The sequence below is a fragment of the Trichosurus vulpecula genome, chromosome 2 (genome assembly GCF_011100635.1).
Source record: "Trichosurus vulpecula isolate mTriVul1 chromosome 2, mTriVul1.pri, whole genome shotgun sequence".
NCBI lineage: Eukaryota > Metazoa > Chordata > Mammalia > Diprotodontia > Phalangeridae > Trichosurus > Trichosurus vulpecula.
In genome coordinates, this window is record NC_050574.1 from 48,223,721 (window position 1) to 48,366,124 (window position 142,404).

At 45.8% G+C, this 142,404-nt stretch overlaps 4 protein-coding genes across 8 annotated transcripts in view; all 4 read left to right on the forward strand.

Annotated features, from left to right (window-relative positions):
* The first annotated feature begins 18,323 nt into the window (after positions 1 to 18,323).
* PLEKHM2 (pleckstrin homology and RUN domain containing M2) lies at positions 18,324 to 76,416 on the forward strand. 2 transcript variants are annotated; one of them, XM_036747822.1, is made up of 20 exons: positions 18,324 to 18,528; positions 49,557 to 49,663; positions 51,331 to 51,440; positions 52,112 to 52,211; positions 54,717 to 54,804; positions 56,161 to 56,347; positions 58,101 to 58,160; positions 61,977 to 62,205; positions 63,656 to 64,486; positions 64,892 to 64,961; positions 65,436 to 65,526; positions 66,336 to 66,400; positions 66,920 to 67,008; positions 69,670 to 69,802; positions 72,440 to 72,630; positions 72,915 to 72,980; positions 73,693 to 73,852; positions 74,357 to 74,536; positions 74,617 to 74,733; positions 75,333 to 76,416. In XM_036747822.1, exons 1-20 carry the CDS (start codon positions 18,469 to 18,471, stop codon positions 75,468 to 75,470), a joined length of 3,072 nt encoding a protein of 1,023 aa, XP_036603717.1. In that variant the 5' UTR covers positions 18,324 to 18,468; the 3' UTR covers positions 75,471 to 76,416. The 2 variants fall into 2 exon arrangements, with proteins under 2 accessions (XP_036603717.1, XP_036603718.1); XM_036747823.1 differs by lacking the exon at positions 58,101 to 58,160.
* Positions 76,417 to 78,284: 1,868 nt separating this feature from the next.
* Positions 78,285 to 87,963, forward strand: SLC25A34 (solute carrier family 25 member 34). Of its 3 annotated transcripts, XR_005009508.1 has the most exons (6): positions 78,285 to 79,104; positions 81,174 to 81,239; positions 81,440 to 81,592; positions 83,576 to 83,710; positions 84,052 to 84,304; positions 86,327 to 86,354. XR_005009508.1 is itself a non-coding variant. In XM_036742712.1 (5 exons), the coding sequence occupies exons 1-5, from the start codon at positions 78,694 to 78,696 to the stop codon at positions 86,507 to 86,509; spliced, it is 948 nt and encodes a 315-aa protein (XP_036598607.1). In that variant the 5' UTR covers positions 78,285 to 78,693; the 3' UTR covers positions 86,510 to 87,963. The 3 variants fall into 3 exon arrangements, 2 of the variants coding, with proteins under 2 accessions (XP_036598607.1, XP_036598608.1); XM_036742712.1 differs by lacking the exon at positions 84,052 to 84,304 and having other exon boundaries at positions 86,327 to 87,963; XM_036742713.1 differs by lacking the exon at positions 86,327 to 86,354 and having other exon boundaries at positions 84,052 to 84,410.
* A 5,192-nt stretch (positions 87,964 to 93,155) lies between these two features.
* On the forward strand, positions 93,156 to 99,383 carry TMEM82 (transmembrane protein 82). The gene is made up of 6 exons (XM_036742508.1): positions 93,156 to 93,488; positions 94,341 to 94,413; positions 94,794 to 94,968; positions 95,684 to 96,101; positions 97,125 to 97,312; positions 98,869 to 99,383. Exons 1-6 carry the CDS (start codon positions 93,410 to 93,412, stop codon positions 98,962 to 98,964), a joined length of 1,029 nt encoding a protein of 342 aa, XP_036598403.1. The 5' UTR covers positions 93,156 to 93,409; the 3' UTR covers positions 98,965 to 99,383.
* Positions 99,384 to 140,986: 41,603 nt separating this feature from the next.
* The window catches only part of FBLIM1 (filamin binding LIM protein 1), a 35,776-nt gene continuing 34,358 nt past the window's right edge, over positions 140,987 to 142,404 (forward strand). Inside the window, exon 1 of one of the 2 annotated variants that reach the window (XM_036746888.1) lies at positions 140,987 to 141,050. The gene's annotated coding sequence lies outside the window, so the exon portion shown is untranslated. Of the gene's footprint in view, positions 141,051 to 141,222; positions 141,278 to 142,404 lie in introns of those variants that run through there. The other variant, XM_036746889.1, reaches the window with a different exon arrangement.

The window sequence follows — 142,404 nt, forward strand, 5'->3', positions numbered from 1 at the left end:
TACAGGAGCCAAGCTCAGGAACCCCAGAGTCGATCACTTTGTGCCGTTGACCTTCGGAGCTGGCTGATCATGTACTTTGTAGCTGAGTTGGGCTTTGAGTTTGTTTTGTCAAATACTGAAATCCATGTCAGCCTGTAGTAGGGAGAACACTTGATTCTTTTTAAAAAGGAAAAAGAAAGGAAAAAAATGAGGACTTTGAGGAAAATAAAGTTGATGTGTAAAAAATTTGATATTTAAAGACAATAAAAACTTTTATCATGACACTGTTGTTTGGTTAGTTTATTTTAAATTGAGGTATAGTTTAACTCCTTTGCCCATTAAATAGGTGCTGTCTTTGTGCATGGAGATACCATGGCGTATGGTCTTGACTTCTGAGAGAGTTTGTGTAGCATGGGGAAAATGTAAAAAAATATATTGTGAAAGGATTGCTGTTAAGTGGCAGTACCTGGCACAATTAGGTGTGTAATAAATGCTTATTGATTGATGAAAATGGTGTGTATTTGGGGTAACATTCCACACGCAATAGATGGTAGACAAGTGAAATAATACTAGCGAGATCTGTGGTACTGCTCCATTGAATGGTTTCTGAACCCTGTTAAACAGACCTTCCCAGAGGTTGGGCATTCCCATGAGATGGGATGGAAGCCAGTAGAGAAAGGTCAAGGGACATACAGGCACCCAGCCTCTCCATTAGGCCAGTGGTGCCCAGTCTTTGGAGTTGATTTCATATGGTTTCATAACTGATTCCTTCTTAACCTCTTTTTTATCTCACCCATTCTTAAAAGCACCATTTACTATTTATAGTTTTGGGGTATTTTTGTTTTTTGTTTTAGAAGGGGGAAAGCAGGGCAGTTGGGGTTAACTGACTTGCCCAAGGTCACACAGCTAGTAAGTGTCAAGTGTCTAAGGCCAGATTTGTACTCAGGTCCTCCTGACTCCAGGGTCGGTGCTGTACTCAATGCATCGCCTAGCTGCCCCTGTAGTTGTTGTTTTAGTGGAGTAAAGAAGCATTTTGTCCTAATATTTGAGATACCCCTTGGAGTATTGAAAAAGCAAAGTTGGAAGCCACTGTCTTATCCATCCCACACACTATCAAAACACTCCTAACCAACTGTATACTAGAATAATTTCTTCCTTACTCCATTAGTGACTAAAATGTCCATACGCTTTGCCCCAGAGATCCACTGCTAGGCTCATGCTGTAACGAGATTAAAGACGATCAGGTTCCTGTGTATAACAAAATGCCCGCAGCAGCACTTTGTGGTAGCAGAGAACTGGGAACAAAGTAGGTGTCCATTGGTTGGGTGATAGTTAAGCAATGAATGGTGCTTAACTGCAACAATATTATACAAATACAGCTAACTCAGAGGCATGGGACTGCTTACATGATGTGATGGAGGGAAGTCAGCCAAACCAGGACAACCACATACCCAGTGACTGCATCACTGTCAGTGGGAAGAACAACCAAACCAAACAATGGTGCGTCATGATGACCAAATTTGGGGGATAGAAGATGCTCTTCCTTCTATTGAAGAGGTGGAGACCCTAGGGGTGGAATGTTGCATGTGTTGTCAGACAGGATTGATGTGCTGGTTTTTGCTGAACTTTTAAATCTTGGAAGGAAAGGCTCAACAGGCTGGAGAGGGAGATATTCTGAAATGAGTGGTTTAAAAGCAAAAAGAATAAAGGCAACGTGAAGAGGGTAGAATTGGGTGATTTATAAAATCCCTTTTCCACAACAGATCCTGCAATCTTAAAAATAAACATTTAAAGGAAGGAGAAAAAAGCTTTTGATGTCATCTAGGTTAACTCATTTCACCCAGGAGGGAAACTGAGTCCTGGAGAAGTTTCTGTAAATGAGTCTTCACCATCCATAGTTTCATATGTAAGAGATAAGAGCTGGGATTTGGAACCTGGCCCTCTGATGCCAAATCCAGTACTCTTACCACTGTCACGCTGGCTCCCTGATTTAAATTGAAATCCTCCTAATCCTTCTATGGCATTGTCTCTAGTAAACGTTGGTGAAAGCTTCTATAATGGTGAGAATTTAGGAAGAGGCAATAACTTTAGGAGTGAGAACCCACCACTGACCCCCAACCAGAAATCAGAAGGAAAAGTCTTTAGTTAAATTTGGCAGTTATAAGTTTTGACTGAGCTGAAGTGGAATAAAAAGAATGGCTAACTGCTGAGGAAAAGAAGCAGCAGAATAGGAGAGCTTCATGAAGAATATGGCATTTCTAATTCTAGCAGAACCTGATTGTATGAACCAGATCCTTTTGTGTCATAGGCCAGTGAACTGTGACCTACTCACAACTAATGAGTGTAATAATTGGATTAGCCAATACTCCTTTCCTAATCATATGAAAAAGGAGGACTTAATCTTGGAAACAGATTGGAGTCAGAGAACTGAAGTTTTGGTTTCTCCTAAAGACAAAACAAAAAGCAACCAGAAACAAACCTCTTGGCCTGTAGCTGGACACAGACAATGTCAGGTTGAGGTGGCTAAGAGCACCCCCCTCCCCCCAGGCCAGAGGAATTTCAATATTGCTCTATTAAGTTTGTAAACCACAGATTGACCCCAAAGGATGTTTTGGGAGCCATGTGCAGAGAGATGGCCATTGAGCCTGCAAGAGCTGGTTGCAGCCCTTAGAGCTCATCTTATCCAGCTCCTTAACTTTAAAGACAAAGGGAACTGAGCCATAGGGGAAATGATGAATTCAAGGTCACATGGATATCAGTGGCAGAGCCTAGATTAGTCTCCATTCTCTTTCCTTTCTGGATATTGCTGCCAAAAGTAGGGATATAGCCCCCAAATGTACTATTCCTTAATAGCTTATTGTGTCTCCATCATCTGTAAAATCACCTCAACCTTTAAAAGAGATCACCTAAGACATTAGGTGCTTAACGAACTTCTCTGATGTAATGCCTTTTATTTGTCCCAGACATGGATCAAATTTTGTCTCAGCGCTCTCCCACACATACACTATTGTGCAATAAGCCCATGTTCAGTTCTATTCCTAATTTAATAGACTTTATTAGTCATATCCCTTTTCAGTCATATTTGCAGAAAGAAAAAGAGGAGTAGCCTTGCATCTGTCCTTTGTTTCTACATCAAATGAGTGAATTCTGTACATCACAGTTTAAACTAGATTTTATTAGAAGCCTTGAGATGTGTCCCAACTCAAGGTTTGTTGCCCATTCCACCCGTATGACTGGCCGGAAGTTGAGAAACTGGTTGGGGGGTCAGTGGTAAGAACTTCAGTTTTAGTTCTCAGCCCTAAAGTTATTGACTATCAAATGTCCCTCCAGGGCAGCATTTTCCAAGCTTAAACTGCAGCAAAACACTTTGGGTCTTGCTTTATATTGATGGAACCTATTAGTTCTGAGCCACGGGCTTTAAGAAGGGTCTAGGATATCACTGAAGCTTTTAAGTGATTGTGAGAAGTTTAGAGCACAGCTGAGGAAACCAAACCTATTGTCTTACTGAAAATTTGCTGTCTATAATTATTTCAGAGGGGAAAATGTCACTGGAATTATTTTGTCATAGAACCCCTCACTATGTAATGCTAGGGTTCAAAAGATCATAGATTCAGAAAGGGGACTTGGGAGGTCATCTTCAAACCTTTCATATTATAGATGTAGAAACAAACCGGGAGAGGTTGTAACTTAATCCAGAGTCACACTGGTAGTAGGTATGGTGGAGCTTGGAGCTTAAGCTAGAGTCTCAAGTTGTACCTCCCCAAACAGTTTGGGAAGCTCATGAAGGGAAAAGGTGAGCCAGGTAGTTGCAGATGCACACACTAATGCCCTCTACCATGATGAGAAGCAGTGATGCATAATGAAAAGAACAGTGGGTTTGGAGTCAGAAGTCAGAAAACTACCATCAATGGAAATGGAGAACTTAGCAATAAGGGTTAGAATCCCACCCCTGACAGTGAACTGTGACCCTAGGTTCTTCTGTGTGTCTGGCCTCTCTGTCTCCTTTGTTGAATCATCATCCATGCCCTGACCCTACCTCTGGATGGATTCCAAGGTTCTATGTTGGACCGCACCCCTAATTAGCTCCCATGGGCTAAATTATTCATTCTAGCCAGGTGTATCTAACTCTAGTCTATTTCCCAGGTTCCAATCCTAAAGCACCAACTAACTACTGGAATTTCCAACTGGATGGCCCCCATAGGTCTCACAAATTCAACAGGTCCAAAACAGAACAGAATCCACCCCCCCCCCCATAACTCATAACTCCACTCATACAGCCACCGTTCAGACCTTCATCACTTTTCACCTGGACTATTGCAACAATCTCCTAATGGGTCAAGTCTCTTCCCTCTACAATCCACACTGTGCACAGCTGCCAAAGTGATGTTTCTGACCGTGTCACTCACCTGCCCAAGCAGTTCTGGTGCCTCCTTATACCTCTGGGATTAAGTATATGTTCAGCATGTAAAGTACTTCATGATCCATCCCTAACCTAACTATGTCTAGTCAAATTCTAAGCAACATAAACAACAAAAAGTCAAACTGAGTTATTTTTCCAGTCCAGGACAGCTTAGGAGGACAGAAGGAGAGGTCTGTGGACACTGGGGTTGGGGCTGGCTGGTAACATGGAGTAATGGGTGCAGAATGGGCTGTTAGCCTTGGAGGTGGTGGCAGCAGCAACAGCAGTGGTAACAGGAGTGCTCAGTGTCCAGAGATGGTAAAGGGATTGAACACTGGGTCAAAAAGGGATTATGGGAGACCCCTGTGCTCATGCTAGGAGCAGGATTAGGTACCATTTGACAACTCTATTGCCCATTACTCAGATTCTGGTTGCAATTTGAGGGCAGAGAAGAGTGTTTTTGGTCACAAGGGAGCAGGAGTCCTGCTTGGGACCAGGTAGAAGTTTTAGGGTGGAGGAGTTAAGATTCCAAGGCAGTATGAGCCCTACCTGGGTAAGGACCAGAGCACAGAACAAGAGGGCAGGGACCACTCCCTAGAATACACTACCTTGGAGGCACTGAAAACTTACAGGTCCCCAGACCCAGTTGTAAAAACAGCAGAATATAAAAGCCTGAAGCTCGGGACAGTCATTCTCTCCCACCCACTCACCCCAGAAGTCAGCAGAGCACAATTCTAACATGAAATTCAAAATCAAGAAATAGCCTGGAAAAACTAGCAAACAACTGAAAAAGAACCTGACAATAAAAAGCAACTATGGGGACAGGGAAGCTGAAGACACCAAAAAAAAAAAAAATACCCTCAAAAGAAGACGATGACGGAAATCTCTAGAAGCAAAGTCTCAAAGAAAAATGAGCAGATTGAACACAAGCTCAACAAGAATTCTAGAACGAAAGGAAAAAAAAGCAAAAAAAAATTTTTTTCTTAATTGAGTAAGAGTGGTAGAGGAATAACTGGGAAAAGAAATGACAGTAATACAAGAAAATATGAAAAAAAGAAATAATATCTTGGTAAAAGAGACACAAAAAAATGTACTGATGAAAATAGATCCTTAAAAACCAGAATTGGCTAAATGGTAAAAAGAGGCACAAAAGCTCACTGAGAAAATAATTCCTTAAAAATTAGAATTGGGCAAGTGGAAACTAAGGACTCCATGAGACATCAAGACATAATAAAACAAGGTCAAAAGAATGAATAAAATAAGAGAGAATGTGAAATAATTTGTTCGAAAAACAACTAACCTGGAAAATAGATTACGGAGAGATAATTTAGGAATTATCTGGGCAAAATAGAAATGGGAAAAAATCCACTGATCACCTCCTGTAAAAGATACTAAAATGAAAATTCCCAGGGATATTATAGCACATGCTAGAGCTCCCAGGTCAAGGAGAAAATACTGCAAACAGCCAGAAAGAAAGAATTCAAATATCATGGAATTACAGTCAGGATCACACATTGTAGCTACTGTAATAAAAAAGTGTAGGGCTTGGAATTTGATTTTCTGGAAAGCAAAGGAGCTATGATTACAGCTAAAACTAACCTGCCCAGAAAAACTGAGTATAGTCCTTCAGGGGAGAAATGGGTATTTAATGAAACAGAGGGCTTTAAAGCTTTCCCAATGAAATGACCAGAATTGAATAGAAAATTTGATAATCGGCTCCAAAAAAAAAGCATAAGTGGGAAGATGACATATGTAACCCCTAAGAACTTTATCATCCTTAGGGCAGTTAGGTGTATGAGGTGTTCAGGGAGAACTAGCACCTTTGGTGTGAGGGATTGATGAGCCCTTTTTAGGGCTGCTCACACACCTCTGGTGTCCATCTGTCACCCAACTCTCACCTGTGGCTCCAAGGAGCTGTAGCATGTGAAATGGCCACACCTTGGTAAAAACCGTCTCAGCCAATAGGCTAAGCCAGGTTGAAGATAACCAACAGGCCTCAAACCTGTTGGTGAGAAAAGGGGTTGTCTACCCTAAGCATGTGAAAGCTTCCCCCCCCCCAGCAGAATGGATGGATGTGAACAATTTATTCCAATGGCCATGAAAGCAGCTGAAGCAGGAGCTGTAAAGCACTTAGAACCTGGTCAGACATGGAAGACACCAAGATCATCCACTGCATCCCAGGCAATCACCGATCGTCTCAACTTTTGTCTTGCCACTGGACTTTGATGACTGGAAGACAGAGTGAGGCTGATGATTTTGTGCAACTCTGCCTCACTTAAATTCAGTCCACACATGAGTCAAGACAGCGACCCTCTGATATCATTTGTCCTCTTCGAAAATTAAGTATAAACAATAACTTAGAAGGTGTGGACGTGAGACTATGTATTATGTTTGGATGATCTTAAAAGCAAAATGGAAGAGTGAGAAACTGGAAGAAGGGGGAAGGGACAGGAAAGATGGGGGAAATTATCTCACATAAAAGAGGCACTCAATGGAGGGGGAAATAGATGGAATGAAGCAGGTGAAGCTCGAATGTCATTCTCATCTGAACTGGTTCAAAGAGGGAAGAATATATATACACATAGAGTTGGGTATAGAAATTCATCTTACCCAACAAGGAAGTAGGAGAGGAAGAGGCTAAGAGAAAGAGAATGAGACAAAGTAGATGAAGGGAGGCAGTGGTCCAAGCAAAACAGAGGAGAGGACAGGGTAAAAAACAGATAAGGAAAATTGGAGGGAAGAGGATGGAGGGAAATGCACAGTTAGCAATCATAACTGAATTTAAAGGGGATGGACTCACCCATAAAATGGAAAAGGATAGCAGACTGGATTAGAAATCAGAATCCAACAGTATGTTGTTTGCAAGAGACACACTTGAAAAGAAAGAAACATATAGTTAAAGTAAGGATCTGGGACAGAATCTATTATGCTTCAGCTGAAGTTAAAAAAAAGGGATAACAATCATGATCTCAGATCATTATCTCCTCTGCACCAGGCAGTTAGTAGTGAGCCACCAGCATTGACAGCTTCTGGCACTCTCAGTCCACAGATAGTAAGAGGGTCAGATGGAAATTGCAGGAAATGCTTTGCTGGCTCAGAGTGCAGGACTCTGTTACATCGCCCATATGCAGATCCAGGAACATTATAGCTAAATTCCAGAGCACCCAGGTCAAGGAGAAAATATTGTAAGCAGTCAGAAAGTAACAATCCAAATATCATGCAGCAACAGTCAGGATGACAAAAAAAAGCTCTTACATTAAAGGATTGGAGGGCTTGAAATGATATTCCAGAGGGCAAAATTACTAGGATTACAACCAAAGATCACCTACCCAGCAAAACTGAGTATAGTCTTTCAGGGAGGGAAATGAGTATTTAATGAAATAAAGGACTTTCAAGCATTCCTGATGGAAAGACCAGAGCTGAATGGAAAATCTGACATTCAAATACAAGACTCAAGAGAAGTGTAAAAAAGCGAACAGGAAAGAGAAGTCATAAGGGACTTCAAACTGTTTATGTCCCATATGGGAAAATGATACTTGTAACTCTTAAGAACTTTGTCATTATTAGGGCAGTTAGAAGGAGTATACATAAATAGAGGGTGCCAGTGTAAGTTGACTATGATGGCTGATATCCAAAAAGTAGAATAAAATTAAGGGATGAGAGAAAGGGGTACTGGGAGAAGAGGAAAGGGAGAAGTGCAATGGGATAAACTATCTCATATAAAAGAGGCACAGAAGAGCATTTACAGTGGAGGAGAAGGTGAGGGGGGTGGCAAGCAATGCTTGAGCCTTACTCTCATCAGAATTGGCTCAAAGAGGAAATAACATACACACTAAGTTAAGTATAGAAATCTACTTTATCTTACAGAAAAGTAGCTAGGGATGGGGATAAGAGAAGGGAGCAGGTTTATACAAGGGAAGGTAAATTGGGGGAGGCAGTGGCCAGGAGGAAAACAATTTTGAGGAAGGAGAGAGAGAGAGAGAGAGAGAGAGAGAGAGAGAGAAGGATAACTTGGATCAAAAAGGGGACTCAAGGGAAATAAAGTTAGTAATCATAACTGCGAATGTAAATGAGATGAACACACCCATAAAATGGAAATGGATAGCAAAGTGGATTAAAAACCTGAATCCTACAATATGTTGTTTACAAGAAACACATTTGAAGCAGAGAGACACAGAGTAAAAATAAGGGTCTGAAGCAGAATCTGTTATGCTTCAGCTGAAGTATAAAAAAAAGTAGGATGCAATCATGATCTCAGACAAGCAAAAGCAAAAATAGATCTTATTAAAAGAGATAAGCAGAGAAACTACATTCTGTTAAAAGGTTCTATAGACAATGAAATAATATCAGTACTAAACATACATGCAACAAATGGTATAGCATCTAAATTCTTAAAGGAAATGTTAAATGAGTTACTGGAGGAAACAAAAAACCATACTACTGGGGGACCTTAACTTCCTCCTTTCAGAACTAGATAAATCCAAGCAAAAAATAAATAAGAAAGATATTAAAGAAATAAATAGAATTTTTTAAAAGTTAGATATGATAGACCTCTGGAAAAAATTAAATGGGAATAGAAAGGAATAAACCTTTTCCTCGGTGGTAGATGGCACCTACACAAAAATTGACCATGTATTAAGACAGGGTTGGTCCAACCTTAGGTTTTTATTGAAAGAATAGGCAATATATTTTGATTGCCATTTTAGTGAGAGATTTGCAGTAGCTCGGCTTTGTTTACTAAAGCATTTATGTAAATTTATGTGCTTGTTGGCAGGCCACATAAATAGCACTACAGGGACAGCCCTGTATTAAGACATAGAAACCTCACAATCAAATGTAGAAAAGCAGATATATTCAATGTGTCATTTTCAGATCACAATTTTCAGATTACTACAGAGGGCTATGGAAACATAATTAAAAATTAATTGGAAATTAAACAATCTAATCCCAAAGAATGAGTGGGTCAAAGAAACAATAGAAACATATCAGTAATTTCATTAAGGAGAATGACAACAATGAGACAGTATACCAAAATTTATGGGTTGCAACCAAAGGAGTATTTAGGGGAAATTTTCTAAAATTTCTAAATGCTTACATCAGTAAAATAGAGAAAGAGCAGATCAATTAATTGGGCATGGAACTAAAAAAGCTAGGAGAAGTACAAATCAAAAATCCCTAATTAAACACCAAATTGGAAAATCTGAACATAAAAGGAGAAACTAATAAGCTAATTATTAGTAAAATATGTAATAAAATATAGTCACATTAATAATTAATAAATTAATAAAATTGAAAGTAAGAAAACTTTTGAACTAATAACTAAAACTAGAAGCTGGTTTTATGGAAAAAGTAATAAAATAGACAAACCATTCATTAATTTAATTTAAAAAAAAAAAGAAGAAAACCAAATTACCAGTATCAAAAATGAAAGGGATAAATTCACCACTAATGAAGATGAAATTAAAGTGATTGTTAGAAGCTATTTTCCCAATTATATGCCAATAAACCAAATTCATTGCATGATACAAATATGGTTTTGATACCTAAAGCAGGGAGAACAAAAATCAAGAAAGAAAACCATAGACTAATTTCCCTAAGGAATAGCGTAGCAAAATTTTAAAAAGAAATACTAACAAGGAGATTACAGCAATATATCACAATGATCATATAATATGATCAGGTGGGATTTATACCGGGAATGCAGGACTGGTTCAGTATTAGGAAAACTTAACATAATTGACTGTATCAATACCAAAACCAACAGAAATCATATGATTATCTCAATAGATGCAGAAAAAGCTTTTGACAAAATACAACACCTATTCTTATTAAAAAACACTAGGAAGCATAGGAATAAGTGTAGCTTTCCTTAAAATGATAAGTAGTAATTATCTAAAACTATCAGCAAACATTATCAGTAATTGGAATAAGCTAAAAGCCCTCTCAATAAGATCAAGAGTGAAACAAGAAAGTCTACTATTATTCAACATTGTACTAGAAATGCTAGCTATAGCAATAAGAGAAGAAAAAGAAATTGAGAGAATTAGATTAGGCAATAGGGAAACAAAACTATCACTCTACAGATGATATGATGGTACACTTAGAGAATCCTAGAGAACCAACTTAAAAAACTAGTTGAACTAATTAACAACTTGAGCAAAGTTGCAGGACATAAAATAAATCCACATAAATTATCAGCATTTTTATATATTACCAACAAAGTCCAGCAGCAAGAGATAGAAAGAGAAATTCCATTTAAGATAACTGTAGACAATATAAAATACTTGGGAGTTTAACTGTCCCTTCCCCCCCAAAAAAAACAAACACCACCCAGAAACTATATGAACACAATTGCAAAACACTTTTCATAGAAATAAAGTCAGATCTGAACAATTGGAAAAATACTAATTGCTCGTGGGTAGGCCAAGCCAATGTAATAAAAATGACAATTCTACCTAAATTAATTTTCTTATTCAGTATCATACAAAATCAAACTACAAAAAATATTTTATAGAGCTAGAAAAAATAATAACAAAAGTCATCTGGAAGAACAGAAGGTCATATATATCAGGGAATTAATGAAGATAAATGCGAAGGAAGGTGGTCTAGTTGTACCAGATCTCAAACTGTATTATAAAGCAGTAATCATCAAAATGATCTGGTACTGGCTAAGAAACAGAGTGATGGATCAGTGAAATAAAGTATATACACAATACATAGCAGTAAATGGCCATGGTAAACTAATGTTTGATAAACCCAAAGATTCAAGCTTTGGGGACAAAAACTCACTATTTGACAAAAACTGCTGGGGAAAACTGGAATGCAGTTTGGCATAAAGTAGACATAGATCAACATCTCATACCATATACCAAGATAAGGTCAAAATGGGTATATGGTTTAGACAGGGTAATACCAAAAGCAAATTAGGAAAGCTTAGAATAGCGTACCTGTCAGATCTATGGAGAAGGGAGGAATTTAGGATCCAACAAGAAATATAAAGCATTACAGGATATAAAATGGATGATTTTGATTACATTAAACTAAAAAGGTTTTGCACAATCAAAACCAATGCAACCAAGATTAGAAGGAAAACAGAAAACGGGGAAATTTTTCATAGCAAATGTCTCTGATAAAGGCCTAATTTTTTATATATAGAGAGAACTGAGTCAAATTTATAAGAATACAAGTCATTCCCCATTGGTAAATGGTCAAAGGATATGAACAGGCAGTTTTCAGACACAGAAATCAAGGCTATCTATAGTTATATGAAGAAAATGCTCTAAATCACTATTGATTAGAGAAATGCAAATTAAAACATCTCTGAAGTACCACCTCACACCTATCAGATTGGCTAATATGACAAAAAGCAAAAATGATAAATGTTGGCGAGAATGTGGGATACTAATGCATTGTTGGTGAAGTTGTGAACTGATCTAAGCATTCTGGAGACCAATTTGGAACTATGCCCAAAGGGCTATAAAACTGTGCATACCCTTCGATCTAGCAATAGCACTACTAGGTCTGTATCCCAAAGAAATTTTTTTTAAAAAGGAAAAGAACCTACAAAAATATTTATAGCAGCTCTTTATGTGGTGGCAAAGAATTGGAAATTGAGGGGTTGCCCATCAATTAGAGAATGTCTGAACAAGTTGCAGTATATGATTGTGACAGAATACTATTGTGCTATAAGACATGACAAGCAGGATGCTCTCAGAAAAACCTGGACAGACTTACATGAACTGATATAAAGTGAAATGATCAGAATCAGGAGAACAGTGTACACAGTAACAGGTATATTGTAATGATGATTAATTCTGAATGACAGCTATTTTGATCAATACAATGATACAAGACAATGCTATCCACCTCCAAAGAGAGAGAACTGATGAACTCTGAGTGCAGATTGAAGCATACTTTTTTCACTTCCTTTATTTTTCTTGGTCCCCCCTGCCCCTCCCACCACATGACTAATGTGGAAAAATGTTTTGCATGATTTCACATGCAGAACGGGCATTGCATTCTTGCCTTTTCAGTGTGTGGGGGAGGAGTAGAGGGAGAGGCGTGTATTTGGAACTGAAAATGAAAATTTAAAAAAAAGGAAAAGAATCCTATGCCTTCTAGACTCATTCAAAATCCCTATCCTACATTAGGCCTTTCCTAATACCCCTTCCCCACTCTCTGCTCAAAAATTACCTTTTATTTACTTGTTTAAATTTCGTATTTATCTATATGTATACATATTGTCCTTTCCCACCCCTAAAATGTAAATTCCTTGAAAACAGGAATAACCTAGATTTTTGGGGGGGGCGGAGAGGATGCATCTCCTGGGCTCACTGCAGTGTCAAGTATATCGTAGGGGCCGAATAAATGCTTGTTGCTTGATTAACCTCCCTGTGCTCCTATTTTCTCATCTATAAAACTGAGATCAGATCAGTAGTAGACCACAGATCTACTCAGATGGGTAGTACTTCACAGGGTTGTGAGATTCAAATTTGTTGTTCAGTCATGTCCAACCCTTCGAGACCCTGCGGGCCATACTGTGCATGGGTTTGTTTTGTTTGTTTGTTTGTTTGTTTTTTAGCAAAATACTGGAGTGGTTTGCCATTTCCTTCTCCAGCTCATTTTACAGATGGGGAAACTGAGGCAAACAGGATCACACAGCTAATACTTCTGAGGCCGGATCTAAACTTAGGTCTTCCTGACTCCTGGCCCAGCAGCGCTCTATCCACTGAGCCACCAGCTGCCTCAGCAATTATGGCCATTTTTATCATTGTTATTGTGCTTGTTATCATTGTTATAATCATCACCATCACCTCGACATTCTCTGGACCAGCTGTGAGAACCTCGTTAATGTTGTTCTGGCAGTCGGTAAGGTATGTTGCCTTTGCTGTCTCCAGATAGAAGAGCGAACTCTTGAGTTCAAGCAACTGTAAAGGAAATAGTTGCCCATTCTGGAAATACCACAAACGTTTTTTTGTCCTGAGTTTGAAGTCAGAAACCTCATCAACTTTCAGATCATCTTCCCCTTTTTTTTTTTCAGTTGAATTACAATGCTGGCCAATATTCTTCCCCTCTGCCTCCACCAATTTACAGTCTCTCTCTGTCTCTTTGTCTCTGTCTCTGTCTCTTTTCTGTCTGTCTGTCTGTCTGTCTGTCTCTCTCTCTCTCTCTCTCTCTCTCACACACACACACACACACACACACACACACACACACACACACGGGGTCTATTGGTCCCCCTCATTTATGCAACTTCCAGTCAACGTATCAACTGGAAAAGAAAAGTGGGTGGAGCCTTCATTTTTGCTGTGTGGCCTCACCTTTCCCTTCCCAATAAGGCATTCTACTACTAGTATATTTAAGGAGATTTTTTGCAATCAGATCATGAAAAAGAACTCTCACCTTCCCTGGAATTGGAGGCTATGGTTTGTCTAAGGCTCTGGTGTGAGGTGGTTAAGGAATTTTGATTCATGGAGACTCTTGACTCATAGTCCCATGCCCTCTGTGCCCGCCCCCATCCCCACTGCACGTGATCCGAAGAACAACAAAGCCATGCCAAAGGAATAGGTTTCAGTGTCCCATTTCCAGCTGCTTCTAATATTAGGATTTCCCGACAGCCTCCGCTCAGTATCATTCTGTGCTCTGTGATGATGGCCATCCCCCTCTCCCCAATTTTTAAGGAGAACTTAAATATTTTTCATGTTTTGTTTTTATAATACATTTCCAAATAATTCCCTTCTACATCCAAAAAGTCATCCCTTGTAACAGAATAAGTGAGAACAACAGAAGCATTTCAGCAAAACTAGCCAACCTTTCAACCAAATTTGATACTCTCTACAATATCCCATATCCAGTCTCCCACCTTTGCCAAGAAGGGAGGAAGAGTTATGTTTTCTCACCTTCATTTTTCCTTTTTTAATAACAGATTTTATTGATATCTCTTGTTTTTATATCATCTAGATTTTCTTCTAAATCCTGCTCCCAATAGGGTCATCCCTCTTAGCATGAATTTTTTTTTAAACAGAAGAAAAAAATTAACAAAACTAATCAACTAATTGGAAAAAATCTGACATTTATATGCAATATTCCATACCTGCATACACCTGTGCAAAAGAGTAGAGGAAGGAGAAAAGTTGGATACAAGCCTTTTCTTCGTATTCCTGCAAAATTCAGTAACTTTTTCTTTGGAGAGAAGCTTGGTCATCATACTTATATAGCATCGAGTTTAGTTGTCCTTTTTGTGGTTGAAGTCATAGTGGATCAACTTATTTCACTTTGCATCAGTTCATACAAGACTTTCTAGATGTCTCTGAATTCTTCCTATTCAGCATTTCTTATATGGTGAAGCCACTCCCACTTGGTCCAGACCTGCCTGATCCTTATGGAAGTTTGGGTGCTGTTGCCTGGTGTGATCATGCTTTGACAGGGGGCTGTGCCCCCCAACCCCAGGCAACTTGTCTATCATCACAAATCCCTCTTTACCTTTGGGCAGAATGCATGTCACTCAGGATCAAGAATCACTTAGGGCATGTTTAGGCCTGTGGTTACCACTGTAGGTTTGGGCGGAGCGAGAGGGGGAGGGTCAGCCCCTTCACCGATGAGGCTGTTAACCAAGCTCTTTAAGTAGGTTCAGATGTCAGGGCCCCTTTAGATATCTGGGTGTGTGTTTTGTCATTTGAAAGGCAACTTAGCGTAATGAATAAAAAGCCAGCCTTGGAGTCAGGAGGACCTGGGTTCAGGTATTGCTCCTATGGGGCAGCTAGTGGATAGAATGTTGGGCCTGGAGTCAGGAAGACAACCTGAGTTCAAATCTGGCCTTAGACACCTTCGATGTGTGACCCTGGGCAAGTCACTTCACCCTGTTTGCCTCAGTTTCCTCATTTGTAAAATGAGCTGGAGAAGGAAATGGCAAACCATTCCACTATGTCTGCCAAGGAAAACTCCGAATGGGGTCCTGAAGAGTCAGATGCGACTTAACGACAACTTTGCCTCTGACATATACTTGCAGTTTCACCCTGGACAAGTCACTTGACTCTCAGTTGACCCAGAAAACTCGTTAAGACCCTAAATTGCAAAGCAGGTGCTGAGCTGTGTTGGTACAAGAGGAGAGTTTCCCCAGGGGGAATTCCCAATGCCAATCAATCAATCCACATTAATTAAGTGCCTTCTAAGTGTCAGGCACCCCATGAAGTGGCAGATCAGGTCCAACAAAATCAAATGTAATGGTTAAAAGTTTTCGAAGTGTTTTCTCCGCTATAACTCCATGAAGTGTTCTGTTCCTGCTTTGCAGATGAGGAAACTGGAAAATGAAACAAAATGAAAACAAAACATTTTAGTACAATAAATATACAGCCCCTGTCTGCAGAAGGCTACGCTAGGTTCTGGGGAGATACCGAGTTATTGAACACATGGTTCCTACCCTCAAGGAGTCAAAGGAATGAAGAAGAGAGATCACTATAACCCACTTTTATATGAGAAGTGTAGTAGAGATTTACAAAATAAAATGCAATAAAGCAGCTGAGGGAAGGCATTACCCTAGTTGTATAGGAGGGCGAATCAGGGAAGGCTTCCCGGAGGTGGCATTTCAATTTGGCTTTAAAGGATGGTAGAAAATGACCAGGGGAGGAGCCCCAACTATGACTTTAATCCTGAGATCATAATACCTGTGAGAAACTGTCTATCCTAGCCTCTCTTTTCCATTTCTCTGAAGTCCTCCTGCTGCCTAAATCATGACATTTTCCAGGACCCCTCTTTAGGAAACCAATGGGGAGTGAGGCAGGATGTGGGCACACAGGTAGTATGGAGAGCAGGCTGGATTCAAGTCAGGACATCTGGGTTAGAATTTTGCCTGAGACACTTGGTGGCATGTGACCTTCTCTTCCCTGATCCTGCTTACTCACCTGTAAAATGGGTTTATAATAATGCTTGAACTACCCACCTACCTCCAAGCATTGTTGTGAGCAAGGCACTAAATAAATATGATTTCATCTCAGGTGAGTGGTTGTCTCAGGTAGGGAGTGAGCAGGGGAGGTGTTAGACAGGAATGGGGGTGCTACCAGAGACGGATGCAGTATGGGTGAGGGATGATCCACGGTTTAGGGCAGCAGGGTGTCCCTCCAAAGAGTATTAGGTATTTCATTCCTCAATAGATAAGTGGTCAGAGGAAGTTTTCAAAGGAGAGCTCCAAGTTATCAACAAGCATATGAAGAAATTAAAGGGGGGGGCGGGATGAGGGGCTTGGGTTGGCGTTTACAAGGGCTGTGGAGGCAGAGTGCCTTCGCTGGGACTGCGGACTGGCCGGCAGAGTTCCTGGGAGAAACTGCTGGGCTTGGAGAATACCAAAAGTGAAATGGGGAAGGGGGTAGGAGGGACTGTGTAAGAATCTCAGGGACAAGACAGAGGAGGGGGACCCAGGAGGGCAGCTTAGGGGACTGTCCAAGCTACAGAGAGGGTGTGAGAGGGGGCTTCCATCTCCAAAGAGGGAGGGGACCCAATTCAGGGGAAGAGCATGGGGCCTGGGAAAAGAGCCGAGGGGTCAGAGAATCCCGGCACAGGTGCTTAGAGAGCCAGGAGGGTAGGAGTTTCCCTAAGACAGAGCGGGTCAATGCAGACTGGGAGGTCAGAGTGACCTGAGAGAAAATGCAGGGGCGGTGGAGGGGGTGGGGAGGAGAGCGGAGCAGGGCTCTGAGGCCAGGAGAAGCCGTGGGATGAGCGAGAGGGGCTGGGGGGGTCCCAGGACTTGAGCTGAGGAGCAGGTGTCCCGGGGGAAACGACTAAGGGGACCTGGAAAGTCGGTGTCCCGGGAGCAGCACCAAAGGGGCAGCTGGGGACAGGGAATTCGTAGTGTCCTGGGGACCCGAGAGGCGGAGGCGGAGGCGGAGGGGCGGGTGCTAAGAGAGCCAGAAAGGTCACAGTGTCCCGGGAGCCGCTGGGGATCGAAGGCTCGAGGGGTCCTGGGAGGGGAGCTGGGGGTCCCTAGGCAGCCTAGAGGAGTGGGGGCCCTAGGATCCCGGGTTCCTGTCCAAGGGAGACCGAGTGTCTTGAAATTAGGACCCGGAGGGTCCCAGGATCTCAGGAGGGGATTTGAGATCCGGTACAGACTAAGGGACTGGAAACCCCAGTTTCCTGGGCGCAGGTCGAAGGGGCCTGAGCATCTGGAGGGTCCCAGGGTCCGGGCGCTGGTTCAGGGGGGCCCGAGTGTCCGCGGTTGAGGGTCCCAGGAGATCAAGGGGCCCAAGTGTCAGAAGGGTCTCAGGAGGGGAGCTGGGGTCCCGGACAGACTAGGGGAGTAGGAGCCCCAGGGGTTCCCAGGCGCAAGCCTAGAGGACCCGTGTGTCCCAGACTGAAGGTCCCAGAAAAGGAGCTAGGGTCCCGGAGTGGGAGTGGGAGCCCCAGGGCCCGGGCTCAGGTCTAGAAGGCCCAAGTGTCCGAGGCTGAGGATCTCAGAAAAGGAGCTGGGGTCTCGGACACTCTAGGGGAGTGGGAGCCCCTGGGTCTCGGGCGCAGATATAGGAGGCCCGAGTGTCCGAGGCTGAGGGTCCCAGAGAAGGAGCTGGGGTCCTGAACACTCTAGGGGAGTGGGACCCCCTGGGCCCAGATCCTGGGTGCAGGTCCAAGGGGGCCCCAATGTCAGGCGGGTCTCCGGGTCCCGAGCGCGCTCCGGGAGTTGGCCTCTGGGAGGGTCGCGATCCCGGGTCGCAGGTCGCGGGTCCAGTCCCGGGCAGGCGGGGCGGAGCCGAGCCGCCCCTCTCCTGACATCAGTTCCTGCCGCCCGGCGCGGCTCCTCCCCCGCCGCCGCCGCGGCCACCGCGCCTGCCCTCTCTCCCGGCCCGGCCCGGTCCCACGAGCCGCCTGCGCGGAACCCCGGGCCCGGGGCGCGGGCGGCGCACGCAGCAGCGCAGGGCGGCGCGGGGCGGCCGCGCGGAGCCGCCACCACGGAGCCCCCGGGCGGCGGCTGGAGGCAGCGGGAGCCGGAGCCAGAGCCGGAGCAGCCCCCGGAGCGGTTGGCGGCGGCGGGGGCGGCTCGGCGAGGGAGGAGACGGCGCGGCGGCGGCGGCCCCGGCCCGGGCACCAGCAGCGCCTCCGGCACCATGGAGCCCGGCGAGGTGAAGGACCGCATCCTGGAGAACATCTCTCTGTCGGTGAAGAAGGTAAGGGCGCCCCCCACCCAGCCTTCGGGGCCTTGGCGGTCCGACTCCTCTAAAGCCAGAGTGCGACCCCCTAACCCTAACCCACTCACCTTTTCCTCGAGCCTTGCGAGCCCCCGGCCCTGCCAGCCCCCCCCCCCCGCCTCCATCCCCCGAGAAGTTCGTGGGGAGCCTCGCCCCACCTCCAGCCCCAAACGCTTCTCCTGCCCAATGACATCACCCTGTCCCCTTCAGCCAGCTGGGTCGGGGGGCGGGAGGGATTGGCTCCGCCTCCGTCCCCCTTCCCAGCCCCCCACCCCCACCCAGGCTGTGGCCTGGAGTGGAGCATACTCACCTGAGCTCCCGGGGCCCCATTGGCTCTTTTGAAAAGAGCAGAGTTGAGACCAGCTTCTTCGTGGTGTTGGAATGACAGTCCCGGGGGCAAACGGGTCACCCACCCCCCATGCCCACCCCCGCCTGGTCTCCCGATCCCTGGCAGCCAGGGGCATCCCTCACCCGCCTACCTTGGCTTAGTGGGGGTGATTGGCCGAGGTCTTCCGCCTCTGTCCCCTGTCAAGCCCTTCCCAAGCCCGGGACCTCATCCCCGTACGTGCCCTTCCTGGGGACCCTATGGTTTCTTGGGTGGCGGAGTCTGGAAGGATTCTTGGCTTCAGTGCCAAGTCGGAGTCGTCCCCCCTCCCCGCCACCGCCACCCCTCCCACACACACTTCTCATCCCACTGCTGCTGGGACTTCCCTAAATTCACCTCGCTGAATTGGCTCAGGGATGTTTGCCTCTCGGGTCTATTTTAGGACATTCTTGGGGGAGCACAAGGAGTGACCAACCGCTAGAGCCCTTCTTGGGGAAGCAGTTGTGATTCATTAGGAGGCCCCCTTTTCTTTCTTTTTTCTCCCCTCCTATTTCCAGCTAGAACATTTATAGTCGTGGCTGTTTGGGGGGATGGAGTAAGCTACGCTGGAAAGGGTCCCAGAGGGCTTTAGTTTGGTGGTGAATGCCCCGGGCTGGAGAATGGCAGTTGGCGGAGATTATATTGGAAGGGCGGTCTTCTTCCCAGCGTGTACATCGACCTTCAGATTTGGTGACAGCCCCGGGAATTAAGGAAATGAGACTGAGGAAGGGGCTGGTGGAGAAGAGGGAGCACCAACTGACCCATATTTTCCCAGCCTCGAATGACTAGAGTGCAGAAACACCCAGCATCTTGGTGCTGGGAAAATGCCCTGGGTGTAGAGGGGCCGGAACCTGGGGCCTGATGCTGCCCCTGTCTCCTCTTTGCTCATTTATAAAATGAGGTTGGTTAGACAGAATGGCTCCTGCTGGGTTTGAATCCCTGAGTCTGGGAGGAGAACTGAACAGCTCAGGCTTCTTTTAGACAGGGTGTGTTCTCCCCTCCACCCTTAAAGTGATTGAAAATTCAACTGTCCAAGATAATTGAGATTTCTTTCCTAAAAAAGTTGATTTCAGAATGAACCGTTGATGCTAATGGGCTTGTCATGTTTCACTTTTAAAATATGAGCTCAGTGCTTGTCTGTGAGATGGCTTATCAGTAGTACTTTGCTTCCAAGGTGGTTGTGAGGTTATCCAGTGAGATAACCTATGGAAAGTGCTTCGCAAAACTTAAAATGCCATAGGAATGCCAGCGGTCGTCCTTATTATTTATTCATAATTGTATTATTTATTCTTATAACTAATAGTATTGATTATTCGTGAGGCAGCTAGATGGCACAATGAATAGAACACTAGGCATCCAGTCAGGAAGACCTGAGTTCAAATCCTGCATAAGACATTTACCGGCTGTCTGCCTCAGTTTCCTCAACTGTGAAATGGGGAAAATAACAGCATGTACCTCACAGGGTTATTGTGAGGATCTGATCAGATATTATTTGTAAAAGTGTTTACCATAGCGTCTGGCACACATGTAAATTCTTATGTGTTTCCCTTCTGTGATGATGGTAATGATGATGGTGGTGCTTGGCATATAGTAGGTACTATATAAATGCTTATTCCCATCTCTTCTATTATCCTCATTAGTATTGTGCCTGGCACGTAGTAGGTGCTATATACATGCTTATTCTCTTCCCTTCTATTATCTTTATTAATATTGTGCCTGGCACATAGTAGGTGCTACACACACACACACACACAGACACGCACGATAATTCCCTTCCCTTCTATTGCCCTTATTAGTATTGTGCCTGGTACGTAGTAGGTGCTGTATACATGCTTATTCTCTTCCCTTCTATTATCTTTATTAATATTGTGCCTGGCACATAGTAGGTGCTACACACACACACACACACACACACACACACACAGAGACACACATAATTCCCTTCCCTTCTATTGCCCGTATTAGTATTGTGCCTGGTACGTAGTAGGTGCTGTATACATGCTTATTCTCTTCCCTTCTATTATCTTTATTAATATTATGCCTGGCACATAGTAGGTGCTACACACACACACACACACACACACACACACACACACACAGAGACACACATGATAATTCCCTTCCCTTCTATTGCCCGTATTGGTATTGTGCCTGGTACGTAGTAGGTGCTGTATACATGCTTGTTCCTTTCCATTATGATGATGACGATGACCACCATTAATGTTGTTGTTACAATCATAATCTTTGCTGTCATCTCACTGGCAAGATTAGCCTTGTCCTGCTTGTCGTCAGAGGGTAGAACCTGGAGTAGTGGGCTGCCCCAGGAGGTGAGGTGGGGTTCCTCCTCGATTGGACGTCCTGTTGTCCAGGAGGTGGAGGCAGCCTGTTGTAACAGAAAGCATGGGCTTCGAATCAGGAAGACGCTGCCCTCAGGACTCTTGCTGACCTGTGACCCACGTGGCAAAGCTTTTCACCTCTCTGAGACTCAGTTTCTTTATCTGTAAAAAGGGGAAACCACAGCATGGGCCTCACAGGCTTACAAATGAGTAAAGGAGTGAGCTTTCTACTACTGAGTGGAGCCTCTCCTGGTGAGCTGAGGGCGAGATGTGGGCAAGAGTCCAGCAGGACGGACGGGCTGGGGTGTGCACTGTTGGATGGAGGGTCCCAGCTTCCCTGGGACAACCGATCCATTTGGGGGTTCTTATGATGATTGTTTTCTGTAGGTCCAGCTTGAACGAGGTGGCCCCTGGGCCCCTTCCAGCCCGGATAGTCCATGTTGTTTTTTGTTTTGTTTTGTTTCGTATTACCCATGAGCAGGACTAAATATGATGCCTGCTTTTTGTGATGGTACGCGATTTTTGCTTACCCAGGAGAGGCTGAAGGAACAAAGCACTCTGTTAAAAAGGAATCAATCTTTTGAATAGAAGAGAAGGATGGATTGCTGACTTTTCTGATCTTATCTATGCTGGTAATGGCCGCATTCCTGGAGGTCAGGAAGTTTGTCAATCGTTTCTAATATGTGTTTGGAGTCAGGGGCGTTGGTGGGAGGGAAGTCGCCCACAAAGAGGGGATGGAAAGGAAGGCGATGGCTTGGATGCTAAGGGAGGCTGTGTGATTTGGTGACATTGGAGGCCTGAGACCTGGGTGTGGATCTCTGACTCTACCCGCACCTTCCTTGTGCCTCAGTTTCCTTATCTGAAAAAAATGACTGGGTCAGACCAGATGACCTTTTGAGGTCCCTTCCAGCTCAAGGTCTAAAATGCTGTGAGCCTGTAAAAGAGGTCTGTAAAAATGTTGCCTGATGAGACCATTAGGCAAATGCAGGCTTCCTTCAGCAGCAGTCCTGGCCCTCTGGTCAGGTGTACATTAACAGCAGCCAACGTTTATAAAGTGCTTTAGCTTTTGCAAAGTGCTTTACGATTATTATGGCATTCAATCTCCTGGATGATCCTGGCATCGTAGGATCCTAACAAAATCTAGAGCCGAAAAGAACCCTAGAAACCATCTAGTCCGACCCCTCGATTTTACAGATGGGGAAACTGAGATAACTGGCCCAAAGTCACATAAGTGACTACAGCTAGCGGGGAAATGGATAGAGCCCCTGGCCTGCGTCAGCAAGACCTGAGTTCAAATCCAGCCTCAGACACTTACTGGCTGTGTGACCCTGGACAAGTCACTTAATCTCTGTTTGCTCGACTGTGAAATGGGGATAATAATCGTCCCTACCTCCCAGGATTGTGAGGGTCAAATAAGATAATATTTGAAAAGCACTTAGTACAATGTCTGGCATGTAGTAGACGCTAAATAAATATATAATATATAAATATACAAATGTTAGTTCTTATGATTATTTATAATTAGTTCCATTAAATGGCAGATGCAGGATTTGAGTCCTGGTCTTACTCTATCTACCATGCTGACTAGGTGCAGATAATGCAGTTATTGGGCTGTGACTACTCCCATTTTGCACCTAGAGAAACTGAGGTTCAGTGTCAGGGTCACATGGGTAGTAAGTCTCCGAGGTAGGATTCAAACCCAGACCCACCTGACTCCAGGCCCAGCATTCCTTCCCCTATGCTAGACCATCCTTTGGAGACAGACCGTTGCTCCAGGCACCTGAAGGCTTAGGTCTGTTTTCTGAGACTCAGGGCCCACTACCATCTGTTCGAGCAAGCCCACTTTGTGTGCTGCTGTCGATGCTGTTTAGAGAATGGGTATCAAAGCAGAGATGGAGAGGCGGTAGGTGCTCCCAAAAGGGGTCTCATCGTGCCTAGGCCGAGCTTAGAGGTTTGTCTGATTGGACTGTGTTGGCTGCTTCCCACCTCCCTACCGAATGTAATTTCCCTGAGGACAGGGACTGTTTCATTTTTTTATTTTTGTGTTCCCAGTACAGTTCCTGGTACATCGTAGGTGCTTAATAAATGCTTATTGATTGTCTGATTCATTGACGCCAAAGGTACGTAGTCATCATTGGCCATCTGGGCCTCATCAGTCGTTATGTGTCCCTTTGAAGGTAGAAGATGATTAAATTTCAGGATCTGGAGTTGGAAGGGACCATCCACAGGTCATCTAGCCCAGCCCCCTCATTTTGCTAGTGAGGAAACTGAAGGCCAGGGAAGTTAAGTGATAAAAGTAAGAGGTGGAATTTGGACGCAGGACTCCAAAGCCAATGCTTGTTTCCCCTATACCACACTGGTGCCTGAAAGGTTTCTGACTTGTCCTCTGCCTCAGTCAGCTTCGACATGGGCTGATTTTATTCTTTGGGGCTCAGTTATTTTCATTTGTAAAATGGCAAGAGTCGGACTCTGTGGATTCCATTTTACAATCTGATGATGCCCCAAACTAGACTGTGTGCCCCGTGAGGACAGGGACCCCCACCTTATCTACATTTTGTATGGCCTGCAGGGCAGAGCACACAGTTGGTGCTTAATATGTGTTCATTGTATTGAAAAGAGGTCATTTCTGTCTAGAGGCATCAGAGAAGTCTTGGCGGAGTTGCCTCCATCAGATTTCCATCAATTTGGTGACTGGAGGAGGTCCTGGAAGCCTTTCTCAAATCCTCCAGAATGCTAGTGCCTTCTCTCTTAGACTATCTCCAGTCTACACTGGCTATCTCTTGTTTGTTCATAGTTGTTTGTGCGTTGTCATACTGTAAGCTCCCATTAGACTATAAGCTCCTTGAAAGCAGGGCCTGTCTTTTGATGTTCTTTGTATGACCAATGCATTGCACAGTGCTTGGCATGTGATTAATAAATGCTCATCGACTGTCTGAAGTCTCCCTTCCTACTCATAGAATGGGCTTAACCCTCCGTTCCTCTTTCATGGGGATGTTCTATGGAGAAGGATGCAGGTGATGTGGTTTGGGTTTCTAGGAAGAAAGATGTAATCCAGATATGGGGATGTGACTGCTAGGATATGGAAGTCCCCAGCTCTGACGTTGGGCCTCAGTTACCTTGTCTGGAAAATGAGGCGATTCCTGCTGTAGGATCCATGACCCTACTATGTGTCCATCAATCCTGCTACTATTATAATTATGTTTGCCAGGCTTGGAGTTCCTGGAGGTGAGCGCCCCAGTGAGACAGGGCAGGTGAGAGGGCTGTCTTCACTACCTTGACTTAAGGCCGTGTCTCTTCTGACTCAGAGGCATGTGGTGGGTTCATTAGAAAAGGAACTGAGAGGTCAGAGCTTTTGATACAAATTTGAAGTGTAAAAAACAGAAGCAATTTCTATATGCTCTCAAAGCCAAAATGCCAGTAGAGATCTCACAGGTGCAGTCTGAAGTTGCGGGTGTGATAATTCAAGACAAATGTGGTCTCCATGGACCATCCCCGGCATCTTGGACAGGGATGAAGCAATAGCTGGGATGAAGGAAGGCGGCATTCAATTTGATTTGTGGCATGGCGGATAGAGCACCAGACTTGGAGTCAGGAAGACTCATCTCCCTGAGTTCAAGTGTGACCTCAGCCACTTCCTATCTGTGTGACCCTGGGCAAGTCATGAGCCCTGTTTGCCTTAGTTTCCTCATCTGTCAAATGAACTGGAGAAGGAAATGGCAAACTGTTACTCCTGTATCTTTGCTCAGAAAACCTCAAGCGGTCATGAAGAATCAGACATGGCTGAAAAACGTCTCCACTGCATATATGGGAGCCAGTGGGAATATAAAGGAATTAAGCACATGACAATGGTCCCAACCCTTAAGGAATTGATAGGCCAGTGAGGATATAAGACAGCACCAAAAAAAGATAATTAACCAAGGGATTGCCTTCATGGAGGGGTGGGACTGAAAATGGACTTTTCTGTATAGGAGGAGAAAGGTTGAGGAAAATCCAAATGAAAATATCTAACTGAGGACTGGGAACTTCAGTGTCCTCTCTGGGCCAATGTATCCCCATTCGTCAAATGAGGGTCCAGGTCACCTGTCTCATGAATGAAGGCTTTGGTTTCAGTCTCTAAGGTTCTTTCCATATCCGATGAATTCTGGGATTGAATACTGAGGAGACAGTGAGTACACCACAGTCTACATGCTGAGCTGATCAGAGGAGGACTAATGGGAGGTGGGAGTGGAAGAGTAGGTTTGTGTATGATTTTCATGGTATGCGAGCATCCACAGGCATTTGCAACCTAATCTCCTACAATTTTTTTTTGTAAGTTAATTTATTTATTTTTAGTTTTTAACACTGAGTTCCATAAGTTTTAAATTTTCTCCCCCTCCCTTCCCAAGACAGCCTGTAATCTGATATAGGCTTTATACATTTATACATTTACATTTACAATTTATATGTTATACATTCCTATTAAACATATTTTCACATTAGTCATGTTGTATAGAAGAATTAGAAGGAATGGGAGAAACCATGAGAAAGAAAAAAAACAAAACAAAACAGAAAAAAGAAAATAGTCTGCTTGGCTCTGCATTCAGACTCCATAGTTTCTGGATGTGGATGGCATTTTCCAGTCTTTTGGAATTGTTTTCAGCCCTTACATTGCTGAGAAGGGCTAAGATCTCCCGCAGTTTTCAAACTAAAATAACTCAATTACTCTTTTAAAAAATATTAAAAGCAAAACAACCCTTTCCTTCAACAGAGACACAGTTCCTGCTGGATTTTCATTTTCAGTTTGGAATCCACCAAGTCCTTGAGTCAGAATGGGAAGAAAACAGCCACCCTCAAACTGAACTGTTGTTAGCTCTTGGTCCAAAGTATGACTTGATTAGCCCAGCTGATCTTTCCCTAGGGGAGAGCCCTTTCTGTTTGAGCCTGAAACTCTTTTTAATGTTCTGCTAAAATATTTCATATCAAGTTTTAGTCTTTGAACTTGCCTCCTCGTCAGGTACAATTAAATGAATCATTTCCACACATCAAGTATGGTGGGTTTTTTTTTCTGCTTGCTGCCTCTGACCCTCCATTTATTCATTCATTCTTTCCCACATTTCTTCTTGTAGTCGCTGTGAGGGTGGCCTACATTCTTCTGTTTTTTTCTTGCTTTGTGGTATTTCGTCAAGTGCTTTCTAGATTTCTTTGTATTCGCCGTACTCAGTCTGAGTAGTACGGTTTGATTCCATTATGTTAACAGTTCACAATTTATATAAAACTGTTCACCTTTTGTTGGACAAAGAGGCCACTTCCCATTAGGGGTTTTTTTTTTTGAGGGGGCGTCTAGATATAAAGCTGCTGTGACCAGTTTTGAACAGAGACTTCTTGTTTTCATTTTTTTTTTTTTATAAACAAAGCCAATGTATATTCCACAATTTTCTGTTGCTCTCTCTTTCTTCCTACCAGTCCAAGGCGTTGATCTCAAAACTACCAGAGAAAGGGAAAATCCAAAGATCAAGGAAAGTGTGTGCTTGCTGGTATGCATAAGACTGAGGATATCTAGAGGTCATTTCCTTTCCAGGAAAACGTTGACCCCTGGGAGGCTGTTTGGAGAACACTGGGTTAGATCACCCTCTGTCAGGGTAGTTGGTATGGGCAGGTCTGGATCTGTCTCTATCTCTGTCTCTCTCCTTCCATCTCGATATCTATAACCATCTCTGTCTTTGTTTCTATCCTCCCATTTCCACATCTGCATCTGTCTCTTTATCTCTGTCTCCCTCCATCTCTCTATCTGGATCTGCCTCTGTCTCTATCCCTCCATGTCCATGTCTTTATCTCTGTCTCCCTCCATCTCTCTATCTGGATCCATCTCTGTTTCTGTCTCTGTTCTCTTTCTCTCCACCTCCATATCTAGAACTATCTCTTTATCTCTATCCCTCCATTTCCATACCTGAATCTATCCCTTTACCTTTGTCTCTCTCCGTCTCTTTATTTGGATCTGTCTCTATCCTTCCATCTCCATATCTGGATCTATCTCTGTCTCTATCTCCCTCCACCTCCATCACCTATATTTATATATGGACATATATGTATATTTGGTTCAGACCTGTGATTTCATCAATATAGGGGAAGTCCCACTGTGGAAACTTCCTCCACTGGTGATCTATAATCGGTCTTCTGTAACTAATAGTCTTCCTTGGGGCACTAAAGCTGTGATGTGTCAGACATGAGATGGAAAACCTGGTCCTTCCTCAAGGGCCCTGACTCTACCCTGACACTCCTCCAACTTAAGGGGCCTCTCAAGGAAATATCATCACCAAATTATTATTGGTGACTTTGCTTAGTAACCAGGTCGAGGAATGGAATGGACCTCAATCCTCTCCCTTCTACTGAGTCACCAAGGAGAAGAGGACGTTCATCACCTGGGGCCCCACTGCTGGGCTGGGATTCTCATCTCCTCCCCCGGGCAACCCCGGGGGCTTCTCATCCTTGCTTGTCCATCCCCTGTCAATTCTGCTTAGGTCAGACTAGCACGACAGATGAGAGTCAATTTTTTTTCCTTTTGCTTCTCTGGGGCTGATGGCTATTTTAGGGTCATGGGGACCAGCAGGAGGCTCTCTGTTTGGCGTCTGCTGAGGCTTAATAATTGACTGCAGCTGTTATTCAACTAGGAGAAAGTGTCAGACAGCTGAACCCCCTCATATCTCATGTGCATGCACACACCCTTCCTCCTTTCCCCAAGTCTCTCTGTCTCTCTCTGTCCCTCTTCTCCCCCTCCCCTCTCCTCTCTCTCTCTCTCTCTCTCTCTCTCTCTCTCCTCTCTCTCTCTGTCTCTCTGTGTGTCTCTATCTCTGTCTTTTTCTCTCTGTCTCTCTGTGTCTCTGTTCCTCTCTCCCCCCACTTTCCCCCTTTCCCTCTCCCTCTTTCTCTCTCCTTTTCTTTTCCCCTGTTGTTTGGTCATTTCAGTCATGACCCCATTTGGGGTTTTCTTAGCAAAGATAGTGCAGCATTGCCATTTCCTTCTCCAGCTCATTTGACAGATGAGGAAACTGAGGCAAACAGGATTAGGTGACTTGCCCAGGGTCACACGGCTAATAAGTATCTGAGGCTGGATTTGAACTCAGGAAGATGAGTCTTCTTAATTCCAAGCCATATTCTATCCACTGTGTCACCATATGGTTGGAGCAGGCTCTGCTTGATCCACAGTTCAGTGGCTAAGCCTAGGCCTGTGCTTCTGCAGTGATTATCTGGCTTTATCTCATGTCATGGTTCAGGCTCAGGCTGCCTGGATATTGAATAATCAGTCAATAAATAAACATTTATTAAGCACCTATTATGTGCCAAGCGTGTGCCAAGTGAGGGCTAGGCCCTGTTACCTGCTGAGGATGGGATGAGGCTCCTGATCCACCCTTCTCTGAGCTGGGCAGTAGTCGGGCCTTGTCTCCTGCCCCAATGGGGATCAAGCTTCTGGATTGTCCTTCGTGGGGCTGGCCTGCTTCTCTCTTGAGGATGGGCATGAGGCTCTTGTCTCCTCCTATAGGACTGGGCTGCTTTTCACTTAGGACCTCCCAGCACCTTCACCCCTCTCTATTCTGTGCCTCTGAAAATTTCTGACAGTCTCCTTGTATAGTCCCGGGCTGCATGGGGGAGTTTATGGGTGATTTGGTTTAACATTTGTAACTGTGGGTACATTTTTAGAACTTTACTGAGGTGTTGGGGTGGGGGTGGGGACTGGGCTCTTCTAGGGCCTAACATGCCTCCATCTTCTTATATTTTGGGGGAGGAGTACATCTGGAAATGATAAAAGGCATTAATAAAATTTATTTTATTGGGGGGAGGCAATTGGGGTTAAGTGACTTGCCCAGGGTCACACAGCTAGTGAGTGAGGCAAGAAAATTTATTTTAAAAAAAGAATAGGGTTAGTTGAAGAGATTGAATAACTGAAACTAATATATAGTCAACAAGCATTTATGAAAGGCTTACTGTGTGTCAAAAACACTGTACTAGCCCTTGGGAATATATAAGGGAAAAGGAAACAGGCCCTGCCTCCCCTCAGGGAGCTTATGGTCTATCTGAGGATAAAACATAGGTTAGTGTAAAAGAGAGAGCAAGTTCATGGGGTTGGCATTTGTACCCCAGGCTTCCCAGTTGGGGGAGATTCTTGCCTCTCCGGTGTACAGAGGATGCTCCCTTCCCATCCAGGTATCAGTACTGCCCACCTCAGCACCAGTGTGTGTGTGTGTGTGTGTGTGTGTGTGAGATCATTGAAGCTTCCAGGGATGAACTCATGTCCCCAAAAGCATCATGTCCTTTTCCTCCTGGCTTCTGATCAGTGGGGCTTTTGGACCTGTTGGTTTCCCAGCTCCAGGCTTGGGGGTGCCAGCAGTGGTCGGGGGAGTTGGCCAGCTCTGAGGGCTGAAGACTTCATTCTTCAAAGGTCGTGTTAATGAAGAGGGGGCCAGGTGTACCTTGTCTCTGCCACGTCTTGTATTATTTCTCCTCCCTCTGGCGATTACCCAGGTTCCAAAGGTTCCACGTTCTCATGGCTCTGATTCCTGTCAAGGAGGTTTTTTGGGGAGAGTTCATTTGGCAGCAGTCAGAAGTTCAGGACATCGATCTGTTAATTAGCTCAGACCCATAGAACTGGGAGAGCAACTCGGCTGCTTTTGTTACGGAAGCAGATAAGGAGGAGTCCAGCCGCTTCAAAGTGTGGGCAGCTCAGGCAGGCTGCCTTCTTTCTGGTCCAGGGAGTTGAAGGTAACTACCCAGGATTCCCTGGACTTCATTTTAAGGCAGGCACTGCTCCAGCCCTACCTCCACAAAACTCCTCCAGAATCGTCAGCTGCCAGACCCCTGAAGGACTGACTGGCCCTTTAACATGTCAGATCCTCCCACCTACATGTGTGCACATTATGGAACGGTGGCTTGGGCCAAAGCTTGACAGATGGGAGGGAAGAATACGGCTGGAGTCCACATGGGACGCTCATTCTCTGAGCAGGCCAGAGGAGAGCCACTCTTTGAACCTTCTTCACTTCCAGGTTACAGTACCTGCCGGTCAGGATACTGGTGGCACCATTATTGGAGAATGGTGTCTCCAATCATTTGCAGATACCCCCACGCCTTGCACCAGGAAACCAGAATGATTTAATGTCAGAGACAGTCAGAGCTAGAAGGGCCCTTAGAACACAGGATGTCAGAGCTGAGAGGAGCCTTAGAGATATCTCGCCCAACTCCCTTGTTTTCCAAAGGAATAAACAAGCCCAAGGGAGAGAGGCAACCTGTCCATGCCCACCCAGGATTAGGGTTATTTGAAGCCAGGTTGTCTAGTGCTCTGATGCCTACAGCAATTGGCCTGTCCTGGTAGGATATGATTGTCATCCATCATGCCAACCTTCAGAGGCTAAGAATATACCCCAAAGTGTCCCTAACATCTCTCAATAAGAGACGGTACACAGATACAAAGGACATAGGGAAATAGAAGTGATACAAAAAACATAACATCAAAAACAACAAAGATTCATCTTGGTTAAAAAAAAAATCTGGGCCTTTTGTTGCAGGGAACAGCTTGAGGTCACTGAAACAACTCTGCATTTCCCCAAAGACAATCAGGCACGCAACACAAAGAACAGAAGTGAAAACTGTCCCTGCCCTCAGAGAGCTGGCCTTCTCATGGATCTGGCTTTCTAGGCCTCAGGCATGTTTATTGGGCCTTGGGTTCTGGGAGGAGTATTAAGAAATAAGGTCCTAGCTGAGGAAAAGCGAAAAGATAAAAACAGACTGAGAGTGTTTCTGCCCTTTGAATGATGGGCTGGACTGGAATGTTGGAAACCTCTCTTGGTCATCCCACTTAGATTGTGGCAGGGAGGTCTTGGAAGGCAGAGTGAGGTGCTTCTGCCAAGCTCTGGCTTCTAGCCCCACCAGTGAAGGAAGAGAGTGGAACCCTCATTCTCATAACTGATATCGTAGAGTGCTCTTAATACAACAGTGCTGTGATATCTTCACTTTTTCAGTCGGTTTCGGTCATGTTCAACCATGACCCCTTTGGGAGTTTTCTTGGCAAAGATACTGGAATGGGGAAATGGTAAACCACTCCAGTGTCTTTGCCAAGAAAGCCCCCAATGGAGTCAAAACGAGTCAGACATGACTGGACAACTACAGTGTGCCAGGGGGTGTTTGGGGTCTCCAGGGGTTCTCGCACCTTTGGTGTGAGGCCTGCTGTGCCCTTTTCAGGGCTGCTTATCTACCTCTGGTGTTGACCTTCACCCAACTCTTCCCATCCTGACTTTTTTCTTTTTCTTTTTAGAATATTTGCATTATGATAAGGTTTTATTTATACCAGGTGTGCGGGGTTGGTTCAATATTAGGAAAACTATAAACAAAGTTAGCATTGATAACAGAAAAAATGAAAAAAATACATTAATACAGTTTATATATATAATACATTTAATTATTAAAAATACATTAGAGATACAGAAAAAAAGCTTCTGACAAAACATGCTTCTTATGCTTAAAGTCACTTTTAAAAGCATAGGAATAAATGTGTCTTCCCTAGTATGATAAATATTATCTGTCTAAAACCAAGGGGTAAAACAAAGGCATTCATTGTCACCATTATTATTTTACTTAATTCTAGAAATGCTACCATTTGCAACAAGACGAGAAATGAATGGAAGGAATAAATGTAGGCAAAGAATAAAAACATTTTTTGTTCTTTAAAGTGATATTTTTAAAAAGAACCTTAGAAATTCAACTAAAATTGAAATAATAACTTGATGAAGTAGCAAGGTATAAAATGGACCTGCAAAATAAACTTTTCTGTATTTTACCAACAAAACAACTCACCAAGAAGAGAGAGAAAACACATTAAATTCGAAGTAACCATAGAATATATAAAATACATGGAAATCTACCTGTGAAATCACAAAAATGAATTGTGTAATAACTACGAAACTCTGTAGAAATAAAGAAAAAACACCGAAGAGAGAGAAATCTGACTTTTTTCTTGCCTCTGGACTTTGATGATGCTGGAAGAGAGAAGGAGGCTGATGACTTTGTACAGCTCTGCCTCACTTAAATCCAGTTCATTCTCAAGTCAAGACATCACTCCATCCTCTTCAAAATGAAGAACGAGCAACAAAAAACTGTGTAAGGAAAAAGAGAGTCCCTGCTCCCTTGAAGTTCAGCCTCCAATGGGGAAGACGACAGGGGAAACAACTTTGTACAAGCAAGATACAGACAGAATTAACCAGGAGTTAACCAGGAGAGGGAAGGCACCAGGCTGCAGGGAGGTCATTAAGGGGGATTTGGTAGGAGGTGGGTCTTTAGGTGGGACTTGAAGAGGGGGAGCATTCTAGGCAAGAGGGGCTTACCTTGCCAGAGTGCAGGGGGAAGGGATGTTATAAGAAAGAATGGAGAGAAGAGGGCATTTTGAATTATGTACAGAATGCTTCCACCTTCCTTTTGGGCCAGCATCTTTAAACTACTGATTAATCCAAAAAGCTCTTCTTCCCCTTTTAATAATAGCTCTAAGACAGACAGACAGACAGACAGACACACACACACACACACACACACACACACACACACGCACACACACGCACACACACACACATACACGTTTACCAAGTCCTTTCTATTATACATAATTTCATTTCACTCTCAACCCTGGAAGACAAGAGGCCAGTTTGGGGCTTATTTTATTTTTGTTCAGGTTCTGTGGAAATACCCAGTGAGGAAACCCCCTCCAATAGTGCCTGAATAGTTCAGTGACTTAACCCAGGGTCAAGTCCAGGAATATTATACCAGGACTGGGATACTAATTAGTTCCTTCCTCTTAGGGTTACTGTGAAGATCAGTCAGATAATACAGAGCATTTAAAAAGTCAGCGTCATTTTAAGGCTAAAACTTCAGGAAGGAGAGAGGGAGAGAGAGGGAGAGACAAAGATGGAGGACAGGGAGATATCTCCAAATTGGCATAGTCTCCCATTCTCTCTGAAATTACTCTGTGGGCCCCAGGATAGGTTCAGGAAACATTTATCAGGAATCTCGAAGGAGGAAAAGCTATCTTAAAATACAGCTGGATTAATATTTCAGAACTGAGCTCCCATATCCCCAGTCCATCCTCTCTAGGAAACCACAGGGTTCCCCCCACAGGTTTCTGTCTAGAATCCCAACTGAATATTCTGGTTAAGTGGAAGAGGGTTGAGCCACTTCCCCTGGGGTGGACCCTGCTCCAGTCCCTTCTAGAGATAGAGAGGAGATTGTCTTTGGATGAGTCAACATCCTGGTCACAAGCCTGGGTGGAGGAACGCCTTATGTGTTCTTTATGCAGTTTATGAGGAACGTCTTATGTCCTCTTTATGAAGTTTCTATCACCCTTAACCCAGTCATCTAATAAAAGGTCTTTTTCCTTTTGTCCTTGACCTGTCCCACCCACTTTCCTAGGTGCTTTCTCCTGGAGTCTGGAAAGGGTTTTAGAGAAAAAATATTATTTCTTAAAATTACTAGAGAAACTAAAAAGATTTTTAAAAAAATGCTTCCATGGCATCTGAATCAGGATTTGAACTCACAGTTTCCTGACGTCAAGTCTTACACTTTTTATTATTGAAGGTGCTAAAGAGAGAGGTTGTAGTGTCTGAGGAGACAGAGAAGCTAGGCAGTTAGATAATGTGGATGCTATATGCATGAATTAGCCCTGTTCAGTCATGTCTGACTCTTCTTGACCTCATTTGGGGTTTTCTTGGCAGAGATACTGGAGTGGTTTGCCTTTCTCCAGCTCATTTTACAGATGGGGAAACAGAGGCAAACAGGGTTAAGTGACCTTCCCAGGGTCACACAGCTAGTAAGTGTCTGAAGCCAAATTTCTGATTCCAGATCTGGCACTGCATCCACCAGGCCACCCAGAAGCCCTAGGTCATCATTTAAAAGTTAGGCTAAAATTGGGAAAGTGTTGTGAAAGTATAAACAACGTGGGTGAACTCAAAGAAGAGATAAGAGATGGCACCTCTTTGTCCTCCTTTGCAGAGGTGGAGGTCCATGATTGTATAGAACCTCAGATTTTTTTTGGATGTGTCATTTGGGTTTGCTTGGTATTTCCTTCTTAAAAAAAAATCTTTGTTATTAGGGATGGTTGGGGGTGGAGTACAAAGGGAAATCTAGGTGATATAAAAACAAAAGACAGTGATAGAACTCTATTATGAAAAAGAAAAAAAGCCATAGGGCAGAGAGATTAAATGGACTCTATCTGCCTCAGTCCCTTGATGCCAAAACTGAGATATGGGCTCTCCCACTGTTCACAGGGATGCCAGGCTTCCCCTTCTGAGGCTTTAGTTAAGCCCTGGGAATTTGGAAATTTAGATCTAAAGGAAATCATTAAGTTTTGGCATATAATATGTATGTATGTGTATGTACATATATATATGTATACATGTATAATATGTATAAATATATAAATATAATATGAGGGGCAGTTAGGTGGCAGAGTAGATAGAGCGCTAATCCTGAAGTCAGGAAGATCTAAGTTCAAATTGGTCCTCAGACACTAGCTATGTGACCCTGGGCGAGTCATTTCACTCTATTTGCCTCAGTTTCCTCATCTGTAAAATGAGTCAGAGAAGGGCATGGCAGACTACTCCAATACTCTGCCAAGAAAACCCCAGCTGGGGTCACAAAGACTCAGAAACGACTGAACAATAATATAATACACGGTACAGTATTCACAATAGTAGCAACCAAACGGAGATTTTGAGACGTTGCCTTAAGTTTGCAAAGCCCTGTTTTATACCCATTTTCTTTATCCTCACAACAGTCCTGTGAGGTAGGTACTCCAAGGATTATTTCCATTTTACAGATGAGGAAAGACATCATAGGCGACACCACATTTATTTCTGAATAGATTCCTCCCTTCTCTCCCACCCACTAAGCACTCCCTAATGAGAGCTAGCATTTACATAGCATATTAGGGTTTGCAAAGCCCTTTACAAATATTACCTCATTTGATCCTTACAATCACCCTGGGAGGTAGGTGCTGTCATCATCCCCGTTTTCCACATGAGGAAACTGAGGCTGAGGTGAGATTTGCCCAGAGTCACACAAGCTACTAAGTATGTGAGGCTGGATTTGAACTCGGGTCTTCCTGACTCTAGTGGACAAGTGTGAGTCCTGCTCAGGATAGAATGCCCCCTTACGGTCCTCTTCTGTTCTTTACATTTGCTTTGTTACATTGCGTCAGTATAATAATTCCCTGGTTCTGTTGACCTCACCCTGCGTCCTCAGCTCAGGCCATCCTTCTCCTGCTTCTTTGAATTGTCCTTTCATCTCTTATGGTGCAGGAACATTCCACTACTCCCATCTACTGCTTACTGATTTTTATTTAAATTTTATTTAAATTTATTTTAAATTTAAATTAAATTTAAAATTAAATTAATTTAAATTTTCTTTCATTTTCAGATAAAGATCTGCCTTCTCTCCCTTCCCAACCCCCCAGGCCCTACTCAGAAGAAATTAAGTTAAAAACATGCATAGTTGAACAAAACATTCCCCACATTCAAATATCTATATACACGTCTCCATCTGCACTCTTGAGTCCATCTCTATAAGGAGATGGCTGTTATGTCTTATCATGAGTTGGCTTAGCCATCCTCCAGTTGATAAGCACCTACTTTTGTTCTCCAGATCTTTTCCCTTTTTTTGGAGGCAGTCCAGGTTAAGTGACTTGTCAGGGTCACATAGCTACTAAGTATATTGAGGCTGGATTTGAACTCAGGTCCTCCTGACTCCAGGGAGGTGCTATAGCCACTATGCCACCTCCCTGCCCCCTCCCCAGGTCATTTCAACAGACAAGTACTTACTGTGCTTAAGGTAGTAGTGACATGATGCAATGGATATGGACTGTGGAGCCGGGGACCTGGGTTCAAGTCCTTCCTCTGACTCATACAGGTTGTGATCACAAACTCCCAACCCGCTCCAGACAACTCTCCTAGGCTAGAAGTTGCCCCACAGATCAGCCCTGAGCTCCTTATACCGCTAAAATCACAGGTGTGGTAAACAAACTAGTCACAAGCATGTATTAAGCACCTACTGAAGTCACAAGAGTGATAAATAAAACACGCACAAGCATTTATTAAGCACCTACTGATGAAATGGCAGGTGTGGTAAACAAACCAATCACAAGCATTTATTAAGCACCTACTGATGATGTCACAGGTGTGGTAAACAAACCAGTCACAAGCATGTATTAAGCACCTACTGAAGAAGTTGCAAGAGTGATAAATAAACCAATCACAAGCATTTATTAAGTGTTTGCTTTATGATGGATTCTTAGTGTAGCACTGGGGATAAAAATACAAAGAATAGAAGAATCCTTACATTCTAATGGAGCAGATAGCAAATATATAAATGTATTTAGAATACATGTAAAGAGAATAAATATAAGTAAATGGACAGCAGTTAATTACCAGGTGTTTTGGAAGTGAGGGCTAACAGCTGAGGAGAGCAGAGAGAGGAGGGAAGGCTATGGAGGACAGACACTAGCAAGATACAGTGAAAAAAGTGTCAGGCAGTGTGCTGATCTCACCCCCCACCCTAGGAGGAGCTGACATTCTACTGGGAGAGATGCACACATATATATATGAGGTCAATCCCAATCAACCAATCACTCACAAGAATTTATTAAAAGTGCATCCTGTGTGCCAGACGGTGGGCTAAGTGCTGGAGATACAGAGACAAATCAAACAGTCCCTGCCCTCAAAAAGCTTATTGTTCTAATGGGGTGAGATAACATGAATGAAGATCTATACAAAATTCATAGAAAGGAAATGTGAAGTGGTTTTTAACAGGGGGAGGGGAATAGTCTGGAAACCTTTCCTGGAGGTAGCAGCACCTGAGCCAGGTGCCAGGCTTGAAGAGAGAATGCCTGCCTGCTGGACATGGGGAACACCCTGTCCTGCACCTGCCTGGCTCTTCCCCACCCATGTGGCATCTCATCCTCCAGATATCTGACTGATGTTGGGATTGGACTGACCTCACGCTCTAGGTGGGTTGTATTATCAGATTGGGTGTTTTCCCCACCCGATCTATTTTTGGGAGACCAGCTAGGGAGGGTTAGCTGAAGATGACCTCAGCAATAGGCTAAACTTTTCTTTTTTACTGAAATTGTGCCCTCAGATGGTCCAAGGATAAAAGATCAAATACCTTCTGACATCCTCCCATGACCCTCCCTTCCCCCACTGTCTCCTGTAATCTAAATCCTTAGCAACAAATTGATAAAGTGGTAAAAGTGCCAAGACCTGGGTTCAGATTCTTCCTCTAACATGTATCAGCTGTGTGATCTTGGGCCTTACCCTCCCCATGCCCCAGGATACTCTCTAAGTTACGGACAGGTTGCTGACCTGTATTAGTGGAAGGAATTTCCACTTCAGGAATGAATTAGAAGTCACAGGTCTGCACCAAGTTGAAACCCTGAGAGTAATTCTAAACTGTCCAGGTAATCTGCTGTCTTGTCAGTGGGATTTCAAGTCCTGGGCTTCTCTAAAAGTGCCTCCCTCCCAGGGTTGTCTTGAAGATCCACCAGGAGAATCATTGTAAAGCACAGTGCCTGGCACATTATAGGCACTATATAAATGCCATTGTCATTATTATCATAATTAATTATTATCCCTTTTCTCGGCCAAGCCCACTCTGGGGAATGAGGTCACTCAGGTTTGGACACTCTGAGCATTCAGAGGTGACCCTAGATGAAAGCAGCTCCCAAAGCATCCCAGTGACAGGACATGTGTCTCCTGCCCTTCCTCCACATAGCTCCAGGCACCCTGTAATAGTAACAAAGATACTTCTAGCTAGGATTCATATAAATGTTTGAAGGTTTGCAAAGCATTTTACCTATGTGACCTCATCGTACCCTCACAGCATCCCTGGGAGGTGGATACCGTCATTATCCGCATTTTACAGGTGAGGACGCTGAGGCTGAGGGAAGTTAAAGGACCGCAGCTGGTCTCTTGAGGCATTATTCAAACTCAGGTCTTCTCGACTCCGTGCCTCACACTCTGTCCTGCCACCTATCTGCCTCTAGCAGTGATGAAGGCTTTCTTACCAACTGGAGAAGAAGCATGATCTCCATTGGGCAGATGTAGAAACTGACGCTCAACAGTCATCCCATCACCATCGTAAATTTAGAGCTGGAAAGGACTTTAGTAGAAATCCAACAGGCCCGACCTGTCATGGGATTTATTCACTGATGTCTTAAGTCACTTAATTGCTGCTTGCCTTGATTTCTTCATCTGTAAAATGGATATGATCATAGCACCTACCTCTGATCCTCACAACAGGATGTTTGGCAAGTTTTTAGCAAACCTTTAGTGCTACATAGTAGCTAGCTATCATTATTATAATTTTTATTATTACTGTTCTCATTATCAATACCTTCATTGGATATCATACCCAGTTTTTATTATACCTGTTTTCTGGGTGTGAGATGACAGGGAAAACTCTATGGCTTGTTCTAATTTTCATTTCTTTGGTGATTTGGAGCAGTCATTCATAGGGTTAATGATAGTTTCATTCCTTCTTTTGCAAATTATGTGTCGACATGAAACTTGGTCGTGAGATTTTAAAAACAAATCAGTGGTTAAGCCTTGACTCAGACTCTCAAAAGCCCATGCAGAATGGGGCCCCCAGTATTTCCCATAGTTCTCATCCCTTGGCTGAAATACTCCCCAAGAATGATGCCCCAGGAGGACTTTTCTTTTTACATCACCTTTCGTTTCCCAATATGGCCCCTCTTCCCCTTCCAGAAAGCCATTCCTTTTAATAGAGGTTAAAAAAGAAAGAGGAGGGGGGAAAAAAGCAATTGAACAAACCCAACCAAATCCAAAAATGTATGCAGCGTTCTGCATTCATAGTTCCTCACCTCTGTAAAGAAGGAAGGAAGTAGATTCTCCTATCTCTCCTTTGGGGCCAAGCTTGGTCATATAATTATGCAGTGTTCAATTTTGATTTTCTTTTAATAATTTGTGGAGTTGAATTTCTTTACTCATCTTCCATATGTTACGTAATCTTTAGGAATTAACAGAACACGAGGTCACATCTCCATGCCTCCCAACCAAGGCTTCATCTGGTTGGGGATCACCACCTGCTAGCCACAGGGCAGGTGAGACCTGATTGATCTGCAGGTTGGATGCTTTTGGTCGTGAGGGGACCCTCAGGGAGATTGCTGTTGCCTGGCAACTCCCTCCCTGGGTACCTGGAGGAGGTCTCCAGAGTAGCAGCTGGCACTTAGAGCTCTCTATTGCTAAGGAAGAATGGGCCCTGGGGTGAGAGACGGCTTAAACCAAGTTTCATCGCCCATATTTCTCTTATATATTTTTGAAGTTTCATTTTATTTTTTGAAACACCAGAGACATTTCCCAAAATATCTCCAATCTCTCTGGGCTTTCCCTCGTTACCAAGAAACAGTTGAGCAAAACCAGTGGGTGTAACAAGGGTGTCTGACGTCTAATGCGCTGTTCTGCACCTGTGGTTCCCCACTTCTTGACAAAGAAGAGGAAGATTTTTCATTATTTGTTTTCTAGGTTCTAGGTAGGACTTTGTAGTTAATCAAAATCCAGCTGGGTTGTTTTTTCTCTTATTATAGTAAACATTGTATGTATTCTTCTCCTGGTTCATAAGAGTCTTCTCATGTTCCTCTGAATTCCTCACATCTTGGTTTTGTCTTGTCTTTGTGGGACCCATGAGAAAGCCAGGGTTGTCCAGTGGGTGGAGCACTGGACTTGGAATCAGGGAAAACCTGGGTTCGAATCCTCTCTGACACTTATTGCTGTGTGATCTTGGACAAATCACCTAAGTTCTGGCCTTCCATCTCTTCATCTGTAAAATAAGGGGACACAAAAACCTCTCATGTCCCTCCCGGCTCTAAATCCAGTGATTTCACCGATGCAAGGAGCACCCCGAGAGGAAACACTGCCAGTGTAGACATGCAATTGTTCTGCACTTAATAGAAGCAATGGGAAGTTAAGCGATTTGTCCAGGGTTGTGATTCAGCCCAGGATGGGCATCTAGGTGATCCAGTAGATAGAGTGGTGGGCTTTGAATCAGGAAGACTCATCTTTATGAGTTCGAATCTGGCCTCAGATGCTTACTAGCTGTGTGACTCTGGGCATTTGCCTCAGTTTCCTCATCTGTAAAATGATCTGGAGAAGGAAATGGCAAACCACTCCAGGATCTTTGCCAAGAAAACTCCAAATGGGGTCACGAAGAGTTGGTGTAACCAAAATGATTGAACAAAAACAATGTTAAATCATGTTCACCTGATGTATTTCCTTCCAGCTGTTAATCAATGGACCCAGCTGTTTTGCTATCACAAAAATGACTGCTATGAAAACAAAGAGAGTGTGAGTTTTCCCCGTCTTTGAATTCCTTGGACAGTATGCCCAGGAGCGGAATCCCTGGGTCAGAGGGGCCCATCCCCATATTTCCTAAGGAACTCAAAGCACTTTTTATACATCTGGGTACATTACATGCCTGACTACCTGTGAGGTTGGTGGGCTTCCTCCTGGCACAGAATGTGCCATCTGTCTGACCCTGAGCAAATTACATTCCTTCATTTCCACATCTGTGAAATGCAAGCATTGGGCCAGATCAGCTTTAAGGTCCTTCCCAATTCTGAATCTGTGAATCCAAGTTACTTCCTTTCTCTGGTCCTCAGTTTTCTCATCCGTCAGATAGGTGGGTTGGACTTAACCTCCAGGGCCCCTGCGAGGTCTAATCCGGGATCCTTTGAGCCCGGAGAGAGGAAGGGGACCAGCCCCTGGGTCATCAGCCTGTATGCCTGCTCCTGAGGTGAAAGCGAGGTGTTCTCTCTCTCGGTTGGTCACCCCTCCCTGGTGCTGAGTGCCCCTCGGCCGTGGGCAGGGCCAGGGAGCAAAGGTGGCATTGAGAGCCTTGTTATTTCCAAGGGGCAATCCTGAATACTCCACGGATGCTCCTGTGGGAGCCCCGTGGCTGGAGAAGTTCTTAGTCTGGGCCCCTGGATGGGAAGTGGGTGTGAGGGGAGGGGAGGGAGGGCATGAGGCCCAAACCAGGGGCTGCTGGGAAGTCTCTCATTGAGAGTGGGACTGGCCCAGATTACAATGCTCTGAGTCAGGCCAAGCACGCATTTCCCCCGGCAGCCGCTGGACGGAGACCGGTCAGCTGATTCCCTGGCCGGGGCTCTGTGGGAAAGGAGATGCCAGGACATGGGGGCAGGGCAGCCGGCGTTCTCCCCAGCACTAGGGCCTGAGCAAGCTCCAGGATTTCGGGTTTGTTTCGGGGCTGATTGGGGAAGAAAAACAAACCCTATGAGGCAGTACTGCAGGTATTACTGTTCTCATTTAAAAAAAATCCAGACCTGTCATTGATGTGAGCAACTCCTGATATGGAAACCCCCTCCGCTAAAGCAGATCTTCACCCACACCCCACCCCCACTCCCACTGTGCCCAAGTTAACCAGTTTGCCCAGGGTCAAACAGCCTGTTTGTTTCATAGTCAGGATGTGGAGCCAGGTCATCCCCGCTCCCTAGGCCATCCCTCCATCTAATGGGTAAAGACTCTAAAGTGAATAAGGCTAAGAACATGAATAGGCCCACTCAGCTTGTGAGTGTCAGGGTAGAATTTGAACCCAGCACTCTTTCCACAATGCCATATTGCTGGCTAAAAGAGCCAGGATGAAGGAAGAGCAGTTTAACTAGCAAAAATCTGGATGAGTTTGTGGTTATGCCCCGGAGGTAAGGCCTCATTGCTTCGAAGGATTGTAATGATCTCCTGGTGACTACTCCCTTCACTGGGGCAGATTGCAGCCCATCTGTACCTTTTCATCCTTTGAGATGCCCATCTTTGCCCTTCCACCAATCCCCAGTGTCTGGTTCTTTTAATATGTTGGAACTACCAGTGCAACCTTTGGATTGTCCATCTGTCTTCTCCTACTCTCCCTACATTCATTTCTACTCAACAAGCATTTATTAAGCACCTACTGTTTTAAGGAATTGGGGCTATAAAGGCAAAGTTTAAAAAAAAAGGCCGGTAGCACCAGTCCTCTAAATCCCAGGCTCATGAGCTTTTTGAGCAGGTTTCCAAATCCTACAAACTTCTACTGTTGCCTGGCCCACATCTCTCCATCGTTTCTGCAAGAGCAGCACCAGAGGGGCAGTTAGGTGGCGCAGTGAGTGGAGCACCGGCCCTGGAGTCGGGAGGACCTGAGTTCAAATCCAGCCTCAGACACTTGACCCATGTACTAGCTATGTGACCTTGGGCAAGTCACCTAACCCCAATTGCCCCCTCCCCCCCCAAAAAAGAGCAGCACTGGAGACTTCCGTCAGAGGCTCTGCTAAAAACCCAGGTGACCCCCCCCCCCCTCCAGCCACCAGTGGAGCGACTCCGGCGGACAAAGAAATGAAGTCAGTCTTGCAGGGCCCATGCTTGCCGAGGCCCGCCTGATTCTCCGGGATCACTGTGTTCTTTTCAAGTGGTTCACCTGCATCTCTTTAATAATAGATTCTAAAATTTGCCAGGGAGCCACATCGCTGGCTGATAGGTTATAGACTTCCTTCTCTTCTTTTTTCTAAATGGGAACCACGTGGGCCCTTCTCTAAACCTGGAGCGGGTCTGGCTGACCATGAACTTTCACACATCCTTTACTGGGGTTTAGCAATCTCATCCTCAAGGAGCATACATTCTCATGGGTGGTATAATTAACCTAAGGGCCGCTAGGTGGGGCAGTGGATGGAGTCAGGAAGACCTGAGTTCAAATGCAGCCTCAGACACTTAGCCATGTGACCCTGAGCAAGTCACTTCACCCTGTTTGCCCTAGTTTCCGCATCTGTAAAATGTGCTGGAGAAGGAAAAGGCAAACCCCTCCAGTATCTTTGCCAAGTAGGGTCATGAAGAGTCAGACATGGCTGAAAATTACTGACCAACATAACAAACTCACATACATGAACACAAAAGGAAACACCAATAATAATTTAAGGAGGAGAAGGATTTAATTTAATAATTATTTTATTGATTTGATAATAATTAATTCTTTAATAGGTTGGAGATGAGGAGTAGAAGGGAAGTGGAAAATCGGGGAAGGTATAGAGTAGGGGCTACGTCAGCCAGGGATTCTAAGAAGTCTCTGCCGTCAGGGAGCTCATGTTCTAATTGATGGGGGGCAGTCCACGTGTAAATAATGAGGTACATACAAGATTTATGCCAACTAAATAGTAGGTAATCGCAGAAGGACAGCACTGGCTACCTGGAGGGACCTTACCGAACAACAACACCATTCCATGTTAAGAATAAAGATTTTGTATTTTCCATTGGAGGGTAAGCGCATGCCAACAGTAATGGGTGGTCCTAGAGATCATAATGGGCAGCTACCTGATATAGTGGATAGAGTGCCAGACCTTGAATCCAAAGGACTTGAGTTCAAATCCAGCCTCAGACACCAGCTGTGTGACCCTGGCCAAGTCACTTCACCCTGTTGGCCTCAGTTTCCTCATCTGTAGAATGAGCTGGAGAAGAAATGGCAAGCCCCTGCAGTATCTTTGCCAAGAAAACCCCAAAGGGGGTCACAAAGGGTCTGACACTCCTGAACAGCAGCAGAAGTAATAGTGAAGTGTTACAGTTTCTTGCGTAAAGGAGCGAGTTGGTCAGACCTGACCGATTCCCCTCCCTCTCTCTGGGCTTCAAGTTCTTTGTCTGTAAAATGAAGAGATTGGACTCAATGACTGCCGAGGTCCCTCCTGGTTCTAAATTGATGATCTCGTGATCCATCGGCCTCCAAAACGGACCTAGCCTGCTTCCTGAGGGCCAGCCCAGCATCCATGGGGAGTCATGTCACCCATGTGCCAGCTACCTGGCGATGAAGCGGTTTTGGCCATGGCAGCCCACAAAACGAGGAAAAGTAAACGACGTCCTTCACTATGCACTTGTGTGGTGATGGTGTCAGGGTAGCAGGAAAAGGGAGACGGTGCTAAGAATCACACACTTTTTAGGCCATTGACAAAGTTTTATTTGACTGATGGGCTTCTGAATAGGAGATCTGTGTCCAGTGATGCAGAGAACAGTCTGCTGGGGGAGATGAATGCCATCATTTTGACATTAGAACCAAAAGAAAGAAGGAACATGCGGGTCAATAGAAAAATGGCTCCCAGATACTTCTCCAAAAGGCAAAGGAAGCAATGAGCAGAATCCATTTTAACATATATCCAAAAGATATAATATCACTAATAATAAATATTGCAAAAAGACCATCATGAAAATAACTATAGTTTGTATACCAAGCCTGGCCATTGAAGATGAATTTGATTAAACCAAACCAACATATATTCTGGTACTTGGTGATTTCAGTACAAAGTTTGGAAAAAGCTGAGGATAAGGAAGATATCTAGGAAAGGATGTTTCAGGAGGAAGAAATGAGAGAGACTGAAGACTTATAGATTATACAGAAGCTTCATGCCTCTGTATCAAGAGTACTTTAAAAATAAAAGGGTTGGTAGGCACTGTACATGAAGGCTTTCCTTATTCTCCCCATTAGTGCCCCCCACCCCAGTTTACATTGCTTTTAATTTTGCATCTTAGGTAGCACAATGAAGAGTCCCTGGACCTGGAGTCAGGAAGCCCTGAGTTCAAATGTGACCTCCGCACCAAATGATATCACAAAGAATGAAATTGGCAGCATTTTAATAGGTGGGAAAAGGCTCCTGGATATGGGTGTTATTCAAGTCAGGTGCCTCTATGCAGTCAGACTATATTGACTTATCAGAGCTAAGATCAGAATTTACAAGAAGGAAGAAAGAGAATTAGGGAGAAAATCATATGGCAGAGTTAAGATGATTTCACCCTGAAAGAGGTTATTGAAAGTCAAAAACAAGAAATGGACCACAGAAATGCCATCAGCTCTAACGCCAGTAATTTCATCTAGAAGTTAAAGCAGTGCAAATTAATGACTAAAAGAACCCAGAGACTGCCCTTAGCCCTTACCTGGCAGACGCCTGACTTACTTTCCAGATGGAGAGAGATCACTGCCAAGGGCAAAGACAGGTTCGATTGAATCTTAGAAAGGACAATAAGCAATTATCACCAAAATCATCACATAAAAAAAAAACCAATAAGCCATGGAGGACAGGCCATAGTGCATAAAGCGCTGGGCCTGGAGTCAGGAAGACTCATCCTCATGAGTTCAAATCTGGCCTCAGACACTTGACACACTTACTAGCCGTGTGACCTTGGGCAAGTCACTTAACCCCAATTGCCCTGCCTTCCCACCTGCAAAAAAGATGATCCATGCTAGAGGGTGCTGAAGGGCCAGTGTCCACAGGATCTAAAGGAGAAGAAGATGCTAGAGGTGGGGGAGGGGGAAAATTCTTAGACTTTGTTGATGCAATTAAAAAAAATTAGGTGACCAGGAAAAGAAGATCAGTAACTCCTGCCATATAGGCATATTCTTTCATCTGTACAAAGTATTCCCCAGGCTTCCCTCTGCAAACATTTTGCGAATGTTGTTGTGTGTCATTGAGACCTGGAACACCGCTGCCTTCAAAGAATTAAAAATAAACGTCCCACAAAGCCCAGAGCCAATGGGGAACTCCAGAGGACAGGAGGGAAGGATGTCACAGGGCATCTTTTGTCCCGTCATCATATGACAGAAAGAAAAGATGGGCTGGCCGGTGAGGGATGACAGATGGACAGGCTCAGCTGCCCCACTTGGTTCCCTTAGTATTTCAGGAGAAAGAGAAAGAGGCCCCTGGCATATTGGGTACAGTGCACCCCACCCTGCCCTATGTCAGAATTTTGGTAGAATGTGGGTGCAAGTGGTGCTGATAAGAGTCAGCAGGATAGGTTGTGGTTTCCATCATTGGAGGGGCCCCCTGAGTTGATGATGTCACAGACCCCTTAGAGCATGATCCTTCTATGATTTAGTAAACTAAGTAGTGGTAATTAGTCCTAGGGGGTCGAAAGAGGCTTGGAAAAGTTCACTGATTTGCCTACAGTCACTCAGCTAGTGTCCGAAGCAGTACTTGAACCCAAGACTTTGACTCCTAACCTAGAGCTCCATACATTACCCATAAGGTAGTATGGAGTAGTATCTCACTCCCCTGAGATAACTGAAGATCCTGGCTTAGGTGAAGGGGAAAGGAAAGAAATAAGCATTTATTAAGCACCTACAATATACCCAGAACTGTGCTAAGCACTTTACAGATGTTATCTCATTTGATCTTTGAATCAACGCTGCAGGGTAGGTGACATCCTTATCCCCATATTACAGAAGAGAAAACTGAGTTTTGGGGAGGTTGTGACTTAGCCCAGGTCACATGGGCAGTAGTGGCAGAGTGAGGATTTGAACCCAAGTCCTCTGATTCCCACTCCTGGAGTTCTAGGTACAATGCTTTGCTTCCTCATAGTCTGTAGATTTTCAGTCCAAACCACACAACTTTCTTTTAAACAGTGTGACTTTTGGGGAGCCCTCCGGGGCTGGCCTGGAATGATTTCACTTGGCGGATTCACGAGACACCCCCCCCCTCCCCGGTCACCTCCACCTTCCTCCGACACAGAAGTGGAGAATCCTCGTAGCAAACTTACCAGAGCTCGAGCACTTTGAGTTGGGCCTAAAAGGGGAAGTGCTCAGTGGTTCTCACAGGCTCTTTCTCTTTTACTTTCTTTGTGATGGGATCCAGCCATCCTTTGCTGGCCCCTCGATTTGAATTGGAACCTCCCAGGCTCTGGGCAGCCCCAGCCAGGGCTAACAGCTCCATCTCAAGTTGGCAGAGAGGCTGGACCTTGCTGCGGCCAGGAGGAAGAGAAGCTACATTTGTTTTAGGGGTTGAATGACTGGCCCCATTCCAGGAGCCTGTGCTTGGTGGGGAGGTGGATTTATCTTGACTGCTGCTGGTGGTGGCCTCCAGGAGACACAGAAGAAGGCCTTTGCTGGGCCTGAGTGACCAAGTGGCTGGAATTCCTCCTGGTCTCTCCATGAGTCTTCTGTCGCCTCCGATGTAGCCAGGCAGAGCAGGACAAACCTATAGGGAGATGAGGTGGGGAGGGGTACTTCTTTACTCTGGGACCTTTCTTTGGGGAATCCCTGTCCTTATAACTGCCTTCCTGGGACTGTATGGGAGAACTCCACCCCAATAGTTTGGAAATGTGCTTTTGTCAGCTTTGTGGGGTTTCCACCCATTGGTCTGGTTCATCAAGATCCACAATCCTCTGCGTCAGCATCTCCTCTGGTAACGCTGGCCCTACCCCCCTACCCCACCTTGATGACTAGGCTCATGGACCTGGCACACACGCAGGTCCCTGCCTGGATCTGATTTTCCTTTCAAATAGACACATCCACCCATGGTCTCCCGAGTTGTCAGCTGTTGGAAAGAGACAACTCATGGAACATCTTCCATTAACCCTGCAGAGAAGCAGCAGCCTTCCTCCCACCCCGGTTACCTACACGAGGGCAAGGATTTGGAATCCAGCCTTTCACTTCACAGTCATCCTCGTCCCTCGGAGCACTTAGGTATCTGTCAGAGCGTGGTGCCATGGAGAGCAGATAAAGCCGATGGACCCTGCCCTTTAAGGAACTTAAAAATCTCAGATGAGCAACTGACACAAAGTTGAAATAAACAGAATTTCAATTTCTACAGCAATTTAAAAAATTGCTATTCTGAACTTGACAGACATTTTCATATGCAAAACAGGATTGTATATGAAATGATGAATCTGTTATGTATCTATCACTTTCATTTTTATTTTTTAAATAGTATTAGTATTTTATTTTTTCCAATTACATGTAAAGATAGTTTTCACCTTTCATTTTTGTGAAACTTTGAGTTCCAAATTTTTCTCCCTCTCTCTTCCCTCCTCTGTCCCCAAGGCAGCAAGCAATCTGATATAGGTTATACATGTACGATCATGTTAAACATTTCCACATTAGTTGTGTTGTGAAAAAAGAATCAGAAAGGGGAAAAAGCACAAGAAAGAAAAAACAAAAAAAGTGAAAATATTATGCTTCAATCTGCATTCAGTCTCCAGAGTTCTTTAAAAGCATATAATAAATTCAGCACTTTAGTTCCAAAGCCGTCCTGCTTATCTGAGTCCCTCCGAACTTTTCTGTTTTCTTCTGCATGTTTTTTTAAATGATTCACTGACAACTCCTTTCTTCTCCTCCTCCTCCTGTTCTTCCCCCTTCTCCTTTTCTTTCCTCTCCTTCTCCTTCTTGCCCTTCTCTTTCTCCTTCTGTATCACCCTCTCCTTTTTCTCCTTCTATCTCTATCATTTTATAAGTGGTAGAGTTTTTATTGAGTCGTTTCAGTCCTGTCCAACTTTCCATGACTCCATTTGGAGTTTTCTTGGCAAAGATTCTGGAGTGGTTTGTCATTTCCTTCTCCAGCTCATTTTACAGATAAGGAAACTGAGGCAAAGAGGGTTAAGTGACTTGTCAGGGTCATACAGCTAGTACATGTCTGATGTCACATTTGAACTCAGGTCTTTCTGACTCCAGGCCTGACGCTATACACTGTGGTGCCACCTAGTGGCCCCATAAGGTAGTATGGAGTAGTAACTAGAAAGCTGACCTTGGAGCCCCAAAGACCTAGGTTTCAGTCCTGTCTCTTACTTGTAACTGGCTTTGTACTCCAGGGCAAGTCACTCGACCTTTAGTACCTAGGTCAGTGATTCTCAAAGTCTTGTCTGGGTGGTCTTTAAGGTCCCTGAGACTCTACAGAGGGTCCATGAAGTCAAAATTATAATACTACTAGAATGTTTTAATTTCTAATTTGGTAAACATTGAGAGATGTAACACACAACTAACAGCTCTTTGGGCAGACCCTCAATTTTAAGAGTATAAAGTGGTCCTAAGACAAAAAGTTGGAGAAGCACTGCCATAGGTTACTCTAAGACTTTAAGTTATAAAGTACTAATCTGTATTGGGAGAACGTATTTCCTCATCCGGCAGTTCCCTATCTCAGTGACATCACAAGTTCAAGCCCTATGCCTATCATTTATGTCTGCCCCCAAAAGGCTGGTGGGTTTCCCCTCCCTGGGTTCGTCAAGCAAGGCTGAATAAGCACTTGCCAGAGATGTAGGATCTCAGCTCTCTGAGGGCAGGGATTGTCCCCTTCGTGTTTGGGTGTAATCCCAGGCCCTAGCACTGTGCTTAATAAAAGCTTTTTGGTAAAATGATCGATGTCATAGTGGAAATTCCCATTCAGGAAACAAGATGACCTCTGAGAAGCCTTCCAGCTCCTGGCATGCCTCAATAACAGAATCTCTGTATCCATAACTAATTCTCGGCTTTTGTTTTGGTTTTGATTTGTTTTTTCTATCCTCCAGTTACAGAGTTATTTTGCTGCCTGTGAAGATGAGACCCCGGCTATCCGAAATCATGATAAGGTCCTGCAGCGTCTCTGTGAGCATTTGGACCACGCTCTGCTCTATGGGTAAGGCAAATGGGGTTTGGGTCAGTCTATGAGGCATGAAGGGACGTGCTGGGTGGGGAAGGAGGGGGGCAGAGCAGCCTCCAGAAATAACTCCTTAGCAGTGTCTGCCAGGCATTGCTGTCCCCAGGGGAAGGGACGTGAAGGACAAGTGAACCCTTTTGCCTTCCTGCACTTATCTCTGTGAAATGCCTTTGAGGGCAAAGCTAAAGGACTGGGGCAGGTGTGGGTACCTAAGATGGCATGAAGGCATTTGGGATTCTCTCTGGCCTCTATCCAGCAAGAATTGATTTGTTTCATTTACATTTTTATTGAGTAAAAATAAAAGATACAATGAAAATTTATTTAAGAAAGAAAAAAAGCCAATGTTACTAAGTTGGAGGACCTAGATTTGGTCTCTTGCCCTTTGGTATCTGTGTGACCTTGGGGAAGTCACTCAATTTTCTCATCTGTAACATGAGGGATTGTACTAGACAACCTCTGTGGTCTCTTCCAGCTCTTAATCGGTGAGTTTATGATACTTTTGTTTGTTTGTATGTGTGTGTGTTTTTTAATACCTCCATCATTTTTTTTATATTACCTCCCTCTCATCACCCTTCCTTTTCACAAATAGAAACACCTAAGAAAAATTGAACAGCAAAATGTTTGCATCTGGCAGCATATGCAGCATTCTGCTTCCATGGTCCCCCACCTTAATCATTCATCCTCTGGGACTGGAATTGGTCCTCTCAGTTAATCTGAGTTCAGCTGCCTCTCAGCATTGTCTTTGTGGGCATTGCCAATTTCTTCTGGGTCTCATTATTTTACCCTGTCTTCTGTCTTACAAGATGACCAACAAGACCTTCCACGTCCCTTTGAATTCCTCATCTTCTTTGTTTCTTATGACCCAGTAAAATATTCCATTACATTCACATACCTCGGTTTCTTCTTTCAGTCTCCAATTGTTGGGCACCCACTTTGTTTCCAACCTTTTGCTACCACCAAAAAAAAAAAAGTACTGGTACAAACATATTGGCATCCATGGCATCTCTCTGCAGGATGTAGTTTTTTTTTAAATGTTGGATTTGATGTTTGTTTTTAAAATTTTTTAATTGCTATCTTTTGTTTTTACATGGCCTTCATTTCCAAATATATCTTTCTGTCCCCTCTCCCTCCGCAGAAAGTCATCCCTGGTAGTGAAGAATAAAAACTGGCAAAACTAACCAACACATCAATGGCATCTGGTGATATATACAATATTCCATGTCCATAGTGCCCCCATCTCTGCAATAAAGGGAGGGGAATATTGTTTTTCCTCTTCTTCAAAGTCAAGACTGAATTATAATTGTAATTATAATTTCATAGCATTCTATTTCAATTTTTGTTGTTGTTGTGGTTGTTGTCATTGTCCGTTCTATTTACATTGTAATCATGGTGCATAGTTTCCCTGGTTCTACTTGAGTTCATCAGTTCATATAAGTCTTCCCCTGCTTCTTTGAGTTCCTTCTATTCGTCATTTCTCAAGGCACAGTAACGTCCCATTCCTTGCACAGATTGGTTTTGGCCAGAGTGCCTTCGTATCCCTTAAACTCTCTGATGTGAGTCTGGGCCTGATGGGTCTGGTAGCCATTGTAGCTAGCTAGTGGCTGGTCCAGTCCACCACCAATGCCTGTCCCATGGCTCTCTCTCAGGTTGCAGGATCTCTCCTCTGGCTACTGGGTCCTGGTGGTGCACTTCACCCGAAAGGAAGCCATCCAGCAGATTGAGGTGTTGCAGCATGTGACCACCAAGCTGGGGCGCAGTGAGTACAGCTTGGGGAGTGGGCTGAGGGACGGGCTGTGCTGGGCCCTTGTTCAGGCCCCACCCCTTCTCTTTGGAGCCTCTGTTCTCCTCCCCATGTGAGTCCTGGTGGAAGGTTGGTTAGAGAAGTAAGATGCCAAACAAAACTGCATTGATATGACCTTCTAGGTTCTCTCTGCCTCAGTTTCCTTGTCTGTCAAATAAAGGTGTTGGTGACTCAATGGCCTCTAAGATCTTTTCCAGCTCTAACTCAATGATCACACCCCAAGTTAAGAAAGATTTTTCTTCCTAAGGTGGGAAGATGCTAGGAGTTTTGAGAGCAGTTTTCAGCTCCTCATCCTTCTGAGCTGGGCAGTCCCCCTTACTCCTCAGTCTACTGACCAGTAGTGGTGGATGCTAGTGTGCTTGAAATCTGGAGAGGCCCGGGTTCAGAACTCACCTCTACTATCATACTGTAATACTCTCTGCCTTTGTGGCACTGGGCAAACCATCCGTCTCCCTGGGCCTCAGGCTTTGTCTGTAAAATGAGAGGGCTGAAGGAGATGACCTCTTGGGTCCCTTCCACGTCTAAGTCTGTGACCTGCTGACCCTGATGCCCTCTCTCTGCTCCCCCTCAGACCCCTTCCTCCCGCCCCACTCAGAACTGGAGGTCAGGTCTATTTCTTGTTGCAGGCCGGGCCTGGCTCTACCTGGCCCTCAATGAAAACTCCTTGGAGAGCTACCTGCGGCTGTTCCAGGAGAACCTGAGCCTGCTGCACAAATACTATGTCAAGTAAGTACCTGTGAGTCTGTGTGGCACACGTCCACATATACTGCACCTCTGAGGCGGCGAGCCCTGCAAGGTCCCTTAAGTGCCGAGGTCCGCTTCTTGCAAGGCAAAACTCCCTTGGTCAGTCCCCAGGTCAGAGCCTGGGATCGGGCACCAGAGAAGAAACAATATTGACAAGCATAAAGCAGTTCTCTGCTCTCCCTTGCCAGGGATGCCGCTGGGCTTTCTAGTTTTGTCACGTCTCTCTTATGTGCCTCCTGTTCTATAGACAGTTTAAACTCAACATGTCCAAAACAGAACTCATTATCTTTCCCCCCAAACCCTACCCCCCCCCTCCAAACTTCCATCCCTCCCATCCCTCAGGCTCATAACCTAGGAGGCATCCTGGATTCCTCCCTCTCTGTTACCTCCTGTATATAATCTGTTGCTAAGACTTCTCCACTTTCACCTCTGCAGCCTCTCTTGACATTTCACCTTTGCAGCATCTCTTGTCTATTTCACTTCTTCAGCCTCTGTTGTCTATTTCACCTCCCAGCATCTATTTCACATCTGCAGAATCTCTTGTCTATTTCACCTCCCAGCATCCCTTGTCTTTTTCACCTCCCAGCATCCCTTGTCTATTTCCCCTCCCAGCATCCCTTGTCTATTTCCCCTCCCAGCATCTCTTGTCTGTTTCACCTTCTCAGCATCTCTTGTCTATTTTACTTCGGCAGCATCTTTCATGTGCCCCCTTCTCTCCTCTGACACTACCCCCACCCTGGTGCAGACCTTCATCACCTCACACCTGAACTATTGGAATAGCTGCTGGGATAGGGAGGAGGGTCTGCTTACCTCTAGTCTCTCTTCACTCCAATCCATCCTCCATTCAGACACCAAAGTGATTTTCCTGAAGCACAGGTCACCTCCTACTCAGTAAAGTCTAATAGCTCCCTGTCGCCTCCAGGATCAAATACAAAATCCACTCTTTGGCTTTTAAAGTCCTTCAAATCCCAGCCCCCTTTTGCCTTTCTGATCTTCTTACACTTCCCTTCCATTGACATACTCTGTGATCCAGTGATTCTGCTGTTCCTCACGTAAGACACCTCCATCTCCTGACACTTTCCTCTGGCTATGCCCCATGCCTGGAATTCTCTCCCTCTTCATCTCCACTTCCTGGACTTCCTTCAAGTCCCCACTAAAATCCCACCTTCTGCAAGGATCCTTTCCCAATCCCTCTTAATGCTAGGGCCTTCTCTCTTGAATTATCTCTACTCTATCCTGTCTACAGCTTGTCTATACATAGCGTTTTACAAGTTATCTCTCCCATTAGATTGTGGATTCCTTGGGATCAGAGACTGGTTTTTTGCCTTTCTGTATGTTCTCTAGTACTTCTCATGGTGCTTGGTACATAGTAAGCACTTAATAAATGCTTGTTGACTTAACCCAAAGGCCTAAGCACCCAGCTTGCATCCTTCTTCAGTGGTTTAGGTTTCTTGGGCTTGCCTGGGAGTCTAAAATGTATTTCCTCTTCCCCCTAACCTCACCCTTCTTCCAAACTTCCCTGTTTCACTCTAGAGTCTGGAGGACCTGAGTTCAAATCCAGCCTCAGACACTAACCAGCTGTGTGACCCTAAGCAAGTCACTTAACCGCAATTGCCCCCAAAAAGAAAAGAAAAACTTCCCTGTGTCTGTTGAGGGCACCCCCATTTTTCCAGTCACCCAGACTTAGAGCTCCAGAATCATCTTTGTCTCTTCCCTTTCCCTCACCCCTCAGCCCAGTCAGTTTGGCAAATCCTATAGATTTGACTCCCACGATTGTCTCTTGCATTTGTTCTTTTCTTTCAGATAAAATATGCATAACCTTTAACGAGTCACTTAACTTTCCTGGGCCTCATTTTCCTCATTTATAATATAAAGAGGGTTGTACTCCATGACCTCTAAAGTCTGTTTTTAGCTCTCAGTCTATGAGCCTTCTCTTGTCTGTTTGTTCCCCGACATCTCCCCCCCCTCCCCCACCTCCCACTAGCCACAACAGAACTCTCTTTTATAATGAAGTGTATTTAAGCAAAAACAATCAACCCAGTCATCACATCTGGCAGTGTATGCCTTGCTCCACCCCAGCAGCCTCCCACCTCTCTGTTGATGAGAGGCGGGAAGCATGCTTTGCCATGTGATCTGAAGTCGTGTTCAGACAGTGCATGGATCAGAGCTCTGAAGTGTTTCCATCTGGTTTCTTTTACATTATTTCCATGTGTTCTTCACCATGTTTGGAGAGAAGGTGGGCAGCATTAGAATTCAGGGTCTTGGTGAGTTTTGAGCTATATCCCCATGGGCTGGGTTACCAGTTTTAATCCCACTGGAAGAAAGAAGACAAAAGCCACCCAACAGCTGGCTAGGGCTGGCTGGATGGGGAGGGTGGGGTAAGGTGTCCCCCTTAGATTCACAGGCTTCAACCAGGCTAGTTGCCTCTGCCGTTGAGTCGGACCCATCCCCTCTGGCACCCAGCCCACCTGCCTACCTGTGTTTCAGGAATGCTCTGGTCTGCAGCCATGACCATCTGACACTCTTTCTCACCCTGGTATCTGGACTGGAGTTCATCCGATTTGACTTGGATCTGGTGAGAACATATCCTGGGGCATGGACATGTATGGTACAGTAAGAAATTAAAATGGGAGGGGCTGGAAGACTCAAGTTGGTTTTCATGTTCCCCCTGCCCCCCAATCTCCCCACCATGGAGAGCTTGTTTAGATTATGTTGGGAGGGCAGGAGGGTCAGAAGGTCAGAGAGTCTTGGCATCAGAGAGACCTGGGTTCAAATCCTGCCTCTGACACATACTGGTTGTATAATCCTGGGTTAAGTTTTAACCTTTCTATGCCTTAGTTTCCTCACCTATAAAATGGGGGGACCCTCCTGGGACTACCATGAGGATTAAATGAGATAACCTATGGAAAGTGCTTCGCAAACCCTTGAAGCCCTACATCAAGGCTATTATGTGAGCATAATACCAGCACGTACCTCACTGGGCTGTTGTGAAGACTCAGTGAGATAATATATGCAAAGTGCCTTGCCGAGCTTGAAAGTGCAATGGAAAATTTAGCTATTATTAGGTGAGGGAGAGGGAGCATCCTGGGCTGGAAAAAGCCTCTTGGATAAAGGACCGACTCCCCCCCTTGTCATTGAAAACCCTTCACCAGCTGGCTTCACCCTACCTTTCCTGGCTGGCAGCATGGTCTCTTTCATGTTCTCTGCAGTCTGGTCAGACTGGCCTGTTTGCTGATGGCCTGAATTCAGCCTGTTGGCCTCTGTTGTAGGCTGCCCCGAGTGCCTTCCTACCTTTTAGACCCTGGGCTGCCTCCTTTAGGAAGTCTTTCTGCATCCCCCTGGTTGTTAGCACTCTCTTCCTCTCAGATTAACTCATCTACCTACACCCTTAACTGTTTTACAAGTTGGATCCCCTACCAATACAATGGAAGCTCTTAAAAGACAGTACCTGGTGAACCCCAGCCCCCGCACACTGCCTTGGCCCCCACTGTGTATTTAATGACAGCATGTTGTGTTGGGTCAATATTCTTATAAGATAACAGTAACACTAAGTCTGTGTAGATGTCCTACAAGGTGTTTCTTAGAATGTTTTTCTGATGATCTTGGTCGTCCTCATCAACCCAGGTCCTCTGCAGATTTAAAAGCCACATGGCTCACTCTAGCAGAGGGTGTCAGAATCTACCACCATGGGCCCATTCATTGGTGAGTGTAGCGTTTGGCACATAGTAGACACTTAATAAATGTTTACTGATTGATTGATTTTCCCAAGGAAGAAACAGAGCTAGACCAGGATTGGGGTATCAAGATAGGTTGGAAGGGTTGAGTAGGTCAGCATCTTCCAGTCCTATCTGTCCCCAGCTTCCTGGACAGGCCCCAGGTTCTCCAGCCAACTCCAAGCCTAACGCCCTCCTGCGTCTTGCTTTATCCTCAGGATGCTCCATATTTAGATCTGGCTCCCTACATGCCAGATTACTACAAACCTCAGTATCTGTTGGACTTTGAAGACCGCCTGCCTAGTTCAGTCCATGGCTCGGACAGCCTATCTCTCAACTCCTTCAACTCGGTCACCTCCACAAACCTGGAATGGGATGACAGCGCCATCGCACCATCTAGTGAGGGTCAGTGACATGGCCAGCCATGGGAAGGAGGCAGGGTTCTGCTGTAAAACTGAATCCTCCAGAAGCAGTGTGGGCATGGGGGCATCTTTCTTGGCTCGCTGTGGTGGTCTGGTTAATAATTTGGCAGTCTGCATCAGCTCCAGTTAGGGCCAAGCGTCTGATGTTCTCTCACTTAGAGGCCCTGTGGAGGACAAAGGAACAGGTTCTGGTTTGGGAGATTTGGAAGGAGGGTTGAGTATACCTGGATGGGAGCAGATTCATGTCTATAGGTCTGTGGGACTGACTGTTGGTGGTTGAGGGAGGACCGCAGGGGCCTGAGTCCATGGGAATCTTGCCTGGTGGATTTCCATCATAGGGATGACCCCACCTTATTCCAGGAAAGTTGTCTCACCCTGACTGGGAAGTTATCAAACCCTTCCTCGGAAGGGACTAAACCAGGTAGGCTAGGGGCTTCAGAAAAATCTATCCACTTGTGAAAATTATCAGCCCATTCAGTTTCTCTTAATCTTCCTTGTGCTGACTTCGTATCTATAATGGGTATCATATTTCTTGTCTTCTCAATGAGTGGGGGAGGGGTTGAAGGGAGGGAGAGAATTTGGAATAAAAATTGTTTAAATATATTTTTTAAAAAACAACATTTCCTCATGCTGACCAGGGAGACTGGTTGCCCGGGTTGTGGGTTATTTTTTTTTTTTTTTGGAGGGGAGAAGGCAGGGCAATTGGTAAGTGACTTGCCTAAGGTTTTTTTTTTCTTTTTGATGAAAAAAAAAAATTTTACTTGCCTGCAACCTGACTCCTTTCAGACCCTGGAGTTTCTTGTTCATTTACAAAAGTGACCTGCTGACATTGCCACCTACCCAGCTTCATACCAGGGAACCTTGCCCTTCCTGGTAACCTCATCCAACTCTAGGTCTAGAGGGAGGGGGTCAGAATGAGTTCAGTCCCTAAGAACGACCCTGGCGTGGAAGCCTTCTCTCTTTGCTAACAGTGTGAGCCATAAGGAACTAGCTGAATCTTCTTAGGCTGAGTCAGCGGGCATTGGGGGAAATGATTTGCCAGAAAGGAGACAGAGGGGTGGGTCTTAAAAGTCAAAACCAAAGAGAAATCTGCAGAAGGCACCAGGATCATTCCCTTTGTGGCAGGGGGCCTCAAGAGAAGGCAAAAGATGGAGGAAATGCACTGTAACAACAGTATTTATAATCCGAGGGCCTGGATTTGAATCCTGGCTTTTTTCCCCTTAACACCTGGGCAAGTGACTTTGGGCACTTCTCTGGGTCTCAGTTTCAAAAAGAGGGAGTTGTATTCAGTAATCTCTAAGGTTCCTCCCAGCTGTAAGTCTGAACCTGTAAGTTATGGACCTGAGTATAAATAGTCTTGACTTAGCTCATTTTCTGCCAACTGGTACTCATCTTATATTTTAGTTTTATATATTTATGTTAATTTTATATTTTGTTTGCGTGTGTGTGAATGTGTGTATGTATCTGTGTTTGACTTTTTTTTAAAACTCTATAGGTCTTTCTAATGTTTCCCATGTTGATTATGCTGGTTACTGGGTCCAGTGAGTAGCTAAACTGTCACCGTGCTGGGATTACCAGCAAATTGTTCTTAAATTTCTAGATGAAATGTAGAAAGTTAAATTTTTTTTCTCTCTCATGTTTTCTCCCCATGTCCCCTCCCTGTTGACCTGCTCCTCCCCCTCCTGTTTCCAATGGCCTGTGTTTCTAATCCTCAGTTTTGTCCCTCGTTTTTATAGACTATGATTTTGGAGATGTGTTTCCAGCAGTGCCGTCTGTACCCAGCACAGACTGGGAAGGTGGGGATATAGCCCTCTGCTAGCCTGTTTTTGTGGTTTGCACCTATTCCATGCCACGCTTGCTGCATGTTCTGAAATCAGTTCATTAACAGTGATGATAACAAACCAAAAATTGGCTTTCTGATCCCGATGGAATTCTGTAGGAGAACCTTAGCCTTTTGGCGTAGCTGTGCCTCCTGCCTTTCCAGGCTGAGTTAGAGACTCGTTGGCAGTCTTGTCGGCATTTTGTCTGCCTTTACAGGAATGTCTACTGGGAATTGTTCAGTAAATGCATTTTAAGGGCCAGGTTGCCCATTTCCCCCAAGTTTAATTTAATTTACTTCCCTGGCTCATGTGCGACAGGAAGCATCTCTCCTATTCGGTCACCTACAACTTATGATTCCATAGTGTAATCCCTTGAGAGGCGCCATCTGGAAGACTCATCAAGTCAGATGATCCAAAAGCTCTTTCTCAGAATGAGTGGCTTTCCTCTGGGTGGCTAAAGGCCAGCTGTCACTGATGGTCATGGGAGCAGGTGAAATCAAATTGAATGATTGCTTTAGGATGATTGGAACCCCTTGGGGGAAGCACTGAGGGCTTTTATTAATGGAAAACCAACTTGGGGCATCCTCTAAAACAGGTTCAGGAAATCTGTCAGCCTATGGAGTGGTCATCTCTTGTTCCCACCTTGGCACCTAATATAGCATTAAATACAGTACTAATCCCAGGCATCACACTTTGCTCATAGCCTATTTGGAGGAATAGGACCATTTGCGGATTTCTGTGATTACTGAGAGCAAAAGATCTTATTAGCTTTATTAGCTCTCAAGACACCCAATACTTCCTCCTTGGCCGTAGATCTTCCTCTACAAAAGTGCACTTAATTTCAAGATTCAACTTTTTTGAGATTAAAGTTCAAAATAGAGATTAGCCATAACCTGCCTTCACAGTGAAGAAGTATACTGACTGCCTTATCAGGTATAGAAGCTAATGGGGAAAAAACATTGGACTTGGGGTCAGAGGACCTGGATTTGATTCTTAGCTCTGCTATTAACTAGCTTTGACGAGTGATCCTCCATCCCTTCACCGTTCCCCCTCCCTCCCTGGCCTCAGTTTTTTCTGGTGTAAAATGAGGGGACTGGACTAGATAGTCTCTAAGATCATGTTTAGCTCAAAAAGCTCATGAATTTGTGAAGCTTTCAGCCACCATATAGACCAGGTGCACTATTATCACTGAGTTTTCTTTCATAGTGAAGGCTATAAATCTGTAACCCTTACCTACCACTAGGACCACAGTTTACCAGGTGACAGGTCTTCTGCTTTCTTCCTACATAACCCAAGTTATAAATATCTAAGCTCTGATGAGGAGAAATGATACAGTACTGGTCAAACTAAATGGTCTCCTGTTCCTGAAACATTCATTAGTGACATTCCCCAACCCCATGTTTCTGTTAAAATTGGCTTTTGAAATCCAGAATTCCATCACAGTAGCTTTGATTGCCTTGAGCAGCAATTCTCCAGGCACACACAATGTGCATTGGTTTTTTGTTTGTTTGTTTGTTTTTTTCTCATTAATCTAACAACTAACCACAACTTCAAATCAAAATCCCTCTTGCCTATTGCAGTCATTTGGTGAATGGGCTTGGCCTTGCTCTGCAACACTTCAGAGCTTCCAGTTGCCCAAGAACTAACAGTACTCATGGCATTAATTGTTCCTTATAGGGCTGGGCCCCTAGGGTTAGCTAGATCCTCCCACTTACATTCTCAGATTTCTTAAGTGGCAAAAGAATTCCCAAGAGAAACCCTATTTCTTTGCCAATTATTAAAACTCTATTGAATGGCAGAGGGTTAGCTTTGGGACCTGAACTGGATGATCAGCATTTTCAGTTTCCTGGGTTTCTCTTTATAAAGGCACCTTTAGTCTCTGTGCTTGTGGTATCAGTGACTTAACTGGCCTCCCTTTCAGTGGTCCCTGGCTTGCAGAGTTGGTGGGTTTCTGAGACCCAACATTCTTCCTCTGGCCAACATTAGCACTCAGGATGTTCGGTGGTCACCCTACTGGTGATTGTCTTCTTGGGGGATGAGTGAACATGGGTTATTGCCTCGCTAGTTGCATATATTGAGGGGAATGATATCCATTCAGGAGAGGATAAATGGATTGTAGAGACCCAGAGGCCACATGGTAGAAAGGAAAGAGGACTTGGGTTGGAGTCCCTATTCAGCTACTTTTACTACCTTTATGATCTCAGCCACATCTCCTGGCCTTGCATTTCCTCATGTATAAAATGAGTTAGTTGGGTTACATTGAGCTCTTAAGATTCCTCCCTGTCTTTGAGAGTCTGGTCCCAGTGGTATCTGAGCCCCTGTGTCAACCTATAATGTCCCTAGTCCTCATCTAACTGAAGCCGCAAAGTGAAGGTCATTGCTCCAGGCAGCTGGGGACTAGCACTCAGCCGTTTCCCTTCCCCTAATGTTGAAAGACAATCTGCTGTCTTCAGCAGGCAGCTGCTCTGTTGTTTTCGAGGACCTGCTAAGATGTTGATAGTGAGATGGGCCCTTCCAGATGGGCCTGGGGGAAGAGGGGCTGAGGTCGCATTTACTCAGGGCCGATAGTGTGCATGAGCTGGGAAATGTAGCGTGACGTCCTGTGTCCCTCACCCCATTAACCCTCGCCCGGGCTGCTCGGCCAGCTAGATTCTGGTCTCTTTCCATCTTGGCCTGGTGAATGCTCTGTGTGTATATGCTTTTCCTGGTGGTTCTTCACCCCATTCCATCCCCCGCCCCAATCCACCCCCAAGTGCTGAAGGCAATTAAATCACCTGCTTTCTGATCTCCCTGGCTTGGCCTCTTTGCTAACTCCCTGGCCTCTTATTAAAGGTGGAACGAGGTCAAGGATTATCAGGGAAAGATTAATGTTCAGGTTTGGGGGACCTCTTTGCTGTATAGGATCAGGAATAAGTTAGTGAGATGAAGACCAGAGATAAGGAGCCTGGGGTCTGGAGGCAGCCTTGGGTGCTTCTCTCCTATATACTTCATTCTCTTTCATCCTCACCCTCCCTGTCCCTTCACTCTGTCCCTGATCCTCCCAGCCCCCCTTCCCACCCCCACCCCACTTGGCTCCTCATCTTCCCTGCTCATCCTGCTCTTCATCCTTCCTGCCCCTCCCTCTCCTCTTCCCTGCCTCTCATTCTTCCTCCCACTTTCTGCCTCTCATCTGGCCTGTCTTCTACTTTGTTCCTCATTTTCCTTTCCCCCAATTCTCTGCCTCTCATCCTCCTCTCCCCTTCATCCTGCTTGCCTACTCCGCCTTGCTGCTCCTCCCCCTCTCTGTGTCCCCCATCCTAACACTTCTGTCTCCCTGCCCCATGCACCTCCTCCCTCCCTCTGCACACCTTTTTAGCTACCTCCCCCGGGACCCCTTGGTAGCAGCCCAGGTCTCCTTGGTAGCAGCCTGGGACCCTCAGTAGCAGCTTGGACTGTTCCTGTCCAGGAGAGTTGGGCCAAAGCAGCTGCTGACCCATTAGGTAGACCTGGCACATCAGAGTAGCCCTCTGAATGGACACTAAGTCATGCATCCCCTGCCTTCTCAATGACAAAGTGTACTTTGGAGGGAGAAGTGAGTTAAGCATCTGGCCTTGGGCAAGTCTTCCTCAGTAGCTATAGAGATTTCAGGTCCTTCCAAGTTGCCCTTAGAACTTAGGTCCATCTCTTGGTTATGATAGATTCTTTTGGAAGAGGCTCACCTGCCTCCCTCAGGTCAGGAGAGCCCCAGGTACCCGGCAGCAGTGGGCGGCTGTGTCTGATGGGCGGCTTTCTCCGCTCTCTTCTTTGCCCCAGATGGAGACCTCACGGATACCGTCAGTGGCCCCCGCTCGACCGCCTCGGACTTGACCAGTGGCAAGGCCTCCACGAAGAGCCCTACGCCACGCTACAACCCCTTCAATGAGGACCGGGCGGAGGGGGTGTCCTCCTCTGATACCACCCCTGTGCACACCACCTCTCAGGAGAAGGGGGAGGCCAGGGCCCTGGACCTGCAAGAGGCTAGCACAGAGCTGGAGGTGATCAGGTCAGCAGGGAAAGGGGACCCACCAGAAGGCTCTTGGGGAAGCAGCCCCCCAGTTAGGAGCCCTGCTGCCCCAGGACTGGGCAGCTGCCAGGCTCTCCCTGGGGATCTGGCCTGCACTCAGCCTGGGCCTTGCCATCTTGTTGGCCCCTTAGAACATTATCGTTTTTCTGGCCCACAAGAGTGAGGCAATCTCCCGGAGGGCAGGCAGGCTTTTTCTTTGGAGAGCTTCAGAAATAACCTGCATATTTGAGATTTTGTGGGGCAAGGGAGGAAAGCAGCAGTGGCCAGAACTCAAGTACCGCAGCCTAGTATCTAGGGGATATGCCTAGCCTGCCCTCACCTGGCTATGTCTGAGTCATTATGATGCAACATAACATGGAATAATCTAACAGTATAACATAAAATGCTGCAGAGCACAGTGTGTAACATCATGGTACATTATATTATCTTGTTATGTTTTAATGATACTAACCATGGCCGGCATTTATAGAGAGCTTCTCAAACTTCTCCAAGGGCTTTGCATATGTTAGCTTATTTGATTCTCTTAAGTGCCCTGTGAGATAGATATGGCAGGTATTGTCATGACCCCCATTTTACAGACGAGGAGACTGAGGCCCAGAGAAGTTAAGTGACTTGTCTAAGGTCACACAGCTAGAAAGTATCAGAGGTGGGATTTGAACCCAGGGCTCCCAAGGCCAGCACATCATTCACTAGTGATGATAATAATAGCTAAGATTTACGTACGGTTTTAAAGTTTTTTAAAGTGGGCATTGCATATAGTATCTTGTTTGAACCTCCAAACAACACTGTGGACCATGCGCATTTCACAAATGAGGATATTGCGGCAGACAGAGGTTAAGTGACTTGCCCAGGGTCACACGGCCAGTAACTGTCTGAGGGTGGGATTTGAATTCAGGACTTCCAGGGCACTCTGTATTACACATTCTGGCCATTGCTACCTACCACTAAGGATGTTGCAGGGCACTGGACTTGGGAGGGGGTATGGCAGGACATAAGGAAGACTGGCGTCGAATCCCACCTCTGACACTTAATAGCTGATACTGGGCAAGTCACCGAAAGCCTGCCAGACTCAGTTTCCTCATTTGTAAAATGAGGGGCTTGGACCCTATAGCCTGTAAGTCTCTTTCCAGCTCTAAAATCTCATAATTAGTTGTTCCAAGGGATCATGTCCGAATCCACCACTGACATCCTGAGGTTAGCACTAGCCACGCCTTGCTTCCTCTTGGGTGCAGCAGGCAGAGGCCAGGCGTGTTCTTGTATTTCTGCTGGCCCTCCTGCAGGGTTCCCATGACCACCATCACTCCTAATGCCCCCCTGCCCTCCTGCTTTAGCTCTTTGTGCCCAGGAAAGCATGGGCTCTGGGTCTTGGAGCTCCTGGGGCTCGGGTCAGCATCCGTCCCTCTCTATCCCTGTAACTTTCTGGTCTCAGGGTCACCAAGAAGAAGAAAACAGGCAAGAAGAAAAAGGCCAGATCAGAAGAAGAGTCCAGCCCCTTGCACCCTACCTTGGCCCATCCAAAAGGCACCAAGCAAGGGAGTGGTGACAGCTTTGTTAACGGCCCCGAGCCCAGAGCGGACCCTCCTAGCACTGCCCCGACTTCCCCCCAGGAGGGGGGTGAGGGCCCAGGCAGCACAGCGGAGAGCAGTGACCGTTCGGAGCTGAGCCAGATGGGCCTGCGCATCCCTGAGATGAAGGACACATCCATGGAAAGAGTGGGCCAGCCCCTGAGCAAGGTCATTGACCAGCTCAACGGGCAGCTAGACCCCAGCGGCTGGCCCTCCCATGTTGAACTGGCAGACCAGTCCTTTCGGACCGGCTCTCCGGGAGTCACCCCGGAAAGGCCACCATTTTGCAACTTTAGCGAAGGGATTCCCGCCCCAATGGACTTCTACCGCTTTACCGTTGAGAGTCCAAATGCTGTTACATCAAGTAGTGGCAACCATGACCTTGCAAGGTCTGGCCAACCGTCAAATGTTCCTAGTAGCGCTGAGACTGCTGGCCAAGAAGAAGGAGGAAGAGAAGGAAGAAGAGAGGAAGAGGAACAAACGTCTGGGCCTGTAGAAGGGCCCCAGAAAGAACCCTCAGATGCACCCTTAGAGCCTGCGTCAGCCGGAGAGTGCCCTGCTTCCGAGCTGGAGCCTGGTACCCAGGAGCCCATCAAGAGAGACCAGCCCAGCCCAGGTGTGAGTAGCGCAGAGGACTCCGGAGTAGACGAGGGCCAGGGGAGCCCTTTGGAAATGAGCCACCCATCTGAGTTCAGGTGAGGATGTGGTTTCCATCTGCCCAACTTCTGCAGAGCAGGGAGGCACTGATTTTCAGGTCAAGAAAATAGACACGCACGCACGCACGCACGCACCCCGAGGAGGCTTAGTCTAGGCTCCGAGCAGGGGGATTTGAAAACACCAGACTTTGACTATAGGCAGTAGACGGAGTGGTTGCGGCTCAGCAGACCCCAGCATAAAGGAGCACCCCACGATTCCCCCACTGGAATTCTTTTTTTTCTTCTTCATCTTGGAGGAGTATTTGGGTTGGAATGGGACTTACTCCCAGAGGGTGAGGGACCGCTTGTCCTTGGTGCCCTCCCAGCCTCGGCATGCATGCACTGCTGCGCCCACCCGCTCACCCTCCCTGACCCCTTCCTCTCCCCTCTCCCTGGCCCTCACAGAGTTGACAACAACCACTTACTCCTCTTGATGATTCACGTCTTTCGGGAAAATGAAGAGCAGCTTTTCAGGGTAAGTCCCGGGCCTTCTTAAAAGACTGAGGGAAAGAGGGAGGTGACGAGGAGCCTGGGTAGGGGCAGGGGTGCAAGGGCCAGGATACTGGGGAACCAAGGAGGCATGAGTTAACCCTCCCTCTCATGCCCTTCCAAGCTCAGTATGGAGGTAGTGTGCCAAGAAGCCCCCTGGGTAGATTGAGCTGGGACCCAGCTTTGGACTTGCTGGATAAGAAGAGTCTAGACGTAGTGTTAGAACTTTGGCTGGGGAACCCCAGAGACTCCAGGGAACCTCCTCGCCAGCTGCTTTTGTCTAGGCTTTTTTCTGATTTATTCTCCCTAAATTGCTTTTAACCACGTGGGACTTAATTCTGCCTGGGTTGTAGTGGGGGTGGGGGTGGGGTTGAAATGTGTTATTAGTACAGATACTGGGACAGACTGAAAGCCCCTGGTCTCTAACAGGCAGGGGCCTTCTCTCCCTTTGGCCACCCAGATGATCCGTATGAGCACAGGACACATGGAAGGAAACCTCCAGCTCCTGTATGTGCTGTTGACTGACTGTTATGTTTACCTGCTCCGAAAAGGTAACTGTGCCTTCGCTTGACTGCTAAACGCTGTGGGGGAGGCTCGATATTCCATTACTCCCCTTCATGACTTCTTAGGTTCTAGCCTTTCTGGTCCACCATTCGGTCCCCCACCTCTGCCTTTGCCCAGGCTGTGCCCCGTGCCTGGAAGGCCATCCTTTCTCACTTCTACCTCTCAGAATTCCTAGCTCCCTTTAAGATTCAAGTGCCATCTCCTACAGGAGGTCTTTGCTGGTGTCCCCAGTTGTGAGTGTACCCCCGTCCTTCCCTGCCTCCATAACTGTACCTATTTTGCATTTACCGTTTTAATACACGTTGCTTCCTGTCCTGTAGAATGTAAACTCCTTGAGGGTAGGGACCATTTCGTTTTTGTCTTTGTATCTCCAAGCTACCACAGTGCCTGGGACTCAGGCACTTAATAAATGCATGATGATTAGATTAAATTGCACTAGATTCGAGTTAGGCTGAACTGAATTTTTTTGATGCCTCTGCCTCTGCTGAGGCCAACCCAGAGAGCTCCCCTGTACCTCGAATCTCCTCCTGGGTGGTCCAGAGCCTGACACATTGGGAGGAAGCAGACAGAACCACAGCCCTGGCTCCCTAGAGGGACATACTCCATGGCTCCCCCAGAGGCTCTTGAGAGAATCTCGTGGCCAGTCCTTCCAATCCAGCCACTCTTGACCCTTCCCAGGCAGCAGGGGAGGGAGCCAACCCTTGTGGAGGAGGGGACCAGTTACAACAGAAATTTGATGGGAGGGTAGGGGATGGGGTTACTACTTTGGGAAACAGACCTCAAGGTTCTCTGTTAGGGGCCACGGAGAAGCCATACCTGGTAGAAGAGGCTGTCTCCTACAATGAACTGGACTATATCTCGGTGAGTCCACACCATCCAGGGGCACAGGGCACGGGTCCTCCAGGTATCTTGATCACTCCCCTTGTTAACTCTCATGGCAAGGATGTCACTCACCCCAGGTTATCACTTCGTGAGCCAGCCTGTTGTCCCATCAGGGCAGTCTTTGAGGAGGGCAGGGTGCAGGGCATTTACTGCCATCATCACCTACCCTGGGCTGTCAGAGGTCAAGGTCAGGAGGCTGATTCACACACTTTGGCAGCAGTATTCAGAGGCTTTGCCGGGCCTGGCAGCACATCAGCTTTGGGGCTCTGGTATGAGTCACAGGAAATGAGACCAAAGGGTCCCTTCATTCTGTTTGCTGCAGCCCCTGATACCTAGAGGCTCCAGACTTTCTACTCAGAGCCAGGCTCCCTTCAGAGCATGGAATCTTTCACTGTATCCTTAGCAGCCACTCCTGTGTCCCAGGGTAGCTGCCAGAATCCTGCGTTTATATGGAGACTTGTGTGAACATGCATGGGCTATGTGTGGTGTTCCCACCAGGTCGGCCTGGATCAGCAGACAGTGAGGCTGGTTTGCACCAACCGAAGGAAGCAGTTTCTTCTCGACACAGCTGACGTGACCCTGGCTGAGTAAGGTTTCTACCCCTCCCCTTGGACTGGAGACCACCAGACCAACCTCTTCAGTTGTCAGCTAGGGAAACTGAGGTTCAAAAAGGAAAAGGATTTGCACCAAATTAACATCAGAATTAGGACTTGAACCCGGCTCTCCAGTGTTCTATCCATCACACCCTAATGCCCTCATAGTCTGTTAGTCAACAGTATTGACTGAGCGTTGGCCATCTGTGTGGCCGAAGCAGAGCTGAAGGTCCGGAACTCGGTCCTCAGTCTGGAAAGGAGATTCAACCCGACTATGGAGACTGGTCAGCACATGGACTTAAGCCCCTAGCCATGGTGCTTGTCCTGGACCCTCTCCTCTCTCCATGCCCGTGCTCTTAGCTATCTCCTTAGCTTCCATGGGTCTAGTTGTCACCTTTGTGCAGATGACCCTGAGATCTCGCTACCCCAACCTAGTCTCTCTCTCGGTCTCCAGGCCATCAGCAGCAGCTGCCTTTGGAACGTCTCCAAGTGGATGTTTCTTAGTCATCGCAAACTGTCTCTGTTTAAAATGGAAATCATTATCCTTCGCCCACACCTGGGCCCTCTTCCAGATTTCCCTGTTTCTGTTGAAGGCACCACCTTCTTTCCAGTTCCCCAACTTGACAAACTCAATGCTTCTTCCTCTGTTCCCCTTCCCCAACCCCCATATCCAAACACCTGGTCAGTAAGCATTTAGGAAGGGCTTCCTGTGTGCCAAATAAGTACTGAGTATACGAAAAGAGGCAAAGGGCAGTCCCTGCCCTCAAGAAGTTCACAATCTAATGGGGGAGACAACAAGCAAATAAATAATGTACAGATAAGCTATGTGCAGGATAAATGGGAAGGAAGGAAGAGAGGGAAGGGACTAGAATAAAGAGGGTTTGGAAAATGTTTCCTGTAGGTAATGGGATTTTAGCTGGCACTTGGAGGGACCAGGGAAGCCCCAAGATAGAGGTGAGGAGGGAGGCATTGCTGGCATTCGGGAAAGCCAGGGAAAAGGCCTGGATTTGGGGGATGGAGGGTCTTGTTGGAGGAGGCCAGTGTCATTGAATCACTTTGTGTGTGTGTGTGTGTGTGTGTGTGTGTGTGTGTGTGTGATAGAGAAAGAGAGAGAGGAGGGAAAGAGAGGGAGGAGGAGAGAGAGAAGAGAGGGAAGGAGAGGGGGGAGCAGGAGGGAGAGAGGGAGAGGGAAGAGAGGGGGGAGAGAAGGGGGGAGAAGGGAAAGAGCGAAGAGAGACAGAGAGATAGAGAGAGACAGAGAGAAGGAAAGAGAGAGGGAAGAGAGAGGGAGGAGAGAGAGAACAAGCAAGCAAGCGCATGCATTGGGAGTAGTATAAGGTACAAGAAGACTAAAGGGGAGATGATGGTAGGATTATAAAAGGCCTTGAAGGCCAAGTAGATGATTTAACATTTTATCATTTGCCAAATTTCATCAGTTCTTCCCTCTATGACACATTTCATCTTCAGCCCCCTCTTTCGCTCACTAGGCCAAGAACCTAATTTTGGCCCTTAAGAACCTTCCATGGCTCCCTATTGCCTCTAGTCAGGCTTCTGATCCCCTTTCTGGGATTTTTTCCCCTTATCTCTTTTCAAGCATTTTCCATTTGAGCCAGACTTGTCTACTTGCTGTTTCCTAAGCTAGGCATTCCATCTTCCATCACCAGACCTTTGCCCTGGCTGTCCCTCATGCCTGATATGCCCTCCCTCCCCACCTCAGCTTCTTCAAAGTCCCTCAAGGAGCAGCAGCTCATGGGCCGTGTCCTTGGTCAAACCTCCCGGATCCCCTGGAGCCTCCCTATGTTCTCTCTCTTCTCACGTGATCATGGACATACTTAATGGTCTAGGTTATACCCCCCACTCCCACCTCCCTGTAAGTTCCTTGACAGCAGAGACTATTTTCCTTGTCTCAGACCCCTGGTACCTAGCACAGGGCTTGGCACCTAGGTGCCTAATAATGCTGCTTGGGTTGGGTTGTCAGAGACCGCATTTGGAATCAGAAGAGCTGGGTTCAAAATCTGACTCTCCCACTTGCCACCTGCATGACCTTGGGGAAATTGAAATGCTCTCTGGGCCTCAGTTTCCTTGGCTGTCAACTGCAGGAGTTGTCCCTTCTAGCTCTAGGTCCATGCTCTGTGATCTTCTGTGCAGAGCCCGCTGCTGAGCTCTGAGGTGGAGATGAGGTGAGGGACAGGAGAAAGAGGCACATCTAAGGAACAAGAGGACTGGGGCTGTGCCCTGGAGAAGTTTCTGGTTCATGGGACAGGCAGAATAGGAGTCAGGACGGGGGAGGCAAAGGTCCTGGGTTCACACTCTGCCTTGGCCACTTAACTATCTGAGTGACTTAGGGCAAGCCACTTAAACTGCTTGCCTCAGCTTCCCCATCTGTAAAAACCTTCCAGCACTGTTGTGAGGCTCAAAGGAGATGATAATTGTAAAGCGCTTAACACGGTGCCCGGTATACACTAGGTGCCTAATAAGTGCTCATTTTCACCTTTTCCTGGCCTTGGCTCCCAAGGCCAGCTGAACAGCTGAGTCCATATCAGAGGTCGGGGGATGCTGGGAGGAGAGCCAGGACCCTCTCCATTGCCCCAGCCCTGCTCCTGGAGGGTCTCCCCACCCACCCCTCTCATTGCACCCATTTCCCTCCTCCCACAGGTTTTTCTTGGTCTCTCTCAAGTCAGCGATGATCAAAGGCTGCCGAGAGCCCCCCTACCCCAGCGTCCTGACCGACGCCACCATGGAGAAGCTGGCACTGGCCAAGTTTGTGGCCCAGGAGTCAAAATGTGAGGTAAGACTCTGGGATCCTGCAATGGGTGGGTGGGTGGGGACAAAGGAAGGGAAAGGGCTGACGGAGGGAGCCAGGGAGGAGGCAGGGCTGTGTTCTGGACAGGCCCGAGGCTGGGGGATGTGCACAGAAGTCCCGGTGGTGTGTGGGGGAGGGTTCTTCCCAGTTGGCTAAGCCGTGTGAGCCCAGCTCTCAGCTGGCACCAGATGTGCTCACTGGGGCCCCAGGAACAGAGGGGTTCTAACAAGCGTTTGTTGAGTGCTGACCGCCGGACTGAGAATTTTGACCATATCGTTTTGCTGCTCGAGAAGCTTCAATGACTCCCAGTTACCTCTGGGATAAAATAAAAACCCAGCTGGGTTCTGGGTCTCCCTTTCTGGGCTCATTTCACATTATTTCCTTTCAAAAACCAGATGGATCCTGGCCTCCAGGAGCCTGTGTTCTGTTGGGAGCAGTAACGCATATACCTAGTAGTACACTCTTAATCTCCACAAAGGCAGTGAACTTCTGGGGAGGCAGGAGCAGAGAAAACCCTTGGTGCTTAGGCTGAGTTTGAAGGAGGCCAAAGGTTCTGAGCGAGGGGAGGAGGGAGGGTACTCCAGGCCTGCAGAAAAGTCTGGACCGCGGCCTGGGAAGAGAAGACCCAATGCCAAGGACAGGGATGGCTGAGGAGGCTGGTTTGGCTGGAGAGGACAGTGTCCAGGGGAAGGTTGTGGAATGAGGCCGGAAAGGAAGCTTTTAACCTGATCAGGGGATTAGGAGCTGCTGGAGTTTGAGGAACCTGGAGTGGCTTGGTCCTGCCCAGGCTTCTGGCACCGAGGGTATGCATTCAGTCCAACAAGCTTTAATTAACCAATCAACCAAGGCCTACCATGGTATATGCAAACCTCTGCGCTTGGTCCTGGGGATTCAGAAATAAAACATTCCTAACCTCAAGAGACTTCTCACCTTCTGTAGGTGGGAGAGAACAAAATAGAGACATAGAACTATGATAAGAAGTCTCTGCCTGAGTTTGGAGTTGGAGGATCTGGGTTTGAATCCATCCCACCTGGGTGGCCTCCAGGACGTCCCATAAGCCTTTGGGCCTTATCTCCAAAACAAGAGGGTTGGGCTCTGGTGTCCCAAGATCTCTGATCCTGTGATTGATCTTAGGGAAATGTCAGGAAGGAGAGCTCTGATCATTTTCACCTAAGAAGATCAGGGGAGGCTTCCTGAAGGAGGCGACCCCTGAGCTGGGTATTGAAAGGCAAAGAAATCCAGCCCGCAGAGATATGGGGGGTGGGGAGGATGCTCCTGGCAGGGCATGGAGCCAGGGGCCGGGAGGGTGGCCTAAGTCCGGGGAAAAGTTAGTGGAAGCCAACTTGGCTGCAGCTTCCAGGAGGTGAGGGGAAGCTTGTATGAAAGAAGCCTGAAAAGCAGGCTTGGAATCAGGCCAGGTTGAGTGGCCACTGTCGGGCTGAGCAGCTTCAACTTATCCTAAAGGCCACAGGGAGCCATCGGAGGTTCTGAAGGGAGGAGCCCCAGGGCCACAACAGGAGGAAACTCTGTCCGACAGTACAGGTTAGCGGCTCCTCTGAGGCTAAGGCTTCAAGAGCTGCCTGGGCCGGTGAGAGGTTGAGACTGGCCCAGAGCCAAGAAGGGGGGGAGATGGGACTGCAGCGGATGGACTGGAGCAGAGAGAGACCTGAGGCAGGGAGGCTGACTGCAGTCATCACCCAGAGGTGACAGGGCCCAAGCTGGGCTGGCCTCTGGGGAGGACAAGAGACGGCCTTCAAGGAGAGAGGCCGGGGTAGGCCTGGGGGAGGGGAGGGGAGGGAGACAAGGGGTGCAGGGAACGCTGGACCTTGGGATCTTTTCACCTACTGGACCATAAGTTCCTTCAGGACAGGCACTGGATAATGAGAATGATGAAGATGAGAACAGCAGCAAACCTACACTTATATAGCGCTCACTGTGCGCCAGGCATTGGGTTAGGTCCTCTCTCACCATGATCTCATTTCATGTTCACAGCCACCCTGGGAGGTAGGCAGGTTAAGGTGGTTATCTCCAGAGGCAGGCAGGTTAAGAGACTTGCCCAGAATCACCCAGCTACAAAGTATCCGAGGCTGGATTTGAACTCAGCTCTTGGGACTCCAGGTGCAGTGCTCCATGGCGCCCCCTAGCTGTGCCATCTCTAGCTGCTGGATTTTATCCAAACCTTGTTTCTTCCTCAGGGCCCAGCTCAGTGCTCTGCAACCTTCTCTTTCTCTCCCTCTGTATCCTTAGTGCTTACCACCAGTGCCTGGCACACAGTAGGAGTTTACTTAGTGGGAGTAGTAATAAGTATTGGTAGGTCTGCAGCTGTCCCATGGCCTGTCTCTCTCTCTGTCTCTGTCTCTCTCTGTCTCTCTCCATCTCTCTCTCCATCTCTCTCTCCCTCCCTCCCTCGTCTCTCCCTCTGTGTCTCTTCCTTTCTCTCTCTCTCTCTCTCTCTCTCTCCCTCTCTCTGTCTTTGTCTCTCTCTCTCTCTCTCTCTGTCTTTCTCTGTCTCTCCCTCCCTCTCTCTGTGTCTGTCTCTTTCTCTCTCTCTCCCCCTCCCTCCCTTTCTCTCTCTGTCTGCCTCTCCTCTCCTCTTCTCTCTCTCTCCCTCCCCAACCACAGGCATCAGCGGTTACTGTGCGGTTCTATGGGCTGGTGCACTGGGAGGATCCTCTGGACGAGAACCCAGGGCCCATCCCCTGTCACTATTCCTCGGTGGAGAATGCAGTCACCAAAGAAGGGATGCTGCACTATAAGGCGGGCACATCGTACCTGGGCAAGGAACACTGGAAGTCCTGCTTCGTGGTCCTCAGGTGTGGAGCCAGGGCAGGCCGCCCTCCCCGGTGGGGATGAGGGCTCTGAGGCTCCCTGAGCCCTTTGCCCCCTGCAGTCTGGGCAGTCGCAACAGGGCCTCCTTGCCCCCATTGTAGACATGGGCCCTGTAGCTGGTGAGCGTTGGAGGTGGGGCTGAGCGCAGGCCCCTGGCTCCCATGACTGCCCTGTGTGCCTCCGAGCTTAGAACTGCCGGGGTCCCCAGCAGAGGCCATCCTGCCAAGGCCTCAGGCCCTCACCCCTGCCCTCATGGTCTTCCCTACAGCAATGGGATCCTCTATCAGTATCCTGACCGCACAGATGTCATCCCTCTGCTCTCTGTGAATATGGGGTAGGTATTTCTGGAGACTTGGAGGGGAGGGTGGGCTTGCTGTCCTCATGGCTAGGACTCCAGCACCCTGCTGACCCCCAGGGCCCTTCTCCCTTTGTTTCCCACTGATATGGAGCCTAGAAGAGAAGGCCTGGGGGGAGACATGAAATTTTTCAGGAAGTCCAGATCTGTGATTTCATTATAGTTGAGACCACCCCAGTGAGGAAAGTCCTTCCACCAGTGCAGTTCTGCACCTTAGTCTGAGGGAGTTGCCTGGGCCACAGAGAGGTTATGAGACTGGCCCAGGGCCATACAGGCAGTGTGTGTCAGAGGTCTTCCTAACCCTGAGACCACTCCCCTTATCCCTGCCTCTCCATCCCTATGAGAAAGACATAACACTCCAAAAGAAATCTTTGAACATGGGCAGGCTCTGAAGCCGAGAGCTGGGAGCCCCTGAATTTTCTGGAGCCAAGCTGTGATCAGTGGGCAGGGGTGAAACATGGACAGAGAACTCTCTGGTCTTTCTGAACTCTCAGGGGCTCAGAGATTTTGGCAAAGCCCAGTGTCTAGGAGAACTGTCGGGAAAGTCTCAGAGGGTTCCAAAGATGAGATTTTTGGTCAGTGGGACACATGCCAAGGCCAGCAGCTCCTCAGGCCTCTGGGGCATGGGGTAGGGTCACCCCACAACCCCTTCCTCATTCCATCCCTCATCCTGTTTCACGGTTGGCCTCAGCGGGGAGCAATGTGGCGGCTGCCGGAGGTCCAACACCACAGATCGGCCCCACGCCTTCCAGGTGATCCTCACTGACCGGCCCTCCCTGGAACTGAGTGCCACTGATGAGACAGAGATGGCTGACTGGATGCAGCATCTCTGCCAGGCTGTTTCTAAAGGAGTGAGTTCACCCTCGGTGGGCAAACAGACAGCCCCGTGCCCCAATGGAGGGGAGGGACAGCCTTGAAACTGTCTCCTAGGGCCCCTTGGGACTGGACCAAGACCAGACTGCTAGTCAATGAGGGTGGTTCCTTCCCACCGACCTGAGATTTAGGGCCAGGAGGCAGGAATGACATTAGACCCAGTTCACTGTTGTATGACCCAGCTACATTTAGAGTCTGGGTTCCACTCCTGCCTTAGACACTTACTAGTTGTGAGAGCTTGGATAAATCATGTAACTTTCCAGGCCTGTATTTCCTCATCTATGAAACACAGGAGTTAGATCTAATGTCTTTGAGGGTCCCTTCCAATATTAAATCACTGTTCCTCTGCCTTCACCTGGTCTCTAGAAGGGAGCCCTCCTGAACCGGGCAGCAGCAGCAGGGGTTGTGAGAGGGGAAAAGTCCGGGTCCTTGCCTGGCTGGAAGGGACAGGCTGACCTTTGCCTTCCCTGTCTCTGGCCCAGGTCATCCCGCAGGGCGTTGCCCCCAGCCCCTGCCTCCCCTGCTGCTTGGTGATCACCGATGACCGGCTCTTCACCTGCCACGAGGATTGTCAGACCAGCTTTTTCCGCTCCCTAGGCATGGCAGAGCTGGCCAACATCACCGCTGTCTCCACCGAGCCCGGCAAGGAGTACTGCGTCCTGGTGAGGGCCAGAGATGCAGAGGTGTCTGGGGGGAGCCCTTCTGCACCCCCTTGGACCCTAACTGTGTCCTCTGCCCCTAGGAGTTCTCCCAGGACCGGCAGCAGCTTCTCCCACCCTGGGTCATCTATCTGAGTTGCACTACAGAACTGGACCGATTCCTGTCTGCACTGAGCTCTGGGTGGAGAGCTGTCTACCAGGTAACCCTCCCCCGGAATGGGCCAGCCCAAGGGACCAGGGAGCCAGAGCTCCAAATAGGGGCTGGAAGTGGAATACCACAGTGTAGCTTAAGCACCTGAAGGTGATCTGACCTTGGAGTGAGGAAGCCTGGGGTCATATCCTCTGACACTAGTTCTGGGACCGTGGTGGGTTGGGGAAGGACAAATGAGCATTTATTTAGAAAGCACCAGGCACTTAAAAAGAAAACCACAAATATTCTCATTTGATCCTCACAACATCCCTGGGAGGTAGGGGCCACTATCATCCATATTTTAATAATAATGGTAATAGCTAGCATTTACATGGCACCTACTACGTGCTGGGTTACTGTGCCAAGCACTTTATGAATATTACCTAAGCTGATCCTCACAACAACCATCATTATCCCCATTTTACAAATGAGAAAACTGAGGCAAACAGAGGTTAAAGGACTTGCCCAGAGTCACACAGCTAGTAAATGAAGCTAGATTTGAACTTGGGTCTTTGTGACTCCAGGCCCAGCGCTCTGTGCACTTCAGTTCCAGCAGCCATGGGTAGGTCTCTTAATCTCCCTTCTTCCCTTCCCCATCTCTCTTCACAGGTGGAGCTCCCGCACAAGGCAATCCAGGAAACCTCCAACAAGAAGAAATTCGAGGATGCTCTGAGCCTCATCCACAGTGCCTGGCAGAGGAGTGATAGCTTGTGCCGTGGCCGAGCCTCTCGGGACCCCTGGTGCTGAGGCCAGAACTGGACTGTGCCCCTGACTCTGACTCCTCCCGAAGGGGAGCAATGAACGAGAGAGCGGGAGAGGCCCCCAGGCTGAGCACCCCATCGTCATCAGCTGCTCCCCAAGGGGCTTCCTGCCCACAGTCCGCTCCCTCCTCCCAGGGGAGGAGCGATGCCAGCCCCCTTTCAGCCGAGACAGCATCTTCTGGGGCTGTGTTCCAGGTGCCCGTCTTTTGGGAACAGGGTAGAGACAGAGAGTGAGCCCTGTGGGCTCTGCAGTTGCCCTCCTCCCATCCTGGGCCTCGACGGGGGGGTTCCCCCCGGCTTCAAGCCAATGACACCGATGACCATAACAATAATAATAAATATACAGATATCCTATAAAGAGGTTCATGCTGGGCCGGCTGGAGGTCCTTTCTCTGCTTTGGGTTTCAGGCAGCAGCTGGAGCCAAGGGAGCGGGTGTATCTGAGGATCGCCCCCTCCCAGCACCTAGAAATGCCGTGAGTCTGCGGCAGAAGGGGGAGCTTGCGTGCATGTCTTCATCTCTTTTGAGCTATATCCCAAAGTGCGGGGCTCCATGTCCACGCCCTGGGCAGAGGGTGGGTGGATGCCTGGCACCAGTCACACACAGCCTCCCCTCCCCACAGTGACCAGGGCCAGAGGAGATACCCATAAGCCAGGAGGGGCAGGCTGGGGCCAAGGATTGGGGGTCCAGATGAGGGGGATGCATCCATCCCCGCCTCCATCCCTGATCTTGTCTCCTCCATTAGGAAAGGGTTAAGAGGTAGCACAGGGCAAGTGGGGTCTAGAGAGGGGCCCTGGGAAAGAGGGACCCACCCTTCTCTACCACACACCCCCCTCAGCCACAGAAACTTACAGGAATAGCCACAGCTCCCCCTCCCCTGGAGGGGATGGGAAAGGTTTGGGTATTTTTTTTTAAATAAAAGACATTATATTATCCCAGTTTGTCAATGGCTTATTTCCCACCCCTAACCTCCAGAGCTTGGGATCCTCAATTCCCCTCCCTTTTATTTCCGACTCTCTACAGGTTCTTAAGCTTGAGAATGAAGAACCATTCCTTTTTTTGTCCTGTCCCCAGCGCCCTGCACACTCACAGAAAGTACTTTCTTCAGTACAAGCCTGTGAGGTTACAGAGTGCCCAACATTTTACAGAGGGAGGGAAGCAGGTCGGCATACTTGCCCCAAGGTCACAGAGCTAGGCAGGTGAAAGCTGGATGAGACATCAAGAACCTGGGGTCAGACTCCCTTACCTAGCTCAGTGACCCTGGGCAAGTCACAACCTCCCTAGGTTGGGATGGGACTTGGTGTCCCATAAGGTCCGTTCCTAAACCTCCCATTCCTAATTCAAGGGTCATCCTGCTCCATCTTGGATAAGGGGCAAGATCTGGAGTCCTTCAAGTACCTGCAGGCATGTGGCAGCTGCCAAGGGTCATGACTACTCTGTCTCTGTCTCTCTCTGTCTCTGTCTCTCTCTTGTTCTCCGTCTCTGTTGGGGGTTGGTTCATCTTGAATGAGTTTTTTTTTTCATGGGATGTTCCCCCCCAGGGGGCATGTCCCCCTCTCTGCCCCACATCTCTCAGCCATCCTTCAATCTAGAGCTGGAAAGAGCCATCTAGCCCAGCCCCCTCAACTCACTGATAAGCAGGTAGTCCCTGAGAGGTTAGGTGACCTGCCCTGACCGAGGTCAAAGACCACGAAGCCGATGGGGGCTCGGAATCTAGTGAATTCCTCTCCTCTGGGGACGTGGCATCAGTAGCCCAACCACAGATTTGGAGATGGGAGGCCCTTTAAGATATCACCTAGCATAATCTTTTCATTTTGGAAGAGGAAACCAAGCCCCAGAAAAGTCAACTGATTTCCCCAAGGTCAAACAGTAAGGAAAGCCTGAATCTGAACCCAGGTCCCCAGAGTCCAAATACAGTGGGTGCCCTTCCTCCCTCTCTCTGAGCAAGAGGTCCCCCACAAATACCCCAGATGATCAGAGAGACATTTGTAGATGGGAGGACATCCCCGAGGTCTTAAGCTCAGTTTGAGTCAGCTGTGATGTGGATGCCAAAAGAACTTAGGAGTAAACCTGGGACAACATTAACCAGAATAGGCAGTGAAGGATTTATTAAGCACCTACTATGTGCCAGGCACTGTGCTAAGCATTTGGGAGTACAAAGAAAGGCAAAAGACAATCTCTGCCTTCAAGGAATTAACAGCTTAATGGGGGAGACTATATGAATGAATGAATGAATGAATGAAGCATTTATTAACACCTTCTATGTGTCAGGAACTGTGCTAAGCACTTGAGAGTACAAAGAAAGGCAAAAGACTCTGGCAAAAGTGGAAACCCTGAGACCAATTAAGTATTAAGCACCTACTAAGGGCATCGAGGTGGCACTAAGAGCACCAGCTCTGCTTGTACTCCATCAGAAGGCAAAGTGACTGGTCCAGGGTCGCACAGGGAGTAGTATCTGAGTCTGGATTTGAACCCAGTTCTTCCCGACCCCAGGTCTTAGGGCTCTAGCCACTGTGCAACTCGGCTGGAGAGAGAGGGCGGGACACAGGGAGATTGACTTTGCTAGTTAGACTTTCCTCCTCTCCTCGCCCTCCCTCCTGCCCTCAGTGTTTCTCTGCCCATACTCGCCCCACCCTGGAGTGACCTTTCCTCCAGATCCCAGGGCCTGGGCACCTCCCCCAAGCTAGGGAGGTGTGAAGAGCAGCAGTCTCTGGGATTGGCCAGGGCCGGGGCAGTGGGAGCGTCTTGGCGCCCAGGTTGTGTTCCTGCCTGAGTGGGCACTGGTTGGGCTGGAAAGAAGAGCCAGTGGGACAGAAGGCACTTGAGCTTGGTGAGCCGGGGTGCTGCTGTCTCTTTCAAGATTTGGGTCTAACCTGCAGTGTCCTCCCCTCTGTCCCCTGTCCTCTGTTCCCTTATCCCCGTCCTCTGTTCCTGGGCCTGCCTTTTCTTCACCGTCCCTAACCCCCCTTTCACCTGTTCCCAACCTGTCCCGTGTGTCTAGCCCCCCATCCCCTGTCCTCTGTTCCCTGTCCCTAGCCCCCTGGCCCCTCCATCTTGTGCCCTGCATGCTAGCTTGAGTAGCCTGTGGCCATCTCACCCCGCCGCCCTGGGGCACCTCTGCAGGTGGACCAAGCCTTTGTTTGTTCACGTTCCAGCCCATGTAGGGTCCCCAGACATAGCTGCTTTTGTTCCCTGAGCCAGAGAGGGGACATGGAGAGTCCTCCTGTGGCCAGCAGGGCTGTGCCTGTCTCTGTGTCTCCAGCCATGGACCTTGTACTGGGTGCTTCAGCCTGCTGTCTAGCCTGTGTCTTCACCAATCCCCTGGATGTGGTAAAGACAAGGCTGCAGCTCCAGGGTGAGCTGCAGGCCCGTGGGACATACTCCCGGCCCTACCGGGGGCTCCTGCGCTCTGTGGGCACTGTGGCACAGGCTGATGGGCTTTGGGGACTGCAGAAGGGACTAGGACCTGCCCTGCTCTACCAGGGCGTCATGAACGGAGTCAGATTCTACTGCTATTCTCTGGCCCTGGAGGTTGGCCTCACCCAGCACCATGGGGGCACTGTGGCTGCCGGGGCATTGGCCGGAGCTCTGGGAGCCTTCATTGGGAGCCCGGCTTACCTGGTGAGTAGATTGGCAAAGCCTTCGCTGCCTTCCCCCCTCTCTTAACAAGGGACACAAGTCCTGGAAGGGACCCTTCCAGTCCTGCAGTTCTTAACTTGGAGCTCCAGTTCCAAGGGGTTCATGACTTTGGATAGGAGGGGGAAAGTTGTTTTCTTTTTTTAATGTTTAATTTTCACCAACTCCTAACTGAAATTTGGCATTTCTTCCAATTATGAATTTTAAAATAAATTATTCTAAGAAGGAGGGGCCTGTAGTTTTCACCAGACTGTGAAGGGGTCCATGACAAAAAAAAAAAGGTTTAGAACCCCTGATTTAGTTCAACCATCCCTCTCATTTCACAGATAAAGAAACCGATACCCAGAGACAGGGAAAAGTGATTTGAACAAGGTCACATGGGTAGAGAGTCACCCAGCTAGGATTCGAGCCTTCTATTCCAATCTTGTGTTCCTCCTAAGAGGAATGGAAGAATGGGTGAAAGTGTCAGGGGGGCAGATCTTGGCTCAAGGGAGAGAAAATCTTAACAGCTGTCCCAAAGTAAAATAGGCTGCCCAAGGAGGGGAAGGGTTAGAATGTTCACCAACGGAGGTGTGCCAGCGGAGGCTGCTTTTTATCACAACTAAAATCCCACATTCTACTGGAAGCCTTCCCCAACCCCTCTCAATTCTAGTGCCTTCCCTATGTTTATTATTTCCTATTTACCCTGTATACAGTTTGCTTTGTAGATGTTTATTTGCATGATGAATTCCCCATTAGAGTGAAAGCTTTTGCCTCTTTGTAACTCCAGCGTTTAGCACAGTGCCTAGCATATAATAGCTTAATAAATGTCTTACCGAGTAGTTTAATAAATGTTTATTAAATGAATGAATGAATAAATGAAGGGAGGGAGGGAGGCTTGACAACTCCTTATCAGGCTAGTTACTGAGGGGCTTCCTGGACCAGATGACATTTGAAGGTCCTCACACTGAGATTTTGTGATTTAGGATTATGGCTTTAGAGTTGGGAGGGTCCTCAGGGGTCATCCATCATACTTCCTCCTTTTGAAGCTAAGGAAACTGAGGCCCAGAGAGGCTAAGGAGGCCTGGTGAGTAGGAAGGATAGGATTTGAACTCAGCTTCTCAGACTTCAGGGCTATTGCTGGTTCTCTGCAAAACCAGGGAGCGGTTGATGCGAGCTTCTGAGAGCCAGATTTCAGATTATGGTCCTCAGCTTGGAAGCATGCTGACTGTGTGATCCTGGTCAAGTGTCCACCTCTCAGCACTCCAAGCAGCTCTTAAGTTGTGAAGGAGGTGCCAACGTGCATCAGTAAGGGAAGTTTCTGCATCTGGGAGTTCCCCATATTAATGAAATCACAATTCTAGCCTCTACAACCATAGCTAACATTTATAAAGCACCTTAAGGTTTTCCAAACACTTTACAAATACCTCATTTGATTCTCGCAACAACCCTGTGAAGAAGGAGGTATTATCATACCCAGTTTACAGATGGAATAAAATGACTCGCCCAGGATCACACAACTAGTGAGTGTCTGAGGTCAAATTTGAACTCAGATCTTGTGATTCCAGGTCTAGTGCTCTGTATCTAATCATTAGAGCTGTTCCAAAGTGTTGTCCCTTCCTGGAGATCTTCCAAGGGAGGATGGGTGACTACCTGTCACGGATGTTGAAAGAGGGATCCCAGATATTGGTTGGACTAGGGGCCCTCTGGGGTTTTTTTATTCTTCGGTTATCAGATTCAGGGGCAAGGACTGGGAGAAACTAGTGGTCCTCTGCCCTGTGAACATTTTCCCCTGTGGAGAGTATAGAATGGCCCCTTAGTCTGTGGCCTACTGGGGATGTCCCCTGCTTCCACTCTCCCCACCCAATCTGCTGTGTGTACCAAGGCAGAGCTTAGAGTCATAAGACCTGAGTTCAAATGCCAACCATACACTTCTTACTACGTATGCGATCTTGGGCAAATCACAGTCTCTCTGGGTGTCAGGTTCTTCATTAATAAAATTAGGGGGTTGGTCCTGGATGCTCTTGGAGACCTATTCCAGCCCTAGATCTGTGATACTGTGATCTATTTTCCAGGTCAAAACACAGCTGCAAGCGAAGACAGCGGCTCCCCTGGCTGTTGGCTATCAGCACCAGCACCAGGTGAGGAGTCTTCTCCCCTTCTTCTCCTCCCCAACAAGCCTACCTAGCTGAGCACTGGGGCTCTGCCTCCTGGACCCCAGGTTAAAGCCTCAAGGGCTCCAGAAGGGGAGTGGGATCACTTATCCCAAGGGCCCTGCTGCCCCCAGGATGGGCAGAAGGCCAGCCAGCCTGTCCTCCCTTCTTCCTTTCTCTCTCCACAGACTGCCCTTGGTGCCTTGGAAGCCATCTGGCGGCAGCAGGGCATCCCAGGTCTATGGCGAGGGGTTGGCGGAGCTGTACCCAGGGTCATGGTGGGATCAGCTGCCCAACTGGCCACCTTCGCCTCTGCCAAAACATGGGTGCAGGACCACGAGGTGAGGAGCCCCAGGAGACTGAACTCCCTGAAACAGTTCACATTTCTAAAGCAATTTAAATTGGACAGAGTACTTTATTCACAACTCAGTGAGGTCGGTAGTACAGGGGCTGTTATCACCATTTTGCTAGTGAGGAAACTGAGGCCCAGGTTGGGGAAGTTGGATGTCCAAAGTTATATAGTCAAACATGAGGCTAGCATCTGGGCTTCAGGAACACCCTGCCCAGAGCTTCTGGCAAAGAATCATGGTATTTTTAGCTAAGAGTCAGTGTCACCTAGTGGATAGGGCACAGTGGGGCAGAATCAAGACGGTGAAACTAGAGGAAGCAGTACAGCTTACCTCCCTACTAAACCTCCTGCACAAAGACCTAGAAAGTGCGCCAGCCTGAATTCTGTTTGGGAAAGCCAAGGAAGAGTCCCAGTGAGCCATTTTTCCAGCCTTGGGGGGCTTTGGATGACACAGTGCACTTGGAGAACACTTGGAGAACTTATTTCTTCAGGTACTTACTAGCTGTTGTGTGGTACTTGTCACTTAACCAGAGAGCTGGGGATAATAACAGCACCTGTCTCCAGAGCTCTCGTGAAGACCAAAAACAATAAATATGCCTTACAAAACTAAGAGGGCTATACTGTGGCTGTTTAGTCGTGTCTGACTCTTCATGACCTCATTTGGGGTTTTCTTGGCAAAGATACTGGAGTGGTTTGTCATTTCCTTCTCCAGCTCATTTTACAAATGAGGAAACTGAGGCAAGTAAGGTTAAGTGACTTGCCCAAGGTCACACAGCTAGTAAGTGTCTGAGGCTGGATTCGAGCTCAGGGAGATGAGTCTTCCTGACTCCAAGCCCTGACTTCTATCCACTGTACCACCTAGCTGCCCCTAAACGGATCATATAAACATTTGCTAATATTGTTATTCTCTATTCCAACCATCTCATTTAAAAAAATTTATTTTCCTTCTCCCTACCCCACAATGAGAAAGAAAAATAAAACCCTTATTGCAAACAGGTATAGCCAAGCAAAACAAATTTCCAAATTAGCCATGTCATTCCCACACACACACACACACACACACACACACACACACACATCTCTCTCTGTGTGTGTATGTGTGTGTGTGTGTGTGTGTGTGTGTGTGTGTGTGTGTGTGTATCAATCTGTACTCTGACTCTATCAGCTCTCTTAACAGGAAGCGGGTAGCATGTTTCATCAAGAGTCCTTTGGAATTGTGGTTGGTCACTGTATTGATCACACTTTTCAAGTCTTTAAAAATTGTTTGTCTTTACAATATTATTGTTATTGTAACATCCCATTGTATACATTTTTCTCCCTGGTTCTGCTCACTTCACTTTGCATCAGTTTATATAAATCTTCCTAGGTCTTTCTGAAACCATCCCTTTCATCATTTCTTCTAAAATAAAAATGTTCCATCACATCCATGTACTTGTTCAGCCGTTCCCCAGTTGATGGGTGCTCCCCCAGTTTCCAATTCTTGGCCACCACAAAAAGAGCTGTTATAAATATTTTTGTACATAGGGGTCCTTTTCTTTCTTTGATATCTTTGGTCTGTTGACCTACTAGTAGTATTGCTGGGTCAAAGGGTATGCATAGTTTAATAGTTTTTTAGATGTAGTTCCAAGTTTCTTTCCAGAATGGTTGGACTAATTCACAGCTCCACGGAGAGGACATTGGTGTTCCTGTTTTCCCACAGCCTCTCCATCATTTGTCATATTCTCTTTTTGGTCAGTTTTGACAATCTGATGCAACCTCCTCATTTTTATACACGTTAAATGACTTCCCCAAGGTCACACAGAGAGTCAGTGGTAGGTCTAGAACACAGGTCTCCTGAACAGGTTCTTTTCACTGCAGTCTGTGGTCCCATCTGTCACCAGGAGGGTGAGTTTTATAAAGTAGGATGAGGGTTGAGGTTACAGAGGGAAGAAGAGGAGCCTGGGATCAGCTTGTGGGGCTTCCTGTTTCCTTGCAGTGGTTTCGGAAGGACAGCTGGCTGGTGGCCCTGGCTGCAGGCATGATCAGCAGCGTGGCAGTGGTCATTGTGATGACACCATTTGATGTGGCCAGCACCCGCTTGTACAATCAGCCCATGGACCCAACAGGAAGGGTGAGTACATGGGGTTAGGGAGGACATGGGATGGGGACAGAGAGAGTGAAGAAGTGGGCACGGCATGCAGGAGGGCTGGTAGGACACGGGGTGGGGGTGGTATGTAGTTCTCCAGACCAGACAGACAGACAAACACAGATAGACACCTGCGGCATCATCTGTCTAGAGTCAGACAGATCTTAGGGCTTATTGCGTTCCAATCCTTTCCTCATTATACAGATGAGGAAAAGTGAGGCCCAGAGAAATTAACTTTCACCAAGGTCATACAGGTAGTCGTGGTAATAGACCTGGGATTTTAACCCAGGGCTTTTGACTCTAAAATCCCATGCTCTTTCCCCAAGCCCCACTGCCTCCTAACTCCGTGGCAGAGACTGTGACCCTTGAGGACTCCCTGGATCTAGGACCTTACGGATGTGGCAACCCAACCAGGCCTTCTCATCCAGAGGCACTTTTGTCCATGTCCTCCATGGAGACACAGCCAACATGCTGCAGGCCCTTCTCCTGTCCTTCTGACATTGCATGGAACCCAGTACAGCATGGGAGCTGGCCATCAGTTCTTCCCTGCACTCTCCCCATCTGTAACAGGCCACCCAGGTCAGCTCCCAATATTCTCCTCCCAAGCCTAGCCAATCTTCTTTTTTTCCATCTTTTTTTCTTATCACCTCAAGCTCACTTAAGGTATGATCCTGACAACTGTCCAGGCCTCCTGTCTAGAGTCAGACAGATCTTAGAGCTTATTGCGTTCCAATCCTCATGCCCAGCAGGTTGACTCCTGGATGGTGAATTCTTTGGCCAAAGCAACCCAGGACCCCCTCCCCCATCCTTAAATTTAATGAACATTTATTAAACCCCTTTCAAGTTCAAGGTGCTGTACTCTGATCTGGGGACCAATCAATTGATCACCAAGCATTTATTAAACATTTATTATGTGCCAGGCACAGTTCTAAGTACTACAAAAATAAGGAAGCAAGATGCTTCATGCCCTGAAGGAGTTTACGCGCTATCAGAGGAAGAGCACACATAAAAAGGAGATAGAGTTTGGAACTGGCTGGGAAGTGCCACAGAGGCCTGGATCTGGGCCTGGATAAGATGAAAATTCACCCCTCATAGTTCAGGGTCCCAGGGGACAGAGCCCTCTTCCCGGTAGGAGAAGGACCAATGTGAAGGTAGCACAGTTTGGAAATGGCCAAGGAATGATAGGATAGATATGACCAAGGTCCTGCCCTCAAGGAGCTTACCATCTAACAATAGCTGATCATTATGTAACACTTTGCGGACATGACTCCTGTGGATCTTCACAAACAGTCCCATGAGGTAGACAGGACATTTTACGTTAATGGAGAAACTGATGCCCAAAGATTAAGTGACTTTGCCAAGGTCCCACAAGTATAGTAAGTAGCACCTGAGCTAGGATTCAAACTCAGGCCTTCTGGCCTACAAGGTTCTTTCTAATATTTCTAACATTGCTTTCTTTGGGGGGAAAGAAGGAGTTCACATACCAAGGAGAACGAATAAGAATGAAAAAGGAGAGGCCCCAGTTACAGAAATAGGAAGAGAAGGGTCACAGTGACCTGGAGGATGGGAAATCAGGCGAGACTTAATGGAGAAGCTAGCACCTGAGATGGACCTGGAAGGGAGGGAGGGACCTCCAGGAGACAGAATGGGAAGGGAAAGTCTATTCTAGGCACAGAGGAGGGAGAGAGTAAGATGAGAACAGGGATGCAGGTTTATCTCATTGGATAGAACGCAGAATTACTCAAGGGCAGGTAGCCAAATAGCCTGGAACCTTTACCTCATGGGATGCTAGGACTTAGATCTGGATGGAGTCTTGAGGAGCAGCTGATCCCTCATTTAATTGATGAAAAAACTCAGGCCTTGAGAGAGAAGGTGATTTGCCCAAGATCCTACAGATAGTAAGTAGCAGAGTCAAGACTTTAACCCAGCTTCTCTGACTTGACTGTGAGGGTCAGACAGTGATGCTTTCTTTTTTTGGTTTGTGATCAGAGGCCACTGGAGGCTTTTGAATCTTTGTTGTTTCAGTTATGTCTGACTCTCGTGACCCCATTTAGAGTTTTCTTGGCAGAGACACTGGAGTGGTTCGCCATTTTCTTCTCCAGCTCATTTTACAGATAAGGGAACTGAGGCAAACAGGGTGAAGTGACTCACCCAGGGTCACACAGCTAGTAAGTGTCTGAGGCTGGATTTGAACTCAGGAAGATGAGTCGTCCTAACTCCAGACCCAGCACTCTTTGCACTATAGTGCCACCTAGTTGCTCCAAATCTGGAAGAGATAATTAATTACAGATTGAGGCAAGCATGGAGACCTGGGGTTCTTAACCTTGGGTCCATGGACTCCCAAGGAGTCTGTGGAGTGATTGGGGAGGGGGAATCCATGAAAGGAAAAAATAGGGGGGAAATGACTAGTTTTTTCTGTAGTCCTATGTATTTTATTGTATGCATTTAAAAACCTAATTCTGAGAAGGCATCCATAGGCTTTACCAGGTAGCCAAAGGAATGTCCAGTTCATAAAAAAAGTGAAGAAACCTTAAGGTAGAGAATGATCAGAGCAGATCTCATAAGGAGAGTGACACCTCTGCCTTCCTGTCCTATCCCCAGGGCCAGCTGTATCGAGGGGTCCTTGACTGCTTAGTGAAGATCATACGGGCAGAGGGGCCCCAGGCTCTCTACAAGGGTCTGGGCCCTGCCTATCTGCGCCTGGGCCCCCACACTGTCCTAAGCCTGCTCTTCTGGGACGAACTCCGGAAGCTCATCTACCGATTCCAGCACCAGGGAGCCTAGGGCCCCTTCCTGGCCCTCCTCTAGCAGCATGGAGAGCCCAGAATTCAGGACCTTTCCTGCCCCAACAGGCTCTACATCCTCCCTGACCCCGGCCCTGCCTCATCTTTATGGCAATCAAGGACTCACGGGGGTTGGTGCTGGAAATGGTGAGCCAGTAGGGGGACACTCCATGTAGAATGGGAGTGAGCCATGGCCAGTCATGGACAAACCCAAGGGACCCTTTATTGTCACTAGGATTGGAATGGGTTCAGGGAATGTTCAGAGGACACTAGTCTAGGCTCTGTTTCCAGGAGAGCCAACTTCCCATACTTGAGTCCATGGCCACAGACTATACGCCTCCTAAACTCAGTAGAGTGTCTTGGAAATACGGTCTCTGACTCCCAGTGACCCGGCGGAGTGTGGATGCTTCAATGTACCCCATACGCACCCCATACGGGAAACACTGACACGAACGTCAGAAGTTGGAGGAGGGGGTCCAAGATGGCACCTGGATCACAGCCAGAAGGGACCTTAGAGGTTGCTTAATCCAAACCCTCATTTCACAGATGGGGAAACTGAGGCCCAGAGAAGGTCACACAGGTAGTAACAGAGTTGGGATTTGGAACCAGGTCCTCAGACTAATGCGCTGCCACTTATCTTCATTAAATACAATGACTAGGACATGAAAATGTTCTTTAGAACATGGAATGTTAGAATTCAGAATATACCATTTATAACATAGGAAAGGCGGCATGGAAATCATTGGACTTGGAGTCAGAAGGACTTGAGTTCAAAATTGAGCCTTAGAAACTTGCCGGCTGTATGACCTTGGGCAAGTCACTTCTCTGTGACTCAGTTTCCTTCATCAGTAAAAAGATGGATTCAATGGCCTCAAAGTTGTCGTACACACATACAAAGGGTAATTCAGTGTAAGAATGTTGTTGAAATGAAGCCCCTTCCCATGGACTGCCTCTTCCTAGCCTCCCACCACACTTGGGGAACTTGATTAAGCAAAGATCACTGTCACCCTCTCACAGATATAGAAACAAGCCCCAGAGAGGGGCAGCTTCTTGTCCAACGTCACACAGCAAGAGGGTAATTAATAATAATAATATTAATATCTAGCACTTTAAAGCTTAAAAGTACTTTTAAAATATTATCTCATTTGATCCTCGCAATGACCTCAGGGGGAGTAGGTCTTATTATCTTCTCCATTTTACAGTTGAGGAAACCGAGGCAAACAGAGGTTTAAGTGATTTTCCTGGGGTCACAGAGCTAGGAAGTACCTGAGGTTGGATTTGAACTCAGTTCTTCCTGACTTCAACACCTAATGAAGAAGAGAGTCTATAGGTGAACCCCATTGGTCACAATGACAATGGACCTTGGGGCTGAGGGACTCCCCCAGAAACCCCACAAACACTCCAGGCTCCCCTCCACCACTCCGAATGAATAAAGTTTTCTATTTTTGATTAGTTTGTGCATTTTGCTTCCGGCCCTTTATTTCTCTAGTCTGTTCCCCGCTTTTGTCCTCATTGCTTTCCTTTTTGGCGGGGAGGTGGTAGGAGAAGGTTGTAGCTGGAAGATGGTGTTGAGTCACCCAGGTGAGTTCCCATGGTCTCTACCCCACTCTCAGGACTGGCTATGGGTGCCTGCTGCCCCCTCGTGGTGATAATGGGAAACTGCGGGATTGAATTATTGGGGAGAGATTGGAATGGAATGGGAATTGTGGGTTTGGGGGATCCTCAGACCTCAGGTCTACTCTGGAGCAAACCTAAGACAAAGGAGGGTGTGGTCACATTTGTCCTTGGTTCCTCCAGTTTCCAGACAGACATACTGAGGATGGACAGAATGGAGGCTCTCACCCCACCCTGAGCATCCGGTCTCAGGTCCCCAACCCCCATCCTCAACTCTCTGAGTCCTGTGCATCCTCAGGACTGTCGGTCACAGGGGTACAGAATTGGGTAGGGGAGAGAGATAGGAACTGGGCCTGAACCCAGGGCTCTGAAGGCCTCACCTAGGGCAGAACTGACCAGGTTTGGGAGAGTTTTCACCATCCCTCTAGATTCTCACCATCCTCTGGCCACTCCCCCTTCCCCCCCAAGCAGAGCAAATCCTTCTAGTGTTCTTTCTTAATGAAAATAATAGTGAGGCTACTAACACACATATCCACTTTAAGGTTTACAAAATGATTTCCTTACGGTAGCCCTAGGTGGTAGGGAACACAGAACTGCCCTATAGGAAAGGCAGCTTGGTATGATGGAAAAACAAACTGTGGGTTTGAGGTCTCATGGTGGATTCAAATCCTACCCCAGACCTTCCCAGATGTGTGACCCTGGGCAGGTCACTTAACCTCTTTCTGCCTGTTTCCTCATTTGTAAAGTGAAGGGGTTAGATTAAATAACTCTGAGGTCCTTGCCAGTCAGGGACTTTAGAGATCCTCCATGATGCCTTCATTTTTGTCTCTGGCTGCCACATGGGGAATAGGGTCTTAGATCCATGATTTCATTGGCATAGGGAGCTCTGGGAGGGTCAATGCCTTCTACAATCTAACGCAGACTACCTTCTTCTCGACAACTTGCAGACTTAAAACAAGGGTCCTTACTCTGAGGTCTGTAAAACTTAAAAAAAAAATTGATAATTGTATTTGAAGGTAAAAGATTTTCTGTGCATCTTGTGTATTTTATTTATGCATTTAAAAACATTATGATACAGGCTTTACCAGACACTGCCCATGGGGTTCATTAAAAAGGTTAAGAACCTGTGATCTAAGGAGCCCCGAGGTCTGGGATTTGGGCGGGGAGGGGTAGGAGAGTGAAAAGACACAGTCCCTGCCCTCAGGGCCCCTCCATCATAATCTGATTCGTATGAACTCATCTTTTCCACCAAACTTTCCCCTCTTCCTAACTTTCCAATTAGTGCTGGGGGCACCAGCATCTCCCAGTAACCCTAGCTAACAGCTTCAGAATCATTCTTGATTTCCTCTCTCATCTCCATATTGAATCTTCTGCCAAGTCTTGTACATGTCTTTCTCTCCTCTGGCCCACCCCCACTCCAGGGCATGCCCTCATCACCTTACACCTGGACTATTGTAATAGCCCGTCAGTGGGTCTGCCTGCTTCGGATCCTTCCCCACTCCCATCCTTCCTCCATTCAGCCACCACAGTGATTTTCCTAAAGCTCGGGTCCGACCATGTCACCTCCCCGTGCTCCGTTCAATCAGTCTCAGAATCAGTGAAATCCCATTTGGCTTTTAAAGACCAACATAACCCGACCCCTTCCTACCTTTCCAATTTTTTAATTTCTTATTTGCCCGTATTTACTCTACAATCCTCAAAAAAGTCCTTCTATCTCCTAACTCCTGGCGTGTTCTCTGCCTTTCCCCCGTACCTGGAATGCTTTCCCTTTTTATCTTTGCCTCCTGGCTTTCCTGGCTTCCTTTAAGTACCAGCTAAAATCCCATCTTCTACAGGAACCCTTTCATAACCCCCTCCTTAACGTTAGTACCTTCTCTTTGAGATTAATTGTGATTTCCCCCGTATGTATCTTGCTTTGTACATGTTGTCTCTCTCATTAAATTGTTAGCTTCCTGAGGGCAGGGACCATGTTTGTCCTTCTTTGTACCCCCAGTGCCTAGTACATTATAGGCATTTAATATACGTTTGTTGACTTAACTCACTGTTCCATTCAGTAAGTAAACATTTATTAAGCGCCACTACGTACACCGTACTAACCTTTGGGGATACAAAAAGAGGCAAAGGACAATCCCTACCCTCGTGGAGCTTACAATCTAATAGAGGAGACAACATGGAAACAATTATATGCAAACGTACTATATACAGGATAAACAGGAAGCAATTAGCAGAAAGAAGACACTAACATCAAGAGGGATTTGGGGAAGGTTTCCTGTAGAAGAAGGGATTTTAGTTGGGACTTAAAGGAAGCCGGGGAAATTACTAAGTGGATTTGAGGACAGAGAGCATTCCAGGCATGAGAGACAGCCAAAGAAAATGCCCAGAGTTAAGAGATGGAGGGTCTTGTTCATGCGACATCCAAGAGGCCAGTGTCACTGACTCCAAGAGTATATGAAGGACTTTGAATGGAAGAGTAATTTTCAAAATTTTTTTTATTCATTTTGAACTTAAATACAAAAAGATAAAAAGAGAAAATATTTTGTTGTACATAAAACCATGAATTTCCATTTCACACTGTTTACTTTTTTGAAAAATTATGTAATAAATACTATACACTATTTCCAAAGCTACGCTGCTTTTCTGTGCTTCCAAGTTTTCCTTTGTCCTCTGCTGTGTACTTTTTATTTTTTTCTCCCTACTTCTGCCTAGAAAAGGCTACCATTAGACATAAATATGTGTGTATACACACATATACACATATGTATACATGCATATGTACACATATATAAACATACTATACATTTATTTATCAATTCTCTCTGTGGCGGTAAGTAGAGTACTTTGTATTTTATATTGGAGGCAATAGGAAACCACTGGAGTTTATTGAGTAGAGGGGTGTCATGAATCAGATGTGTTTTAGGAAAATCACTTTGGCAGATGAATAGAAGATGGAATGGACTGGGAAGAGACACGAGGAAGGCAGATCACCCAGCAGCTATTGCAATAGTCCAAATGCCAGTTAATAAGGATCTGCCCCAGGATTGGGGCAGTGTCAGAGGAAAGAAAAGGGCTAATTCAAGAGATGCTGCCGAGTTAAACTAGACTAGAGATGCTGCAGAGGTGAAATAGACAAGAGACACTTTGAGGTGAAATAGAAGAGAAACTGTGGAAATGAAATAGACAAGAGAGGCTGGGAAAGTGAAATAGACAAGAGACACTTAGAGGTGAAATAGAAGAGAAACTGTGGAAATGAAATAGACAAGAGAGGCTGGGAAGGTGAAATAGACAAGAGACACTTAGAGGTGAAATAGAAGAGAAACTGTGGAAATGAAATAGACAAGAGAGGCTGGGAAGGTGAAATAGACAAGAGACACTTAGAGGTGAAATAGAAGAGATACTGTGGAAATGTGTGAAATTGACAGGCCTTACCAACATCTTGGTTATGGAGGGGGGGGTGAGAGAGAGGGAAGAGCCCAGTTTGACTCCTTGGTTGGGAGCCTGGAGGACTGGAAGGATGGTGTTGTCTTCCACAGTAATAGGGAAGTTAGGAGAAGAGGAGACGTTTTAGGGGGGATGATAATGAGTTCTGTTTTGGCCATATTGAGTTTGAGATGTCTACTGGACATCCAGTTTGAGATATCTGAAAGGCAATTGGAGATGCAAGATTGGAAATCAACTGAGAGGATGGGTAGGTTAGAAGTGAAGATAAGGGAAAGAGTGGGCATGACAGAGGGGGCAATCTGTTGGAGGAGACCAGATTGTATGGGATCACTTTTTTTCTATAAAATATGAGACAAAGTTCTCAGCTGAGAGAGTGAAGCATGGAAGGTTTGAGGAGGGATCAAAAGGTTCGGAAGGGCCTTTGTGGAGACTGGGATAGTGAGTTGATAAGGGAAGTAGTGTAGGATTGCCTAGCAACACTCTCTCCTGGTTCTCCTCTTACCTCTCTGAATGCTCCTTCTCTGTCTCCTTCGCTGGATCTTCAACCAATAACATAAATTTGTAGTGGACACAGTGAGAATAACGTGTGTAGGAGCAAAGATGATGAAACGGTGGGACTGATCCAAGGTTGAGACTTGGCTAAGCATAATTGCTAATATGATAAGGGGGCTAGGGATATGATAGAGGAAGACAGTGTAGAGTCAAATTGATTCACCAAAGAGTTAAGATAGGGAGAAGGGGAGAGAGCGGCTAATGCAGGGCAGATGTCTGGGGAGAGAATGGAGGAGTCAAGGGCTTGGAGGTCCCGGTGCAGATGAAGACTAGGGTTATGTAAGGGGAAGCAGAAGGAGAGGTGAAAAGCCAATAGAATATGGTCAGATAAGAGTATTTCAGAATTCTTGAAGACAAGTGCATTTGTGGGTAATAGGAAGATGAAGGGTTGACCTGTGTGTGGCTGAGCTGGAGTGGAGTAGTTCGTGGGAGATGAATAAGTTGAGGAGCTGAATGGTTACAGTTTTTGTGGAAATCCCCATGTACTATGGCGAGAATGGAAGAGGAGAGAAAACTGTGAGCCAGGTACCAGACACATTGAGGAAGCAAGGGGAGTGACCTGGAGGCCTGTAGACAAGAACTACCAGGATTTTGATTGGGTGGTAGATATGGATTTGCATGAACTTCAAAGGAAAAGAGGTAACTAGATAGTGGAATTAGGGGGAGAATCTGGAAATGCCAAAGAGGAGCAAGGAAATCCGACATCCCAGAGTTTCATTTCCTCAACTTTTTGCTTAAAAAACCTGACCCTGCTTTCTCTTGGGGCCAGAGACCTGTGGAGTCTTTAGGGCTCCAGATCTCATGTTCTTTCCAAGGCTCACTGACTTCCTGGCTCCCAGCCCAGCTGGCTCAATGACCGCTTCGGGGTTAGTGAGGGAGCATGAGAGCATATTTGGAAACCAACCTCTCCTGGGAGTGTTGGCAGGGTTAAAGTCCAGCGGTGGGGTGCAGTGCTGGGTTCACCATTAGCTCATTCAGCTGCCTGAGGGTTTTCCTGTCCCTTTAGAATGAGGAAGGAAAAGGGGGATCACTCTGAGAAGGGGCGCAGGAATCCAGTGGCTGCCCTCCAGCCCTGGCTCAGCTCCACTTTGCTGATCTTGGCTCATCCCACGTCCCAGGTCAGCTGGGCAATCATTCACTAAGCCTGTAGGCGCTCTCCTCTCCCTTCCCCTCCGGTTACTTATCAGCCCTAACCACCTTTGACCCAGGTGACATAGGGCCCGCCCTTTCCTGCCTCAGGGTCTGAGCTTTCCTGAGCAGTTCCCCCTCTACCCACACCCCCAGACACCCCAGCACCATGTTCTCCCTTACCTCCTGGCTCTCTTCACTGCCCTCCTTGGACTGGGACTCCGGCTTACTGGACTCCCTCCTGCAAGGTTAGTCACCCATCCCCCATCCCCATCCGCCAGGGTCTGCCCTAGCTCCCTGGACTGCCTAGGTGTCCTCCCCAACCCTCTCCAACTCCCTGGGCTCCCCCTAGGCTTTCTCCATTCCTCCCCCTCTCTCTGTGTCTCTACCAAACCCCTGGGGTGCCCCCATTCCTTCCCATCTCTCTAGGATAATTCAGAGGTTCTTAACCCCTTCCGCATTTTGGTGAAGCTTGTGGACCCCTACTTGGAAGAATGCTTTGAAATGCACAAAATAAAATGCACGGGATTGTGAAGGATACAACTGTATTTCAATAGAGTTACTAAAAAAAAAAAAGCTCCTGGACCCCAGGTTAAGAACCCCTTGTTAAGTCTATTGCAGCTCCTTGTGTGCATCTCCCTACTGCTTTGGCCTTCCCCTAAATCTTTGTAATTCCTCTGTCCTTCTGGCTCCCCCATCCCTCCACATCTCCCTAGAGTCCCTTCTTGTGTTTACAACTCCCCAGGGTCCCCCACAATCCCTCTGAATCTCCAAATTCCACCATGCCTCTCTTAGCTCCCCAGGATCCTCTGAGGTGCCCCTCTCCCAGCCTCTCTCCTTCTCCTTCCTGGATCCCCCTCCCCAACCTCGATGCCCATTTCTGAATCTATTCCCCACTCCCAGAGGCAAGTTTCCTTTCCCCCTGCTGCCCCATCTTTGCCTTATCCTCCTCCCCGTCTACATCCTTTGGTCCCCCTATGACCCATCTCCCTCCTCCCCCACCTTACTGTCTTCCTCACTCTCTCCCTGAAATCTCTTCTCCCTTCCCCTGGGAGAGCTTCCTAGGGCTGAACGACTTCGTTGTCTCTCTCCTCTCTCAGGCCTGATTGGAGCCTGTGGAGTCTCTGTTCTTGGCAGCTTGATGAAAATCTATTTCTTCATCTATTGTGTGAAGTGAGTGACCCATTCTTTTCTTCCCCCTTCCTCCTATCTCTCTGATCTGAGGGTGAGGTTGGGCTGAGGTAGAAGGAATCCCAGGGGCACAGGGGAAGCCCTGATTTATCTGATAAACATACATCCCTGGAAAGATGTGGGTTACTGAGTTTCTCTCTGGGCTCCAGATTTTCCTGTTTTAAAAATTAAGTACTTTGTCTAAGGGGTCCCTAGGGTCCTTTCCAATACTCCCTAGGCTGTAGGCTGACCTGGGGCCTGAGCTTTCCCGTCCAAACCTTCTATGCTTCAAAGGCTCTGTCTGTTGTTCTGAGGGTCCCTGGGGCGGGGGGCCTAATGTTTGAGCTTCTACCCCATGAGCTCTCCCCTGTTCCCTCCCACAGTGATCCCAAGAGAAAGAAGGAAAAGGAGTACTTGCTTTCCCAGTGGGTCCTTCTGGAGCCCCTGAACCTGGTGGGGCTGACAGCCTTCCTCACTGTGGTTGGGGTCCGAGTGGCTGCCCTCGTGGTATTGGAGTTCTCACTCCGGGCAGTCTCTATGCTACTGACCTTGAACAAGGTGAGACCAAGGGACTGGGAGTTGGGCAGGGGGCCTTCCCCACTACTGTCAGTGACCTGACCATATGCTCTGTAATGTGGAAGGCACTGAAAATGGGAAGGGGGGAGCACAGCTCTCAGGGAGACTTGGGTCAAGCCTGACTCTGTAGGAAGAGGCATGAAGGCCAGCATCCCAGGATGCCGTCCGTAGACCTGACTATACTGGTTATGCCAAACTGTCATGGTGGGGTCAGCACCTGACCCTGGGCATGGGGCTGAAAGGACTAGTATGAGCAACCTCCTAGGCCAAGTTTCAGAGGCCACTCCCCTGCCTATACAATCTGTGCGGAAGATGTCTTACTTGTAAGTTTTGGGTAGAGGGACCTAGATGGAAGAATGGTCCTAGATGGAAGAAGGCCATGAAGTAAGGAGAAATGGAGTGCCACTGGCTGAGAACCATGAGACTTGGGACCCGGTTCTGCCTTTAACTCTGTAAGCTGGGGCTCAGTTTCTCCATCTATACAATGAAGAGGTTGAATTAGTTTATCTCTAAGGGTCCTGGGCACTCTGCCATTCCAGGTTCTAAGGGCTCTCCCTTGCTTGGACATCCTGAGATTCGAGGTTCTCAGATTCTTTGTTTTTTACGGGCTTAAGGGTTTAGATTCCACGGGGTGGGCCATAATGGAGAAACCCCAGGCCTGAGCCAATGTCCTACTCCTCCCTCCCCACAACTCCAGGGCCCAGTGGTCCCTGAGTTCCTCCGTCTATTTCTTCTGTGCCAATATTCCCTGGGCTGTGGGCTGACCTGTGGCCTGAGCTTCCTGCTGGAGGGGGCCCCTCACCAGACTCTCAACTTGCTGCTCAGTCTGGGGCTGGCGGGGCTTCTGGCAAGTGGGGCCCAGCGCCTCTACCGTCACGTCTGCCGCCTCTATGAACTGCACAGCCGGGAGCAATACTGCGGAGCCTGCCTGACACTGCTGGCGAAGTGGCATGACCTCCCTGCCCTGCTGGGCCGCGCCCTGCGTGTGGCCTTTCTGGTGGGTGATGTGGCTGCCGTGGCCCTCATCAACCGTGACTTCCTGACCACCTCGGAGGCGGTTCGCTTCTGGACTCCACTTACCATCTGCTACACCTTGCTGGTCATCTACATGCAAGGTGAGGGGTCCTGGGCAGGGTCAGAGGCCAGGGAAGAAGGGAACCCAGGAAAAGATCTGCAGGGAGCATTATGGGGAGGAACACTGTAGGTTCCAGGAACCTGTGGGGTTTGTGGCCATAGGAGGGGGATGTCCAAAGACCATGAAGAATAATAGGGGAGGGGGATTTCTGAGGGAACTCCTCAAGCAGTGAAGCTTGGGAAGCAAGGACCACCAGAAGGGAATGGCAAGAGCCTGGGAACAAGGAGAGGCCATGAAAGGGGGAGCCTTGGGAAGATGCCTCCTGTATGGAACATTAATCGTCATCATCATCATTTTATATTTCTCAATAGGAAACGTTAATATTATTAATTATAGCTATCATTTTGATAGTGCTTTAAGGTTTATAAATCATTTTATATTTGATCTTCACAACATCCCAGTGAGGTAGGAGGTATTATTCATCCCTATTTTACAGATGAGGAAACTGAGTCAGGAAATGGTTAAGTGACTTGGCCAGAGTCACACAGCTAGTGTCTAAGGCAGGATTTGAATTCTTGTCTTCCTGACTCCAAGTCCAGCATTCTACCCACTGAGCCACCTAGAGAGAGGTAACAGTGGATGGAAGCCACAGAGTGAAAAAGCATGGGGTGATGCCATCCAACGTGGAGCTTAGAGGAAAGGCCAAGCAGTCTATGAAATGGTGGTTACTTACAGCTCCTACCTCCCAGGGCTGCTGCCCAGGTTGGAGAAGACCACATAGAAAATACTTTGCGAACACATCTTAAAGCACTTTATACATTTGAGCTATTGCTTTTACCACGGGAGGAGAATATTCAGAAGGTAAATCCTTTATGTGGTTGGAAGCGATGGGAGGGAGGAAGATGCGGGAGACTCGTGTTGGTTGAGTAGAGGATTGAAGGAAGGAGTCACTGGCTGAGTGAGGAAACCTGGGAGGTCATGAATCCACAAAGAAAGTGAAGGGGGGAGCAGGGGTGGGGGCGTCCTGGCTGGGACAGACAGTCACACTGTGCCCGTCACACAGAGGAGCAGCGACAGCATCCGAGCACACAGAGCCAATACCAGACGGTGTTTGTGCGAATGGGCGGCCTCTTCATCCTCCTGCTGACTGTCGGCCGCTGGCTGGACCTCATGGGCGTTGTTATCTCCCTCTTTGGGGAGCTCTGGTGCCTGGCTAGTTCTAGAGTCCTGCTTGACCTCTGTCAGAAGCAGGTAAGACCTGGGATCCCCCAACGTCCAAAATCCTTCCATGGAGACTGCAAGCTTTGAATGTTCCCCATAGCAATGATCTTGGTGGGGGAGGAGGGGAGGGGGCAAATGAGGAATCCAGGACACAGAGGTGGGGGGAGGGGATATCAGGAGACCAGCCTGATGTGCCCCGCAATGTTCCCCTGATACTACTGGGTGGAAGTGCAATTCCCAAGGATTAGGAGCTGAAACTGAGAGGTTCTAGGCCAGGGGTGGGGGGGGAGCCTGTGGCCTTGAGGCCACACGTGGCCTTCTAGGTTCTTGGGTGCAGCCTTTTGACTGAGTCCAAGTTCTGCAGAACAAATCCTTTTATTAAGGGGATTTGTTGTGTGAAGTTTGGTTTCAGCCACACTTGAGGACCTAGAGAGTTTGTTCTATGAAGTTTGGATTCTGTCGAAGGGCCACACTTGAGGACCTAGAGAGCAGCACGTGGCCTCGAGGCCGCGGGTTCCCCACCCCCGTTCTAGCCTATAGGGTAGTGGTTCTCAAACTATGGTCTCAGAATCTGTTTAAAAGCTTAAAAATTATTCAGGACCTCCCAAAGAACTTTTATTTATGTGGGTTATATCTATCGATACTTCCTATATTGTAAATTAATACAGCAGTATTACTTAGTATCATTTTTTTAGGATTATCATTGGTTTTTTTAGTTGTTTCAGTCACATCTGACTCTTCATGACTTCATTTGGGATCTTCATGGCAAAGATATTGGAGAGGTTTTCCATTTCCTTCTCCAGCTCATTTTACAGTTGAGGAAACTGAGGCAAACAGGATTAAGTGGCTTGCCCAGGGTCACACAGCTAGTAAGTATCTGAGCCCAAATTTGAACTCAGATCCTCCTGACCCCAGGGCTGGTGATCTATCTGCTTCACCACCTAGCTGCCCCCATCTTAGTGTTATTATGAAAATAATTTTGACCTCATGGACCTTCATTGGTCCCCAGACCACACTTTAAGAACCGTGGGTAAGGGGAAAACTCCAGAGGACCTGTGTTTGAATCCCAGAGTGTTGGACTAGGGGATCAGAAAGACTTGGAGCTCAGATCGAATATCAAATACTAGCTGTGGGACCCTATGCAAGCTTAACAATTTTCCCCATCTGCTAAATGGGGTTGATGAGACAACCTACCTCAGTGGGTTGTTGTGAGGTTTAAATGAGGTCTTAGATGCAGAATTCCTAGAGACAGCCCAGTGGCACAATGGATAGAACACAGGACCTGAGTTCAAATCCGGCCTCAGATCCTCACTAGTTGTGTGACCCTGGGCAAGTCACTTAACCTCTATCTGCCTTAATCCACTGCAGAAGAAAATGGCAAACCACTACAGTACCTTTGTCATATAGAGCCACGAAGGGTTGGACACAACTGAACAACAACCCCCTTCCTCACAGGATGGCTATATGATGTAAATGAGATAATGGGTTGTAAAGTGCTTTGCAAACCTTCAGGTGCTCTCTACTGCTAACTCTCGTTATTCCTAGCATTAAAGGGAGCTGTCTCTCATTCGTTCTCTCTTGCTCAGGCTCTCTCCCAGATACCTTCTGTGGCAGCACCCAGGCAGGCGAAGCCAGAAGCTCAACCTCAGCCCCACCTCTCCAAAGATAAAGCCCATTCCTAAGACCAGGGTGGCAGAAGTGTGGGCTCTTCCAGGACCTGGAGCCCAACAGGGACTGACCTACTGCGGGGGAGGTCTTAGAAGGATGGAGCTGGAGACGTAGCCCTGCTGGGCGGGGCCACCTTAGGACCCTTCCGTGTTCCAGAAGGAAGCGGCTCTGTTGGCCTGCAGAAAGGGCTCTTCGGAAATGGTGGAGTTTCCAAATCGGAGCCAGGCCTGGGATAGGATGGAGAGAGAGCCCAGCTCAAACTTGGTATTATGGTCCTTGGACCAAGGATAAGCTGCTGATAGTATCCCCTGTTTGCCCCCTTGGGAGGGAGAAACTGGGGGGCTGATGGTGCTTGGTGGTGGGAAGCATCTTGTACTACCCCCTCTCTGGCCTCCCTTCCCTGTCCCATAAGAAATAAAATATTCAGACTGTTCCCACAATGTGTTATCACAGAGCCCTTTCTAGCTCAAATGTTCTTAGAGACCATCCAGGGCAGGTGTGGGGAACATAAGTCCAGAGGGAGCCAATGACTTGTCCAAGGTTACAGGGCCAGTTGGTGGAAGAATAGAATTCAGAACCTGCAGCCTGGCTGTGGAGGGAGAGGAGTCGAACCTAGAGATGAAGATACTGCCCCAGAAATGTAACTGTAACAATAAGATAGGTATGGTCTGAGGGTAGCAATTATTTACAGTGTACCCAGAGCTGTGGGGAATATAGCCGAATCTCCAGGTTGGACAGGTCCTCAGTGGCTTCCCAGTCCAACCGCTGAGCAGAAATTCCTTCTATAACATCTTGGACAAGTGTAATCCAGCCTTCACTGGAGGACCTCCAGGAATGAAGAATTCACCCCGTCGCTTTGGGACGGCTCTTATTGTCAGGAAGTCTTCCAGATCCCTCTGCCATTTATACCTGCTTAGTCCTGTCCTGCCCTGTGGGCCCATGAAGAACCAGTCATAAGGAGAAACTCCATCATGGTAACAGCTGTCCCAAAGTGGAGTGGGGGGACTCAGGAAGGAATGGGGTTCACCCTCTCTAGAAGACTCCTTCTAGAGTGTGGCTTCTTGGTCCAGTAGGTTGTTGAAGGAATTCTTGGACTAGATGACGGCTAAAGAAAGACCCTAGCAACTCCGAGAATATCTGTGAAGTCAAACCCCTCTCCCAAAGCATAGCCTTTCAAATGCTTAAAGAAATCATCGTGTTCCCTCTCTGAGTTTTCCTTTCTTCAGACTAAATATTCCCAGCTCCTTTAACTATTTCTCATGTCACAAGTCCCTCCCCATTCCCATTGTCCTGTACCAGCGCACTCTCTTGACACACTCACACTTGGTCCTTTGGATAGGGTCTGACTGGGGCCGAGAACATGGCGGTTCTCACCTCCCTAGTCCTGGATGCTATCCTCACTGCAGACTGAGCTCCCATTTTTGGCCACTGTATCACACTGTTGACTCACTGACTGGCTTGAGGAACTGAAGGTTGGTTCAGTTGGGGAGATGACATGTAGACACGTAAAAACTGAATATCTTTGCCGTACTCTGTGACTAATCAAGGCCTAATCTGGTGACAAAGCATTTAGAATTGATAGTAAACCGAGTCAGCACTAGCAATGAGTCAGATAGGAAGCTGCCTTGGGCACAATGAAGGATGCTTATTTATATTCACTTTTTAAGTGCTTTTTTTTTTCTTTCTGATTTAAGAAAGAAGAGGCAGTGAGTCTGAATGGGTAGAGTGCTGGTCTCAGACTCAGGAACACTTGGGTTTGAGTCCAGCCTCTGACGCACAGTGGCTGTGGGCAAGTCATTTAACTTCTCAAGGCTCTAGGCAATTCTCTAAGACATAAGTTGTGAAAATGATGCCAGTCTGCATTGGAGTTACCTATATCAGCAAAATCACTGGTCTAGCTCCCATCCCCTATCCTTCCCCCGCCCCACCCCACCCAGGTTTATTGATACTCATCTCTCTTTTTTTTTTTTTGGTATCGATCTCTTATTTATTTTAATAGTATTTTATTTGTTCCCCCAATTACATGTCAAGGTAATTTTTAGCATTCATGTTTACAAGGTGTTGAGTTCCAGATTTTTCTCCCTCCCTCCCTTTTCCTCTTCCTAAAATGGTAGGCAAATTGATATAGATTATGCATGTGCTATCACATAAAACATATTTCCATATTAGTCATAGTTGTGAAAGAAGAAACAGATCAAAGGGGGAAAACCATGAAAAAAAGAATAAGTGAAAAAAGTATGCTTTGATCTGCATTCAGAATCCATCAGTTCTGTATCTGGATGTGGATAGCATTTTCCTTCTTCAGTCCTTTGTACTTGTCTTGGACCATTGTGTTGCTGAGAAGAGATGAGTCATTTATTCATAGTTGGTCATCATACAATGTTACCGATACTGTATACAATGTTTTCTTGGTTCTGCTCATTTCACTTTACATCAGTTCATACAAGTCTTTCCAGGTTTTTCTGAAATCTGCCTGTTCATCATTTCTTATTGCACAATAATATTCCATTATATTTCTAGTAGTGGTGTTTCTGTATCAAAGGGTACACACAGATTTAAAGCCTTTTGGGCCTAGTTCCAAATTGCTCTCCAGAATGGTTGGATCAATTTATAACTCCACCAACAATGCATGACTGTCCCAATTTTCCCACGTCCTCTCCAACATTTATCATTTTCCTTTTTTGTCATATTAGCCAATCTGATAGGTGTAAGTTGTTTTGATTTGCATTTCTCTAATCAAAAGTGATTTAGAGCACTTCTTCATGTTCCTATAGATAGCTTTGGTTTCTTCATCTGAAAGCTGCCTGTTTATATCCTTTGACCATTTATCAATTGGGAAATGGCTTTGTATTCTTTTAAATTTGACTCAGTTCTCTTCGTATTTGAGAAATAAGGAGGATTCTGGTTTTTGATCCACTTTGCTATCTGCTTCCGTTTTATGGAAAAGTTCATACCATTCATATTCGCAGTTATGATTACTCTCTATTTTCCTCCATCCTGTTTTTCTTCCTGTTCTCTCTTTTTATTCTTTCCCTCCTCAACAGTGTTTTGCTTCTGTTTACTGCATCCCCGAGTCTGCCCTCTCTTCTGTCAGTCCTATCCCCCCGCCACACACACATCGGCTTTACTTAATTTCCTCCCCTCCTACTTTCCTGTCAGGTAAGATAGATTTCTATATTAAACTGTTTGGGTATATTAGTCCCTCTTTGAGCCAACACTGATGAGAGTAAGGCTCAAGCAATGCCCATCACCCACCCTCCCCTCTTTCCCTCCATTGTAATAGGTTTTTTTGCACCTCTTCATGTAAAATAATTCCTCCCATTCTACCTCTCCCTTCCTTCTGCACCCAGTGGACTCCTCATTCTCATCCCTTAATTATTTTGCTATGTTATTCCCTCAAATTCACTCTATACCTATACCCTCTGTCTGTGTATATTCTTTCTAGCTGTACTATTTGTGCTATAATTCTTAAGAGTTACAAGTATCATCTTCCCACATAAGGATGTAAATAGTTCAGCTCCATTGAATCCCTTATGTTTTCTTGTCCTTTTTTTTTTTTTTTTTTTTTTTTTTTTACCCTTTTAGGCTTCTTTTGGGTCTTGATATTGGAGATCAAATTTTTGTTCAGTTCTTGTCCTCTCCTCATGAAAGCTTGAAATACTTCCATTTCACTGAATGGCCATTTTCCCCCCTTGAAGTATTGTGCTTAATTTTGCCAGGTACGTGATTATTGGTTGTAGTCCTAGCTCCTTTGCCTTCTGAAATATCATGTTCCATGACCTCTATTCCCCCGATATTTGAAATGTTTCTTTCTGGCCGCTTGCAGTACTTTTTTATTGACTGGATAGTTCTGAAATTTGGCTATGATGTTTCCTGGAATTTTTATTTTGGGATCTCTTTCCTGAGGTGTTTAGTGAATTATTTCAATGCCTCTTTTGCCCTCTAGTTCCAAGATATCAGGGCAATTTTCCTTGATAATTTCTTGCTGTCCAGGTCTTCCTTTTGATTATGGCTTTCAGGTAGTCCAGTGATTCTGACACTGTCTCTCCTGGACCTATTTTCCAGGTCAGTTGTTTTTCCAGTGAAGTTTCTTCTGTTTTTTCATTCTTTTGAATTTGATTGATTCTTGATGTCTCACAGAGTCATTAGCTTCCACTTGCCCAATTCTAACTTCTAAGGAGTTGTTTTCTTCAGTTAGCTTTGCACTTCCTTTTCCATTTAGCCAATTCTGCTTTTTAAGCAGTTGTTTTCTTTTTCCAAGCTGTTGACTCTTTTTTCATAATTCTTCATCATTCTCATTTCTTTTCCCAATTTTTCTTCTACCTCTCTTATACCACATATAAATACTGATTTTTAAGCTCCCTTTTGAGCTCTTCCATGAGTTCTTTCTGAACTTGAGACCACTTCCTGTTTTCCTTTGGGGCTTTGCCAATAGGTGTTTTGATATTGTTGTCCTATTCTGAGTTCTTATCTTGATCTTCTGTGTCACCATTATAACTTTCTATGGTCAGATTCTTTTTTTGTTGTTTTTTGCTCACCTTTATTGGCCTTTTTCCCTTTTTAAAAATTTGAGCTCTGTTTCTGGGGTGGAAGAGTCACTGTCTCATTGTGCCAGGGTCTGCGGGTCCTGGCTATTTATTTGGTGCTGCACTGATGTTGCCTGAGATCCGCAGGGGACTCGCATGTCTGGTGCTATGGTGAGGGCATGGGTGCTGCTGGAGGCCTTAGGGGTCTGGCAGCTTACCTGGTGCTGAGCCAGGGTCCTAGTGGTGGTGTTTGGTATGTGCTTACACAAGTGAGGTGTTTCTGTGTTACCCTGGGGCTATACCAAAGCACATAGTGGTCTGGCCACTGGCGTCTGTCTGTTTGCTTGGGGCTATGCTGAAGCACATGGCAGTTCTCAGAACTGGAGTCTGCCCATTCCCCTGCCTATGCTGAGGCAAGTGGTGGGTCCTGGTGTTGGCTTTTGTCTGCTCCACTGAACTGGGGCTTGGGATCTCCCACTGGTTTGCTGAGGTGGAGCTTGTTGCTGACTTTCTGGGACACTTACTGTCATGGGCTGCCCTCCTCTTTTGAGACAGACCTTCTTGTCGATCTTCCAAGTTCCTTAGACTAAAAGGTTATTTTACCCCATCTTTTTGCTCTTCCAGGATTTGTTTCAGGTTACTATTTTATGGTTGTTTGGAGGCGAATATAGGTGAGTTATAGCAATTTATTGCTTACTCTGCCATCTTGACTCCTGGAATTGTCATCTTCTTTAAAAACTGTATTGTCACTTCTCAATAACTTTTTCTCTCCTTGGTCTGCTTCCTTCCTCATCTGCCCCAGCCATGTATGAGAATGTATGCCTCATGCCATACCTCTGGGTTGTGTGGGAGCAGACAGGCTTCACCATCAGCCCCCTAGAGCCCTGCTTGGATACTAAATTGTTCAGGGTTCCGATGCCTCTTAATGTTGTTTTCACATAGTAATCATTGTGTAAGTTCTCCAGGTTCTGCTTATTTCCCCCTGCATCAGTTCGTTCAAATCTCCCCATGTTTCTCTGACTTCTTCAAATTTCTTAAAGTATGTCAATATTCCCTTTATTCATGCACCACAGTTTGTTCAGCCACACCCTAACTAATGGGCACCTACTTTCTTTTCAGTTGTTTGATGCCTCAAACGAGTACAGCTATAAATATTTTGTCAATAGGTGACCTTTCCCTACCTCTCTGATCTCTTCAGGGTATTCTTATGTGTGTGTGTGTGTGTGTGTGTGTGTGTGTGTGTGTGTGTGTGTGTGTGCGCATGCGCATATCTATGTGTATGTGTATGTATATATATATATATATATGTATGTATATAAAATTCTTTAATAGATCTGTGATCTAATTGCTATGGGTACTTTCTGCAATGGTACAGATCATACTCTATCAATGCCTTCTCATCCAGTTCAGTCTCATCTCTGTCCTCCCACAGTCCTCCACAGGGTTTCCATTGCTGTGCTGGGGTCCTTCTTCTACATTAGATCCTTTGAGGTTGGGTAGATGCCGGTGGAGCTCAGGCACTGTGAGTTAACCCTTGCACCCTTGCAACCCCTCACAATCTAGATCCCTTTCCAAGATTATTCTAAATACTTGCTGTTGCCTGAACTTGGCACTCTTCCCTTACTCCCCCCACCTCTCACCCACCTTTGTCCCCCATAGCTGCCTTTGTATAGATTGTCTCCCATACCTCCTATCCTAAGCTTCTTAGAATACCTACATGGCATAATGGATAAAGTGCTGGACATAGAGTCAGGAAGCCTTGAGTTCAAATCCTTCCTCAGACAATTAGCTGTGTGACTGTAGGCAAACCACTGAGCCACTCTCACTCTCAGTCTCCTTCTCTGTCAAATAAAGGGATTTGTCTTGGTGGCTTCTGAGGTCCCTACTAGCTATAAATCTGTGATCTGATGATACTTGATGTGGAGTTTCCTTGCTAAATCCTTTCCTGATCCAATTAGTTATTAGTCCTCTCTAACCCCTACGCGTATTATTATGTATATTCATAATTTGTTCACATGCAATTTTCCTCCAATACAATATAAGATCTTTGAGGGCAGGGATTGTGTTTTGGTTTTGCTTGTATCACCAGTCAATAAATAAACATTTATTAAGCACCTACTGTATGCCAGGCACGGTGCTGAGCATTGGGAATACAAAGAAAAAGCAAAAAAATAGATCCTGACTCAAGGAACTCACATTTTTTAAAAATAATATTTTATTTTCCTCCAATTACATGTAAAGATAATTTTAAACATTCAATTTAAAAATTTTTTTGAGTTCTGAATTTTCTCTCTCTCTCCCTCACCTCCCTCCTCCCTGAGATGGTAAGCAATTTGATATAGGTCATATATATATCCAATCATGCAAAATATATTACCATATTAGTCATGTTGTAAAAGAAGACACAGATCCAAATGCGGGAAAAAACCATGAAAAAAGGTAGAAAGTGAAAAGTAGTATGCTTCAGTCTGTATTCAGACACCATCAGTTTTCTCTCTGGAGGTGAATAGAATTTTTCATCATGAGTCTTTTGGAATTGTCTTGGATTGTTGTATTGTTGAGGAAAGCTCAGTCGTTCACAGTTGATCATCACACATGGCTGTTACTGTGTACCATGTTCTCCTGGTTCTTCACACTTCACTTTTCATCAGTTCATATAAGTCTTTCCAGGTTTTTTTGAAATCAGCCTGCTCATCAGTCCTTATGACACAGTAATATTTCATTACAGAGCTCACATTCTTTTTTAGAAAATAAGTTTTATTCATGTCTTTTGTTCTGACATCATCATACTTTTTGCCAATACCCCTCCATCTTCTTTGCCCTGCCCCACCCAGAGCCACCCCATATAACTAATAGTATGTTTTTAAGAACCAAAATAAAATAAAATAAAAAAGGAAAAAGGAAAAAACCAGTAGAACTGATCAATTCATTGAAAAAGTCTGGAAATGTTTGCAATGCACACTTGTGGACCTCCCACCTCTGCAAAGGGATGGGTGTGTATTCTCATATCCCTTCTTTCTGTTCTTTATAATTTTGCAACATTCACTTTTGATTTGCCTGTCTTGTCTTTCTTTTTATTTACAATTTGGTAGTCATGTATATGTCATTTTCTTGGCTCTGCTTACTTTGTTCTGCATCAATTTATATAGCTCTATTCATGATTCTCTGTATTCATCATATCGGTCATTTCTTATGACACTAATATTCGGTTACGTTCAGGTACCTTAATTTGTTTAGCCATTCCCCAACTGATGGACATCTACTTTGTTTCCAATTCTTTGCTATCATGAAAAGTGCTGCCATAAATATTTTGGTGGATATGGGGGCTTTCTTCTTATCAATGGCTTCCTTGGGGTATAAGCCCAATGGTATCTCTAGGTTAAAGGTTATGGACATTTTAGTCACTTTATTTGCGTAATTCCAAATTGCTTTCCAAAATTGTTGTACTGATTCACAGCCCCACCAACAATGCTCCAGTGTGCCTATTTCCCCCCAACTTTTACTATTCCTGTCTTTTTTCATCTTTGCCAATTTATACGATATGAAGTGAAACTTCAGAGTTGTTTTGATTTGCATTTTTCTTATTATTTAGTGATCAGAATATTCTTTCATTAATTGTTTGCAATTCTTTTGAGAACTTGTTCATATCCTTTGACTACTTATCTATTGGGGAAGGGCATATGATGGCATATGTGTGTGTATTTATGTGTATATGTAAACACACATGCTATGTATCTGTTAATTGGTTATATATCTTGGATACCAAACCCTTATCAGATAAATTTGATACAAAAATTGTTTTTCCCATTTAAGCATTTCCCTTCTTTTTTATGTGATAAATTTTGTCTATACAGAAGTTTTTCAGTTTTGTGTAATCAAAGTTATCTATTTTTATCTTTTCTAATTGCCTATATTCCTATTTTGGTTTAAAAAAACATCTCCCACCCATAGCTGTGAAAAGTAAATAATCTGTTTCTTTTCTAATTTTTTTTTGTGGTATGATCTTTGATATTAATAATTTAATTATTGATGTTATGATATTTATATATAGCATTAATATGTTATATTAATTAATATATTATATAATATTAAGGTTATATTAATTATTACTATATTGTATTATATATAATATTAATATGTTATATAATGATAATTATATCATATATTGATGTTATGATAGTAATGTATTAATTAATTTATTAATATAATATTTATGTGTAGTATTTATATATTATATTAATTAATATATGTTATTATTATATTAATTAATTATTAATATGGTATTATGTAATATCAGTATATTATGTAATATTATAATATAGTGATATTATAACATCGATATATTTATTTAATTATTAATATTATAATACTTATATATTGGAAAATATTATAATATAATGATATTAATAATTAATAATTTGCCATTAAGATCAAATATCCATTTAGAATGTAGTATGGCCTGTGGTGTAAGATGTTGGTATAAGCCTATAGGGAGCTCTTTCCTAAGTAATTAATGTTTTCTTTGATCAAACCCTGGGTTAGTTTCTGATTCTTCCTTGTTTAATCTTGCTTAGCTTTATCATACCAAATAGCTTCGATGACTGCCGCTTTAGAATATAGTCTGATGTCTAGACGTGATGTTTCCCTTGTCTCTACCTCTTCTCCTTATTCCCCTTGATGTTCTAGATCTTTTGTTTTTCCAAATGAATTTTTTAAAATCAAGTTCTATAAAGTGTCCCCTTGGGGATTTGATTGGCACAGCAATAAAAGTGTGAATTAACTTTGGGTGTTTTGTGGCACTCCCATTCCAATGGGGGAAACAGGAAGCAGTGTGACTCCTTGTATATTTTGGGGGGAATAGATTTGTCATTTCATTGGTGTAGAAAACTCCCTCTATCCATGTAGATCAGCACTTCTTCTGCAGCCTGGATAATCTTAGTTTCCTAGGGCACTAAGAGGTTAGATAGATTTTCCCCGGTTCACACAGCCAGTATGTGTCAAGGTGCTGGACTTGAACCCAGGTCTTGAGTGAGGACTTGAACCAGACTATGAGGCTGACTACCTACTACTTCAGGGATACTTGAACTTTTTGGTAATTGGACCGCTTTACACTCTTTTTTTAAAGGTAATCAGGGTTAGGTGACTTGCCCAGGGTAACTCAGGTAGTAAGTGTCTGAGGACAGATTTGAACTCAGGTCCTCCTGACTCCAGAGCCAGTGCTCTATCCATTGGGTCACCTTGCTGCTCTTCCCTTTACACTCTTAAAAATTATTGAGGACCACCCCCAGAGAGGCTTTGTTTATGGGTCGTGTCTCTTGATATTTAGCATGTTAGAAATTAAAATGTTTTAGTATGATAATGAAGATAGTTTTGACCTCATAGACCCCTTAAAAGATCTTGGGGACCACTAAGGGTACCTGGACCACACTTTGAGATCTACTGCTCTATGTAATGCTGCCTTGGATACGGCAGGTATTTGAGAGGCTTGTTGGTTTGGATTGGACTGGCCCACCTCCTTTTCTGATTAATGATCTCTTTTGATATCTTCTACCCTGCTCTTCCTCTGGAATTTCCCACTTGTACCTGCTTCAGTTTACCTCTACCACATACCTCCCCACTGTCCTTTGGATGATGACCTATAGCTTTAATTCTTTGGAGACTGTAGTAATCTATGTTAGTATCACTGGAGAAATGTTGGTGTTAGAAAGATGGGCCATTAAATGAACTGTGCAGTTTCCCAAAAGTAATCCAGCCTGTTCTACTCCTCCTGCCCAATTTTGGACCCAGGTGATTGTTCATCTATAGTGTCTGTCTAGGATACACACACACACACACACACACACACACACACGTATGTGTGTATATATGTGTGTGTGTGTGTATATGTATGTGTATGAATATGTGTGTATACCAATGAATCCACTATCCATCCAATTGCATACTATAGACTGAAAGATAGGAAAGGGCATATTAATAACATATTTAACAAATGACTCTTAGAGAGAGGAGAATACCTACATAAGACACTTTTAAGTTTAATCTTCATTGTTTTTAATAGATTTTATTTTTTTCCAATTACATGTAAAGAGTTTTCAACATTCATTTTTATAAGATTTTGAGTTCCAAATTTTTTTCTCCCTCCCTCCCCAGGATGGCAAGCAATTTGATGTAGGTTATGCATATACGATTATATTAAACATATTTCTACATTAATCATGCTGTGAAAGAAGAATCAGAACAAAAGGGAAAAACCAAGAGAAAGAAAAATACAAAAAAGGGTGTTTAATTTGCATTATTAACATTTTCCCTTCTTTAGTCTAGATAATATCAATATTTAATCATTTAATTTATCATTAATTTTTAATCATCAGTCATTAATATTTTCCTCTTCTTTAGATAACCATCAAAACAATAAATCAAGTTCTAATTTATAATGTTTGCTGATGTCTGAGGTGTAAATGCTCACACTAAACATGCAGCAATGAGCTTTTCAGTGGTTTGAGTTGGCTCCATAATGCTCCTGCATTCTGTTCAAGCTCTTGAGTGATTAGTGAGGTAGCCTAGAATCTGTAGTGGGGCCTTGAATCTGTAAACAAAATGTCATCTGCAAACAGGAGCATTGGGAGGACCTCATCATGTGGAAGGACCTTCTTTTCCATCTGAACTTCGACAGTGGCAAACACCTTTGACAAGCATTTGTCTTCCCATTCTTTGCTTCATCTGACAATAATCAGAAGATCATTGAACAGATCTATCTGTCAGATGTTTTAAGGAGTCTTAGCACAGTGCCTGGCACATAGTAGGTACTTAGTAAATACTGATTGATTAATAAATTCTTATTTATTTGATTTTTACACATGCATGGAAAATATCATGGAAGAGAGACTTCTTAACCTAGTGTCTGTGAACTTTTTAAAGATTAATTTATTTATTTTTAGTTTTCAACACATGTGAACTTGTTTTTTAATATGTTGACTATATTTCAATATAATTGGTTTCCTTTGTAATCCAATTTATTTTATTTTATGCATTTGACAGCATTATTTTGAGGAGTCCAGAGGCATCACCAGACTACCAAAGAGGTTCCTGATACACAAAAAGGGTTAAGAACCTTTGCTCCAAGGCATCATTTTGTTCTCCAGATTCAAATGTTATTTTTATAGTGAAAAACAAACAGTGGGAATAAAAGTAATATTTTGTATAATCATAAAAATGGAGTGAGATTTTGTATTTGCTGCAGTTTTCAGTCAGTTGTGTGACCATAAAGGGGTGTCCTGTTGCAGAACATCAAATAAGGAAGTCTTTATCAAGGATGCCTTTAATAGGTGGGTAGATTGTTCTTATAAAGATTTCATAGAGCTGGGAAAGTAGATGCATAGGTAAGTAGTTACTTATCACCTTTTTGGTAGTAATAAAGTCTATGAAATCCCACCCCCCAGAATTCATATCAAGAAAGCAGTATGTTACAGGGGTTAGGGCCCTAGACTTAGAGTGAAGAAATTTTGGGTTAAAATCCTAGTTGTTTCACTAGTTGTGTGACTGTGGACAATGCACTTAATCTCTCTTGATCTCAGTTTCCTCAGCTCTAAAATGAGGAAGTTGAACTAGATGTCCTCTGACGTCCCTTCCAGCCAAAATCTAAGATACTATGATCCTATCTTTCTCTCTCAGACATCTCAAGAGTTGATCTTTCAATGCCCACAAAATGTATCCCTTCCAACAAAGAGTTCCTTTGTGTATGCTTATTGGAGTCCAGCTATTCTCCCCATCTTTGTTTTCTTTAGCACCATCTCTATTCCCTGAAGCATAAAAATTAGGGACTGTGTTGTTAGAGTCCAAATAGAGTGGTCTCATTGTCATTGATGGAAGGAGTGATTTGTTACATAATCTTTACAGATCTTTTCCATTTTTTTTTTTTTTTTTGCTTATCATCCTTCTTAGAGTGTCATCCTTGAACATTCTCAGGAAGATCTGTTTTAATTGGGTTTCTTGCCAAGTTTTCTGCAAGCTTGGTCTTTCCACCAATTCTCATTCTTCTGTGAGATGATATTATTCATAATCTTCAAATATCCTTTTATAAGATCTTACAAATACTTTTACAAAAACAAATAAGTTTACATTCTAAAATGTAAATTGTTGTAAATGTAAAATGTTGCCCCTGACTGCCCCACTCTTGTCTAAGCAAGGAGATCAAGTGTTTTCTGGCTGAGATCCTTTCCACGGTCTTTTGATCTCCTCATTGTGGCAAATGTTTTATATCAATTAAATTTCCTTAGGATGTGATGATTCTCTCTCTCTCTCTCTCTCTCTCTCTCTCTCTCTCTCTCTGTGTGTGTGTGTGTGTGTGTGTGTGTGTGTGTGTGTGTGTGTGTGTCTATATCTGTTCTTTTATCCATTTCTCATTTTTCAGGATCAATAGTTTGTTCAGTTAAGTCAGGTTGGAGTTATTTTCATTGTATGCCATATCTTCATTTTTAATATTAAAATTTAATCTTCGTTCTATTGCCATGTAGGTGACTAATTGTTTCCTTTTGTTTTCATTTTTGTGACATTGTATCGTATTCTCCATGTCCAGAATATGTCCCCTCTAGACTCTGCTTGAAGGAAGAATTATTTATAGAGATGAAGCTTTTGTGTAGCATACAAGCCTTTCACCTCTTTTATTTCCCAATTAATTTCTTGGCTTAACATTTTCTACATCCTCACCTTTGTGTTAAAGTCAACAAGTATTTAAGTCCTTGATGTTATTTGGAGAATTATTTATCAAGTTCTTTATAGAATTTCTAGGGAATTAAACTGCAATTATTTTGTGGTGGTCTTTTTACAAATGCTCATCATGAGTTCTGCAATATGAGATAACCAACTGTCCTATCAAATGTTTTTTTTTTAATTACCTTTGGGCTTGTTACTTGTCTCTCCAAGGAAGACCTATTAGTTAGCCTCCCATTTAAAAGAATTTCCTTGTGTCTCCTATTTTCATTTACAGTAAGAATGTCTAGATTGCTGTTCTTCATTTCCTCTAGTAGTATGTCTTCTTTTTGACCGTTGGACAAAGTTCTCACATTTATAATGCTAAGTTAATGTTTAAGACATTCTAAAGATTATACAGTATTTAGCAACCTCTAGCCTACTTTTTTCTTTTTAAATGTTTTGATACATGTTTTGACAAAGACACTTCCTAGCACAAAGTACATAGCCAGAATACCAGTTAGTTTGTCCATTGCTAACAGAAAGGAGTATCTCCTTTAACATTGACCATGCGGCACTAACACTGACCTGTATGGTTGACCTGAGGTTTGTTGCCCCTTTGAATTGACTTCATTTGCAGCCATTGTATGTCTCCCATGTTTCTCTCTGCCTTCTTCACATTTATCATTCCTTATGACTACCCTCTCTGCCTTTTTTCCTGTTCTGCCATGGCTGCTGAAGAAGTGGAAAGTATCTACCCAGGATGCAGGACCATTTTGTATTTTTCTTTGTTCCATGGGTTGCCATGGCCAAGAATTCATCACCAAGTGTCCATAGTGCTGTTGATGGAGCTTCTCCTTACTTGCTCAGGTTATTCCTCAAGGAGTAGGCACACTTCATTACTGGGTTTGTAGTCTAATCCTTTCCAACATGGTAGAACTTGCCAGAGATGGAATTGTGCTAGCAATTCTGAGAATCCAGGTCCATGATATAATGATTGGGATTGGGCATTGGGATTGGACATGGTAAAGGGTACTTGTTTATCATGCCAGAAATCCAACTAAATATCCAGGTAATGTTTATTAAGCATCCACTCTGTGAACACAGATGGACAAAAAATGGCACAATTTGTGTTCTTAAGGAACTTATATTCCATTTATATTTATGGTTACACATTGACATATATTGTACAATGTAGAGCATGGTTTATATGGGGCAAAAGAAGATTCTAACAAGGGCTTAGAAGAGAATTCATTGAAGGAGAGAGAACTTTCAACTGAGCTACATCTTCAAGGAAGGGGTGGTAATCATGATCTCAGACAAAGTTAAAGCTAAAATAGATTTAATTAAAAGAGAAAAATAGGAAAGCTACACTATGTGTCATCAATATTATTCAATATTGTTTAGGTCTCATGTCTCAATAGATTTATAAGAACACAAGTTATACCCCAACTGATAAATGGTCAAAGAGATATGAAGTTTTTTCATGAAGAAATCAAAGCTATGTATAATATGTGAAAAATGCTCTAAATCATTATTGATTAGAGAAATGCAAATTAAAACAACTTTGAGATATCATCTTAAACCTATCAGATTGGCTGAAATGATAGATGCCCTCCAATTGGGGAATAGCTAAATAAGCTGTGTGTATGATTGTGATGCAATACTACTGTGATGTAAAAAATGATGAGTTGGTTGATTTAGAAAAACATGGAAAGACTTAGACCTATGAAGGAATATGCTATTCACTTCCAAAGAAAGAATTGACAGATAGAAATATGCATAGTATGGTCTTACATACATGTATATGTGCATATATGTGTATGTATGTATGTTTGTAGATATGTATGTATATGTGTGTGTTTGCATTTAATTGTAGCCTTCTTTAAGATGGGGTAGTGGAGAGGGAGGGAAAAAAATAAAATAAAAAGTGCAAAGCAGGGAACAAAAGAAAACCTAGAAGAAAGCATAGAAAACAATGTATAGTATTTATTACATAGGTTTTCTTGAAATGGAATTTTTTTTTGTATTAAATCCTTTGTGTTTTTCTATGTACATGGAAATGCTTTTCCATCAAAATGTTTTTCTCATTTTGTATGTAAGTTTAAAATGAGTAAAAAATTTTTAAAAATAGATTAGTGATCAAAGGATACTAAAAAAAAGTTCCCAAAAGAATTATAGACTACTAAAAATTCTCTCTTATGAAAGCATAATCATTAATATTAAGAAAAATGAAAACCAAAACAACCCCAAGGTTTTACCTCACTCCCAGCAAAATTGCAAAGATAATGATAGTAGATGAGAATAGTCAATATTGGAAGGGTTGTAGAAAGATGGGCACATTAATGCATTTTTGATAACACCATGAATTAGTACGACCATTCTGAATGCAAATGATACAAATTATGGAATTACACAAATAAAATGGTAAAAAAAAATTTTTTTTTAATCTTTTAACCCAAAGATTCTCCTACTAGGCTCCTGCTAGGTCACAGACAAAAAGAAAAGATCCATAGGCACCAAAGTATTTATGGCACCTTTTTTTGTGGTAGCAAATAACTGGAAACAAAGTAGTTTGAAAAGTAGCTAAACAAATTGTAGTACCTTATTACAATGAAATATTATTGTGTTGTAAGAAGCATTGAATATGATGACAACAGAGAAGCACGGAAAGGCTTGCATGAACTGATACAAAATAAAGTAAGCAGAGCCAAGAAAAAAATATACACAATGACTATGACAATGTAAATGAAAAGAACAACTACCACAAAATAAAGTAAGTGTTGCAAAATTACAGAGCACAATCTTGGTCCCAAAGAAGGTATATGAGAAGATGTCACCACCTTGCTCCTTCTTTGCAAAGGTGGGGATGGAATGGGGAGGAATCCACAGGTGTTGGACATTGCATAGAAGATAACATTTTTTTTTCCATTCATTGACCAGTTTTACTAATTTTCTTTTCCTTCTCTTTTTTCTTAAAACAAAAGAAAACAAAAACCTTGGTAATACACGATGATTCATAGGGAGGTGGGAGGTAAGGTAAGATACAAGGGGAAATCTATGGGATGCAAAAACAAAAGATATCAATAAAAATCTGTTTTAAAAACTAAAAAGTATCAATAAAAAAAACAATACAAGTGATCTCAGTGGCTTTCTTTAACATCTTGCTAATTAGACTTTAAGCTCTTAGTTACTGACAAGACATTTATAGCTGCTAAAAAAAAAGTGCTAAATTTTGGGTCCTTCTAAATTTCAATGCCCTGACCAAAGATTTGTTTTCTCTGCCCTGAGGTTGATTTTAGAAGTAATATGGCCAGTCTTTCTGAGGGCACAGTCTTATAATCACTGCTACTTGCATTTCAGGAATTCTAAGTTGCAGTAGGATTAAAGTGAAATGTCTGGCACAAATATGGTGAGCCTTCAGGAGCAGAGAGACAATCAACAACTTCAGCAAAGTTGCAGGATATAAAATAAACTCGCATAGATCATTAGCATTTCCGTATATTACCAACAAACTCCATCGGGAAGAGAGAGAAAGAAAAATCCCATCTAAAATTTCTACAGAAAGTATAAAATATTTGGGAGTCTCCTTGCCAAGACATACAGGATCCATGTGAATACAACTATAAGGTCCTCTTTACCCAAATAAAGAGAGATGTAAATAATTGAATAAATATTGTTTCTGGATAGGTCAGGCCAATATAATAAAAATCACAATATTACCTTAATTAATTTGCTACACCAATTTAACTATGAAAGGATTTGTTTATGCAGCTAGAAAAATAATAACAGAATTCATCTGGAAAAGATCAAAAATATCAAAGGGGAAAAATGGGAAAGGAAGGGTCCTAGCAGTACCAGATCTCAAAGTATGCTACGAATCAGTAATTCAAAACAATTTGATATTGGTTAAGAAATAGAGAGGTTGATCATTGAAACAGATTAGGTACCAAATTTATAGAAGCAAATGAGCTCAGTAGCCTAGTTTGATAATCCCAAAGATCCCAGCTACTGGGACAAGAAATCGCTATTCAACAAAAACTATTGAGAAACCTGGAAAGCAATCTGACAGAAACTAGGTATAGACCAACAACTCATTATATGCCAAGACAAGTTCCAAATTGGTACACGACTTAGACATAAAGGATGACATCATATACAAATTGTGTTTGTCCTTCGTTCTCAAAGAGGACCATGACATCAGAGACATGATGACATGACTTGCAGTTGACTTTGATTCGAGTGAGGGAGGGCTGTGCAAGGTCAGTGCCTCACTTTCTCCTCCAGAGCCATCTGGGTCCAGTGGTCTGATATTCACCAGGATGACTAGAGATGCCCCAGGATGCAATGGGAGACTCTGGGCCTTTTAGGCTGAGGTCTTTTCAGGTGCCAAGGGGTAGGTGAAAAGGAGGAAGACAGATCTTTGAAAAAAAATTTAATTTTTAAAAAGAAGTAATATAGAATAAGGTTGGAAAGAGAGGTTGAAATCATATGTCTTTAAATGGTTAGCACAGTGCCTGGCACATAGTAGGCACTTAAATAATGTTTATTGAAATGCTAGATCAAGGATTTTGTCTTCTACTCTATAGGAAATAGAGAGCCACTTTTGATGGAAAGAGGGAATGAAGGATGGAAGGAAAAGAGGAAAAAAGGAGAGAAGAAAGGAGGGAAGAAGAAAGGAAGGAAGTGAGGAAGTGAGGAAGGAAAGGAGGGGAGGGAAGGGGAGGGGAGGGAAGGGAAGCCTGCAGATACAAATACAAAAGAGAAGCTAATCCCTGCCTTCAAGGAGCTTCTAGTCTTATCGGGGGAGTAATTTCTGTAGGGGATGTTTCAAAAATCTGGCTAGCAGCTTCTGTGGGGGTGTAAGATCCACCCACAGCCAGCACCCGGAAAGCTGCCAACAGCACAGGTTCTTTTGATCTGCTTAACTAAGGAAAGCAAGGTGAAGGGGTTAACAAGTTTACTTTAATCCAGCATACAGACAGCATTCACTTAGTTCAGGGGAAAAAGCCAGCACCCTGAACTTCAGAACAAAATACGAACAAATTACAAGCATCAACAGACAGACAATTCATAGTTACCAACATCTAGGTTCAGCCCGGGAGCTCAGAACAAGGGGTGGCCCAGTCACACACGCTACCACTGCTGCAGCAAAGAGCTCCGAAGAACAGACAGCCAACCCCTGGTTTTTATATCCTTTTCAGCATCAGGGGTGAGTCACACATGCGACTCACCCACATGACCTAGAATCGTCACAAAGAGGTGGACTTAAACCCACGTGGTCTAAAAGCCTCTGCTCTCCCAGACAAGTAAACTAGGCCCTCCCTGGAGTTAGCCCCACCTTGGGCCCCCACCTTAGTTGCCAATCCACACCCACTAAGGTTTTACACCTAATAGGGGTTTGGGCCTGGGGCTTAGCACCTAGTAAGGCTCAATGAATTACTCAAAGGGAACAAAAACCAAACTATTCAAGGGCACTTGTTGAACTAAGTGCTAAGGAGCCCATTTTGATTACCAACACAGGGGAGCAGTAGCCAAAGAGGCATATTTGGAGTTTGGAAAATTACATTGATTGTGAATGGAGCCATAGAGGGGAGTGGATTGACACACCCTTTACAGGATCAATGACAAGGCTAATTTGATTATGGCTTGTGTGAGGTAAATAGAATGTGAAGACTTCACAGGGAAGATATGTATAAATATATATCTATATGTATATCTATACTAAGAAATGTTTGAAAATCAAGAAAGAGGGAAGTGGAAAAATTCTGAGGCCATGAGAGTCTGATGGCTCAGCCTCTGGGAAAGTTTACCCTGAAACTTTTTGTTCTTTCTTCTGGTTCTGGTTTAAAGATTTGCTTAGTAAGAACAGGGTCATAATGACCCGTTTTTCTCTACTGTAAAGAATGGAGAGGGTCTCCCCCTACCCTTTTCCTATTCTCCTTCATTAGATCTATAGATGTCACCTCAGTTCTAATCATTAACTAAGGGAATGGGTATTGGAGTTTCTGTGCCTCAATTTCCCGGTTCTTTGTCTAGCTTTCCTGCTCAGATTGTAAGCCCACCTCCCAGCCAATGGTGAGAAGGGTCAGAGGTGGGTGAGAATTCTCATGTGTTAGGTATAATTATGGGTGCCTAGCCCCTTGTAAAGCGCCTCCCTTGCTGGATTTGTTCTAGCAGGGGATGCCCAATTCTCGAGAATTGAATAAAATTTATTTCTGTTCCCATCCTGAGATGGCTCCTTATTAACTTTTAATTGGTGAGGGTCTTTCATCCCACACATGGCTCCACAGCTGGAAAAGGCAGGTAAGCAGGTAAGGTGGCAGTTCCCACATGGCTTCATGATGGCTGCATGGATGGAGGTGGGGAGTGAAGTAAAGTCAGGCAGGAGCCAGACTGTCACCAACCAGAAAAGATAACCCCCTTGGCAGAGTTCTGGAGATGAAAGTGTAAGAAATGGGAGGAGGAGTTTTGTTTCCACAGAACTAAAGGTGTGCTTCCCTGCCCTCCCCCACCCCAGCTTTAGCAGAGACCAGGCCTCAAGGTCGGTCAGGTGAGAGGTCAGAGGCTTGTACTCATGTGCATACTTTTTGAGAAGGCAGTCTGGGGAATTAGAGAGGCCAAACCCACTTGAACCTGTTCAAGCTTATCTAGGGTCTGGTCTTGGTCAAGAATCCAGGCCTACTGATTTGCATCATTTGCATATGTTAAAGAGGGAAAGTAGGGGAAGTAAAAGAATATAGTTCAATCCTAAACTAAGACAAGGAAAATCTAATTAACTTCACTTTTGCTTCTGTATCCTTATTATCCTATTTATATAAACTGTATAACCTAGGAAAACTATGTAAAAAACAAAGATTGTAAACTAACCATGACTCTAGCAGGAGTGGAGGGAATGGTTACCCCTGCTCCTGCAGCTGTATCAGCATGAGTGTTCCTGTGAGCGCTATGCCTGCCCTCCCGGGGAGTGTAATAAAATGCCTTCCTCTGCCCACTGTGGTCCTGAATTCTTTGGGTGTGAATGGGCAACTCACATGGATTTTCCTAAGGTCAAGTGGAGGGAAGCAACAAGCAGCGGAAGCTCACCAGGCTTACTCCTGGATCTTGTCTTGGGGTGTCCTGTGATCCCCACTGCAGTGTTAAGAGGGCTACCACTCTGGATTCCCTTGGGGAACCCTGTGGTCTGCATGGCCTTCTTAAGGGGATATCACATGGGACTTCTGGCCCTGTCTCGGGAGCCTTGTGATCTTACTGCCATCCTAAGGGGCCATCACTTGGGTCTTCCTTAGGGTCTGACCCCTAGGAGGTCCTGTGATCCCCACAGGTTAAGGGATGGCTACCACTTGGTCTTCCTCTGGGAGTCCTGTGGTCTGTACAGCCTTCCCTAGGGATTATCACAGGGTTCTTCTTCAGGATTTTGGCCCTGCCTAGGAAGTCCAGTGATCCCCAAAACCACGTTTCTCACAAAAGGGTAAGTCTTCTGTGCCTTGGTTTCTGGTCCAGACAAGGAAATGGCCTGCAATGAGGTGGCATTGTCAGACCTTTAGATTATTTGGCAGCTGTGTGAAGGATGGACAAAGGAAGGGGAGATACTGGAGGCAAGGAGACCAAGAAGTGGACTCTTTCAGCAGCACATGCAAGTGGTGATGAGGGCATGGTCTTTTGAGTGGAAAAGAGGAGACCCATAGAAGAGATGCCATGAAAATAGAAATGAATCATGATGGGATATAGAAGATCAGGGAGACGGAAGAGGCAGGGGCTTTAGGTATTTCTTTGGGGATAAGTCAACCAGTAATATGTGTTAGAGGGAAGACTCCAAGCCTCTAATGGACAGTAACACCCAACAGAACCAAATGTTGAATCTTGCCTTGTCTGAGCTCTGACAAAAAGTGCAGTGGGTGGTCAGGGAAGGGAGAGACCTTCAGTGGCTGGTATTATCAAGCAACAAGCATTGAATAAGCACCCCCTAAAGGGTATCTAGGGGAGATAGGAATGAATAGCCCAGTACTCCTTACGTCTGGGGAACAGCTCAAAAACCACACCTGGATGAGGGTGGGGCATAGCAAGAAAGAGGTAAGAAACCCAGGTTCCTCAGCTCCATCTTGCGCTGAGGCTGACTCAGGAGTGAGAGCCCTCCTCTGCTCCCTGAGTCACTAGCCTCTGGGCTAGCATTGTTCTTGTGTAAGGATGAGCAAAGTAGGGAGGGGCAGAGACTCTACCCCAGAGGCCCCAGCCCCAGTGTCTGAAGGATACTTTGAGCCAAAGAATTCTACTGGGAAACAATACTATTATGCCCCAAAGATCACAAAGATGAAAAACCCAAATTCACATTAGTTCCTGATGATGAGGGCACAGTCTCTGAGAACCCCCTTGAGTCTGGAGTGCCGTCTCTGGGAGCCCCCTTGAGCTGTCCCAGAGTCTTCCAGCTGGATCTGGCCTTCCCCTAGGACCACAAGCCTCACATTGTCATTGGGCCCAGATCTCTCCCTCTATTGTTACTGTAGATATGCATGTCTTCAGTTACTTCCCAATCTTTGATATTCCTTCAGGAACTTCCTGCCCTTAATTCTATTCTCTTGGTTCCTGGACTCTGACCTCACCTGGTCCTCCTTAGACTTCCCCTCAAGACCCTCCCTAAACCCCTCCTCTAGTCACCCCAGACCACCCCTCAATCCCTCCTACAATCTTTGTGTATATAATATCCATCTTGCCTCCATGAAGGTGCTCAGATTCAATCTAGTTCAGTAGGTTGAATCTGGCCCGCTTGTGGAAACAGGCGTCACAAGGTGGGGGGATTTCTTAAGACAGCCCATTATGGTGAATCCCTAATAAACTTTGTCTTTTCCCTTGGCTGAGAAGGCTTGAGTCGAATTCTTTCGGCAGGACCCAGCGTGTAGGTATTTTGGGGCCGCGGCGGTCACCCCTAGAAACATATGGTTCCCTTACAATCATCATTTAAAAAAACCTCTTCATTTTTGGCTCCCTGACCGGGAATCGAACCCGGGCCGCGGCGGTGAGAGCGCTGAATCCTAACCACTAGGCGATATTGTGGCCAAGAAGTATTGCAAAGGTATACCAGCTTTTTCCTTTTAGGTTCTTTAGAGAACTTAAATTTTTTCCAATTTTGTAAAAGACAGCCTAAGGGTGAATTTTTGGGGATTGAGGAGAATTGACCCATTGTGAGCCCAGGGGGCTGGAAGTCCCTTCCTCTGCAAGGAGGATCTGGGAGTAAGCCTCAAAAAGGAACAAAGCAAGACAGGAAAAAACAAACACAAAAAGGTACCTGAGATTTTCCCATTCCCTAGAGCTGAGAGAATTGGGAAAATTGGGGGCGCACTTCCGGATAGGGCATCAGTCCTTGTCCTCTATGCTTCAGAAGGTGTGCCCAGGTCCATGGCCTCGAACATAAACCACTGGACTGAGAACCTGAGAGCATCAGGCTGAGTCCAAGACAGCGAGCAGTTGTCTGACCTACTGGGGACCTGGGGAGTCAGGCCTGAAAAGCACTTCCAAAATGCTTGGGGAGCGAGAAGGGGTTTGGGATAGGGAGAGGCTTACCTTCCAGTCTTGGTTGGAGAAAAACTTGAGATGAGCAGTATTCCCGGTGCCAGGGAACCAAAAAACGAAGACTCAAGGGGGTTCCCAGAGACTGTGCCCTCATCACTGATAGAGTCTACATATCAGATTTTTGTTAGAAATACTGCAAATGTTTCCCACCCATTGCCTATTAGACAAAATATAAACTCAGTCAGCCTGGCATTCAAAGTCCTCCACTCTCTGGCTCTCACAAAACTCAGTCAGCCTGGCATTCAAAGTCCTCCACTCTCTGGCTCTCATATTTCCAGCCTAATTTCATACTACTCACCTTCACAGACTTTCTTGTCAGCCAAACTGGCTTACTTAGTAGCTGTTACCTGAACTGGGCTGTTAATCTCCCTTCTCCATGAATTTACACGAGTCATCCCCTCTGTTTGGCTTTCCTCCTCTTCCTCTTCCTTCCCCTCCTCCCCCTCCTCCTCCTCTTCCTCTTCTTTTTCCTCCTCCTCCTCCTCCTCCTCTTCTTCTTCTTCTTCTTCCTCCTCCTTCTCCTCCTCCTCTCCTTCCTCTCCCTCCTCCCCCTCTCCCTCCTCCCCCTCTCCCTCCTCCCCCTCTCCCTCCTCCCCCTCTCCCTCCTCCTTTCCCTTTTTCCCCTCCTCCCCTTCTTTCCCCTCCTCCTCCTCCTCCTTCTCCTCTTCCTCCTCCTCTTCCTCTTCCTCCTCCTCCTCCTCTTCCTCTTCCTCCTCCTCCTCCTCTTCCTCCTCCTCCTTCAGGCTCAGCTCAGGGGGCATCACCTTCAGAATTCTTCCCTGAGTTTTCTTCCTAGAAATTAATGATCTTTCTCTCCCTCCTCAATCTTTCTTGCACTAAATTTATTTATGTATCTGTAAGAAATGGGAGAAGGAGTTTTGTTTCCACAGAACCAAAGGTGTGCTTCCCCGCCCTCCCCCACCCCAGCTTTAGCAGAGACCAGGCCTCAAGGTCGGTCAGGTGAGAGGTCAGAGGCTTGTACGCATGTGCATACTTTTTGAGAAGGCAGTCTGGGGAATTAGAGAGGCCAAACCCACTTGAACCTGTTCAAGTTTATCTAGGGTCTGGTCTTGGTCAAGAATCCAGGCCTACTGATTTGCATCATTTGCATATGTTAAAGAGGGAAAGTAGGGGAAGTAAAAGAATATAGTTTAATACAAGGAAAATCTAATTAACTTCACTTTTGCTTCTGTATCCTTATTATCCTATGTATATAAACTGTATAACCTAGGAAAACTATGTAAAAAACAAAGATTGTAAACTAACCATGACTCTAGCAGGAGTGGAGAGAATGGTTACCCCTGCTCCTGCAGCTGTATCAGCATGAGTGTTCCCATGAGCATTATACCTGCTCTCTTGGGGAGCGTAATAAAATGCCTTCCTCTGCCCACTCTGGTCCTGAGTTCTTTGGGTGTGAATGGGCAAATCACATGGATTTTCCTAAAGTCAAGTAAAGGGAAGCAACAGGCAGTGGAAGCTCGCCAGGCTTACTCCTGGATCTTGTCTTGGGGTGTCCTGTGATCCCCACTGCGGTGTTAAGAGGGCTACCACTCTGGATTCCCTTGGAGAACCCTGTGGTCTGCACGGCCTTCTTAAGGGGACATCACATGGGACTTCCGGCCCTGTCTCGGGAGCCTTGTGATCTTACTGCCAATGTTTGGGTCTTCCTTAGGGTCTGACCCCTAGGAGGCCCTGTGATCCCCACAGATTAAGGGATGGCTACCACTTGGTCTTCTTCTGGGAGTCCTGTGGTCTGTACAGCCTTCCCTAGGGATTATCACAGGGTTCTTCCTCAGGACTTTGGCCCTGCCTAGGAAGTCCAGTGATCCCCAAAACCACGTTTCTCACATATCTGTTGTATTTCAAAAATATAAACTCTTTGGGGACAAGGATTATTTTGTTTGTGTCTTTGTGTTCCCAACATAGTGCTTTGAACATAGTAGGGGCTTAATAAATCATAGGATCATAGGATAACAGATTGAGTGTAAGAGGGGACCTCAGAAGCTATCTAGATGAACCTCCTCATTTTACATGTAACAGGGAGAGCATGCCATGGAGCACGTGTAGAGCTTTCTTCTGGTCAGTGCTGAAGGATGGGGATGGGGATGATGAGGTGAACTGCTCTCACTTGCCTCTTTTCTTCCCAAGTGCAGATCAGGTCAGGAATATTAGCATCTCTCCCACAAGAGGTGGTAGATGGGAATGCCTTTCCCTCTGTGTTGGCCAAATGACGATTGCTCCCAGGTAAAAATTACAGTAAACATACAGCTGGGCAAGCTGAGCCTGGATCTTGGGGATCCTTGCTATGTTTTCCATTGCATTTCCTTTACTGAGTACAGCTGATGAGACAGTCATGCTGAAATGGATGAATCCAGTCTTGGAGTTAACCCTGTAAATCTGAGAAGTTAGAGATCCTGAGTGTCTTGGTTATAGCTGACTGTTGTCAGGCGAGGGGAATTGTTGCATCAGAGACTATGCTGTCAGCAGAGGAAGCATTCAAGTCCCTGGAATAGCTTGCCAAAAGATGTTTATCTGAGGGAGTTGTTGGGATGGTTCAGGGTAGATGTGAAACGCAAAATGAAAATTCATCAATCTCATAAATTGCATCATTTGTGTCTTAGCACTTTAAGTATCAACATCCTGAGAGAATATAACTAATTATAAATTACTGAATCATATTTTTAAAGTATTTCTGTCTTGACAGAAATACTTTAAAAATATGATTCAATGCAGGCATGCTTGGGGGTCTTGTGTATGTTAAGCATTTCTTTTGTGTGTAGGACATAAAATAGCTGTCCCATACCTGATTCGTATTGTACAATGAATACTTTTCTAGTGCCTCTTTGACATGAACCAAATCTAATCCATAAATAATTTTCCCTGTTGTGATGAAGTGGGGGCATAAAGGGCCAAAGAGATCAGAAAAAAGAGGCTGACCCTCCTTCAGTTCTGAACCAGATCTAGTCATAGTCTGTGGGTTCAGTGAGAAAGATCCCTTAGTGGAAAGGAAGGGGGTGCATTGTTCAAGCCCCTTGAATTGAGCTGTTAATGTTAGATATAGATGAGGAAACTGAGGCTCAGAGAGAGGTTAGGTGACTTACCCAAAGTCAGACAAAGTATAAATGGCAGTGTTAGAATTTGAATCCAGGTCCTCTCACTCCAAATTCATTGCTTTCTACTATTTGAACTAGACTGAATAGAATAGAATTAAATTAAATTGGAGTTGGCAATTTTAGGGGGGAAAATTAAATAAAGGTTTAATAATGGCAGCTCTGGTGTACCCAGAATCAGAAAACCTGATTGCTGGGACTGGCCCTGCTTTTTACCAGCTATATGATTTTGGGGTAGGTTATTTCCCTTCTCTGGGGCTGTGCCTTTATCTGTAAAACTAGAGGATCTTTAAGACTCCTTCCTGCTCTAATATTCTGTGATTCCTCATTTCCCACTGAGCTGCCCTCCTGTGGACTTCTCTCTCCATGTCCCAAGAACCTTTTCATCCTACAAGATCACATCAGCCCTGGTACTCAGAGGGAGCCTCATGGGTGCCCTCTGCCCAAGTGGAGGATGGAGTACAAAGACCCTCCATTTAAGGAGGTTGCCCAGACCAGCCATCTCTTCACTTTCCAACTGGATGTCTCCATCAGGGTGGGTACCTTCCCTCTCCCCCACACCTTTTCAGCCTCCTTTTTTGTATTCTTTGTTCCCATTACACTGCAAGCTCTCTGAGGACAAGGTCTTTCTTTTTCCTACATGCATCCCTAGAACGTGGTACAGAGCCTGGCACCTCATAAATGTTTGTTGGCTGACCGAATCTTTAATAAGAAACCAACCTGGAGCTAGTAATCGCTCCCTATCTGAAACATGGGAGCTGTGGGTCAGGGCTCTACTGTCTGTATAGGAGGACAAGGGTCCTAGTTCCTCATCTCCATGATACTTTTTTCCCTGCCCACACCATCCATCTCAAAAATAAATGAATCCCAGCCAGGGACTCAGGCGTAGAGCCTTGGGGACTCGCAGCAGCAAGCACTTATTTTCTGAGCATCTATATTCTCCAAACCCTATGGTCTGTCTCCACTTATCTCTACAGCAGGACAGGCTGGGCCTAATGGCCCTTCAGGATCACCCGCTGACCCTCAGCCTCAGGTCCTGCTGATGTCCAAGCCCAGGGTTTAGGTCTTCAAACACCTTGCTTGATGGAGGGGGCTCCCTCCGCACTCCAGATCTCGAGAAGTAGACACAAAAGACTAAAGCTGAGGGACAAATGTGTCCTCCTCTCAGCAGGAAACTTTCCCTTCAGAAAAGGAGGAAGCCAGTGAGTATGGTGGGCACAGGGCCAGGCAAGGTCCAGAGCTTATCAGATTCAGACAAAAGCCCTGGGTTCCGGTGATAGGCTCTGCTGTATTTACTGGCACAAAACAGTCTGTGGAATTGGAAAGAGTTCAGCGTGTAGCCTGGGGACCTGGCAGAATTTTATATCCGTGTCAGCCTTAGTTTCTTCATCTGTAAAGTGAGGGGGTTGGAATAGGTACTTTCTAAGGTCTTTTCTCAGCTCTAAGATCTTCTGTCCTTAAGTTCCTTATAACTCTGACATCCTTTGTTCTAAGGCCCCTCCCAGCTCTGACATCTGTTCAAGGTTCTTTCCAACTCTGACACTCCATGTTTTACGCCCCACCCCCAGATCTGACATTCTACGTGCTAAGGTTCTTTCCAACTCAGATATCCTGTGTTCTAAGGCCCCTCCCAGCTCTGACATCTGTGTTCAAGGTTCTTTCCAACTCTGACATTCCATGTTTTAAGCCCCACCCCCAGCTCTGACATTCCATATTCTAAGGCCCCTCCGAGCTCTGACATTCTATGTTCCAAGGTTCTTTCCTCTGACATTCCATGTTCTAAGGTCCTTACCAGATCTGACATTCTATGTGCTAATGTTCTTTCCAGCTCTGACATCCTGTGTTCTAAGAGCCCTCCCAGCTCTGATATTCTGTGTTCTAAGGGCCCTCCCAGCTCTGGTAATTCTGAGTCATTTCCTTTTTAAAAATCTTTAGGGAACTGAAGAGAAAAAGGAGCATGGGATGGAGAGCTGGCTTTTCTCTTCTCCTATGGAAGCTACTAGAGGCCCTAGAGACACATATGACCAATGGGGAATGGCAGTGGGAGGCCAGAATCTCTGGGGACCAGAGCTCTCTCCCACTCTCTCCTCGGTCCTCAAAGGTATGCATTGCTCAGAGGGAAGCAGACTATATGCTACTTGGGTACACTTGGGAAAAGAGCTCTAGGATTCAAGGGATGGGGACTGAATGGGGGAAGTTTAGTAAGGGAATAGGGATAAAGTCAGGGACACAGAAAGCTCAGTGAGGGGATGAGGGGGTCTCAGTTTGCCATATCCTTCTCCAGCTCCAGAAAACTGAGGCAAACAGAGTTAAGTGACCTGCTCAGGGTCATATAAATAGTACGTGTAGGAGGCTGGATTTAACTCAGGTCTTCCTGCCTCCAGGCCCCATGCTCTCTCCACTTCACCACCTAAGGAAAAAGAAAGAGCACGTCCATGTACTAGGGAATGGCTGAACAAATTGAGGGACATGAATGTAAGGGAACATTATTTGATCATGTGAAAGAATGATTATGAAGAGTTCAGAGACATTTGGGAAGACTCGTGTGAATAGAGGCAGGGCAATTTGAGCAGAACCCAGGAAACCATCTGGGCAGTGACCATAATAATTTAATGGAGAAGGAAATGGCAAACCATTCCAGTATCTTTGCCAAGAAAACCCCATGGATAGTATTGGCATGCAGTGGTCCAGCAGGTCATGAAGAGTCAGAGGTGACTAAACAACCACAAAAAGGATCATTTAAGAAAAAATAATCCTGAGAGACTTCAAAACTCAGATCGATGCAGTGCGTGACTTCAGAGGACTGACGGTGAGCCGCGGCTTCCTCATCTTGGCAAAGAAGTGGTAGACTCCAGGTGCACAATGGGGCATGCATTTTCAGACTTGGCCAATGTGTTGTGTTGTGTTGCTTGGCTATACTTATTGTTACAAGGGAGGGTTCTCCTGAGAGAAGGAAGAAACATTGGAAAGTGACAATGATAACAAAACATCTAAAAGGGGGGTGGGGAGACAGTGAGGTATGGGGTTAGGAATTCCCAGACAATGTGAGATATGGGCAGTGTTTATTATTTCTAGCTCTCTCTAGAGGGCCTCTGCGAGACAGTTAAGGATAGAACAGGTCTCTCCTTGACCTTTCTACCTCCCAAACCCTAGTTCCTTTCCATGGGGCAGTCTTCTTTGTTAGGGGTCTGTGGGAGGGATGTGCTTCTACTCCCTTTGACACAAGGGTCCCTCTCCTTCTGCACGGATTTTGGGCTATGGAGGAATATGTGTGTTGGAAGTATTGGTGGTGATGGAGGAGGGAGGTGGGGAAATGTCTGGCTCCAGACAGCCTCGGGCAGGGGAGCAGGCCCCCAACCGTGGGAATGAGCTGGGTTAGAGCACAGCTGACTCAGGCCTCTGGAATCACTGAGGATTTAATGCCGAGACAGCTGTTGACATAGCCCTGTTCCCTGGCAATGAGGCTCAGGAAGGGGGATGGGAGGTTGGGTTTTCTGGTGGGTACCTCTCCCGCCTGTAGCCTGGGGTCCTCAGCTCCAAAGTCTGATTTGAGAGATCTTTGGGAAACAGAGGCAGAGGAAGGCATGCTAGAAAGATGAGAGGTTGGGCTGGGAAGACTATGGAGACTTTCTAAAGGGTCCTCATCTCACGGAAGTGGATGCTCCCTCAAACCATGCAGGTCCCAACTTGTCCAGGCCTGCCCAGCCTGAACAAGACTCATTCATGACATCCCATAAATTCCCCACGGGCCCACCCAAAGCTGAGGGTTCTCACTTTCTCTGGACATTGAGAGGAGGCCAGTGGAGCACACAGGCTGTCCACCAGTTTTCCTTTGCTATGGACATCTGATCAGACCATCTTCTTTTTTTTGTTGTTAGATGGTATTTTTTTCCAATTACATGTAAAGATAGTTTTTGACATTCATTTTTTATAGGATTTTGAGTTTCAAATTTTTTTCTCCTTCTCTCCTATCTCCCTCTCCCCAAGATAGCAAGCAATCTGACATAGGTTATACATGTGCAGTCATGTAAACATATTTCCACATATGTGGAAAGAAGAAACAGAATGAAAAAGGAAAAGCCACAAAAAAAACCAAAAAAAGTGAAAATAGTATGCTTCGATCTGCATTCAGACTCCATAGTTCTTTCTCTGGATGTGGTCAGCATTTTCCATCATGAGTCTTTTAGAGCTGTCTTGCATTATTGTATTGCTGAGAGGAGCTAAGTCTATCATAGTTGCTGTTACTGTGTACAATGTTCTCCCGGTTCTGCTCATTTCACTCAGCATCAGTTCATGTAAGTCTTTCCAGATTTTTCTGAAGTCTGAAGTACTCATCATTTCTTATGGAACAAGAGTATTCCATTACATTCACATACTACAACTTGTTCAGCCATTCCCCAGTTGATGGGCATCCCCTCAATTTCCAATTCTTTGCCGCCACAAAAAGAGCTGCTATAAATATTTTTGTATATGTGATCCTTTTCCCTTTTTTATGATCTCTTTGCAACTCATCTTCTTTAGTGACATTTCTTTGATGATGGTTTTTATATCATTTTTCTCCCATGATCCTCCTCCTTTTTTTGGCAACCTGCACCCATCCACCCTCCATAAGCCTCCCCAATGCATCCCTAGTTCTTGATGAGATTGCAGTTGGCCACAATCAGGGCTGGACTGGTAAATATTTAACAATCAGCTCTCCAAAATTCTAGGACACACTTCTAAGGCAAATCTGCATTGCTATCATTTTCTTCCTCTTTTTATTAAATCTCAATTAGCAACAAAATAATAAATCAAGCCCTGATATGTAGCCTTTGTACGTACACCCACACTGAAAATCTAACGGCCTGAACCACGTGGTTAAAACACTCCTCTGGCCATGACCTGCAGCCATCCAATTACCCTGGAAGAATATTGGCTGGAAGGCTCTGTGCCCCTGAGTTATTGAGGTAGGGTTAATATTGAAAGCAGCAGTCACCCCTAAGGAATACAGTCCAACCAGGGGCTTTGGAACCCATAGGCCCAGCCCTTCCTTTCCCCACGGATATGCCAGAGAGGGGAGAGGAAGGAGGAGTTAAGAACCACTCCCATATGTAACATTCCTCAGGCCCCTTTCACAATGTCATAGTAACTGACCTTTATACCGTGCTCCAGGGTTTACAAAGCTTGCAACACCCTATGAGTACAAGGATTACTATACCCAATTTTACAGACAGAGAAAATGAAACCAAAAAAAATGACTTACCCGAGATCACACAGCTGGTCTGCAGTATATGACAGAGTTAGAATTCAGACCAAAGTCATCTGGTTCCAAGACTAGCCCCCTTCCTACTATACTGTGCTCTTTCACATCCATATTATTTCTGATCCTTACAACATCTCTCTCCTTTTTATTTTTATTTTTTAAGGTAATCAGGGTTAAGTGACTTGTCCAGGGTCACACAGCCTTTACGTGTCTGAGGCTGGATTTGAACTCAGGTCCTTCCAACTCCAGGGCTGGTGCTGAATCCACTGTGCCACCTAGCTGCCTCTTGCATTTCTGTTAAGTAAATAGTTCTCAGAGCTGGATGGGGACCTAATAACATGCCCAGTCCCCAACCTTCATGCTTTAAAAATAATGTATTATTATCCCTACTTTATAGATGAGAAAACTGAGGCTGAGCTTCAGGGACAGTCATCCGTTGATTCCATAAACACTGGTAATTGGGTTAACTAGGGTATAACCCAATCTGCTGACTTGGGACATCTCGGGTGGAGCGGGTCATGCTCTCCATGGGGAGGGCGAGTGCTGTGGCTAAGCAGTGACCCACTGGCGCTTTGAGATGATGTGACCATCCCCAGTGGTTCCCATCATCCCCATCATGGGGCCTATGTCAAAGATGATTGTCAAATGAGCAGGAAGACCCAGCTACCCCCTCAGGAGGCTTAAAAAGGAGAAACGTCTTCCATTTCTTCCCTCTTTTCTCCTGCGCCTGAGTGAGGAAGCCCCTCTTCCATTAAAAGGGTCCCAGCTTTGGGGGATACAGTTTTTCTCATACTCTCTGGGTTGTTGCTGTTGTTTTATGGCCATGCTTGGAGTTATTCCAGGAAAAGTTCTGTGAACAAGGCATAGGTTTGGCTCACATCTACGGTCTTTCTTTTTATCAGTCATTTCAGTCACGTCTGACTCTTTGTGACTCCATATGGGGTTTTCTTAGCCAAGATACTTTGCCATTTCCTTCTCCAGCTCATTTAGCAGATAAGGAAACTGAGGCAAACAGGGTGAAGTGACTTGCCCAGGGTCACACAACTAGTAAATGTCTTAAGATTTGAACTAAGGTCTTCCTGAGTCCAGGCCTAGCACTCTAGATGCCCTTACCCATAAATATATACATGTACTAGACTAACAATTAGGCAGCTAGGTGGAACGTGAGTTCAAATCTAACATTAGATACTTACTAGCTGTGTGAATCTGGGCAAGTCAGATGGGGATAACAAGAGCATCTACCTCCCAGGGTTGTTATGAGGATCATGAGATAATTGTAAAGTGCTTAGCACATAGTAGGTGCTTATGTCCTTCCCTTCCCCTTCCCCTGATGGGACATTAATAATATTGATTAATTAAATTGAATTCAAATTTAAATTAGATTAAATTTCATTTAAATTAAATTAAAATTAACTAAAATTAAATTAAAATTAAAATTAACTCCCCTCCCCCTTATGGACATTAATAAAACTTAGACAAAAACACAACTTAAAGATTGATGGCAGGGACAGCTAGGTGGCGCAGTGAGTAGAGCACCAGACCTGAGTCAGGAAGACCTGAGTTCAAATCTGCCCTCAGACACTTGACACTTACTAGCTGTGTGACCTTGGGCGAGTCAATTAACCCCAATTGCCTTGCCTTCTCCCCTCCAAAAAAAAATTTAAAAAATTTTTTAAAAAGATTGATTGCATAAAGATGAAATAATTAGGAAGGGGGGAGAGGAGGGAGCGGGGAAATTTGGAACTTAAAATCTTATGGAAGTATATGTTAAAAACTAAAAATAAATTAATTAATTTTAAAATTTTTTTAAAAGATGAAATAATTACTTGATCCTAGAGAATGTAGGGAGGCACTATATTTTATTAAGAAGGTGGGTTGGCACGGGCAAACCTGCACTTTAGGAAGATCAATGAGGTAGCCTGGGGAGAGACTTGAGCAGCAAGAGTTAGAGGCTGTAGCAATAGGGTGAAGTGAGAAGGGCACGATCCAGGGAGGTTAAAAAAAAAGGGTCAGATGTGAGATAGCGTAGGGTCAAAAAAGACAAGATCTGATGACTGATTGGATGTTTGAGGTGAGGGGGGCTGAGGAGTCCTGGATCACATTAAAGCTGTGAGCCTGGATGACAGGAATGCTCGGTGCCCAGCCTTCCAGGGCTGTTATGAGACTCACACCTCATCCACGCCGGCTGGTCCTGGGAGACCCACTGCCATGTAAAATGTAAGGAGGGGAGGTACTAGGGCTCTTATTAACTACTGACCTGGCTTCCTTTAAGTCTCAGCTAAAATCCTGCCTTTCCAAGTCCTTCCTAATGCTAGGGCTTTCTCCTATGATTATTTCAATTTTATCTTGTATATTGCTTGTCTGGTCATTTGCATGTTGTCTGTGAACTCCCTGAAAGCAGGGGCTGGATTTGTTGGTTTTTTTTTTTTTTGTTGCCTTTCTTTGTATCCTAAGGCTTTAGCACAGTGCCTGGCATATAGTAAGTGCTCAATAAATTCTTGTTGACTGACTACAACTGTCCCTGCCCTGTACCACCTCCTAAGGGGCATCAGCTGCCAGCAAACTAGGGGAAGTGTGATGGTTATTGGTTGTGGGGCAGGGGGATTTTTCCAATGGTATCTTCAAAGCTACTGCTGTAGGAATCCCATTTGCTGTTGTGTTATAAGTATCTGGAAGGATCAAAACTCAACTCAGAAGGTTGGAGGTTGGGAGGCTGCACAAGAGCGGGGGGCGGGGGGGGGGGCGCGGAACGTAGGGGGCTAAGGGTTGATGTTGTGTCTGAGACATGTCCCATAATTAGCTATTGTGAGGAGAATGATATGGTGCCCATCTTCCCCACCCCTCTGGTTAGCTGATCATAAACCTCCTGGGATCAGATTACAGTCCCCCAGGAGGTTCCAGGCGCACTTTCGAGACCACTAACCGAGAAATGCACATTCTATCCTTGCCATATGCATCTGTCTTCCATAACTGTTGATGAGGAGGGGGGAGGAGAAAGAAATCCCCTCCCAATACTCTCACTGGAACTCCTATGAGTTGCTGGCAAGAGTCCTAACATTCTTGAAAGAGAAGAGAGACAGAGAAAGACAGACAAAAAGAAGGGAGGAGAAGACAGAGAAACTGAGAGTCAGAGACAGAGAAAGAGCGAAGAGGAGAAGTGATAGACCAAGAAAGAGAGGGGGGAAAGAGACAAAGATAGAGAAAGAAGAGGAAGGTAGGAGAGAAAGAGATAGAGGAGAGAGGGAGAAAGAGAAAGAAAAGAGGGAGAGAGAAAAAAGAGGAAGAGAAAGAAGAGGGAAAGAGAGAAGGGGAAGTGGGGAAGACAGAGTGAGACATACATGGACAGAGAGAGAGAGAGAAAGAGAAAGAGAGAGAGAGAGAGAGAGAGAGAGAGAGAGAGAGAGAGAGAGAGAGAGATATTCTCCTCTTAAACTTCCTCTTCTCTGAGTAGAGGGCTATTCCTGCTCCCAGTGACAGAGACCTCGGGCACCTATAGGGGATGTACAAGTCTTTCCTCATGCATGCCCATCCTCCAATGACAGGAGCCCCATTCCAGTTAGGATGGCTTCCCTGATTGCCACCATTACACATTTATTAAGCACCTCCTCTGTGCTTAGTTCTAGGTTCACAATGTTAAATACCATGAAGACCCTACCCCCAAGGAACTTACAGCCTAACTGAGGGAAAGACAATTATACAAAAAAAACTAGGAGGCCAGCGATTGCTATAAGTCCAAAGAAGAGTTGATGGGAGAGCCTGAAGGAGTAGGGACCACTGTCACTTTTCTGGAGGCAGGGAGGGATCAGAGAAAGCTCCCTGGAGGAGGAGGCGGTACCTTAGTTACTCCTTGAAGCAAAGGAAAGATCCCCACCAGATAGAGATGAGAGACACATGCTTGGAGAACTGTTCAAGACTGCAGAGTAGGATGTTTGGAAGCATCCTTCCATTTCCCGAGGCTATTGCCTTGTGTCCCCCCTTCACCTCATCACCGAGGGGTCAGGTAGAAAGTCTTGTAGGCAATATGGCTAGGAGCCTTGAGGGAAGACTGGGAGACAAAAGACTCAACAACACTTTTCTCAACCAGAGGAGGAAAAATTCTGCCATCTGTTCATTCATTATTGAATCGAGTCCTATCTTGGACATAGTCATCTCTGGTTTAATGGTGACCTCCCCTTTATACAGCTCCTCAGATCTCATTTGATGACTCACAACAGACTCATATACAAGGGCAGGGCAGGGCAGAAATTAGCCCCATCTGACATATCGGGAAACTGAATCCTAGAAAGGAGAGGTGACTTGCCTGAAGGGTCATTAGTGGCAAAAACTGGGACTAGAATCAGAGAATGTCAGAGCTGGGAGGGCCCTTAGAACACAGGATGCCAGAACTGAGAGGGCCCTTAGGACACAGAATGTCAGAGCTGGGAGGGATCATAGAACGTAGACTGTCAGGGTTGTTAGGGTTAATATAACCCCTCATTTTACAAAAGGGGAACTGAGTCTCAGAATGAGAAAATCAGGTCATAAAATTAATTAGTGGGAGAGAGGAGGCTAGAACTCAGGTCTCCTGTTTCTCGAAGTGTCCTTTTCACCCAACCACACCATCCAAGGTTATAAAGTATAAGATTCGCTCTGAGATACAGAACCAGTGCTACTTTAGACAACATATCTGAGCACTTCCCTCCTGGGAGCACTGATCACCCTCCTCCACCTTCCCCACCCCCATCCTAACCTAATTCTTGCTTTACTGATTCTCTGAATTCATAGCAGAAAGGGACCTCAGAGGGCGTGGAGTCCACCCTTATCTGAACATGAATCCCTTCTACATTGTACCTGACTAGTGGTCATCCAAGCTTTGCCTGAAGCAAAGCCTCTAGTGAGGGGAAACCCATTACCCTGGGGCAGGCCACCCCATTTTTGGATAGGCCAAATTGTCAAGAAGTTTTTTCCTGATAATAAGTCTAAATATTAATCCTCTCTACTTCAGGAGCTAAGGGCTCCTGAAGACTAGTTAGGTGTGAATCCAGAAAGAATGTGTGTTTGTCCTGGAACCCTAGGATGGTTACCCTCACAAACACTGAAACTCTGGCTGTAGCCACACCAACTCTACCCTGAACATAGTCTGACCTGCTGGGTTCTAGACACGAGCAGAGTCTGTGAGTGCCCAGTAGGGGTCCCAAAATCCAACTCAAAGATGGCGCACCATCAACAATCCCCCTTCTTGCATAGAGGTTAAAGGGAAAGGAAGGAAAAGCTAAGGAGTTCTTTCTGAGTCCAGTCTCAGCTGTGTGAGAGGTTGAAATCAACCACAGGGTATAAATTCTTTGTCTATACTGCTTCCCTCTTGCTGGAGGGTAGCTGTAGGAGAGACTCTGCCTACATCACTCTCTACAACTTTCTAGCCTGGGTTTGTGATGTGTCGTTTGCATAGCTACAGTCCCGATCAGGAGAAAGGGAGTGGGGGGAAGACTCAAAGGGACACCACCAGAGGAGTGGGTGAGAAAGAAGGGGCAGAAGAAAGTGGAAAAGGAGAAGAAGAGGAGGATCCTGGGGAGGAGGAGGAAGGAGAACAGGGAGAAGGAAGAAGAGAAGCAGGAGAAGTGAGGGGAGGACAAGTGGAAGGAGGAAGCAACAGCTCTTAGTTGGCATCCATACTCCAGAGTCTGCCAGCCCTGGGATCAGGTGAGCCCCGTTGTGGGCCAGAAAGCTGATCTTTCCCCTTGGGGAGTGAGGGAGGGTGCGGTCACCCAGAAGGGAGGGAGACCAGGCCAGGCAAAAGACAGAGTCTCCTTTCTCTCTGTCTTGCCCTTGATTCTCAGGCAGTATGAACTAACACCCCATAGACAAGCAGGGACCCCCACCCCCACCCCAGGGAGCCAAAGACAGTGCTAGGGGCACATCTGGCTGGAATTGCTTCCTCCCTTGCAACTTGGTCTGTGTCTACCAGAACTTATACAGTGAAGTCTCCACCAAGACTCCCCTGGGGAGTAAGAAAGGAGAGTCACTTTTGTATCATTTTCACCTATTTGCATATAATTAGCATATACCTGACAGAATTTATCCTGAGCTCTCCCTTTGTTCTCCCTCGCTCCCTGCCCCTCCCATTCCCTATTCATCATCCCCCACCCAGATCTTTCTCCTATCCCTTCCCCCTCCCCCTTGAAGTATATAGGATCACAGGTGGCCCACCTAGGACCTAGGAAAGGTGACAGGGCATCATAGTCAACACCCTATGAATTTCACACCACCTTCAGTTTGGAGAGTCCAGCAGCCTCTTGGGCAAGTTACTTCCCTTCTGTGAGACTCAATTTTCTTAATTTTAAACTTGGGAGAATGGATTAGGTGGTCTCTACTAGGAACTCCCACTCTAGGGCCCAGCTGGCCAGATAAATGAGTCAGTGAGAGCAAAGTCGAAATATATCTATGGGTAATGGACACCCTACCTTGCTTCCTGCTATCCACTGGGCGATCTTCTCGCCACATGCTCTGTTGCCAAGTACCTTGCCCCTCTCCTCTTTTTCTGAGAACTCTAACTAGTAACCCCATTGCTTCTAGAAAGGGTGTGTAAATCGACTTCCCTATGGCTCTGCTCCCTATCCCTGTGACTTCCTAGACTAAAACACCCTTCCCAGTTCACCAGTACCCACTATATTTTTTATCTGCCTGTTTTACCTGTCAGTAAGCTCTTTGAGGGCAGGGACTATCAATTTTATATTTGTGCTCCCAACCCTTAGCACAGTGCTTAAGAAATTCTTTTCATTTGTTTATTCATTTTTATTCCATTTATCTATGATCCTAAGATCAAAGGTCCTTCCCAGCTGCAATATTATCTCTTCTAAGGCCCCTCCCAGCTCTGACATTCTGTGTTCTAACACCCCTCCAGCTCTGACATTCTGTGTTCTAAGGGCCCTCCCAGCTCTGACATTCTGTGTTCTAAGGGACCTCTCAGTCCTGATATCCTATGTTCTAAGCTCCCTCCCAGCTCTGAGCTTTATGAGGGTCTTTCTAGTCCTGACTTTTAGGAGTCATTTACTGGATATGATATAAAGGAAATTGTTTTTCCAGCACGAGTGGGACTAAACAGCTTCCAAGGTCCCTTCCAACTCTGCCACTCCATGTTTCAGTGATCTGGATTCTAATCCCAATTCTACTATGAATTTATTGTGTGACCTTGGGGAAGGAGCTTTATCTGTTTGGGCCTCACTTTTCTGTAAAAATGAAGGGGTTAGGCTGTTACCCTCTGATAGTCCCTTCTAGCTCTCAATCCTATGATGTTTCCAGCCCTGGGTTATGAGAGGAGGCCTCAAGGGAGGCCCTTGCAATCAGGCAATGTTAGCCTGATCCACAATGTGGTCATGGGATGAGGTTCAGGTTTCCCTCATGCCTGCTTGGCACGAACAGAGCATAAAAGGCTTGCAGCCCCTTCACCCCGTCCCTGGTATCTCTCCCTGGCAAGGGGCCCAAGTACAGCCCAGAAGATACTCTGCTCTCAGGACCTGAGCAGCCACTGGTTTTAAACAACACAGAGAGAGGGAAGGAGAATGAATACCTGGAAAGAGGGTGAGTGAGCCGGAAAGCCTGGTGAGAAAAGTCAGACAGAGAGCTCGGATTATTTCTCAGTTTACTTCCTGGGTTTTCATTCCAGGAAGTTTGCCACTGGTGACAACGCTGGTAATGAAGGAGAGAAGTTTGCAGCCATGCCCCTGATGGGGCCAAGCCAGCTCCAGTGAATGGAGAAAGAAATGAGGAGCAGAGGAGGGGCTGGTGCCAGGTTAGGGACAGTGAGAGGACCAGATCCAGGGCTCCTGGGACATGAGGGACAGAAGGGACCTTCTTCCCCTGATTCTGTCTCACTTTTATGGAGAGCCAGCCATGCCCTATGGGAAAACCAGAGTCTAGGGGATTTTATGATTCCTGACTGATTGGTCACTTGGGGAGTCCATAATCCATGGGCTATTGAACCATCAAACAGCAAGATCACAGACTTCACACTGAAATGGACCTTAGAGGTGATAGAACCTAACTAGCCTCCTCATTTTACAGATGAGAAAACTGAGTCCCAGAGAGTGAAAGCGACTAAGGTTACATCACTAGTAAACGTCTGAGGCTCGATTCAAATTCAGGTCTTCCTGACTATATCCAACTCTCCTTCTTAGAGACCATCTAGACCTAATGAGGGGCAGCTAGGTGGTATGATAGGTAGAACACTCACTGCACTTGGAATCAGGAAGACTCATCTTTCTGAGTTCAAATCTGGCCTCAGACACTCACTATCTGTGTGACCCTGGGCAAGTCCCTTTACCCTTTTTGCCTCAGTTTCCTCATTTGTAAAATGAATTGGGGAAGGAAATGGCAAATCACTCCAGTATCTTTACCAAGAAAACCCTAAATAGGGTCACGAGGAGTAGGATACGATGGACCAATGACAAAGATCTAATGAACTGAGTGTTTTTGTGTGTGTCTTGGACCCCTTAGGCAGTATCTGGTGAGGCATGTGGACCCCTTTTCAGAATAATGTTTCTAAATGCATAAAATAAAACCCACAGGATTACAAAGGAAGCCCACTATATTGAAATACAATTATCAAAATATATTTTAAAAAACACCCAAATTCATGGGCACCAGGTTAAAAACTCTTCATCTATCCATTCTACTCATTTTACTGGGAAGAAAATGGAATCATTAGGAAGTGAAGGGTTGGCCCAATAGCCTGGAGGGTCCAGAGGAAACATCCCTAGACCACGAGAGACCCAGTTTTGACTTCCAGCTCCAGCTCTCCATATTGCCTCCTAAGTATCACCCAAACCCTCTCACTGTCTCAGTATTCTCCTCTGAAAATGGGGATAACAACCCCTGTCATTTCCTTATCTTCTTCATGAAGTTGGCTGACTAGACATCCCACCACTTGTCAAGAATGGGAACCTTAACAGACTCTGGAATTTGGGGAGAAAATAGAGATCCAAGGTGAAAGTTTTGTAGACTGGATTTTGAAAGTCAGACAAAGAAAAGGAAGCAGTATAGGGGATGAGGGTAGAAGGTGGGCCCCTTTGACAGATAGCCAAGATCGAGGTCATCATCAGACGACAGTCAGTCAACAAATGCTTATTAAGTGCTTACTACATACCAGGCACTGTGCTAAGTCCTAGAGATACAAAAAAGGGCAAAAACAGCGCCTTCCCTCAAGGAACTTACAATCTAATGAGGAGACGACCTGTAAATAGGTACACGTAAGAGATAGAGAGAAGATGGAAATCAGTGGGTTATCTGGGCTTATTTCAGTCCAATTCAACAGTCATCTATTAAACATTATGCACGGAACTAAGTGCCTTGAAGATACAAAGACAAAATGAAACTGTCCCTGCTTGCTCTTAAGAAATATCGTTGTACTAGGGGAGACAAGACGTACACAGATAAATAAATCCCCAAACCTTGGATTTACGCATGAGTAGTTTTGTGCTGAAATTCTCCTGCTACGCATGAAGCCTGGGGTTCACTTCCTGGTCCATGCCTTTTTATGAGAGGCAGTGTGATGTAACGGAAAGAACACTGATTTTGGAATTAGGGGACCTGGATTTAAATCCTGCCTCTGACAACTATGAAGTTAGAATGACTTCAGTTTCCTCCACTGTAAAAATAGACATTTGGACCATCAGATAGTCTCTGAGGCCCCTTTGAGGTGCAGATCTCTGGCCCTCTGGACTGAGGGGTGTCAGGAAAGGGCATCCCTTGGAAGGGGTGGGCAATCAGAAAGGTCTCCCAAGCCTCGGGTGATTTTAAGGGTCTTAATTCATTTGGGGTGTGTCTCTCTCGCTGGGGTGAGGGAGAGTCCCCCTTGCTAACTCCCAAGCAGCAGATCAGTGGAGGGGGTTCCTGGGATGGGTAAGGAAGGGCAGCTTCACCAGTAGCTACAGCTATATGGTTTTAATCAGGGAGCACCAAGGCGGAAGTTATTGTTTACATCTGAATTGGACTCAGATTTCTCATTCCAGCTGCTTTGCTCAGAGCTCACCAGGCCTCTGGAGAAGAGGTGTCCCTTGTCCCTTCCACTGGCCCCACACGGTTCTCAGCCCGTGGCCCCATGAGGCCTTCAGGGGGACTCTGCAGACCGTCTCTCTCTCCAGCCTGAATCAGGCCCCCATTCTCTGTCTCTGCCAGGGCTGGGGAGGTCCAGGGAGCATGTAGGCCCCCTTTACAGGTCACTCATGGGGGTAGATTGGGTATGATGTCAGGAGAGGAGGATTCAGAGAGAATTCAGGGAGGTGGAAAACCTAGGTGACCTGATTCCCAGCCTTGGGCTCAGCCTGCTGGCTGTCACCCAGGTCCTTGCCCCAGGGGAAGGGAAATCACACCTCCAGGCAGACAATAGGAACAGGGACTCTTGGGACAGTCGGCAGCTGGGAAGGGGGTCAGCGTGGGACTAGGCAGCCATCTGAGGGGCAGGACAGCAATAGGGGGGTGGAACTTCTCCACCCTACCTGCCCCTGGCCAATCAACAAACCCAACCTAAGAAAGGGGGGAAGACAGGCCAAGGAAAGGGAGAGAGGGAAAGGACAAAAGGAAAGGAGGCTAGAGAAAATTTCTGAGCAAAGTCAGGGGAGGGGAGGGGGGAGTGTTGGGGCAGGGGGAGCGGGGCGCTGAGCCCCAGGGGCAGGTGAAGGAGGTGTTTCCTGTCAGAGGCTCCCCCTAGAAGTCTTTCACCTTTTATGGTAAAGAGATTGCTGTGGGACCGGCTGGGAAGGAGGGAGGAAGAGAAAGAAGTTGGGGGAGGGAGAGAGGGAGGGAAGGAGGGGAGGAGGAGAGGGAGGGAGGGAGAGAGGGAGGAGAGGGAGGCAGGCTGGCAGGCTGGGGGCCGGGAGAAAGGAAGGGGCTGTGATGTCAGCGGGGAGGCTCGCTTACCTCCCTGACCCGGGCAGAAGGCACTGCGGGGCTGCCGAAGAGAGCGTCCGGGACTGGCGGCGCCCGGAGCTCAGGTGAGCCGAACAATGGGGACTCCGCGGCGGTGAAGGAACCGTGGGGAAGTCCGGGCGGCTTCAGGGCCGCAGGTTCGAGCCCCAGCTTCCCTCGGGATCGGAGGAGGGAGGAGGAAGGGGCCTGGGGGAGAACCCTCTGAAGGACAGAGACGGACAAAGCCGAGGGATCTGTCCCGAGTGGTGCCCGGGACCGAAGGAAGAACGGGCCCGGGGGGAACGTCGAGGAGGTAGGGGATAATGCTCACCCCAAGGGCAGGAAGGGGAGTGAATGGCAGCACCAGTGCCCTACTGACCTCAGCTGCCAGAGCATCTGCAGGCACCCTGCCCAGCTTCTTACCGATGGTAGAGAAGCTGGCCCGTCTCTGTACAGAGACACCCCCCAGCCCAAACCAACAATCCAACAAGATTTCTAGCTAAAAGAGCCCTTCGAAGCCAACCCCTTCACTTCACAGACAAGGAAACTGAAGCACCGAGCGGTTTAGTGACTTGCCCAGTGGGGATTCGAGCCCAGGTTCTCTAATTGTAAATCCACAGCTCTCCAAGCATCTGCTTCTAAATCCAGACCCTGGGACTCTTTGCCTGGTTCCAATCCCTACAGTCATGGAGGGGGTAAAAAGGGGAGGGGAGGAGGGGAATGAAGGGAAGGGGTAGGTGGGGGGATGGTGGTTCAAAGCTTCTGTAGTCCCTTCAGAAGATAACCTACAGTCCCCCTTGTCTCCTGGACAAGAGCTGGGTGCCGCCCATCCCTGGGACACCTCCCTGATTGGGTGTGGAGTTTGTGGAAAGGCAGAAGAGGAGGTCAGCTCACAGCACAGGACCTTCAGACAAGCCTGGGGTCAGAGGAGCTAGGGGACAGACGCCTTCCAGAGGGCTCCCTGACTTCCTTGTAGATAATAGAATTTTAAACGGGAGCAATTGCAGAGTTCACCAAGTACAAGCCCTTCATTTTCTGGGTGGGGAAACTGAGACTCAGAGAAGGCATGCCTAAGGTGACATACCTAAGGGGCACAAAGCAGCAGAGCTAGGACTCCCCCAAATTCAGGGCTTTTCCCCCTACAACAGTCAGGCAGGGGGTCCCCTCTCCCTGCCCCTCACTCCATTGTCTCTGTGCCCACCTTCCCCCTGAGGTTTAGGGCAAGAAGGGGAACAGTCAGTGAACATTGCCCAGCAGCCTGGGGCCTCCCATCCACCCCAAGCTCTGCTGAGTGGAAGGAGAAGCCAGGGAAAGGCTATTTTTGTGACTCCTAATTATCACAGAAGATTAAACCCCAGCCTGTCCTCCTGGGACAGGACCTGAGCAGCCCAAAGTGCTGGATATGTGCCCCTTCTGGAGCACTCCCTTACCACCCTAGCT

Coding starts and splice junctions, on each gene's coding strand:
- PLEKHM2 (XM_036747822.1), top strand. CDS start 18,469: ATGGAGCCCGGCGAGGTGAAGGACCGCATCCTGGAGAACATCTCTCTG. Junction 51,441..52,111: donor GACCACCAAGCTGGGGCGCA/GTGAGTACAGCT, acceptor TTCTTGTTGCAG/GCCGGGCCTGGCTCTACCTG. Junction 62,206..63,655: donor ACAGAGCTGGAGGTGATCAG/GTCAGCAGGGAA, acceptor TTCTGGTCTCAG/GGTCACCAAGAAGAAGAAAA.
- TMEM82 (XM_036742508.1), top strand. CDS start 93,410: ATGTTCTCCCTTACCTCCTGGCTCTCTTCACTGCCCTCCTTGGACTGG. Junction 94,414..94,793: donor TTCTTCATCTATTGTGTGAA/GTGAGTGACCCA, acceptor TCCCTCCCACAG/TGATCCCAAGAGAAAGAAGG. Junction 94,969..95,683: donor TGCTACTGACCTTGAACAAG/GTGAGACCAAGG, acceptor CCACAACTCCAG/GGCCCAGTGGTCCCTGAGTT.
- SLC25A34 (XM_036742712.1), top strand. CDS start 78,694: ATGGAGAGTCCTCCTGTGGCCAGCAGGGCTGTGCCTGTCTCTGTGTCT. Junction 79,105..81,173: donor TTGGGAGCCCGGCTTACCTG/GTGAGTAGATTG, acceptor TCTATTTTCCAG/GTCAAAACACAGCTGCAAGC. Junction 81,240..81,439: donor GCTATCAGCACCAGCACCAG/GTGAGGAGTCTT, acceptor CTCTCTCCACAG/ACTGCCCTTGGTGCCTTGGA.